We start from the raw sequence: 144,179 nt of genomic DNA, 5'->3' as shown, positions 1-144,179 counted from the left end.
GCGGGCATTTGAAATGTCAGTCATCTAATTGGATTGCAAACCAATTTGATGCACGGGCTCTGTCTAAAACCCGTGATTCAATATCATCTGCCATATTGTGGATTCTAGGTGTGACAGTGTTATTGTAAAGTGGGATTTCACTGACCTTTGTAGCAGCAGTTGGGCGTAAAACGCCTGGCACTTGGAATGTTTTGAGAGTACAATGCCCTCAGTGGAGTGTTGTCTGAAAAGATTGTGGTTGGTCGGTCATCTCTTTTTCGTAAAAAAATGCGTGCGGTGTAACTATACTTCGTCATGGCAACACAATTTGTTTACTGCAACCTTGACTGCAGCATGCGTAGTTGAGCGCATTGCCCAAGCAGGCCTATGGCAAGTATGTATTCGATTCAAATATGCCGCAGACCAAAGAAAGCCCAAATCATATTCAAGACAAATTTGCCGCGGACCGGCAAGCATTCCTCCACAGACCGGGGTTTGGAGAGGCGCGGACCGGCAAGCATTCCTCCACAGACCGGGGTTTGGAGAGGCGCGGACCGGCAAGCATTCCTCCACAGACCGGGGTTTGGAGAGGCTGCTCTTTGGAGAGGCAGCAAATCTTTCTCCTTCCAGCAGGGAGTGTATACCTAAATACTCCTCATGTTCGTTGTCTCATCCTTCCCTGCCCTTGGTCAAAACATTGAATCAAGGCTTAGACCTAGAGGTTCAATAGACTATACATTTTAAAAGGACACCCATGGCTGATTTTTGTGGCTCATGGGCCCAGATAGATATCCGTTACTAAGACCTGTTTATGATGACTTCTGTCCTTAGTGGTTACCTGGAGTCCAAATTCCAATAGGGAATAATCATCAGAATATCTTTCTTAACAATATGAAACTCATGGACCAAGTTAGCCAACCCTCTCTCACCACTTTAGACTGCATGTATCACTCAGTGCTCTCCTCCTGTATGTGCATAATTATTTTAGCTGTTTGGCACCTGGATCTATTGAATTCAGGTGCGTTACATTAAAAAGTAATGTGTTCACCTACATGTAACTCACGTTTCTCCCTCTCCTTTCCCTCCATTACCCTCATTTCCCTGTTCTCCATTTCTGTCCCTTCTCTTTTTCTGCCCCCATCTCCCTGTCTTTCCTCTTTTTCTATCCCACTCTCCAGTGTTGGGGAAGGCTCCACCGGAGCGGGCCCTCGGCGTTTGTCGCGGCAGAACAGCGAGGGGGGAACAGTGGTGCCAGTGGGCGAGCCCAGGGAGCATACCATCGACTGCGGTGACATCGTGTGGGGCCTGGCCTTTGGCTCATCTGTGCCAGAGAAGCAGAGTCGCTGCGTCAACATCGAGTGGCACCGTTTCAAGTTCGGTCAGGACCAGCTGCTGCTTGCTACGGGCCTCAACAATGGACGTGTCAAGATCTGGGACGTCTATACTGGTGAGCATCTGATTAAACATTTTTTATTTATTTTACCTTTATTTAACTAGGCTAGTCAGGTGGAATTCTTATTTTCAATGACGGCCTAGGAACAGTGGGTTAACTGCCTGTTCAGGGGCAGAACGACAGGTTTGTACCTTGTCAGCTCGGGGTTTGAACATGCAACCTTCCGGTTACTAGTCCAACGCTCTAACCACTAGGCTACCCTGCCGTCCCAAACATGAACATCACGACCAGCTGGGCGGCTCTGTTTTCACAGTGCATTATTACTAGTTTCATGTACCAATGCAAGTTATTGAATCAGCATGTCTCTTCTCGGCAGGGAGAAAGTTGAAGCCTCGTAGGGGGGTTTCTTGGATCAAATTTCTCCACACACATCCTGGGCTTGTTTTCATTCCAGAAAATCTACTTCGCCCTTCTACCTTTTTTCACTCTCACAGATCTTATAGTTGAAAGCAGCATGGCAGAAATTGGGTGGGGCTGTTTACACCTACAGTGGGGCAAAAAAGTATTTAGTCAGCCACCAATTGTGCAAGTTCTCCCACTTAAAAAGATGAGAGGCCTGTAATTTTCATCATAGGTACACTTTAACCATGACAGACAAAATTAGGAAAAAATCCAGAAAATCATATTGTAGGATTTTTAATGAATTTATTTGCAAATTATGGTGGAAAATAAGTATTTGGTCAATAACAAAAGTTTATCTCAATACTTTGTTATATACCCTTTGTTGGCAATGACAGAGGTCAAACGTTTTCTGTAAGTCTTCACAAGGTTTTCACACACTGTTGCTGGTATTTTGGCCCATTCCTCCATGCAGATCTCCTCTAGAGCAGTGATGTTTTGGGGCTGTTGCTGGGCAACACGGACTTAGAACTCCCTCCAAAGATGTTCTATGGGGTTGAGATCTGGAGACTGGCTAGGCCACTCCAGGACCTTGAAATGCTTCTTACGAAGCCACTCCTTCGTTGCCCGGGCGGTGTGTTTGGGATCATTGTCATGCTGAAAGACCCAGCCACGTTTCATCTTCAATGCCCTTGTTGATGGAAGGAGGTTTTCACTCAAAATCTCACGATACATGGCCCCATTCATCCTTTCCTTTACACGGATCAGTCGTCCTGGTCCCTTTGCAGAAAAACAGCCCCAAAGCATGATGTTTCCACCCCCATGCTTCACAGTAGGTATGGTGTTCTTTGGATGCAACTCAGCATTCTTTGTCCTCCAAACACGACGAGTTGAGATTTTACCAAAAAGTTATATTTTGGTTTCATCTGACCATATGACATTCTCCCAATCTTTATCTGGATCATCCGAATGCTCTCTAGCAAACTTCAGACGGGCCTGGACATGTACTGGCTTAAGCAGGGGGACACGTCTGGCACTGTAGGATTTGAGTCCCTGGCGGCGTAGTGTGTTACTGATGGTAGGCTTTGTTACTTTGGTCCCAGCTCTCTGCAGGTCATTCACTAGGTCCCCCCGTGTGGTTCTGGGATTTTTGCTTACCGTTCTTGTGATCATTTTGGCCCCACGGGGTGAGATCTTGCGTGGAGCCCCAGATCGAGGAAGATTATCAGTGGTCTTGTATGTCTTCCATTTCCTAATAATTGCTCCCACAGGTAAGCAGCTTGGTTTGAAGAAATCAACTATCTGTCAAAGTTAATTTGTAAAAATCTTAATAACATCACAGATCTTCATTGTAAAGGGTTTAAACACTGTTTCCCATGCTTGTTCAATGAACCATAAACAATTAATGAACATGCACCTGTGGAACAGTCGTTAAGACACTAACAGCTTACAGACGGTAGGCAATTAAAGTCACAGTTATGAAAACGTAGGACACGAAAGAGGCCTTTCGACTGACTCTGAAAAACACGAAGAAAGATGACCAGGGTCCCTGCTCATCTGCATGAACGTGCCTTAGGCATGCTGCAAGGAGGCATGAGGACTACAGATGTGGCCAGGGCAATAAATTGCAATGTCCGTACTGTGAGATGCCTAAGACATCTCTACAGGGAGACAGGACGGACAGCTGATCATCCTCACAGTGGCAGACCACATGTAACAACACCTGCACAGGATTGGTACATCTGAACACCACACCTGCGGGACAGATACAGGATGGCAACAACAACTGCCCGAGTTACACCAGGAACGAACAATCCCTCCATCAGTGCTCAGACTGTCCGCAATAGGCTGAGAGAGGCTGGACTGAGTGCTTGTAGGCCTGTTGTGAGGCAGGTCCTCACCAGACATCACCGGCAACAACGTGACAAACATGACAATGCAACCAGCCATACTGCACGTTCTGCGCGTGATTTCCTGCAAGACAGCAATGTCAGTGTTCTGCCATGGACAGTGAAGAGCCCGGATATCAATCCCATTGAGCATATCTGGGACCTGTTGGATCGGAGGATGAGGGCTAGGGCCATTCCCCCCATAAATGTCCGGGAACTTGCAGGTGCCTTGGTGGAAGAGTGGGGTAACATCTCACAGCAAGAACCAGCAAATCTGTTGCAGTCCATGAGGAGGAGATTCACTGCAGTACTTAATGCAACTGGTGGCCACATCAGATACGGACTGTTCTTTTTTTTATTTTGATCCCCCCCCCCCTTTGTTCAGGGACGCGTTATACCATTTCTGTTAGACACATGTCTGTGGAACTTATTCAGTTTGTCTCAGTTGTTGAATCATATGTTCATACAAATATTTACACATGTTAAGTTTGAGAGACGTACATTTTTTAGCTGAGTTTATATACCCCAATTTGGGTGGAGTCTCCTCCTCTCTAAAAATTACATCTTTATTACTAGGTTAAGTGATACGGGCCACAAACTGTTCCTTCTCCCTTAAGCTGACCTGACCTCTACCCCCTTCCTCACTACTCCACAGCTCTCTACCATTATCAGTGACTGCATTCATGTGATTGCCTCTCCCCTACTCAGCACTTCCCAAAGCCCCCTGGCTCCTATCCAACCTTTCCTGACCCCATATACATTCCTCCTACAGATACCCATTAACTTCTGGTGTAGAAACTAGACTATGGCACTCCTCATGCCTCTAGTATAACTGATGATTAACAATATTTAAAGTTTAGAAATCCTACCCATCAGGCTATGTTGGAGACAGTCAGTGGGTGATATAATGTGTGCTTTTTAGCCCAGCTGGCTGTCTGCTTGCACCTCCTCTCCGCCCATGTTTTTTACTGACACACATGAATGATGATGTTTGCCCACGGCCCCTCTCTCCCTGCTGCCAACACAGTGCTGATGTCACAACCCCACTAGGCCCCCCTCTCTCCAAGACTCATTGGTTCTCTCTCCCACTCTTTCTCTCACACACCTACAGTTGAAGTCGGAAGTTTACATACACCTTAGCCAAATACATTTAAACTAGTTTTTTCACAATTCCTGACATTTAATCAGAGTAAAAATTCCCTGTCTTAGGTCAGTTAGGATCACCACTTTATTTTAAGAATGTGAAATGTCAGAATAATAGTGTAGAGATGTATTTATTTCATCACATTCCCAGTGGGTCAGACGTTTACATACACTCAATTAGTATTTGGTAGCATTGCCTTTAAATTGTCAAACGTTTCGGGTAGCCTTCCACAAGCTTCCCACAATAGGTTGGGTGAATTCTGGCCCATTCCTCCTGACAGAGCTGGTATAACTGAATCAGGTTTATAGGCCTCCTTGCTCGCACACACTTTTTCAGTTCTGCCCACACATTTTCTATGGGATTGAGGTCAGGGCTTTGATGGCCACTCCAATACCTTGACTTTGTTGTTCTTAAGCTATTTTGCCACAACTTTGGAAGTATGCTTGGGGTCATTGTCCATTTGGAAGACCCATTTGCGACCAAGCTTTAACTTCCTGACTAATGTCTTCAGATGTTGCTTCAATATATCCACATCATTTTCCATCCTGATAATGCCAGCTATTTTGTGAAGTGCACCAGTCCCTTCTGCAGCAAAACACCCCCACAACATGATGCTGCCACCCCCGTGCTTCATGGATGGGATGGTGTTCTTCGGCTTGCAAGCATCCCCCTTTTTCCTCCAAACATAACGATGGTCATTATGACCAAACAGTTATATTTTTGTTTCATCAGACCAGAGGATATTTCTCCAAAAAGTACGATCTTTGTCCCCATGTGCAGTTGCAAACCGTAGTCTGTCTTTTTTTATGGAGGTTTTGGAGCAGTGGTTTCTTCCTTGCTGAGTGGCCTTTCAGGTTATGTAGATATAGATACTTTTGTACCTGTTTCCTCCAGCATCTTCACAAGGTCCTTTGCTGCTGTTCTGGGATTGATTTGCACTTTTCGCACCAAAGTACGTTCATCTCTAGGAGACAGAACGTGTCTCCTTCCTGAGCGGTATGACGACTGCGTGGTCCCATGGTGTTTATACTTGCGTATTATTGTTTGTACAGATGAACGTGGTACCTTCAGGCATTTGGACATTTCTCCCAAGGATGAACCAGACTTGTGGAGGCCTACAATTGTTTTTCTGAGGTCTTGGCTGATTTCTTTTGATTTTCCCATGATGTCAAGCAAAGAGGCACTGAGTTTGAAGATAGGCCTTGAAATACATCTACAGGTACACCTCCAATTGACTCAGATGATGTCAATTAGCCCATCATAAGCTTCTAAAGCCATGACATCATTTTCTGAAATTTTCCAAACTGTTTAAGGACACAATGAACTTAGTGTATGTAAACTTCTGACCCACTGGAATTGTGATACAGGGAAATAATCTGCCTGTAAACAATTTTTGGAAAAATGACTTGTGTAATGCACAAAGTAGATGTCCTAACCGACTTGCCAAAACTATAGTTTGTTAACAAGAAATTTGTGGAGTGGTTGAAAATGAGTTTTAATGACTCCAACCTAAGTGTATGTAATCTTCCAACTTCAACTGTTTTTCACTCCTGGCTCCAGTGATCGCGGGTCATTCTGACATCGATCCAGATCTCCAGTTCACTTTATCAAGAACTGATTATTCTGGCTTTGCTTTCTTTATTTCATGGCTGAATATTGCCGGTGGCATTACTTTTGTTAGGATTTGGCTTCAGCCGCAATTAGGGTGTTATTGTAATAACTATTATAATAGATTATTATACCCCAATTTAGAGTTGTCAACTGTTAACAGACTATTTGAGAATAGCTACTGTAATTGAGTCCCATTCTCCCCTCAATGGAACCAGTGTTTGGACTGAGTATCAGGAAGTAACAAATTGCAGGGTTTAACTCAGGATTACTCTGCTTTCAACTATTGTGTGTCAGTCTACCCAGAGGGTATTCTGAGTCACTCTGACTGTCAACACCAGGACCAGCCTTTGAAGTAGAGCTCTCCTGGTCTCCAAATCATCATGTAAAGAAAAGAGCACAGTCAGTGGGACTAGTTGTTACATGAAGAATTCATTTGTGACCGCCCTCTTTCTTTCCCCTCTTAAATGTTTCTTTTCTATACTCTATCTAACTCTCTTTTTCTGTGCCTCTGTACAAACTGACAGTGCTCTGGTTACTTTTCACATGGGTGTGGAACCCACACTATTCTACACCCCACAGAGGGAATAAAGCAAATTGCAGCTCTGTGGTATTTTAATCCACAAATCATGACAAATTCCCCAAGGCTGTGTAAACAGAGGTGGTGGAGTTGACCTACAGTAACTTGTCTGTGCTGTGTATCTCATTAGCTTTATTATTAACTCTTGTTTTTTTTTCCTTTACAGGAAAGCTGTTGCTGAATCTCATGGACCATACAGATATAGTGCGAGACCTGACTTTCGCCCCTGACGGCAGCCTCATGCTAGTCTCGGCATCCAGAGACAAAACCCTGAGGGTCTGGGACCTGAAAGATGACGGTAAGAACACGGAGCTCTGAGGAACACCTTTTTATTTCCTTGGAACTGAAACCATTTTCCATGCTTGTTTACATAGTTATTGTTTTTGCTTGAGATTTGTACAGCTGTACCAGCAAGCCACACTGATCTGTTGAGGTCAAGATTATTATGATGCATGCAGATGTCGTTTTTGTGTGTTTGGCTTATACACATCCACACATGAAGCTGAAGAAGTAGGGAGCGTGTGATAAGTTGCTTTTGTTCCTGTGGAATGAGCTACTGCTGCTGGCGGTTCCACTTTGAAAGGCCCCTCACCCCCTGCATGCGTTCTAAGCTCACATGAGCAGAGAATGTTAAAATTGGGCCCAAGTCCAAGGTCTCCTGAACAAAAGGAAGGCATAGCCATGGCATGGTCTGACCTAGTTTCTCCTCTATTGGCCAGAGCAGTCCTGTATCCAGTCAACGGTCAGATCACCACTAACACATCTATTTTATCTGTGAATCCGGGTTTTCAAATGACACAATCAACATATCCAAACACAAGCAGTATGAGCCTAGTCTCCAGAGCCTAATTGGAAAAACCTACATTTTACTATCTAAGCCCAATAATTCAAATAGCCCAGTTATCCCAATTGAAATCTTGCAGACAATCCTATAAACCTTGGAAACATCATCAGCAGACATTTGTACTGTTACTTCATCACAATAATAATTTCTTAAAAGCTAATAGTTTGTGCATTTTTCCGTCACATGTACATGTCATAACAACCTGTGATGCTGTGTTGTAGGCAACATGGTGAAAGTGTTGCGGGGTCATCAGAACTGGGTCTATTGCAGCGCATTCTCACCAGACTCCTCAGTCCTCTGCTCTGTCGGAGCCAGTAAATCGGTACGTACACCTGTTCCCCTTTCTCTCCCTTTTGAGATGAACTGCTTCTCTGTGTGCTATTGCTTGACTAGTAATGCTCACCTACCAATGAAACACTCCCACCTTCCCCTCAACTGAATCTTGACCGTTATGCTTGGTGTCATGACTAGTTCAACAACCCTGCCTTTAGTTCGGTTTGGCTTGGTTTGAAATAGCTTTGGTATTGTAATATGCATGTAGACTAAACAAATGATCACACAATTGTTTGTAATAGTTCTGGTATTTATCCTCCATCTACAATCCAGCTCACAATCTAAACTGTTAATTTGATGCTTTAGAATGTGGGATGCAGATTGCTATGCTTTATTTAATGACCTTTGAACCTCAATGCAGACCAAAATCATTCAAAGAAATGTTCTAAATATTTTTGGATTTCCCTTTTTGATAAAATCTACCTGGTATTTAGTAAAGAGTATGCAAGGAGAAAAAGAGATGGTTAGCTAAGTGGCGTAGTCCTCAAAATGGCTGCCCGGCCAGTGCGGGATTGGACCCAATGACTTCAGTCACAGATGTACACTTTGCAAGAACCTCATTAACATGCTAGTAGTTAGTTACTGTAGCCAGTTCCACCCTTATTGTGCAGGGTGCAGCTAGATTGTTGTTAGGCTGTGTGTCCATAAGTGTCTTGCTTTCCCTGTCACAGGTGGCAGGTGTGAGTGTTTTTGAAGGGAGGGAGCGCCGCGCTGACATAAAGCAGCCGGTGCAGACGGCTGGCTGGTGGCACCAGTGTCACTACTACTGCCGGGCTGGGACGCACTGTGCCCCTGCCCAGGGGGCAGTCTTGCACCTACCTGACCGCAAGGTCTCCCGTACGTAGGTGCTGCTGTCTCCATGTTTGTCTACCTCCGCTGTCGCAGTTCCTCCTTTTATATCAGTTATAAAACAGTGATTTTAAAACTGCAGTAAAGTAAATACTTCCCACCCACATGGTCCCTTACCCCTCTCCTTCACCTCCTACTGTCCCGCCCTATCTCACCTCGTCCCCCACTCCCAAATGTACTTAATTAGAAACCCTACCTATTATAGCATACCTTAACTGACATTTTGTTAGGTGAGGAGTTTTTGTCAGTTCAATGTCAGTCTCGCCCTTCCACAGTCTCTAACTTGTATGAATGACATTGTTATGATTATTTATGTCTCTCCATAATGAGGAGGTTAACATCAGTTAATTTTAGTTTGATATCCTTAGTTCTCCATTATCCTCCTAACTTCTCTCCCGGGGCCCATGTTTAAGGGCCAGTCAGCACGCCCGTCTCTATTGTGGCCGCCCCGCTCAGCCCCTTTAGTAATGGAGTAAGTGTGCAGGGGTCAGGTCATTGTTGGCGTAAATGAGAATTGAAAGGACTCTTTGTGGCTCTGCAGACTGCCATCATCCCCATAAATGTCTGCCTTTGTCCCAAACACTCCACCAAAATGAACATGGACTATGTTGGAGTTGAAAGAAACATGATGTAAGTTAGTGAATTCCCTGTTGCCTCATAATTGGCCAAAGGGCAGTATTTGCCTCACGGAAATGTCCCATTTTGATTAGCATTTGCATATTTCTTTGTTAAAACCGAGAAAACAAACGGTCAATACTTTTGTGACCATAGTGGGAGAGGAAGAACAGTCTCATACAGAATGACTGAACACCAAAACACATACTCGTCATGGTACAAAAAACAAAACTGATAATACATTCAAACTGAACTCTAAATTGCTTGAACAGAAATTTTATAGAGAACTGAGCCTCATTAAAAACGCCACAGAAAACAAAGGAGGCAACTGTAACTGTCTGCCATTTTGGAGCAGATTTTCCAGTCACTGGCAGCTGGCTGTCTTATAAACTGTGGAGTGGTGTAGCTTGCCTAAAATGCGGGCAGTAGCCTCATGCGTTGGATTCCTTTCATTTCACACTAACGCTAGAGGAGGGAGTAGGAGAACATTTTGAACTGAAGTAGCCCCCAGAAACCATTGACTTGTTTGTGGAATGGCATTTATCTACTTTAGCTGAAATGTTGCACTTTTGCTCAAGTGCAATATTTGCAGAACTCCTTGTGACGTTTTCAATAGGCCTATACAATCTTGTTTTGGTTCAAAAAGTTACAAGTTCAACATCACTGTTAAAGCCTCTCTAGAATTGGAGTTTAATTAGATTTGCTCTGTTCTGGTCAGTTTAAAGTTTTAACAAACAACAAGGCATGTTCCTCTTGCGCATGCATTACATTGCTCTGGAGCAAAGGAACGTTCAAGGCTTTATGGCTGACTGTTGAAAACCGTGTGCACATGTTGCAAATGTGTATCCAAGGGCGTCAACCTTTTGGCCATCAAATGTTTTTTTTCTCTTGCAGTATGTCTTCGTAGGCTTCCGCCGGAGGTGCGAGTCTTTTGTAATCACAGGGAACTAGAACTCTGAAAGGGGAAACCAGTGGAGTAACATTATGTTACCTTAAGTTACTACTTGTTTTATTCTCTTATTTTTCTATAGACTTAAATGTTTATATTGAGAACGTTGTAATTGGATATTAATGTTTAAATGCTAGCCTACGTCAAGAAAACTACAATTTATATGGAGCACTATTTTAGCAGCTATGTTAAGAAACCAGATGTGCAGTGACATGCATTTTGTTACATAACATAGAATTGCTGCTTGAGTAGCATGTGATTTATTTTGTGCATTGTTTGGTCTGTAGTTCAACACATAAGCCATAAAATGACACTGGGCATACAATGTTTTTTCAGTTTATTTCTTGTTTTATTTTTGTTGCTTAATTTAACTACTTGTAATTTATATTGTATCTGTTTTGACATTTTATGTCAGTAGTTTTTAGGTTAAGTGTTTTAAGTTGTTTAAAATGCTTGTCCCTGCATAGTGTTATTCCATTGGCTCTAACATGAACCTCTTCCTTCTGTAGGTGTTCCTTTGGGATATGGATAAATATTCCCTGATCCGGAAGCTGGAGGGTCACCATAATGACGTGGTGTCCTGTGAGTTCTCTCCTGATGGCGCCTTGCTCGCCACCGCTTCCTACGACACCCGCGTCATCATCTGGGACCCCCATGTGGGCACTGTGCTGCTGGAGCTAGCGTAAGTCACAGACACCAGGAACTAGGGCAAAGCAATGAGACAATGATGTTGTTAAGACCTTGTTGAAGTTTTCTTATCTCTGTGTTTTTCTCTCCTTCAGGCACCTCTTCCCTCCCCCCTCGCCCATCTTTGCAGGAGGGGCCAACGATCGCTGGGTACGTTCCGTAGCATTCTGTCACGACGGGCGTCACATCGCCAGCATCACTGACGACAGGTAAGGAACAAAGGCTGAGACCTGTGTCTGGTGCATCAGAAGGGTCCAATAAGGAAAAGCTCAGCTTTAAAAATGTTTGAGATTCTTATGGCTAATGTCCACTTGATCCTCTCTCTAAGGCGTTCTCTTCTACCACACGTGTAGAGCGTGGCTGGTGTAGATTTGTAAGTTTGTGTTGGCCATAGCTGCTTCACCAAGCTCACTTGCGCTGTCACACTTCACATTGTACATGGTAAACTGCGTGCCCTCTGCTGATGAAAAAGTGTTAGTTTGCAGCAGTAGCAGAGCGCTGTGAAGCAGAGGGAGAGAGAGAGAGAGGGAGTCACGGCTCTTAATGGGGTCTGAGTGAGAACAGAGCTGTTGCAGCCAGGCAGGGCCCCCTTTGGGAATGGGTCACATGACGGCCATTAATCAACTGCTGACGCCTTGCTTCCTTCTCTCCTTAGCCCTTCCCTTCGTTGGTTAGGCTGCTAAGTGTTTACCAGTGCGAAGGCAGTGCTAGAGGGAGAGGAGGAACAGGTCTCACAAAATGGCGGGGACAAAAAAAATTCTCAGCCACATCTGCCAAGATTAGTTTGTCAGATAGGATGAGGATAAAACATTTTGAATTTGAACAGTTACATTTGATTTAATAGTGAAAATAAACCCTTTTTTAAAAATTTGAAGCGGAACAATATGAATCCTACATTCTTTCAGCCAGCTTGTTTTGGCTCTAATGCAGTTCCCATGTGATCTGTGTCAGCTGTGTCTGACCAGCGCCCTTCTTGCGGTCTATCACTCCCTCTTTATTTTGTCCTTCTCTCTCTTCTACACACCCACTAACTCATTCTGTCCATCCCTCTCTCCCCAGAATGGTGCGTTTCTGGACCATTGATGAGAAGTCTCCCAAAGCCATCGCTCCCCTCATTAATGGCCTCTGTTGTGCCTTCTCCATTGATGGGAGTGTCTTAGCAGCTGGGTGAGGCGCACACACACTCCTACACACCTACCGACACCTCTCCAGACACACACACACCTAACTACACTTCTCCAGACACACACTCCCACACACCTACCTACACCACTCCACACACACACACACCTAACTACACCTCTCCACACACACACACTCCGACACACCAACCTACACTACTCCACACACACACACACACACACACCTACCTAACTACCTCTCCACACACACACTCCTACACACCTACCTACATCTCTCCACACACACACTCCTACACACACACACACACACACACACACACACTCCTACACACCAACCTACACCATTCCACACACACACCTAACTACACACACACACACACACACACACACACACACACACACACACACACACACACACACACACACACACACAGCCACTCCTACACACCAACCTACACTACTCCACACACCCACACACACACACACACACACACACACACACACACACACACACACACACACACACACACACACACACACACACACACACACACACACACACACACACACACACACACACACACACACACACAGCCACTCCTACACACCAACCTACATCTCTCCACACACACACTCCCACACACCTACCTACACCTCTCCACACACACACACTCCTACACACCTACCTGCACCTCTCACCCCCACACACACACACACACCTAACTACACCTCTCCACACACACTCCTACACACCTACCTGCACCTCTCACCCCCCCCACACACACACACACACACACCTAACTACACCTCTCCACACACATACATACTCCTACACACCTACCTACACCTCTCCACACATACCTACCTACACCTCCCCACACACACACACACACACCTACCTGCACCTCTCCACACACACCAACCTACACCTCTGCACACACACCTACCTACACCTCTCCACACACACACACTCCTACACACCTACCTACACCTCTCCACGCACACACACATACCCCTACACACCTACCTACACCTCTCCACACACACACACTCCTACCGACACCTCTCCACACACACACACTCCTACCAACACCTCTCCACACACACACCTACACCTCTCCACACACACACTTACCTACACCTTTCCCCCCACACACACACACACACGCCTACACACCTACAGTTGAAGTCAGAAGATTACATACACTTAGGTTGGAGTCATTAAAACTCGTTTTTCAACCACTCCACAAATTTCTTGTTAACAAACTATAGTTTTGGCAAGTCGGTTAGGACATCTACTTTGTACATGACAAAAATTGTTTACAGACAGATTATTTCACTTATAATTCACTGTATCACAATTCCAGTGGGTCAGAAGTTTACATGCACTAAGTTGACTGTGTCCTTCAACAGATTCCAGAAAATTCCAGAAAATTGTGTCATGGCTTTAGAAGCTTCTGATAGGCTAATTTACATAATTTGAGTCAATTGGAGGTGTACCTGTAGATGTATTTCAATGCCTACAATTGTAGACCTCCACAAGTCTAGTTCATCCTTGGGAGAAATTTCCAAATGCCTGAAGATACCACGTTCATCTGTACAAACAATAGTACGCAAGTATAAACACCATGGGTCCACCCTGCCGTCAGACCGCTCAGAAAGGAGACACATTCGGTCTCCAAGAGATGAACCTACTTTGGTGCCAAATGTACAAATCAATCCCAGAACAACAGCAAAGGACCTTGTGAAGATACTGGAGGAAACAGGTACAAAAGTATCTTTATCCACAGTAAAACGAGTCCTATATCGATATGACCTGAAAGGCCACTCAGCAAGGAAGAAGCCACTGCTCCAAAACTGGCATAAAAAAAGACAGACTACGGTTTTCAACTGCACATGGGGACAAAGATCGTATTTTTTGGAGAAATGCCCTCTGGTCTGATGAAACAGAAATAGAACTGTTTGCCATAATGACCATCGTTATGTTTGGAGGAAAAATGGGGAGGCTTGCAAGCCGAAGAACACCATCCCATCCGTGAAGCACGGGGGTGGCAGCATCATGTTGTGGGGGTGCTTTGTTGCAGGAGGGACTGGTGCACTTCACAAAATAGATGGCATCATGAGGATGGAAATTTAGTTGGATATATTGAAGCAACATCTCAAGACATCAGTCAGGAGGTTAAAGCTTGGTCGCAAATGGGTCTTCCAAATGGACAATGACCCCAAGCATACTTCCAAGTTGTGGCAAAATGAGCCCTGACCTCAATCCTATAGAAAATGTGTGGGCAGAACTGAAAAATCGTGTGCGAGCAAGAAGACCTACAAACCTGACTCAATTACACCAGCTTTGTCAGGAGGAATGGGACAGAACTCACCCAACTCATTGTGGGAAGCTTTTGGAAGGCTACCCGAAACGTTTGATTCAAGTTAAACAATTTAAAGGCAATGCTACCAAATACTAATTAAGTGCATGTAAACTTCTGACCCACTGGGAATGTGATGAAAGAAATACAATTTGAAATAAATAATTCTCTCTACTATTATTATGACATTTCACATTCTTAAAATAATTTGGTGATCCTAACTGGCCTAAGACAGGGATTTTTTACTCTGATTAAATGTCAGGAATTGTTTAAAACTGAGTTTAAATACTGTACCTACACCTCTGTGCACACACACACACACTACTACACATCTACCTACAGCTCTCCACACACACTCCTGCTTACACCTCTCAACACACACACACACACACACACACCCATACAGTCCATTTAGGTGCTCGGGGGGATTAATCCTGTTTGAATTGCACACACCCTAGTCTATAGGCAAGTGGCAGGTGATCAATCAAGACTATGTACTGCCAGAAACGGGTTTTCCAGCTTTTTATTTGCATACTGTAGGAAGCACAGCGGCTCCTATATGTGAATGGTTATCCAGGAGCCTGGGTGTGTCTTACAATGATGCTTCAACCAGTTCTGTTAGGTAGACAATGGCTACCTAGTACCTACCTTTCAGTGCTGTTGTGAGGGATAGATTGACATGGGAATAACTTTCTCTCGCCCCGTTTCTCTCTCAGATCTCGAGACGGCAGCGTGCATTTCTGGGCGTGCCCAAAGGGCATTGCCAGCCTGCAGCACCTGTGTCGCATGGCACTACGACGGGTCATGTCCACCCAGCAGGTGCAGACGCTGCCCATCCCGCCCCGCATACGCTCCTACCTGTCTTACCAAGATCTCTAGCCCTTCACCCTCACCGCTCAACACCGCACGCTGGAAACCAATGAATATTACCTTCCTAGAAAAAACACCCAGGATAAAGAAGACAACAAAAGAGGAAAACTTGATTTACAGACTAACACCCCCATACTCTTCTGTGGCAAGGCAGCTTCTTTTTCTATGTATTTATTTTTGTTGGTTTACTTTTGTTTGTGCAAGCCACGGTGTCCCTCAAGGAGTGTGCTTGAATGGTTAAGTTATTTCAGTGGCCTGTCTCTCTGCTTAAGATGTTCTTACCATATCAGTCACCTCTGGATAGTTCTGCATTCTTCCTGCAATAGAGACTTGTTCTCTGTAGATAATTGGCCGCTTTTAGATTTTCGATGCTCCCTAACTGTCTAGCTTAGATTTCGAATGCTTCTTAAAAAGCTGGACAAATCGAGGAGACTAAAAGTAGAGGTCCATTATCCTTTCTACAGTTTCCATTTGGTTTTGGTAATTTCAATATCAATTGAGATCGTTTTCCCTTTCCCTAAATACCTTTATTTATTTAAGAAATAGTCAAACTATCTGCGGTTCGGCTTGAATGTGCTCGCGGACTGGATCCGGTGTTTAACATCACTGGGGTAAGTGAATGACTGCTGATAAGATTTAGTGTAGTGCTCTCCCAATGTTTTCTGCTACCCTAGATCTCCCCAGGTCTTAACCCTCACTCACTCGCTGCCCCAGCTCCTCAATGGGCTTTTCTTTCCACACCTCCATCCTCACTCATGTCCAGGAGGGAAATGAGGGCCTATAGCCTTCACTGTCTCACTCCAAAATAATAGCGACCCATGGCCTGACCTGTTTTGCTTCTCATAATATGTATATTTTTTACCTGTAAAAATAAAATAAAAATCTGTATAGACAATTGTGTGCAAGTATGTGTGTGTATATACACAATATATTATAAATACCTATTATTATACCAGTATATGAATGTATCAGAGGGTGTAGTATGTTTTTTACTGCTGTTTTCTTTTTGAATAATAGACTGTTGAAAACGGGTTTTTCCCTCTGTACATAGTTTTCGCTTGTTTTAATGTGAAGACCTGTAAATGAATGAATGAATGAGACGATCTCTTATTGTAGAGATCAGGGTGTAGTCTGTGCTCCTTCAGAATCGGTGAGACGGAGACTGTGAAAGTGTGGATTATAGTGTGCCCTAGGACTTATTCAAAAACACAGAAAAAGCCTAAAAGGCGGTTGCCATCCGTATTAATGACGGTCTGAAACCCATTTTCTATCCTGTGCTATGCTGCGCAACTCTAAAGTGGTGTTTCTAAGTGTAAGAAATAACCTATAGGGGAGCTATACAACATCTTCTGAAAATAAGTATTTACAGTTGCCATCTGTAGCATGGGCTCTTTATTGATTGTGTCATACATGACTGGCAGGCCTTTGAAGGCAGACATTTGATAGTAAATATTTAATTGGGGGAAAAATGAATTATTTTCAGACAGAATGTTGAGAAGAGCCTAATGGAATAGTATTAATGGTCCACTTTTTGTATTTTGTCTTATGTTGACCTATGTAGTGGATACAGGTCTGCTGTTAATCAATCTTGGAAATATGTTTTCTGTCTGTCAATGCTGATGCCAAAGGTCTCTCTTTCTCTCTCGGTTTATAGCCTGTGCTCTTGTCAGTCAGTGACTTTTCTCTCTCATGGCTAAAACTTCTAACTATTGTGCATCTGTGAATTTGATTTGATTTATCCTGTTAGTAAAGCCATAAGGCTGTTGTCTTCAGTAACCGGTTGGGTTGGTGTGTTTAGTAAAGCCTTTGCTGATTAGATCTAGAGCCAGTGAATGAATCCAAGCGCTGGGTTTTCACCAGTGTTGGGGAGTAGTAAACGACATATAGTTCAACTAGTAATTTAACTACATTTTGCATAAGCTTGGTGGTTACTTAATTCAATCTCGTTTTTTATGTAGTTAATACATGTTTTTGCCATGTAGTGGTGTTGCTAACTAAAACTATGGGTGAAGTAGGCAATCATTTCCTAAATGTTTGGGCATCAAACCTGCCAAATTCTCAATTGGAACATTAGATTTGGTGTTTAATAGGCTAAATTACACATTTTGTTTAACATACTGTATGACCCCAAAGTGATCTTTGCTTGCAATTTATAGTCTGACATTTCAGATTTACATATACTTTTTCACAAAGTAGTTTGGATGTAGTGAACTACTTTTTCAAAGTAACTTTAGTTAAGTAAACTATATTTTTCAAAGGGTTAGCTTAACTTCTGTCAGTGTGAAGTAAGTTTACCAAGCTACCAATATCATTACAGAATAGCTTCCCCAAGTGTAAGTAAAATGTTGAATATATCAAATTTAAATTAAATATTTTTCTTTCTTTCTGGTCTGCTTCATGCATGTATTGTTTTTTTGCATTTATAGTTTGAATAAAGCCTTTTTTTGAAAAAAAAAATAAGTCGTGTTTCTTGAAGTCTCCGGGCAGGCCTTATCCTGGAACCCACAAGGCAAAAGGAAAGAGGTCACTTGAGAAACACTGAAGTCTTGTTCACACTGCAGGCCTTAATGCCGAAATCAGTTTTTTATTTCAAATCCATTTAGCAAAAATGACTATCCGAACAGCAAGTTTCAAGTGACCAAATGTGTGTGTTCAGACGACAGTCATTTGGTGACACTGTTATTTGTCATAGTAACGATGGTGGTGTGTGCAGTGGTGGAGGCTGATTGGTGGTGGTGCTCGTGCTTCTATCAAGTTAAGTAGCAAGCTACGGTGATAATACCTGCCAAGAACGTTTCCCAGTTACTTTGAATGTTCAAAATCATAGCATACAAACACTTAAATCCTGATAGCTGTATCTGGCTAGCCACAGCAGTCAACTAGCGAGGTAGACAGCGGATTCTGGCTAGCCACAGCAGTCAACTAGCGAGGTAGACAGCGGATTCTGGCTAGCCACAGCAGTCAACTAGCTAGGTAGACAGCGGATTCTGGCTAGCCACAGTAGTCAACTAGCTAGGTAGGTAGCTGATTCTGGCTAGCCACAGCAGTCAACTAGCTAGGTAGATAGCTGTTTCTGGCTAGCCACAGCAGTCAACTAGCTAGGTAGGCGGCTGTTTCTGGCTAGCCACAGCAGTCAACTAGCTAGGTAGGTAGATGCTTAGCTTTCTAGCACATTCCCTCATTTGCAAACTATTAACAAGATAATAGTTAGCTACCTCGTATTCTTGTCAAACTGTCAACAGAGTAGCTAGATATGCCAAATAGCATTCTAAAAACAAATCTGATTTCATCGATTTGTATCTGACTTCAAACCACCTACGAATGGGATTTGAAATGTGGCATGAAATATCCGACTCCATTTGCTTTTTGGCTGTTCAGATTGCTGGAAAAATAACAGATTTGAATCTGATATGCAAGAAAATAGGACTTGAGTGACTTCAACCCCCCCTTAGCTTTCCCAGCTGTGGTAACTGCCTCCACAGGACTCCAGGACCTCCAGAAGATTCTAGTAGTCTGGGAGAAGGAGAGAGTGAGGAGTTACTGTATATCTCCAGCTGTCCTGCTTTGTCAGCTGTGACACAAGTGACCAGAACACTCCTGAAGCTTCATTTTGGTTTAGAACAATATCAGCCCAGTTTTATTTTACACCAGATCCATACCACACTGACATATGACACAGTACTGAAGATCCAGTTTAAAACAGACCACAATCATCAGTCCTAGGCAGTGTTCCTGTTTCTACACAGGTAGAAACACTTATGAATTTGTAAGTGTGTAAGATTCTGTTCAATCTCTTTGCAATCTCAATGTCTTCAAAACATGTCATGGGAAATTCTTAATCATCACACACTCCTGAGTGGGCTCCTGAGTGGCGCAGCAGTCTAAGGCACTGCATCTCAGTGCTAGAGGTGTCACTACAGACACCCTGGTTCGAATCCAGGCTGTATCACAACCGGCCATGATTGGGAGTCCCATAGGGCGGCGCACAATTGGCCTACCATTGTCCAGGTTTGGCCGTCATTGTAAATAATAATTTGTTCTTAACTGACTTGCCTCGTTAAATAAAAATACACATATAGCTAAAATTTCACATGGGAAAACTGCCCTCAATTTTTATTTAACTAGGCAAGTCAGTTAAGAACAAATTCTTATTTACAATGACAGCCTATGAACAGTGGGTTAACTGCCTTGTTCAGGTGCAGAACGACAGATTTTTACCTTGTCAGCTCAGTGATTCGATATAGCAACCTTTCGGTTACTGGCCCAACGCTCTAACCACTAGCCTACCTGCCTCCCCGACAACAGCACAGTACTGGAAAAATACGTTGTAGCTGTCTGTGATCACAAATTTGCTGGTTTATCATTGACTTGAACCCTTAATACTCAAGTTAAACATTAAGGGCTGATTAGGATTAGGACATGAGCAGGCAGAGAGCATACCAGGAGGCTGTTGGCTCCACAGAGATGGAGATCAGAGATAAGAGATTGAGGTAGTAAGGAGGGCAAGAGCAGGTCCCCCGACCCACTTGCCATCAAAACAGATGTGCTGTAAGCTGCCTGACTATCTGACTGTAAATCTTCCAAGTTCTTCTTTGTTGCACTGTGCTGTAACTATACATACATGACCTTTGTTCTCATTCAGGGATTCACCTCCCACACATTTTTTCACTGTGACCCACCTAAAGCGTTTTGAAGTGTCTTGTTATTCACCAAGTAAACAAAGACATTGTTTCTTGTCAGAGGCCATGCAACCTAAAGGGTCTAGCAATTTTGGAATCACTGCTTTGAATTGTTAACAGGTGACTCAACATCTCTATTTTAATGCCATTAGGTCATGATGACATTGCAAATGTTGACAAATTCTCTCTCATGAGTAGATCAATCTTAGAATGGTAAAGGAGGAACATTCTTGTTTTTCTAATCCATAAAATATGGAACCTTTTACAAACAGAAATGGCTACTGTGGAGATCTAAATCTAATTTAGTCTTATTTCCAAATGAGTCAAGATGATTTATTTGGGACAGGAACTCTTCCATAAAGCCGTTATCAGTTCATGTCCTTGACTGATAAGATAAAGATTGCCTCTGTGTGCTTGTGTGTATTTGAGGGCGTAGTGGAGGGCTTTTTCCCTTACAGCCTTGAAAAACGATTGTAAATTATGTGTTGGGCAGCGCAAGTCATATGTTCAACAGCCACGGTTCCTGAAACATAATAGTATTGACACCTCGTGGAAAAAAGGGGGAAAAGGATAGAGAGAGAGAGAGAGAAACAGAAATGGAGAGAGAGGGAGGGGAGTAGGGAGAGTGGGCGTGTAGAAACAACTATCACTTCATTTGGAAACTGGTCTGTCTTTTTCACTTTTTCTCTCTTTCTTTCTTTTGCCATCTGTAGTGTGTTGATTTGATTGTTTTCAGTCTCACTCAGTAGTGCTTTCTGAGTGATTACTGTCAATTTAGTACTATTGTGCATCAGTGGTAGTGTTTTTTAGAGTATATAGCTAAAGAGGTAACTGGCCTAGTTGGCCCCTGATATCTGACCGTAAAGGTGCCTCTGTGGGTCACAGGTCAGCAGATGGAGGAGCTCAGCAGCCTAAAATAGACTCAGGCACCCTATCCCTCATGGGTTCTGGCCAAAAGTAGAGCGTTATATAGGGAATAGGATGCCATTTCAGGTGCACAACCCCTACTTTTATACTATGTTTTGGAATATCACGTTGTTCTCATAGTGACGTGTACATGAACAAAGACACAAATTGATCCATGCACTGAGAACAGGGAGAATATGGTGGAACTGTGACTAGTACAAGTTTTTTAGCAGGCAGGGAAATGTGCGACTTAAATAGCACGTTCATTTGCATTGTTTCGTTGCCAGATCAGCTGTTTGTGCAATAGCTGTTTCACTTGCAGTTGATCACATTTATACAACCATTTTATTTGTGTGCTAATGTGACAAAGATCTTGTTTCTTAAACGGGGCATGACATTTGAGGATTGATTAAAAATATTAATATAAAAAGAACAAAGCGAATATGCAGAAATAAATATTGATACAATGACGTTACTGGGTATGTGGATACATTATAGAGGGCTGTAAATATCAAGGGATGAATTAACATTCTTTCCCTTCCTCCAATTGTGTCCACTTCCTGTCTCTCAATCTCCGTACAGCGTCACTCCATGTCCTTGTTGAGTGTCTTCATTGCCAACTACGTCAATCTTTTAACAGACCTCCTAAAGAATATATATGTATATATATATTTACATCGAAAATAAGGGCCACTTTCGAATTAATTCATTGAATTGACGGGAGGGGAAATGGGACTCTCACTCTCTCTATTCACTGACTTTATTGTACCAGTAGATGGCAGTACATTCTCACAAAAAAATAGGGACAAGAGGACAAAATAACAGTAATACAAAAATATGTTACAACAATCGTCCCCAAACATTGGCAGCAGAGTCAACTTTGTTGAGGGTAGCGGGTATTAGTGCCACGAAGGACCAGTTTCTCTCTAATCACCTGAAATCTAGGCAACTTGGCCCGAGGGCTCTGAGGAGGACTATGTCAGTGCTGTTCTATAGAGCCAATCAGTGTGAATGTGATTAGAATGTCATTAAACACAGCAAGTTGCCTGATGCCAGAACCCTCTGGGTTAATTACCCGTCACTGTAAAAATTCTAGGTGAGTTGCATTGGGCTTTGAGAGTGTATGAAATCCAATGTCTTTGAATTCTGTCTGCATCTGCCTCCCTTACAAAGCATTAAAGTATTCCCAGAGTTAAGGCTCTTCTCCAGGACTCCTGTCCTCCGGGACCCCCAACCAGCCACCTCTTCCCTCAATTCTATTGCCCAAGACGAGTGAACAATCTTGGCCAATAGAATCACTTGACAATAAAATTGATTACCTTCCTATCATGGAATTGCCATCAACGGGGCTGTCGTAACTGCAATATTCTCTGCTTTTCTGAAACATGGCTTTTGGCCAAGATACCCCCCATGGCTATCCAACTTGATGGATTCTCCATTCACTGAGTGGACAGGACAGTGAAGTCTGGGAAATCGAGAGTGGGAGGGGTTTGCCTCTTCATCAACAACAAATGGTGTGCCGACTCGAGAGCAGTGGAAGTCTTGACCCATCGTTCACCCGTCTTGGACTACCTGATGCTCTAATGCCGACCCATCTACTTCCTGAGGGAGTTTTCAGATATTATTGTGACTGTTGTATACATTCCATCTCAGGACAAGAAAAAGAACAAGCTGGCACTTAACAAACTGCATGAGGCTATAAACAAGCAGTAAAACTTGCACCCGGAGGCTGCTTTCCTTCTTGACACGTGATGCCCAACTTCCATCAACACGTCTCCTTTGCTACCAGGGGCGAAAAAGTCCTAGACCACTGTTACTCTACCCACAAGCAAGCATACAAGGCCCTCCTTGTCCCCCATTCGGCAAATCAGATTATGACTCTGTACTCCTGCTTCCTGTTACAAGCAGAAGCTCAAACAGGAAGTACTCATTGCGTTGAGAAATGGTTATCAGAATCAGAGATTATGTTACAGGACTGCTTTACTAGCGTTGAATGGAATATGTTCCGAGACTCCACCGATAGCATTGATGAGCTAGCCACCTCCGTCACCGGCTTCATTAGGAAATGCATCTGCAACGTTGTCCCCACAATAAAGATACGCTGCTTCCCCAATAGACAGCCCTGGATTAACACAGAGGTTGGCACTAAAGGACAGGGCTGCCACGCACAGGGCTATCATAGACAACCCTGAGGCTACGGCTGAGGACAGGAACAAGTACAAGAAATCCCGCTACGAACTCCGCAGAGTCATCAAACGAGCAAAACGACAATATAGGAATAAGGTGGAATCATATTACACAGGCTTCGATGCCCGCCGCCTACGGCAGGGGTTACTGTCCATTAATCAGGTCAACACGTGCAATGCTGTAGAACCGGATGATATTCCAGGGCAAGATCTCAGAGCTTGCTCAGAACAGCTGGCAGGTCATTTTCAAACTCTCCTTGTCCCAGTCTGTAATCACCACATTTTAAAATGACTACCATATTTTCTGTTCCCAAGAACTCTAAGGCAACATGCCAGAATGACTACCGCCCTGTAGCACTCACATCAGTAATCATTAAGTGGTTTGAAAGGCAGGTTATGGCACACATCAACTCCATCATCCCAGACACCAAGGACCCACCCCAACAGGTCCATAGACGACACAATCTCAAATGCTCTCCACACTGCCCTCACCCACCTAGACAAGACGAATACCTATCTGAGAATGCTGTTCATTGACTACAGCTCAGCGTTCAACAGCATTGTCGCCTCCAATCTAGTAACCAAGCTTAGGTCCCTGGGACTGAACACCTTCCTCTGCAACTGGATCCTGGACTTCCTGACAGGCCGACACCAGGTGGTGAGGGTAGGCAACATCACCTCCGCCACCCTGACCCTCAACACCTAGGCTCCACAGGTGTGTGTTCTTAGTCCACTTTTGTACTTCCTGTTCACCCACTACTTTGTGGCTATGCATGACTCCAACACCATCATTAAGTATGCCAACGAAACAACGGTGGTAGGCCTGATCACTGACGACAGTGAGACAGCCTATTGGGAAGAGGTCAGAGACCTGACAGTGTGGTACCAAGACAACAATGTCTCACTCAACGTGAGCAAGACAAAAGAGTTGATCGTGGACCACAGGAAAAGGAGGGCTGAGCACACCCCCATTCACATTGATGGGGCTATAGTGGAGCTGGTTGAGAGCTTCCAGTTCCTCGTTTTCAAATCCCTAAGGACTTAAAATGGTCCAAACACACCAACACAGTAGTGAAGAGAGCAAGACAATGCCTATTCTCCCCCAGGAGGCTGAAAATGTTTGGGATGGGACCTCAGATCCTCAAAAAGTTATACAGCTGCACTATTGAGAGCATCCTGACTGGTTGCGTCACTGCTTGGTATGGCAACTGTTCGGCATCCGACTACAGGGCACTACAGAGAGTAATTATTTCTTTTGTGCTCGCCAGTTAGCTATAGTTACATGTCTATAGTTAGCAAGCAGTCTATGGTTAGCTAGCTGTTAGCAGCCAACGGCTAGCAGTTTCTTACTGGTGATAAAAACAGATGATTGCCATAATTTTTTCGAGACAATACTGAATTATGTAATGTAACAAATTTAACCTTGTAAACATTTGTGGTAATTCATGGTAACTGCATAAACAATTCATTTAGACTCGCCGTTTATTTGAAACAGGCGTTTATTTGCTGAAATGTGGGCCGTTGCCCCACGGAAGTTAAAAGACGACCTGGAACGCGACCACTCTGTCAAACACCATGCAGAAAGAAGTAATTTACGTCGCTCTTGAGAATACACGGAACCCAGTGTGTGTTCATTGAAGTGACAGAGCTACCAATGTAAAGGTCGTAGATTAACTGTTCTATTAGTTCGCTGTTCAAACTCGACTAAACCCACCAAGCCGTGCCAACGACGAAGAATGGATATTGTGCCAGTCAAAGGTGGAAGGATGGTTCAAAGTAATTAACTATCGGACGGGGACAGTGTAGGTGGCGCAGCGATGGACAAGGACGCACTCCACCAGTGCGAACTCATCCAGAATATGATCGAGATCTCCATCTCCAGTTTACAAGGACTCCGAACCAAATGCGCAGCATTGAGCGACCTCACTCAGCAAGAAATACGCACTTTGGAGGTACAGTATGGGTAGCATAGGCATAACATACACTTTGACTGCTATCATAATAAAGTTCAGCTTGTTGGTGTGTGTGTGTGCGTGCGTGCGAGGGAGAGTGAGTGAGTGATGGTGGAAAATGTAAATGTTTGATGTGTGTTGTTCTCATGATATAGGCTACTAGATAGTTTTTTTATATACAAAACGATAGACTAGACATTGCAGGCTCCACGTTCTTAAAATAAATACAAATAATACAGTAATCTGCTGCATGTAGGCCTGGCCTATAGATGAACTGTCCTTGATGTGCTGTAGGCCTATAGTAGGTATATTGTATTTAGGTTCAACTTCCTTGTTCCTTCCATGCCCATAATCAATAACAGTTTCGTAGCCTAAGGCAACACTCAACATGTCACACATCAAAACAGCCTAACAATCAAAGTTTCAACCAATGTGTTAAAACTGTTTATTACAGATTATAAACTAATAATTAACAGTTTATGAACTTTTAGAACTGTAAGACAGAAACATATTGATGAAAGGAAATGGGTTTACAATGAAGGATATGCCTAGCCACTTCCACCGCGATCCATTCACATTGTTAATCAACTAGGTATTACAAACGGAGCAACGTCCTTATAATGTAAAGCCCTTTAGCATCATACATACTGTACATGGAGACGCCAACTGTCATTATCATTGTAAGTTATTTTGTACATAATGTTTCTGCCACTGTATCTTATGACCGAAAAGAGCTTCTAGATATCAGGACAGCGAGAGGAAGAATTTACTTCAGATGCCCGACAAGGCCCTCATCCCCGTAATTCGCAGGATAAAGAGACAGAGACGGAGGAATCGTGTACGAAGATCCGGGTGCCTTGTTAGGATCCGTCGCCGAGAGGGTAATCTACCTTTACCATCGGTCCTATTAGCCAACAAACAATCAATTGATGATAAAATAGACAAACTACGATCATGTATGTCCCACCAATGGGACATTAAAAGCTGTAATATCTTATGTTTCACCAAGTTGTGGCTGAACGACGACATGAATAACATACAGCTGGCGGGTTTGAAGCTTTTTCGGCAGGATAGAACAGCGGCTTCTGATAAGACAAGGGGTGGTGGTGTAACGGCTCTTGTTGGTGGTAGGAAGAGTGGACCAAAGCGCAGCGTGGAAAGTGTTCATGATTCTTTTATTTAAAAAAATACTCAAACAAATTTTTAAAAAATGAAAGCGCACAGCACTGGTTTGTTGGCAAACTGGGGATACCGTGCGTAGAGCTGGCGCAGGATATCCTGGGCCGAAGAGACCGGAGACCAGGAGCGCTGAGCCGGCACAATCCATCCTGGCTGAATGCCCACTCTAGCACGGCAAATGCGGGGAGCTGGAACAGAGCGCACCGGGCTGTGAATGCGTACTGGAGACACTGTGCGCATCACCGCATAACAAGGTGCCTGACCAGTCACACGCTCCCCACGGTAAGCACGGGGAGTTGGCTCAGGTCTAAACCCTGACTCCGCCAATCACCCCGTGTGCCACCCCCCAAAACATTTTTTGGAGCTGTCTCTCGGGCTTCTGTCGTTGTCTTAACTCCTCGTATCGTCGCCGTTCCTCTCTTGCTGCCTCCGCCTGCTTCCATGGCAGGGTCTTGTCCCCTGCCATTACCTCCTCCCAGGTCCAGGATGTCCTCCACTCCCTTTTCTCCCAGGCACAGGATCCCTGCTCCTTCTGGCCACGCTGCTTGGTCCTTTGATAGTGGGATCTTCTGTAACGGCTCTCGTTGGTGGTAGGAAGAGTGGACCAAAGCGCAGCGTGGAAAGTGTTCATGATTCTTTTATTTAAAAAAATACTCAAACAAAATAACAAAAAAACGAAAGCGCACAGTTCTGTCAGGCAGAAACACTAAACAGAAAACAAGATCCCACAAAACCCAAAAGGAAAATGACAACTTATATGTGATCCCCAATCAGAGACAATGATAGACAGCTGCCTCTGATTGGGAACCACACCCGGCCAAAAACAAAGAAATAGAAAACATAGACTTTCCTACCCGAGTCACACCCTGACCTAACCAAACATAGAGAATAAAAAGGATCTCTAAGGTCAGGTCGTGACAGGCGGTCTATGTATATTTGTAAACAACAGCTGGTGCACGAAATCTAAGGAAGTCTCAAGGTTTTGCTTGCTTGAGGTAGAGTATCTCATGATGATAAGCTGTAGACCACATTTTTTGCTAAGAGAGTTTTCATCTGTTTTTTTCGTAGCTGTCTACATAACACCACAAACAGATGCTGGCACTAAGTCCTCACTCAATGAGCTGTATAAGGCCATAGGTAAACAGGAAGACGCTCACCCAGAGGCGGCACTCCTAGTGGCCATGGACTTTAATGCAGGAAAATTCAAATCTGTTTTACCTCATTTCTACCAGCATGTTAAATGTGCAACCAGAGGGAAAAAAACTCTAGACCACCTTTACTCCACACACATAGACGTGTACAAAGCTCTCCCTCACCCTCCAATTGGCAAATCTGACCATAATTCTATCCTCATGATTCCTGCTTACAAGCAAAAACTAAAGCAGGAAGCACCAGTGACTCGGTCAACAAGAAAGTGGTGAGATGAAGCAGATGCTAAGCTACAGGACTGTTTTGCTAGCACAGACTGGAATATGATCTGGGATTCTTCCAATGGCATTGAGGAGTACACCACATCAGTCACTGGCTTCATCAATAAGTGCATCGATGACGTCGTCCCAACAGTGACGTACATACCTCAACCAGAAGCCATGAATTACAAGCGACATCCGCACCGAGCTAAAGGGTATAGCTGCTGCTTTCAAGGAGCGGGACTCTAACCCGGAAGCTTATAAGAAATATCATGCCCTCTGACGAACCATCAAACAGCAAAGTGTCAATACAGGACTAAGATTGAATCGTACTTCACAGGCACCGAAGCTTGTCGAATGTGGCAGTACTATTACAGACTACAAAGGGAAGCACAGTCACGAGCTGCTCAGTGACACGAGCCTACCAGATGAGCTAAATTACTTCTATGGTCGCTTCGAGGCAAGCAACACTGAAGTATGCATGATAGCATCAGCTGTTCTGGACGACTGTCTTATCACGCTCTCCGTAGCCGATGTGAGTAAGACCTTTAAACAGGCCAACATTCACAAGGCCGCAGGGCCAGATGGTTACCAGGATGTGTACTCCGACCATGGGCTGACCAACTGGCAAGTGTCTTCACTGACATTTTCAACCTGTCTCTGTCTGAGTCTGTAATACTAACATGTTTCAAGCAGACCACCATAGTCCCTGTGCCCAAGAGAACACTAAGGTAACATGCCTAAATGACTACCGACCCGTAGGACTCACTTCTGTAGCTCACATCAACACCATTATCCCAGAAACCCTAGACCCACTCCAATTTGCATACCGTCCAACAGATCCACAGATGATGCAATATCTATTGCACTCCACACTGCCCTTTCACCGACTGCATCCTTATGTAATACATGTATCACTAGCCACTTTAACTATGCCACTTTGTTTACATACTCATCTCATATGTATATACTGTACTCGATACCATCTACTGTATCTTGCCTATGCTGCTCTGTACCATCACTCATTCATATATCCATATATTCTTTATCCCCTTACACTGTGTATAAGACAGTAGTTTAGGAATTGTTAGTTAGATTACTTGTTGGTTATTACTGCATTGTCGGAACTAGAAGCACAAGCATTTCGCTACACTCGCATTAACATCTGCTAACCATGTGTATGTGACAAATAAAATTTGATTTTCACACCTAGACAAAAGGAATACCTATGTGAGAATGCTATTCATTGACTACAGCTCAGCGTTCAACACCATAGGGCCTTCAAAACTCATCAAAGGAGATGATTGTGGACTACAGGAAAAGGAGGACCGAGCACGCCCCCCATTCTCATCGAAGCGCCTGTAGTGGAGCAGGTTGAGAGCTTCAAGTTCCTTGGTGTCCACATCACCAACAAACTAACATGGTCCAAGCACACCAAGACAGTCGTGAAGAGGGCACAACAAAACTTATTCCCCCTCTGGAGACTGAAAAGATTTGGCATGCGTCCTCAGTTCCTCAAAAGGTTCTACAGCTGCACCATCGAGAGCATCCTGACTGGTTGCATCACTGCCTGATAAGTCAACGGCTCAGCCTCCGACCACAAGGCACTACATCTAATCAAATGGATACCCAGACTATTTGCATTGCCCCCCTCTTTTTCGCGGCTGCTACTCTCTGTTTATTATCTATGCATAGTCACGTTAATAACTCTACTTACATGTACATAAACTCAGCAAAAAAAGAATCGTCCTCTCACTGTCAACTGCGTTTATTTTCAGCAAACTTAACGTGTAAATATTTGTATGAACATAACAACTGAGACATAAACTGAACAAGTTCCACAGACATATGACGAACAGAAATGGAATAATGTGTCCCTGAACAAAGGAGGAGTCAAAATAAGAGTAACAGTCAGTATCTGGTGTGACTACCAGCTGCATTAAGTATTGCAGTAAATCTCCTCCTCATGGACTGCACCAGATTTGCCAGTTCTTGCTCTGAGATGTTACCCCACTCTTCTACCTAGGCACCTGCAAGTTCCCGCACATTTCTAGGGGGAATGGCCCTGGCCCTAGCCCACCGATCCAACAGGTCCCAGACGTGCTCAATAGGATTAAGATCCGGGCTCTTCGCTGGCCATGGCAGAACACTGACATTGCTGACTTGCAGGAAATAACTCACAGAACAAGCAGTGTGGCTGGTGGCATTGTCATGCTGGAGGGTCATGTCAGGATGAGCCTCCAGGAAGGGTACCACATGAGTGAGGAGGATGTCTTCCCTGTAACGTACAGCGTTGAGAATGACTGCAATGACAACAAGCTCAGTCCGATGATGCCGTGACACACCGCCCCAGAACATGACGGACCCTCCACCTCCAAATTGATCTCTCTCCAAAGTACAGGCCTTCGGTGTAAGCCTAAATCCTTTGACGATAAACGTGAATCCGACCATCCCACTCATGAGACAAAACCGCAACTCATCAGTGAAGAGCACTTTTTGCCAGTCCTGTCTGATCCAGCGACGGTGGTTTTGTGCCCATAGCAACGTTGTTGCCAGTGAATTCTGGTGAGGACCTGCCTTACAACAGGCCTACAAGCCCTCAGCCCAGCCTCTCTCAAACTATTGCAGACAGTCTGAGCACTGATGGAGGGATTGTGCATTCCTGGTGTAACTCGGACAGTTGTTGCTGCCATCCTGTACCTGTCCCGCATGTACCGATCCTGTACAGGTGTTGTTACACGTGGTCTGCCACTGCGAGGATGATCAGCTGTCCCTCCTGCCTCCCTGTAGCGCTGTCTTAGGTTTCTCACAGTACAGACATTGCAATGTATTGCCCTGGCCACATCTGCAGTCCTCATGCCTCCTTGCAGCATGCCTAAGGCACGTTCACTCAGATGAGCAGGGACGCTGGTCATCTTTCTTTTGGTGTTTTTCAGAGTCAGTAGAAAGGCCTCTTTCGTGTCCTAAGTTTTCATAACTGTGACCTTAATTGCCTACCGTCTGTAAGCTGTTAGTGTCTTAACGACTGTTCCACAGGTAGATTTTCATGAATTGTTTTTGGTTCATTGAACAAGCATGGGAAACAGTGTTTAAACCCTTTACAATGAAGATCTGTGAAGTTATTTGGATTTTTACGAATTACGAATTCAGGACCCTGAAAGACAGGGTCTTGAAAAAGGGACGCTTCTTTTTTTGCTGAGTTACTTACCTCAATTACCTTGACTAACTGGTGCCCCTGCACATTGACTCTGTACCAGTACCCCATGTATGTAGCCTTGCTATTGTTATTTTACTGCTGCTCTTTAATCATTTGTTGCTTTTATTGATTTGGGGTATTTTTTTCTTAAAACTGCATTGTTGGTTAAGGGCTTGTAAGTCAGCATTTCACTGTAACCTGTTATATTTGGTGCATGTGACAAATACATTTTGATTTGATAGCATCACCTATTCCGTACAGGTCATATCAGGGACACTAAATTGGCCTACTAGCCTCTCTCCCATGGGATTGTTCAATTCAAAGCGCTGGAGAAGGCCGTCTAATCTGGATTTCTCATCGCTATTAATGTAGCAGCATCTAAATTTGGACTTCTCTCCCTCCCACACATTCTCAGTGCGGGCTGTTGAAAGCTAAAGATAGAGTGAGAAACAGTGGGAGGAGAGGAAGGAAGGGGAGAAAAAGGGGAATGAGGAAATAAGGGAGGAATATATGAAGAAGGAGATATCCAACATGGCTGTCTCTTATTGAAGCTGAATATCGAGGGGCTTCCTTTGAGACTGGACTGGGGGAACCAGGGAACCAGCAGACAACAACATGGTTACGAACAAAAGAGGCAGCCTAAGCCACTGCCAGGCCTTTCTCTCTTTCTCTGTATTTGTCTGTCCCTTTCCTCTCCCTCCCTCCTCTCTCCTCTCTCCCTTCTCCCCACCCCTCTCTCTTTCACTCCCTTTCTCTCTTTCTCTGTATTTGTCTGTCTCTTTCCTCTCCCTCCCTCCTCTGTCCCTTCTCCCCACCCCTCTCTCTTTCACTCCCTTTCTCTCTTTCTCTGTATTTGTCTGTCTCTTTCCTCTCCCTCCCTCCTCTCTCCCTTCTCCCCACCCCTCTCTCTTTCACTCCCTTTCTCTCTTTCTCTGTATTTGTCTGTCTCTTTCCTCTCCCTCCCTCCTCTCTCCTCTCTCCCTTCTCCCCCCTCTCTTTCACTCCCTTTCTCTCTTTCTCTGTATTTGTCTGTCTCTTTCCTCTCCCTCCCTCCTCTCTCCTCTCTCCCTTCTCCCCCCTCTCTTTCACTCCCTTTCTCTCTTTCTCTGTATTTGTCTGTCTCTTTCCTCTCCCTCCCTCCTCTCTCCTCTCTCCCTTCTCCCCCTCTCGCGTTCACTCCCTTTCTCTCTTTCTCTGTATTTGTCTGTCTCTTTCCTCTCCCTCTCTCCCTTCTCCCCACCCCTCTCGCGTTCACTCCCTTTCTCTCTTTCTCTGTATTTGTCTGTCTCTTTCCTCTCCCTCTATCCCTTCTCCCCCCTCTTTCACTCCCTTTCTCCTTTTCTCTGTATTTGTCTGTCTCTTTCCTCTCTCTCCCTCCCTCCTCTCTCCCTTCTCCCCACCCTCTCTCTTTCACTCCCTTTCTCTCTTCCTCTGTATTTGTCTGTCTCTTTCCTCTCCCTCCCTCCTCTATCCCTTCTCCCCCCCCTCTTTCACTCCCTTTCTCTTTTTCTCTGTATTTGTCTGTCTCTTTCCTCTCCCTCCCTCCTCTCTCCTCTCTCCCTTCTCCCCACACCTCTCTCTTTCACTCCCTTTCTCTTTTTCTCTGTATTTGTCTGTCTCTTTCCTCTCCCTCCCTCCTCTCTCCCTTCTCCCCACCCCTCTCTCTTTCACTCCCTTTCTCTCTTTCTCTGTATTTGTCTGTCTCTTTCCTCTCTCTCCCCCCTCCCCCCCCCCCTCGTTCACTCCCTTTCCCTCTGTTTATTCTCTACCCCCCCTTTCATCTCGAACCCACAATAGGCCTGTCTGTCTGTATAGGGTGGTCAGGCCTGAGCTAAGTGGCTGCATGGGGAATTGGGTTACTCAGGTCTGTCCATGTAAACGGCCTGTATTGTGTTTACATTGGATATTGGAGATGAGCAGCACTGTTCTACACTGTCATTGTCATAAAGCAATGGATAAAGGACTCTGACCACAAGGGGCAGATATTATGTCCGTCAGGACAGGTGTGTGGGGGTTGGGATAGGCTAGACTTGAGCGTTGCTGGACACCAGATGAGGAAAAATTGGAGAAATGTTTGGTGCAGCCTGAAACATGAATCTTATGTAATTGCAGAAGTGGTGTTGTCTTTCCGACTGGTTTTCAACTTCCTTATATTAGCTGTACTGCAATTGCATAACAATAAGGTCATTATTGTGTGAAGAGGATCATTCTTGTGTACAAGATTGTCTTTGAATAGTTTGAACCAAAATACTGTCTTAAAAGATTGAGCTGTGCAGTTCGTAAACCAGGGAAGTAACCTTTTTAAAACCATGTCATTGGTCACGTAAACTGAAGTCGCTGTCCTTGTAAACTTCACAGGCCTGTGATGCTGAATGTATAGCGAGGTTAATCCTGGGTGCTACTAAGGGCTGTTATGGTGACCATATTACCACCACACCAGCAGTCACTAGTCATGACCGCAGTCAAATTCCACATGACCGTTTAGTCATGGTAACTAGGCTTCTCCAAAACTGTGCACTGGCTGATGGTCATTAGCAGCCTACCAAACTTGCTAACTGCCAGTCGCTAATGGCCTGATACTCAGGGCTCTATTGTCCCTCTGATCACTCTGACATCAATGCAAATGCAATCGAAAATCAAATCAAACACTTTATGAGAGCACATGTTGGGAAACATTTCTATAAGCTATGCAATAGAGTGGGAAAACAGAGTTTGGGTGGCCTCTGTTAAAAAAGGGAGGATCCCATCAGCTTTCTATAGGCTAGGCCTACTATATTTATTTCTCAACTTTTCTAATATTAATAAGCACATTGTTTCGCTTTACAACCGGAGTAGCCTAACTGGCTAGCATGAAAATTAACCCCGGGAAAAGTTACATGTATTTTTCCCCCTGCTACATGTTAATGGCCTATTATCAATCAAAATTTACTTCACACATACAGTGCATTCGGAAAGTATTCAGACGCCTTGACTTTTTCCACATTTTGTTACGTTACAGCCTTATTCTAAAATAGATCAAATAAAAAAAATTACCTCCTCAATCTACACACAATACCCCATAATGACAAAGCAAAAACAGTTTTTTTAGAAATTGCAAAAACAGAAATACCTAATTTACATAGGTGTTCAGACCCTTTGCTATGAGACTCGAATTGAGTTCAGGTGCATAATTTTTCCATTGATCAACCTTGAGATGTTTCTACAACATGCTTGTTGTCCACTTGTGGTAAATTCAATTGACTGGACATTATTTGGAATGGCACACACCTGACTGTATAAGGTCCCACAGTTGACAGTGCATGTCAGAGCAAAAACCAAGCCATGTGGTCGAAGGAATTTCCTGTATAGCTCCGAGACAGGATTGTGTCGAGGCACAGATCTGGGGAAGGGTACCAAAAAATGTCTGCAGCATAGAAGGTCCCCAAGAACACAGTGGCCTCCATCGTTCTTAAATGTAAGAAGTTTGGAACCACCGAGACTCTTCCTAGAACTGGTCACCTGGCCAAACTGAGCAATCGGCAGAGAAGGGCCTTGGTCAGTGAGGTGACCTTGGTCAGGGGGCATTTAACCCAACCTCTCTGAATCAGAGAGGTGAGGGGGGCTGCCGTAATCGACATCCACGTCTTTGGCGCCCGGGGAACAGTGGGTTAACTGCCTTTCTCAGGGGCAGAACAACAGATTTTTACAATGTCAGCTCGGTGATTCGATCCAGCAACCTTTTGGTTACTGGCCCAACGCTCTAACCGCTACCACCCCAACCCGCTTGGAGTTTGCCAAAAGGCACCTAAAGGACTCTCAGACCATGAGAAACAAGATTCTCTGGTCTGATGAAACCAAGATGGAAGTCTTTGGACTGAATGCCAAGCCTCACGTCTGGAGGAAACCTAGCACCATCCCTACAGTGAAGCATGGTGGTGGCAGCATCATGCTGTGGGGATGTTTTTGAGCGGGAGGTACTGGGAGACTAGTCAGTATCGAGGGAAAGATGAACGGAGCAAAGTACAGTGAGATCATTGATGAAAACCTGCTCCAGAGTGCTCAGGACTTCAGACTGGGATGAAGGTTCACCTTCCAAGAGGAGAACGACCCTAAGCACATAGCCAAGACAATGCGGGAGTGACTTTGGGACAAGTTTCTGAATGTCCTTGAGTGGCCCAACCAGGGCCCGGACTTAAACTCGATCGAACATCTCTGGAGAGACCTGAAAATAGCTGTGTAGTGATGCTCCCCATCTAACCTGACAGAGCTTGAGAGGATCTGCAGAGAAGAATGGGAGAAACTCCCCAAATACAGGTGTGCCCAGCTTGTAGCATCATACCCAAGAACAGTCGAGGCTGTAATCGCTGCCAAAGGTGCTTCAACAAAGTACAGAGTAAAGGGTCTGAATACTAATGTAAATGTGATATTTACGTTTTCTTATTTTTTTAATCAATTTGCTAAAATTTGTAAAAGCCAGTATTTTCTTTGTGGGGTATTGTGTGTAGATTGATGAGGGAAAAATACAATTTAATCAATTTTAGAATCAGGCTGTAACTTAATAAAATATAGGAATAGGGGTCTGAATACTTTCTGATTGCACTGTATATTATTTAGTATACAGTACCAGTCAAAAGTTTGGACACACCTACTCGTTCAAGGGTTTTTCTTTACTTTGACTATTTCCTACATTGTAGAATAATAGTGAAGACATCAAAACTATGAAATAACACATATAGAATCATGTAGTAACCAAAAAAGTGTTAAACAAACCAAAATATATTTTATATTTGAGATTCTTCAAAGTAGCCACCCTTTGCCTTGATGACAGCTTTGCACACTCTTGATATTCTCTCAACCACCTTCATGAGCTAGTCATCTGGAATAATTAACAGGTGTGCCTTGTAAAAAGTTAATTTGTGGAATTTCTTTCCTTCTTAATGCATTTGAGCCAATCAGTTGTTGTTCTGACAAGATAGGGGTGGTATACAGAAGATAGCCCTATTTGGTAAAAGTCCATATAATGGCAAGAACAGCTCAAATAAGCAAAGAGAAATGACAGTCCATTATTACTTTAAGACTTGAAGGTTATTCAATCCGGAAAATGTCAAGAACTTTTAAAGTTTCTTCAAGTGCAGTCGCAAAAAACATCAAGGGCTATGATGAAACTCTCTCATGGGACTCTCTCATGTGACACTTCGAGCACAGAGATGCAGTGCATTAGACCGCTGCGCCACTCAGGAGCCTAAATGGTCAGTTCGTCCATGGCCTGCATAGTAATCAGACATGTCACCCATTAAGTATGTTTGCATGTTGCGTTTATATTTTTGTTCAGTTTAGGAGGACCTGTTTCTTCGTTAACCGCTCAACACAGAATAGCCGCATGTGCGCACTCCCTTGGAAATCTTTTGGAGAAAATGTCCTTTCTATTTTATTCAGCTTTGTTCAATTGTATTCTTCTTACTACAAAAATATCAAATAATGCCACAGGAATTATAAGCAAATCTTGTCTGCTAAAATAACTAGTGTAGCCCACAGATGTATGGCATAGCCATATCAGGGCCTAACATGAAGACAATTTACAGTATGCTATTCTGTTCTTCTGAAATAGACTACATTTTCTTCACATCATGTTTCTTTAGACCTGCCTAAAATAGGCAGGTTTTTTGTGATGGTGTAGGCTAAATTAAATGGATTTATTGCTCTTAATTTGACTTTTTAAAATATAGATATTCCTAACGTCTCTATCAGTGGCTTCTAGGCTATGCGTGGAAGCAAGGAGATGCTAAACGTGTTTATGTTAATTAACGGTCATTTACCTTGAGGCTGGCAGTTATTTGCATGACAATCACCGGCTGACAAAATGTCATGATCGTCACAGCCCTAGTGCTACTGGCACCTTATTACAGGGCCCTGTGACTCCTTCAGTTGAAAGTACCATCTACAGACTGACCACACCTAACTAACAGCCGTCATCTGATTTCCATACACCAACTAATAATGCTACGGTGGTCAGCTTCTACTCTGTAATCAGATCTGGCATCCCAGGGATGGACATGGCCCATATTATCTGCCCACATTGTCTGTTTCTGGGAAACCTGTCATTAAATAAACATTTTGCAGAGATTTTTACTTTTGCGGCTCTTGTCACACTTTTTTGGGAAGATCATAGAAGTGCTAGTTTGATCATTTTGGCGATTATCCTAAGCAGCAGCTACGGTGCAGTCAGTGGAAGAAACAGAACTACAAAATGATGGGTCGTGTAGTGTCAGGAAACTCCCATGTGGTTTTGCAGACGATCTGTCTCTCGTTCCCCTCCCCAGCTCTCTTTGTCTTGTTAGATTTCTCCTTCCTTTCTTAACCTTTTTGCTCGCTCACTTTGTCACTTCTGTCACTGTTTCCTTTGCCTTAACTTAGACACACAAATGTTTTTTCCATAGATGGAAACTTACACGGAGAAGTGATGCTTACCGTTTGCGTACTGTGGTATTTTTCACAACTGCAATATACAGGTCAGCTTCAAGGAATGAACTGTGGTAGTGGTTGAGAATGATATCTTGAGAACCAGTATCGTCCCTCCCCCACACAGGCGTTGTCTGGTACTTAGAGACTAACATTCAAAGGTTGAGTACTGGCAGCCAAGGCCACCTCCTTTATTCTTTCTGTGAAAAGGCCCTTTCCTTGGGTCATTGTCACACACAATAAACACAATTTAGTTACACACACTGTGGAAAAACATGTGGGCACAGATACGTGCTGTCTGTCTGCCCCATGGTCCCCACTCAGCCTGCCCTACCCCTCGCTGCTTGTGCCTGCCATGTAACAGAGCTGGGAGATGGAGAGAAAGATAGACAGTGAATAACGAAGAGCGCCACAGCGGAACGAGGCCTGGCGTTGTAGGGTGCAAACCAACACCGCCTGGTTTCCTCTAGTCGCTCAGTGAAGTACATCAAATCAGCCATGGCCATTCTCTGGTAGGGAAAGAGACAGGAGGTCATTCAGAGACAGCCTCCGTCAGACTGGTCTAGTGCTAATGAAACTTTGATGCTGTTCCACTAGGCCAGACTCTCTAAAACCTACCAGGATCATCAGTGACTAACGATGGGAGCCTAAACATGAACTTAAACCTATTTACAGTTGCCTACCCTCTTAACTCACCTTCAGCCCCAGCTTTTTGGTTGAAATAAGCTAAACATCCAGCTTTTAAAAAACAAAATACTTAAAACACTGACTGAAATTCTGCAGACGTATTACTTTCAGAAGTAATACTTCTGGCTGGACAGAGGGATAAGACTAGAAGTAATGCTTGTGGCTGGACAGAGGGATACGATTAGAAGTAATGCTTGTGGCTGGACAGAGGGATACGATTAGAAGTAATGCTTGTGGCTGGACAGAGGGATACGATTAGAAGTAATGCTTGTGGCTGGACAGAGGGATACGATTAGAAGTAATGCTTGTGGCTGGACAGAGGGATACGATTAGAAGTAATGCTTGTGGCTGGACAGAGGGATACGATTAGAAGTAATGCTTGTGGCTGGACAGAGGGATACGATTAGAAGTAATGCTTGTGGCTGGACAGAGGGATAAGACTAGAAGTAATGCTTGTGGCTGGACAGAGGGATACGATTAGAAGTAATGCTTGTGGCTGGACAGAGGGATAAGACTAGAAGTAATGCTTGTGGCTGGACAGAGGGATACGATTAGAAGTAATGCTTGTGGCTGGACAGAGGGATACGATTAGAAGTAATGCTTGTGGCTGGACAGAGGGATAAGACTAGAAGTAATGCTTGTGGCTGGACAGAGGGATACGATTAGAAGTAATGCTTGTGGCTGGACAGAGGGATACGACTAGAAGTAATGCTTGTGGCTGGACAGAGGGATACGATTAGAAGTAATGCTTGTGGCTGGACAGAGGGATAAGACTAGAAGTAATGCTTGTGGTTGGACAGAGGGATACGATTAGAAGTAATGCTTGTGGCTGGACAGAGGGATAAGACTAGTAGTAATGCTTGTGGCTGGACAGAGGGATAAGACTAGAAGTAATGCTTGTGGCTAGACAGAGGGATACGATTAGAAGTAATGCTTGTGGCTGGACAGAGGGATAAGACTAGAAGTAATGCTTGTGGCTAGACAGAGGGATACGATTAGAAGTAATGCTTGTGGCTGGACAGAGGGATAAGACTAGAAGTAATGCTTGTGGTTGGACAGAGGGATACGATTAGAAGTAATGCTTGTGGCTGGACAGAGGGATAAGACTAGTAGTAATGCTTGTGGCTGGACAGAGGGATAAGACTAGAAGTAATGCTTGTGGCTAGACAGAGGGATACGATTAGAAGTAATGCTTGTGGCTGGACAGAGGGATAAGACTAGAAGTAATGCTTGTGGCTGGACAGAGGGATAAGACTAGAAGTAATGCTTGTGGCTGGACAGAAGGATACGATTAGAAGTAATGCTTGTGGCTGGACAGAGGGATAAGACTAGAAGTAATGCTTGTGGCTGGACAGAGGGATACGATTAGAAGTAATGCTTGTGGCTGGACAGAGGGATAAGACTAGAAGTAATGCTTGTGGCTGGACAGAGGGATAAGACTAGAAGTAATGCTTGTGGCTAGACAGAGGGATACGATTAGAAGTAATGCTTGTGGCTGGACAGAGGGATAAGACTAGAAGTAATGCTTGTGGCTGGACAGAGGGATAAGACTAGAAGTAATACTTCTGGCTGGACAGAGGGATAAGACTAGAAGTAATGCTTGTGGCTGGACAGAGGGATACGATTAGAAGTAATGCTTGTGGCTGGACAGAGGGATAAGACTAGAAGTAATGCTTGTGGCTGGACAGAGGGATACGATTAGAAGTAATGCTTGTGGCTGGACAGAGGGATAAGACTAGAAGTAATGCTTGTGGCTGGACAGAGGGATACGATTAGAAGTAATGCTTGTGGCTGGACAGAGGGATACGATTAGAAGTAATGCTTGTGGCTGGACAGAGGGATAAGACTAGAAGTAATGCTTGTGGCTGGACAGAGGGATACGATTAGAAGTAATGCTTGTGGCTGGACAGAGGGATAAGACTAGAAGTAATGCTTGTGGCTAGACAGAGGGATACGATTAGAAGTAATGCTTGTGGCTGGACAGAGGGATAAGACTAGAAGTAATGCTTGTGGTTGGACAGAGGGATACGATTAGAAGTAATGCTTGTGGCTGGACAGAGGGATAAGACTAGTAGTAATGCTTGTGGCTGGACAGAGGGATAAGACTAGAAGTAATGCTTGTGGCTAGACAGAGGGATACGATTAGAAGTAATGCTTGTGGCTGGACAGAGGGATAAGACTAGAAGTAATGCTTGTGGCTAGACAGAGGGATACGATTAGAAGTAATGCTTGTGGCTGGACAGAGGGATAAGACTAGAAGTAATGCTTGTGGTTGGACAGAGGGATACGATTAGAAGTAATGCTTGTGGCTGGACAGAGGGATAAGACTAGTAGTAATGCTTGTGGCTGGACAGAGGGATAAGACTAGAAGTAATGCTTGTGGCTAGACAGAGGGATACGATTAGAAGTAATGCTTGTGGCTGGACAGAGAGATAAGACTAGAAGTAATGCTTGTGGCTGGACAGAGGGATAAGACTAGAAGTAATGCTTGTGGCTGGACAGAAGGATACGATTAGAAGTAATGCTTGTGGCTGGACAGAGGGATAAGACTAGAAGTAATGCTTGTGGCTGGACAGAGGGATACGATTAGAAGTAATGCTTGTGGCTGGACAGAGGGATAAGACTAGAAGTAATGCTTGTGGCTGGACAGAGGGATAAGACTAGAAGTAATGCTTGTGGCTAGACAGAGGGATACGATTAGAAGTAATGCTTGTGGCTGGACAGAGGGATAAGACTAGAAGTAATGCTTGTGGCTGGACAGAGGGATAAGACTAGAAGTAATACTTCTGGCTGGACAGAGGGATAAGACTAGAAGTAATGCTTGTGGCTGGACAGAGGGATAAGACTAGAAGTAATGCTTGTGGCTGGACAGAGGGATAAGACTAGAAGTAATGCTTTTAGCTGGACAGAAGGATAAGACTAGAAGTAATGCTTGTGGCTGGACAGAGGGATAAGACTAGAAGTAATGCTTGTGGCTGGACAGAAGGATAAGACTAGAAGTAATGCTTGTGGCTGGACAGAAGGATAAGACTAGAAGTAATGCTTGTGGCTGGACAGAGGGATAAGACGAGAAGTAATGCTTGTGGCTGGACAGAAGGATAAGACTAGAAGTAATGCTTGTAGCTGGACAGAGGGATAAGACTAGAAGTAATGCTTGTGGCTAGACAGAGGGATAAGACTAGAAGTAATGCTTTTGGCTGGACAGAGGGATAAGACTAGAAGTAATGCTTGTGGCTGGACAGAGGGATAAGACTAGAACTAATGCTTGTGGCTGGACAGAAGGATAAGACTAGAAGTAAATGCTTGTGGCTGGACAGAGGGATAAGACTAGAAGTAATGCTTGTGGCTGGACAGAAGGATAAGAGGTACAGTATATGTGAGTCCAGTTCAGTCCACTGGTTGCCAGGTAAAAGCTTGCTTTCTGGGATCTGGTGTCCGAAGGTAAGGTGGACAACTTGACTCTGCTATAATCTAACTCAAGGATGGGCAACTGGCCCCCCCTTTTGACGCCCCCGGATTGATCCCCCCACTGCATCCCTCATAATAAATTCAGATTTTCTGTGGCCCCTAACCCCATCAAAGCTGCCCATCCCTGCTCTAACTGATCTCTCTAGTCCTCTCTGTGACCCCAGCCCAGCATCTCCCATAATCACATTTTTTACATAAACGGGTTCCGCTGTCTGTGGCTGCAGGGTTTCCATGGTGCTCGGTTGTCATGGCAGTGGCACAAGCCGACGCCCCCATGAGAAAGGCAGCTCGGTGTTCCTCTGAGTTTGTATGTAATGAGGACTGTTTGCTGTTCTGAGGGGAGAACTGTTAAATACCCAGTCAGTCAAGGATGAACTGGAACTGGCCACTCCATCTCCACCTTCTCTGTTTAGGAGGTAGGAGTGCATATCAATATTCTACAGAGACATTTTCTCTCCTTTATCAACGTTCTCCATTCATGTTCTTAAGAGCTTATAACACTGAGGTGCTTCTGAGACAAAGTTGTTACTTTTTAGGCCTGAGTGTACAAAACATTAAGAACACCTTCCTAATATTGAGTTGCACCTCCCTGTGAAAAACCCAGCAGCGTTGCAGTTCAAACCTGATGCGCCTGGCTAGGGCTGTGGCGGTCATGAAATTTCGTCAGCCGGTGATTGTCAAGCAAATAACTGTTAATTGACTGTTAATTAACATAAACACATTTACACTAGTTAATTTAGCTGTCACGCCTTGGTCTTAGTATTTTGTGTTTTAGATAATTAGTTGGTCAGGCCAGGGTGTGACATGGGTTTATGTTATTGTGTTGTTGTATTGGGGTTTTTGTAGGCATTGGGATTGTGGTTGATTAGGGGTGTGTTTAGTTTAGGTTTGGCTGCCTGAGGCGGTTCTCAATCAGAGTCAGGTGATTCTTGTTGTCTCTGATGGGGAACCGTATTTAGGTAGCCTGGGTTTCACTGTGTATTTCGTGGGTGATTGTTCCTGTCTCTGTGTTAGTGTTCACCAGACAGGCTGTATAGGTTTTTTCACATTCCGTTTGTTGTTTTGGTATTTATAAGTTATTTCATGTATCGTCATTTGTTTTCATTAAAAACATGAGTAACCAACACGCTGCATTTCGGTCCGACTCTCTTTCGACAAACGAAGAACGTCGTTACATTAGCAGACAATTCTGTGGCATTATATTATATTATTTTATAGTATGAAGAATACAATTGAACAGAGCTGAATGAAATAGAAAGGATATTTTCTAAAAATGATTTGAGGGAGTGCGCACATGTTGCTATTCTGTGTTGAGCAGTTAACAAAGAAACAGGTACTCCTAAATGCTTAATTTAGAGTTATTTATGTAACTTTAGTTGTGATACAAACATTGGGCTGTATGTTTTGATTTTTAATATATTCTAAGTCTGCGACTATAATGATAATTTGAAAAAAGTTGCATAAAAGACATGAGCTCTGCAACTTGGGCATCATGACAAGTGATAATATATCATTCACAAGTAATAGGCTAATAACAACTCTCCAGCAACAGTGTGTGAAAACCTTGTGAAGACTTACAGAAAGGCTGCACACACTTCATCAGTCTCTCATTCACAATTTGACAAGCATTTGATAATGTCTCAAATTTCGCAGCGGCATCCCCTTTGTGTGGCCGTAATGCCGCATAAAAAAATCCATGTTTTTTTGCGGCCAGTGGCCGTTGTGCCCTTGGGCTGAATAGAATCATTATAATTCCCTTCTCCAAGCTGCGTGCTCCAAAGCCCATTTCACTCAAATGGCTCTCCGTCACGTGATTGGGTCTTTCTCACAAACTACAATGGAAGACAGACACACCGGGGATGCAACTGTGCGAGTTCTTATCCAATTCTGAAGTGAATATTGAAGATATTGGAAGAACTGTCCTCATTTACTTTTCATCAGTCAACAAGATGAGTAGGACTTACGAACAGCAAAAGCACTAGCCTATGTCAATCTACTATCCCCCATAGTGCAAAAGTCAACCTATTCTGTGAGAGAAAGAAATATTCCAAACATAGTCTGGGACAGTTGTGGTTTAGGAAAGATCCCAAATGAATACAACTAGCATCAAAACTACTTTTTTAAGCATTGAGGCTGACACAACAGATTAGAACATTTAGCTTAACATGTTGATAAACTATTAGGCTTTTTCTTCACATTATAAGCGCAGCAATGCGCACATGGCAGTATGCTATAAGCGCAAATGTTCCATTAGCGGGAAAACACCATTCTCAAAAGGACCGCAAATGCGATTATGCAAGTAATGCTTTTATTAAAAAGGTGCATTTTTATGGTGAAAATGATCTTCCCCAAACTTGAAACTCACATGCTGCGTATGTCTGCCAATTAGGTTTTAAACCCATTGTAAAGCTGATTAATGTGCTTACTTTTAGGTTATTTGGCCACTTTAGTTGAGATACAAACATTATCAAAACATATAGGCCTGTGGGCTAGGATACATGAGGTGTGTGACTATGATTTGAAAAAGTTGGGGGAAAAAGGCATATGCATTTCTTGCCTTACTGTACACATGCTGGGCATCATGACAAAGTGATAATATATCATTCACAAGTAATAGGCTAATAACAACTCTCCAGCAACAGTGTGTGAAAACCTTGTGAAGACTTACAGAAAACGTTTGACCTCTGTCATTGCCAACAAAGGGTATATAACAAAGTATTGAGATAAACTTTTGTTATTGACCAAATACTTATTTTCCACCATAATTTGCAAATAAATTCATTAAAAATCCTACAATGTGATTTTCTGGATTTTTCTTCTCATTTTGTCTGTCATAGTTGAAGTGTACCTATGATGAAAATTACAGGCCTCTCTCATCTTTTTAAGTGGGAGAACTTGCACAATTGGTGGCTGACTAAATACTTTCCCCCCCACTGTATATATTTCTCTGTCCTCTCTCTCTCTCTCTCTCTCTCTCTCTCTCTCTCTCTCTTCACTTCACTGCGGCCCACTCTAACTCTTAGTCGACAGGGGGATTTCCTCAGCCTGAGCTCAAGTCTCGCTTCTCACCGGGTATTTTGCATAGAACACCAGACCTCATGCTGAAAATAACAAGAAAGAAACACCATGCAGTTCAGTTTGTTCTCAAACATCAGTGGGTTTCACACCCGCAGTTGTCAGTTTGTCGTCAGTCTCCTTTGTTAAAATGAAATTAAACTCCCACACACTGTGCTTGCAAAGGATCAACTGTTTGTTGTGCTGCAAGTTTCATTATCCACTCATTTTGTTCTACTTGGTTATAACAACAATCAGATAATGCTTTTGCTTAGCATCATCTGTGTTTCAGTTATTTTCGGAACTGTCTTAATGAAATTTTCCCCCAAAATATTTTTGGAGCTCAGACCAAGCGGCGTCTTAACGCTCTTCTATTTGTGTTGTCACCCCCTCCAGGTGAAACTGACTAAGTACATCTGTAAGCAGCTGCAGTGTAAGCAGAGAGTGCCTGAGAGACAAAGGACCCAGGCCCTGGCCAGCTACCCTCGACTGGGAGACTGGCTCTGCACCATCAACCTCAGACCTGAACTCATACAGGTACTATTTGTTCACACCGTGTGTGTGTGTGTGTGTGTGTGTGTGTGTGTGTGTGTGCGTCTGCGTGTGTGTGTGTTCTTGTTTTGCTGACCCTATGGGGACATTGAACTGTTTGCACACCTTCCATGTGTGGACGTCTTGACAAACTGGGGACAAAATCATGTTAATGTTCAGGCAGACCATTGTAACTGATAGAAAATTGCATGCTAATATGTCTAGTATGAATATCTCATTATTTGTGTTCAGTCCCCAGAAGGTGTTTTTTTTTCAGTCACAGTGTATGTGAGTGTGTATCCAGAGCGCGCCCCCTGTACCTGGGTTTTGGTACTGCAGTGTACATATTTAATGAGGCTCCTTATGCATTTGCATAACATTAGCATATTTGTGTAGATTTTTTAAAATGCATGTCAATTATCCATAAAAGTACATTAATAAAATATATATTATACCTGACCAGAAGGGTTCCCTATGAAAAATATGCTTACCAATCAAATCCTTTCAGACACACATATTATATTAATTATTAGGTCTATATTACATAGTCAAAATAAACACTAGCTAGATGCATTGTATGAACAATCAAATAATATCAGATAGATTTGCAAAACTGCCATTGATAAATAAACACCAATCGGCAATGTTTTGCCATTAAAACAGCAAACACGTTGTAATACATGTGTTAGCATAACACAAGCTGGCTAGGTTTTCTACAATAGGCTAGCTGGCTATGTTGCCTACAATAGGCTAGCTGGCTAGGTTGCCTACAATAGGCTAGCTGGCTAGGTTGCCTACAGTAGGCTAGCTGGCTAGGTTGCCTACAGTAGGCTAGCTGGCTAGGTTGCCTACAGTAGGCTAGCTGGCTAGGTTGCCTACAATAGGCTAGCTGTCTCAGTTGCCTACAGTAGGCTAGCTGGATAGGTTGCCTACAATAGGCTAGCTGTCTAGGTTGCCTACAATAGGCTAGCTGGCTAGGTTGGCTACAATAGGCTAGCTGGCTATGTAGACTAGTAGGCAAACTGTAACAACATTAAACAGACCCAAGCGAAAAGCAAAGTAGTTTGCAAGCATTATTTGAGTATTATACATACACTGAAACCTTTGTATCATACCTACAACTTGGCAAAATGTCCCCAATTGGTCAAATATCTATTAGTTTACTATTCTATGGGGACTTTTAGTTAAACATGTGCACTCTATCACACACAATCTACACACATATTATTCATTAGTTGAATTGTTTATATATTGTTGTATTTTAGATTAAACAAAATATTTAATCCTGTATGTTTGAGAATGTTTCTGCAATAATATGCTCAGTCCAAAACTTTGCACAGCCCATAGATTGATGCACCTGCCTCAGATAAGATGCTTGCATGTCTATGAACTTTAGGGAGAGGGGACCCACATCATGTGAAGTCGGCACTTGTTTAGCTATTGCAGAGAAGTCTCCGCTCTGCATCGGTATGTAATAAGTCCCTAAAAAACTGAATCACCTTTGTGGGGAGACTGAACTCATCAAGTCTTGTTTCAAAGTTATCTCTCAGTTTAACTAAAAACTCTGACATCTGTACTGATGATGACTGGATATAGTTACGCACTGTAGGAAAATTGATGATTTTGTTTGTGGGCTCATATCAGAGGAGAAAATAACACATTTATTTTGTAAAGCAATACATTTTTCAAGCATGCCAATAACTCTTTTATCCCTCTCCTGTAGTCCAAAATTAAGTCCATTCAAGTGATTTTAAAATGTCACTCAAAAACAAACCTCAGCTGCAAACTCCTCATCAAGCATTTTCATTAGTATGTGTTGGGTTTGTTGTGGCGGCAATCGCAGAGAAAAGCAATTATCTCCTCCCTAAACTCACATACTCTCTTGAGAGCATTAGGCCTACCATTACTTAGCTATCGAAGGCTCTACAGTGCAGGTGGAAATGCAACAACAAAATGAATGCTTAGTTAGCTATAGTTAGCTAGCGAGATAACTGCTACAAGTTATGTGTTGAATTGGTGATCTAGTTAGTCTGCCTGTCATTATTTTATACCTGCGCTCTCTCCTCGAGAGTCTGAAAGAAATTAAATACCCTAATCTAAGCTATGTTCAATGTTTGTGTAATGAACAGAGAGCTCGTTTCAAACGCAGGGCGCAGCAGGTGTTTATTGCAAAGGACCACAGGAGGAGGCAGGTAGCTGGGTCCAGGGGCAGGCAGAAAGTCATACACAGGAGGAGGCAGGTAGCTGGGTCCAGGGGCAGGCAGAAGGTCATACACAGGAGGAGGGAGGTATCTGGGTGCAGGGGCAGGCAGAAGGTCATACACAGGAGGAGGCAGGTAGCTGGGTCCAGGGGCAGGCAGAAAGTCATACACAGGAGGAGGCAGGTAGCTGGGTCCAGGGGCAGGCAGAAAGTCATACACAGGAGGAGGCAGGTAGCTGGGTCCAGGGGCAGGCAGAAGGTCATACACAGGAGGAGGGAGGTATCTGGGTGCAGGGGCAGGCAGAAGGTCATACACAGGAGGAGGCAGGTAGCTGGGTCCAGGGGCAGGCAGAAAGTCATACACAGGAGGAGGCAGGTAGCTGGGTCCAGGGGCAGGCAGAAGGTCATACACAGGAGGAGGGAGGTATCTGGGTGCAGGGGCAGGCAGAAGGTCATACACAGGAGGAGGCAGGTAGCTGGGTCCAGGGGCAGGCACAAGGTCATACACAGGGGGTCCAAAAGGGCAACAGTACAAGCAGGGAAAAGGCTAGTAATGTAGTCCGGGAGATCAGGCAATAGATTGATAACAGGAAATCCGATAGGCTAAAGTACAGGCAGGGAATAGGCAAAAGGCGTTGTTAGTGAGGTAGGCAAAAAATTATCATACACAGGAGGAGACAATCACGGGAAAACCAGAGCTCTGAAAGCCACAATACAAACAATACCTTACAAAGAACTGAACTAAATAGTGTGTGATAATGACATACAGGTGTGTGAATAGGTGATCAGAATTCAGGTGATAGGGATCTGGAGAGTGAGCTGCGTTCAGGGGATCTACGTGTTTGTTTGAGGGTGTGAGTTGGAAGCAGACGTTACAGTAAGCAGCCAATTCCAGTGAGAAATGCTTAGTCTGAAGCCATTCGGCTATGGGTTTCACAGTCCTATAATAACGATACAAGTTATATCACCTTAAAAAGGGTTTACTTACAACCTCTGGGGTATAACATGTTGGGCAAAGTGGTATAGGAGAGTCTAACGTATAACCCATAACCAGAGTTCAGTGTTCGCCAATGAGAATTAAGAGAGGCCTAGCTTTGTCAAAGATTTTCATAACTAAACCAAGATAGACCACAGCCTGTCGTTAACAATGGGATCAAATTAGTCATAGTGGGCAGAACAAGCAAGGAAGTAGGCAGAGCCAAGCACGAGCTAGAGAGATTCTATTGGCGCGTTCTTGCATACATATGCATATTTTGTTTATGGAAAGCCTCTGTGTGTGTGTAAAATCCATCTCGTTCCATCTTCTCCCACTGCCAGCCAGTGGGCTTCCTCTCTCTACCATATTTGGTAGTGAGTGGAAACGCTAAGCGGATGCTACACATTGATACATCCGGTCCACAATTAATGAAGTCTTGAGGTATTGCTCACCTGAGGTAGAGTACCTCATGATAAGCTGTGGACCACACTACCTACCAAGAGAGTTTTCATCTATATTTTTCATAGCTGTTTATTTACCATCACAAACTGATGCTAGCACTAAGACCACACTCAATGAGCTGTATAAGGCCATAAGCCAATAAGAAAATGCTCATCCAGAAGCGGCATTCCTAGTGTCTGGGGATTTTAATGCAGGCAAACTTAAATCCGTTTTACCTCATTTCTACCAGCATGTCACATGTGCAACCAGATGAAAACAACTCTAGACCACCTTTACTCCACACACAAAGACACATACAAAACTCTTCCTCGTCCTCCATTTGGCAAATCTGACCATAATTATATCCTCTTGATTGCTGCTTACAAGCTAAAACTAAAGCAGGAAGTACCAGTGACTCACTCAATACGGATGTTGTCTGATGATGTGGATGCTACGCTACAGTACTGTTTTGCTAGCACAGACTGGAATATGTTCCGGGACTCATCCAATGGCATTGAGGAGTATACCATCTCCATCACCGGCTTCATCAATAAGTGCATCGACGACGTCATCCCTACAGCGACCGTACGCACATATCCCAACCAAATGCCATGGATTACAGGCAACATCCAGACCGAGCTAAAGGCTAGAGCTGCTGCTTTCAAGGAGCGGGACACTAATCCGGACGGTTATAAGATATCTTGCTATGCCCTCAGACGAATCAACAAACAGGCAGTGTCAATACAGGACTAAGATTGAATCGTACTACACAGGCTCTGACACACATCAGATGTGACAGGGCTTGCAAACTATTACGGACTATAATGAGAAACCCATCCGCAAGCTGCCCAGTGACGCAAGCCTTCGAGATGGGCTAAATGTCCTTTATGCTTGCTTCAAGGCAAGCAACACTGAAGCATGCATGAGAGCACCAGCTGTTCCGGATGACTGTGTGATCACACTCTCCGTAGCCAATGTGAGCAAGACCTTTAAACAGATCAACATTCACAAGGCCCCGCGGCCAGATGGATTACTCGGACGTATACTCAGAGCATGCGCTGACCAGCTGGCAAGTGTCTTCACTGACATTTTCAACCTCTCCCTGACCGAGTCTGTAATACCTACATGTTTCAAGCAGACCACCATAGTCCCTGTGCCCAAGAATGTGAAGGTAACCTGCCTAAATGACTACTCCCCTTAACTGGGTCTTGCCCGGTTAAGGGGAGAGTGAGGAGGGTTGGTGGGGTGAAGGGATGGTCGTGAATGTGTGGAGCCACTCTCCTGCATTGATTACAAAATGTATTCTCCAGACCACAAGAACAAAGGGGAACGGTAATACGCCATCATTTATTTTCTTGAATAAAGGCCATTTTCAATTCTGGTTCTTAAGAGGCCAATTTATTACTTGACTTGACACTGAATTTGATATTTATAGTTCTAGAAGTGTTTCAGTTGGACATACTGTAAGAATGTGGATTTTGTGTGTGTGTGTGTGTGTGTGTGTGTGTTTGTGAGAGCGTGCACGTGTGTTTGTGTGTGTCTGTGGGTTTGTGAAGAAAGAGAAAGCAACTGAGCGACTATGTAATGAGATCCCTGTTCAATCCCCTCTGAAAGGTTCAAGTAACCAGGTTAGTTTGGTTAGTTTGCATTCGACTTAGAGAGGGCAATCATGTTGGACTCCTCAGATTCCATGTACTCTGGACCAGGTCCATTTTGCCCTAAGCTGATGGGGACATCATTTTGGGGTGGCAGGTAGCCTAGTGGTTAGAGCGTTGGGCCAGTAACGAAATGGTTGCGAGCTCGAAGCTGACATGGTAAACATCTGTCGTACTGCCCCTGAACAAGGCCATCATTGTAAATAAGAATTTGTTCTTAAACGACTTGCCTAGTTAAATAAAGGTTATATAATAAATAAATAAATCAAACTAAATTAACATGGCATAACAGTTTGTTATTCAAGAGAAGACGTTCCTGCACATTGCTTACTATAATTTCAGGACAGGTGTGGTTTCCCATCAATATCCAATGAAAAGTTCCACAATAGGAGCAGCTTGTGAGCCTTTTTACTTTAAACATTGTTGAAGAACATGGTTAACTCCAATAAAGAACATGGTTAACTCCAATAAAGAACATGGTTAACTCCTCCAATGCAGAACATCATTAACTCTTACGATACAAACTCCCGCAATGCAACGTAAGCATCATTAGTGAACTAGCAGTACCATCTCCCTTTATCTGTGTCAGATTGGATTTGGGTCTTTGTTTCTTTTGGACGGTAACATGCTTATGATAGGGCATATTTCATAGCAATTAAGGCCTTTGCTGGAAGCTGAAAGCAGGCTTTTGTAGTTCTGCTCTGTATCCACCCTTCCAGTTGGCAGTAGCAGCTTCACGGGGAGAGTTTCTGCCACTATTTTGTCAGGACTAGTACAGACACAAAAACATTTAATCTGGTGTTTTTATAGAGACTATTTGTTCTGCCAATGGAAAATGAGAGATCACTTTTTACCATCAATTTCTTCTCTCCAGGACCTGCATTTAGTACTCTCGTTGTACACTTTGGGTTCTGAAAACGACCCACCCCCAAACCCTATTGGTCTGTAGTCAACTCTTCACGTGATCCAATCCATGTTCCTGCTACTGTCCCTGGCCTCCAGCCATGTACCAAAATGACAGAACATGTATGCATGTATAATGCACACCCAGCAGGTTTATGCAGATCATGCTATTCAGGAGTTGGCAACTGTCAAAAACAGAATAGGAGGATTCTGTTTTGTTATATACGTGTCCTGTCCCCACGTGTTGTCACTAATCTGTGTCTATCACAGACCAGTTTAACCTGCTCCTCTCTACCAAGCCCTCTTTGCAAATACAGCCCACTGAGCAGAAAGTGGTTGAATTAGCGTTATTTCCACGTCATTTCAACAAAACATTTAATGTGATGACATTGGTCATTTCGTATTTTTTCACCCTTTGGATTGCAATTCAGAGGAATATTTAATCGCTATTTGTGATTATATGAAGCCTGTGCCGGTGGAAAAATATGTTGATGTGGGGCACCGTCCTCAAACAATCGCATGGCATGCTTTCGCTGTAGAGCCTATTGTAAATCAGACAATGCTGTTATATGAACAAGAATTTAAGCTTTTAACCGATATAAGACACTTGTATGTACCTAAATGTCTAAGATCCATCATTTTTATGATTATTTATTTGAATTGCGCGCCCTCCAATTCACTGGAAGTTGTCGACAGGTGCCCTGCTGACAGGACGCCTAACCCTAAGAAGTTTTTAAGACTGCAATATGAGAGATTCTGCAGAATCCTACAGAAAGGCTAAGATTACGTTGAAGATTAAGGCTAGTGAAAGAAATACATTTAAATAGTGACACAGAAAGAGAGTGAGCCCCAGGAAAGAGATAGAATTAAAGACATAGTGTGGTATAGAGTGGATAGGTTGTAGTGTTTTCAGGGCCCCACACCAGCTACAGCACATTCCTCTCTCTCTCGCTGATGATGAACACTCACCAAATCTGGCTCTGCCTGGCTCTAGCTCTGCATGGAGGGCCCAGAATGTGCACAGTCGGCTGCTCCCCCCTCTGTCCCTGCCTGCCACGCTATTTATACACACGGTCCTGCCTCCCCACATACCACACACACACACACTCACATGCATGGACGTAAGCACTCTCTCACACACACGCATGGATGTAGGCACTCTCTCACACATGCATGGACCTGAGCACTCTCACTCACACAGACACGTAGCACTGGACAGTGTAGGATTGTCGTTACAGACTACAACACAGGAACTTAAGTGGCTGAACTTCAGGACCTTAGCAGTGGATTCAACAGGTGGACTTACAGGGAAAGAGAGACAGAGGAGGTATTTTCAAACCAGGAGATAATAGTGTCAAACCAGGAGATAGTAGAGTCAAACCAGGAAATAATAGTGTCAAACCAGGAGATAATAGTGTCAAACCAGGAAATAGTAGTGTCAAACCAGGAGATAGTAATGTCAAACCAGGAGATAATAGTGTCAAACCAGGAAATAGTAGTGTCAAACCAGGAGATAGTAATGTCAAACCAGGAGATAGTAGTGTCAAACCAGGAGATAGTAGTGTCAAACCAGGAGATAGTAGTGTCAAACCAGGAGATAGTAGTGTCAAACCAGGAGATAATAGTGTCAAACCAGGAGATAGTAGTGTCAAACCAGGAGATAGTAGTGTCAAACCAGGAGATAGTAGTGTCAAACCAGGAGATAGTGGAGTCAACCAAAGGAGATAATAGTGTCAAACCAGGAGATAGTGGAGTCAACCAAAGGAGATAATAGTGTCAAACCAGGAGATAGTAATGTCAAACCAGGAGATGACAGTGTCCTTTAGGTGCCTTTTGCAAACTCCAAACGGTCTGTCATGTGCCTTTTACTTGAGAGTGGCTTCCGTCTGGTCACTCTACAATAAAGGCCTGATTGGTGGAGTGCTGCTGAGGTGGTTGTCCGTCTGGAAGATTCTCCCATCTCCACATAGGAACTCTCAAGCTCTGTTAGAGTGACCATCGGGTTCCTGTTCACCTCCCCGACCAAGGCCCTTCTCTCCAGATTGCCCAGTTGGGCCGGGCGGCCAGCTCCAGGGAGAGTCTTGGTGGTTCCAAACATCTTACATTTAAGAATGATGGAGACCACTGTGTTCTTGGGGACCTTCAATACTACAAAAATGTTTTGGTACCCTTCCCCAGATCTGTGCCTCGACACAATCCTGTCTCTGAGCTCTACAGACAATTCCTTCGACCTCATGGCTTGGTTTTTGCTCTGACATGCACTGTCAACTGTTGGACCTTATATAGACAAGTGTGTGCCTTTCCAAATCATGTCCAATTAATTTAATTTACCACAGGAGGACTCCAATCAAGTTGTAGAAACATCTCAAGGATGATCAATGGAAACAGAATCCACCTGAGCTCAATTTTGATTCTCATAGCAAAAGGTCAGAATACTTATGTAAATAAGGCGTTTCAGTTTTATTTTTTTATTTTTCGCTTTGTCATTATCATTATCATCATTAAAATCAATTTAATTGAATTGAAAAGGTCTGAATACTTTCCGAATGCACTGTAGTAGAGTCAAACCAGGAGATAGTAGAGTCGAACCAGGAGATAGTCAAGTCAAACCAGGAGATAGTAGGGGCAAAACAGGAGATAGTAGAGTCAAACCAGGAGATAGTAGAGTCAAACCAGGAGATAGTAGAGTCAAACCAGGAGATAGTAGAGTCAAACCAGGAGATAGTAGGGTCAAACCAGTAGATAGTAGAGTCAAACCAGGAGATAGTAGAGTCAAACCAGGAGATAATATGGTCAAATCACTGAGGTAGGCTAATGTTGCGTCTAATTGAAAATAACATTGGTAAAAGGGCTTTTATGTACCCTGCGCCATCGGCTTGGAACGCCTTACAAAATCCGTTTAAACTTGTCCCGATTGGTGTTTTTAAATCACTGATGAAGGATTTTGAGGTTGATTCCCTGACATATCAATGTTTTTAATTAGCTGTTTTATGATTTTGTTATACTCTTGTGAATTCTATGGTTTTTACTAGATTACTTGTAGTTTTTCATGTTGCCTGTTTCTAATTGTGTAATGACTTGGTGCTGCTTATCTTGGCCAGGACGCTCTTGAAAAAGAGATTTCAAATCTCAATGAGCCCTTCCTGGTGAAATAAAGGTGAAATAAAAAATAAAATAAAATGTCCTTGCAGAACAAGAATGTTTAGACTTTTCCTGTAAATCTGTTGCACTGTTTTAAATGAATAGGTTAGACTACAAGCCATTCTCTACTTTAGCATCTGTGTGGACCATGCTACCACAGCTCATAGGATGGGATTGTCAATTCAATTCAATCACTATATGACTCACAGTGCAGGAATGTATGCCTCATCACACAAAACATGTCACCAGTCGGCTGACATTCTCTGTTGTTGGGTACATTTGGGATCCGATGTGCTAAAAGAGCTAGCCTGGTCCCGATATCGGTTTGTGCTGTCTTGCCAAGTCCTGGCGGTAACAATGACCATAGGAGTTAGGAAGACAGCGCAAACAGATCTCAGACTAGGCTATAAAAGATGCCAAATAATGAACGCTCTTCTCCCAACCCTCAGCCATTGTAAACCCTGGGAGATATTAGAGAGAGGGCCACTGTTTCCACAGAAAGAGGTGAGGAATGGCCCTCAGGGCAGAGCCCAGATCAGACGTGCCTCTCTACCACATTTGCATGACTGGACAGTTTTGTGAAGAGGTAGTGATAACCAGGGGAAAAGAGCTGTGTTAAGTTAGCATATCTTCACTTTTTGTTCCTATCAAATAATCAACCATTTTTATAAATATTTACTCATTTACTTGTATATACTAGACTTGGGACATTCTTGTGTACACCTTCAACTAATGGGAAATGTCAATATGTGTTAAGGATGATTTGGTGTCATTTGGGACCAGACTGAATCAACACATGTATGAAGAACCAGGGGTTAGTTAGTGTAATCTCAGTACCTCAACAAATCCTCTGTTTCCTGTGCCCTTGTGGAAGATATATCCCCCTCCCACCCTCCCCCTCTCCTCCTCCATCCTCCCTTCTCACTATCCTCTGTTATCTGGTCTTATGGCCAGCCTTTGTCTTATCTAGAGCGTCCAGGACGATGGCCTGTGGAAAAATGCTTGTTTTCAGAGGAAGTGGAGGCAGTCTTCTGAGATTGGGTGGCAAAGCACTGATTAGTTATGGGTCTCTCCTCATCTTCAGAGTCCTGTCTGCAGGAAGGACATCCTGAGCCATCAGAGACTGAGAAAGAGATATATGAATCAACCACATAAAGTAGTCTCTATGGCTGTTAGACTTGAGGTCACTGGCTGCATTCTGCACAGACTGCCTATCTGTTGAGATTCTCTACTACTACTGTTTCTAGCAGTCTCCTATTCTACAGCGGCTGCTTTGTGGGGTTACTTGGGCCCCTGTGTTTGACGGGTTGCTGTTGTGTTGGGCTACTCTGTATGGCTTCCCTGTGACATTGTTGTGTATGTATGCCCAGGGCAGCATGGAGAGGGGGGAAGAGAGGTCAGGGGTGATCAACTGAGTTTACCATCACCAGTTGCTGATGCACCGCGTTGGCATGCCAGAAGCAGGAAGACAAACAGTCTGGCAGAGCCTGCTTGGAAATAAAAGAGAGAGAGACAGAGAAGGAGGGAGGGAAGGGAGTGGAGGGACTGAGGGAGGGAGCGAGATAGAAAAAACAGGGAGTGTGAGAGACTGGAGAGAGGAGTTGAGTTCTCACAGTGTTTTTGACAGCGGTTTGGAGCACTAGGGATATCACTGGGACATTAGAGAAGAGGCTACAACACAACAGGGTCCATAAGGAGCACATGGTACGTACTATAGGAAAACTTTAGAACAATCTACTGAAGGAAAGCCTTTTGTACAGCAACATGGCTGATTTTACCAGGTGTTTCCTTGTTTCCTGTTAGCTGCAAGTTTTTTTTACTAGAGAGTGACTTGTTTCCGCAGTGCTGATAGACTGTAGCTCTGCGTACGCTAAATTATTAACTGATAATACTGTTTTAGTACACAATATATGGGATTTAGTTGCACAGTGAAGATTAATGTTGTTTAATCTGGCCTCTTTTAATGTGGGGATATAAGAGGCGGTTGTTTAGTTTAGTTTGTTGATGTTAACCGGTTTTAGTATGCTTCCGGCTGTGTGTGTCTGTGCGTGTCTGTGTCTGTGTCTGTGTCTGTGTGTGTTCATGTGTGTCCCTTACTAAGTTTCTTTTTCTTTGTTTATAGTATTTCATTTCACTCCAGATACAAATTTATACATACAAACAACAACTTACAGACGCACACAAGCAATGACTTCATCTCCTCTGCTCAGACCCACATTCTCACACCCCTATCCCTAGTGCCTGCGTTATTGTTTGCCACTTGGCCTTAAATTGATTCCATTTGTTTTTCGCAGTCACCCATGCTATTTCAATAATAAATCCTTTGATTTTTTCCCTTGTGGTAATGATTGGTGGATTGATTTCCAAGTTTTTATTGTACGTTTTTTCAAGATGAGGGATGAGAAGAGAATCGTCCAGCCCATTGGGTATCTCACTACACCTCCATAAGTTTCTATATGTATTCCAGTAGCTTGGCCGATTAATGTGTTCACCTCCTGGTTCACGTGTATGTTCTGGGTGTCTGGATGAGTGTGTTTGTTTGATGATTTATAGAAGGTGGCTTGTCCTGGGTGTTATTACATCCTTAAGAGTCTATTGATTGACCCACCCGTGCGTCAATCTAAGTAACATAATAAAATAATCCCATCAAAATCCATCAATTTAAGCTTGCGATATTGTTTTTTTTTTAATGGGCTGCGTCTCAATATGCCTGATCCACCTATGTTGGCCTTTCGCATCTGCAGTGGAAGGTGGCCGAGCTACAGCTGTGTTTGTCAGACCATGAGACATCTCCAAAATTGGTCTTCCAACAAAACGTCTGTAGCTTCCGAACGGTTTGGCTTACACTGTATGGAAATATGAGACTCTTACAAACACTATCAGGAATCAAGGTAAGACCCAGATGCAGACACGTTGAATAAACAATGGTTTAATAGTCCAAGGGGCAGACAAGAGACCGGTCAAGGCAGGCAGAGGTCAATAATCCAGAGATGGGGCATGGGTACCGGTCGGCAGGCAGGCTCAGGGGCAGGCAGAGTGGTCAGGGTAGGCGGGTACAGACACAGAACAGGCAAGGATCAAAACCAGGAGGGTGAGAAAAAGAGAGGCTGGGAAAAACAGGAGTTGACAGGACACACGCTGGTAAGCTTGACAAACAAGGCGAACTGGCAACAGACAAACAGAGAACACAGGTATAAGTACACCGGGGATAATGGGGAAGATGGGAGACACCTGGAGGGGGGTAGAGACAATCACAAAGACAGGTGAAACAGATCAGGGCATGACAAACACGAAGGTGTTCTCCATTTTGCTCTAAGACCCCCCCAAGTGTAACAGGACTCGTCTGAAGGTAACACATACTAATTAATGGAACTATGGAGGTAGTTTTGTGACAACAAAAATAAGGGTTTAAATATGTATCCAAAAGAACTAAAGTATTTCCTGAGCTTTCGTATATATCTCCAAGATATACGACTTCAAAACCTTATTCCTTATGATTTATTTTTTGCCATTTATGAATGTGTTATTCAATGCGTTTCTATGGGCTATAATAGTAAAGGCTTAGACTTTTAGAGGTTTAATGCGTGCAGGTGGGACAGGGATGAGATAAGTGGTTTGTGTGTGTTCATGGTGTGCGTGGTCATGCGTCTGTTTGTGGTTAAGGGACTGTTTAGTTGAGCTGTTTTTGGAAATCTCTCTCTGGTTGTGTGTTGTCAGTCATTCGTTCTGTCATTATTAGGTTACGTCAAAACCAAACACAGCCAGTCATGACATGCCCAGACATGCTGACACCCAGCCTTTTCATACACTTTCAGTTTGAAGTTTTAGCCTGCCCCACACACTCTCTCACACACACACCTGCTGTGTGTGTGTGTGTGTGTGTGTGTGTGTGTGTGTGTGTGTGTGTGTGTGTGTGTGTGTGTGTGTGTGTGTGTGTGTGTGTGTGTGTGTGTGTGTGTGTGTGTGTGTGTGTGTGTGCATTGAACAGATGAGTGAATAGTTGGTAAGGTTGTACTGTGAATAGTTGGTAAGGTTGTACTGACTCTCGTCTCTGGCTGGCATGACAGTGCAGTTGGTTGAGATTGTGTCATATAGTCCCAAGATAAAGAGTCTAAAGGTACTTTCAAACAAAACCATATCCCCATTAGACACCTTGCTTCCTGGTGAATTTCCAGCTCAGCTTGTCTTTTGTTGTGGGAAATAAGTCTGTCTGCTGATAAGAAGAAAGTGACTCCCTGGAGAAACAAATCATTCTATGGAGGGATTGAGTTCCATGGTAGACCATTGCCACCGCAATACATATTAAGTGCCACAGTGCTTATTGAAGAAGCAATACCTTAGGCAATAGTGATACCTGCAACTATAGGACTTATGTATTACAGACAAAGAAGTAATCAGGTTTTAATGGGGAGGTTCCAGCAAGGGGCTCTGTATCCTGGGATTCTATCCATCTGCCCAGATACAGAACAGTAACCCTGGTCGGGCCTGCTTCCACACACTCCACCCTCACTTGGTTACTACTGGAATAAGTGGGCACTTATCTAGGCCTCTGATCCCAACCATGTCCCTTACACAATTACCTTGTCGTTAATAATCTGTACATAAAAGGGATTAAGTTCTATAGCACTTAAGATACAAGCTGTTGAATTGATGACCTATTTCTGCCACGTGTGCATGCACACACACACGCACAACGCTACACTATCTTTAAATATAATAGCAAAACATTGACTGACTGGGTGGGTGGGTTCCTCCAAACCTGTGCAGTCCAGCTAGTTTATTTCTGTCAAGCAAAACAAAAGTTTCCAAAATAACAACAATGACTAAAAATAGAACCTGGCGTGTCTGTTGTCACCAGTTGCCGAACCTCCTGGGCCCTGCTGTGAAGGCCAGTGGTTCTTAGAGGATGAGGGAGTCAGTATGAGGGCTGGGGGAAGGTGGGCTGCTGTTCTACATCTGTGTAGTCAAATCAAATTGCATTTGTCACGTGCCGAATACAACAGGTGTAGGAAGACCTTACTGTGAAATGCCGAATACAACAAGTGTAGGAAGACCTTACTGTGAAATGCCGAATAAAACAGGTGTAGGAAGACCTTACTGTGAAATGCCGAATACAAAAGGTGTAGGAAGACCTTACTGTGAAATGCCGAATAAAACAGGTGTAGGAAGACCTTACTGTGAAATGCTGAATACAACAGGTGTAGGAAGACCTTACTGTGAAATGCCGAATAAAACAGGTGTAGGAAGACCTTACTGTGAAATGCTGAATACAACAGGTGTAGGAAGACCTTACTGTGAAATGCTGAATACAACAGGTGTAGGAAGACCTTACTGTGAAATGCCGAATACAACAGGTGTAGGAAGACCTTACTGTGAAATGCCGAATACAACAGGTGTAGGAAGACCTTACTGTGAAATGCCGAATACAACAGGTGTAGGAAGACCTTACTGTGAAATGCCGAATACAACAGGTGTAGGAAGACCTTACTGTGAAATGCCGAATACAACAGGTGTAGGAAGACCTTACTGTGAAATGCCGAATACAACAGGTGTAGGAAGACCTTACTGTGAAATGCCGAATACAACAGGTGTAGGAAGACCTTACTGTGAAATGCTGAATACAACAGGTGTAGGAAGACGTTACTGTGAAATGCTGAATACAACAGGTGTAGGTAGACCTTACTGTGAAATGCTGAATACAACAGGTGTAGGAAGACCTTACTGTGAAATGCTGAATACAACAGGTGTAGGAAGACCTTACTGTGAAATGCTGAATACAGCAGGTGTAGGAAGACCTTACTGTGAAATGCCGAATTCAACAGGTGTAGGAAGACCTTACTGTGAAATGCTGAATACAACAGGTGTAGGAAGACCTTACTGTGAAATGCCGAATACAACAGGTGTAGGAAGACCTTACTGTGAAATGCCGAATTCAACAGGTGTAGGAAGACCTTACTGTGAAATGCTGAATACAACAGGTGTAGGAAGACCTTACTGTGAAATGCTGAATACAACAGGTGTAGGAAGACCTTACTGTGAAATGCCGAATTCAACAGGTGTAGGAAGACCTTACTGTGAAATGCTGAATACAACAGGTGTAGGAAGACCTTACTGTGAAATGCTGAATACAACAGGTGTAGGAAGACCTTACTGTGAAATGCCGAATTCAACAGGTGTAGGAAGACCTTACTGTGAAATGCTGAATTCAACAGGTGTAGGAAGATCTTACTGTGAAATGCTGAATACAACAGGTGTAGGAAGACCTTACTGTGAAATGCTGAATTCAACAGGTGTAGGAAGACCTTACTGTGAAATGCCGAAGACAACAGGTGTAGGAAGACCTTACTGTGAAATGCCGAATTCAACAGGTGTAGGAAGACCTTACTGTGAAATGCTGAATACAACAGGTGTAGGAAGACCTTACTGTGAAATGCTGAATACAACAGGTGTAGGAAGACCTTACTGTGAAATGCCGAATTCAACAGGTGTAGGAAGACCTTACTGTGAAATGCTGAATTCAACAGGTGTAGGAAGATCTTACTGTGAAATGCTGAATACAACAGGTGTAGGAAGACCTTACTGTGAAATGCTGAATTCAACAGGTGTAGGAAGACCTTACTGTGAAATGCTGAATACAACAGGTGTAGGAAGACCTTACTGTGAAATGCTGAATACAACAGGTGTAGGAAGACCTTACTGTGAAATGCTGAATTCAACAGGTGTAGGAAGACCTTACTGTGAAATGCCGAATACAACAGGTGTAGGAAGACCTTACTGTGAAATGCTGAATACAACAGGTGTAGGAAGACCTTACTGTGAAATGCTGAATACAACAGGTGTAGGAAGACCTTACTGTGAAATGCTGACTTACTTTTTATTGATTTATTTTGATTTCACCTTTATTTAACCAGGTAGGCCAGTTGAGAACAAGTTCTCATTTACATCTGTGACCTGGCCAAGATAAAGCAAAGCAGTGCGACAAAAACAACAACACAGAGTTACACGCGCTCCAGCAGGTGTATCTCACTGACCATCCCTGAAGCCAACACCTCATTTGGCCGCCTTTCCTTCCAGTTCTCTGCTGCCTGTGACTGGAACGAATTGCAAAAATCGCTGAAGTTGGAGACTACCTTGTATCTACCTCACCAACTTTAAACATCTGCTTTCTGAGCAGCTAACCGATCGCTGCAGCTGTACATAGTCCATCGGTAAATAGCCCACCCAATTTACCTACCTCATCCCCATAATACTGTTTTTATTTATGTACTTTTCTGCACTTTTCCACACCAGTATATCTTCCTGCACATGACCATTTGATCATTTCACTCCAGTGTTAATCTGCTACATTGTAATTATTCGCCTACCTCCTCATGCCTTTTGCACACAATGTATATAGACTCTTTTTTTCTTTTTCTACTGTGTTATTGACTTGTTTATTGTTTACTCCATGTGTAACTCTGTGTTGTTGTCTGTTCACACTGCTATGCTTTATCTTGGCCAGGTCGCAGTTGTAAATGAGAACTTGTTCTCAACTAGCCTACCTGGTTAAATAAAGGTGAAATAAAAAAATACATTTAAAAAACACATGGAATAAGCAAATGTACAGTCAATAACACAATAGAAAAATCAATGTACAGTGTATGCAAATGTAGTAAGATTAGGGAGGTAAAGTGTAGTTCCAAGATGGCGTAGCAGTCGGTCGTGTGTTGTGTTCGTCTCATCCCGTGTCTTATTCCGTGTAAATAGACGTTTTTTCCCCTTCTTTTTCTCGTATATATTTTAATCTCACTTTCTATCTACGAACTAAATATACTTTCCTGCAACCTTGAGCGTGGCTGAGGTGCACCCATGACCAGCTCGGAAACCAGATTGCATAGCGGAGAAGGTACAGTGGGATTCGAAATGGTCAGTGATCTGTTTGTTAACTTGGCTTTCGAAGACTTTAGAAAGGCAGGGCAGGATGGGTATAGGTCTATAACTGTTTGGGTCTAGAGTGTCTCCCCCTTTGAAGAGGGGTATGGCTGCAGCAGCTATCCAATCTTTAGGGATCTCAGAAGATACGAAAGAGAGGTTGAATCGGCTAGTAATAGAGGTAGCAACAATTTTAGCAGATCATTTTAGAAAGAGAGGGTCCAGATTGTCTAGCACAGCTGATTTGTAGGGATCCAGATATTGAAGCTCTTTCAGAACATCAGCTATCTGGATTTGGGTGAAGGAGAAGCGGGGGGGCTTGGGCAAGTTGCTGTGGGGGTGCAGGGCTGTTGGTCGGGGTAGGGGTAGCCAGGTGGAAATCATGGCCAGCCGTAGAGGAATGCCTATTGAAATTCTCGATTATCGTGGATTTATCGGAGGTGACAGTGTTTCCTAGCCTCAGTGCAGTGGGCAGCTGGGAGGAGGTGCCCTTATTCTCCATGGACTTTTTGGTGTCCCAAAACATTTTGGAATTAGTGCTACAGGATGCAAATTTCTGTTTGAAAAAGCTAGCTGTCCTAGCTTTCCTAACTGACTGTATATTGGTTCCTGACTCTACCTCAGGCGAGCGAAACCTCAAGACTTCCTTAGATATCGTGCACCAGCTGTTATTTACAAATATACATAGAGCGCCACCCCTTGTCTTACCAGAGGCTGCTGTTCTATCCTTCCGATACAGTGTGTAACCCGCTATACGTGCTTGTAGATTCTTCCACTTTATTATCCAGCGATTGTATGTTGGCCAATAGTACTGATGGCAAAGGCAGATTAGCCACTTGTCGCCGGATCCTTACAAGGCACCCCGATCTCCTTCTGCGATATCGCCGTCTGAAATAGCTTTTTATTTCCATGAGTATTGTGAGGTACTACAATAAAATTAACATGCCACAGTAAGAAACTAGGCAAAGGGACTTGTTGATTCAAGCCCCAGTTTTCCCAACTGTAGAAACGTATACTCAGTGGCTCTCTAGATCGTGACAAAAACTAATAGACCTAGATAATATCCAACTCCTCAGTCTCCTGCCTCCCTCACTGTATCATGCCACTAGGCAAGACCCAGATGCAGACACAGGAGGCAGATTGTTGGAGTCTAACAATGTTTATTAATCAAAAGGGGTCGGCAAGAGAATGGTCGTGGACAGGCAAAACCAGGTCAGAGTCCAGGAGGTACAGAGTGGCAGACAGGCTCGTGGTCAAGGCAGGCAGAATAGTCAGGCAGGCTGATACAATGTCCAGAAACAAGAAAGGGTCAAAACCGTGAGGACTAGGAAAAAGGCAAACGCAAAAAGCCCGAGAACAGGAAAAACCACTGGTTGACTTGGAAACATACAAGACGAACTGGCACAAAGAGACAGGAAACACAGGGATAAATACACTGGGGAAACAAGCGACACCTGGAGGGGGTGGAGACAATAACGAGGACAGGTGAAACTGATCAGGGTGTGAGGGGTGTGACACACTGGGCCAAACACCACTTCATGCGTCCTTTTGTCCATTTCATCCGACCTCTTTCATCCGTTTACTATGGAGACAATGCAGGAACCACATGGTTGCCAGGTAATTAAGACTCCATCACAGAAACCCTGTGATGGACTGTCGCCAGGGAGACCAGAGGTGGGAAAATTCATTGTGGTAAAATTACAGGGGTTGATGGTGGTATATGGGTTAAACCTTCTTTTCATGGCTTGCCAGTAGATTCCGGAATTCACCAGTCCAGCACTTGGGTACCTCATCTCAGAAATCTCTGAGTGAACTATTCTGAACAAAACATAGAACTATTTTAAATATTTCTCCCCAATTTCGTGATATCCAATTGGTAGTTACAGTCCTGTCCCATCGCTGCAACTCCTGTACGGACTCGGGAGAAGCAAAGGTCGAGAGCCGCGCGTCCTCTTAAACAAACTCCACCAAGCCACACTGCTTCTTGACACAACGCCCGCTTAACCCGGAAGCCGGCCGCACCAATGTGTCAGAGGAAACACCGTACACCTGCCGACCGCGTGCATTGCGCCCGGCCCGCCACAGGAGTCGCTAGTGCACGATGGGACAGGATCATGCCTGCCAGCCAAACCCTCCCCTAACCCGGACAACGCCGGGATAATTGTACGCCACCCCATGGGTCTCACGGTCGTGGCCAGCTGCAACAGAGCCTGGACTCAAACCAGGATCTCTAGTCGCACAGCTAGGACTGCGATACAGTGCCTTAGACCACTGCATCACTCGGGAGGCCACATACAACAATTTCTAGTGTTTTACTCTGTTACAGTTCATATGAGGAAATCAGTCAACTGAAATATATTCATTAGGCCCTAATCTATGGATTTCACATGACTGGGAATACAGATATGCATATGTAGGTCAAAGATACCTTAAAAAAATGGGTCTCAAAATGGTCCTGAGGATCGCATCCGGTATTTCTGTGCATTAAAATTGGCATCAATAAAATGTCAGTAGCTTATGCCTGCCCATACCATAACCCCACCACCACCCTGGGGAACTCTGTTCACAACATTGAGGTTAGCAAATCGCTCCCCCACATGACGCCATACACGTGGTCAGCGGTTGTGAGGCCGGTTGGATGGACTGTCAAATTCTCTAAAACGATGTTGGAAGCGACTTATGGTAGAGAAGTTAATTCAGTTCTCTGGCAACAGTTCTGGTGGACATTCCTGCAGTCAGCATGCCAATTGCAAGTTCCCTCAAAACACCTGTGGCATTGTGGCCACCAAGGCCTTTTATTGTCCCCAGCACAAGGTGCACCTGTGTAATGATCATGCTGTTTCATCAGCTTATTGATATGCCACACATCTCAGGTGGATTATCTTGGCAAAGGAGAAATGCTCAATAACTGGGATGTAAACAAATTTGTGCACAACATTTGAGAGAAATACGCTTTTTGTGCGTATGGAACATTTCTGGGATCGTTTATTTCAGCTCATGAAACATGGGACCAACACTTTACATGTTGCATTTATATTTTTGTTCAGTGTAGCCATCTCTTTAAGGATAATGTTTTTCATTGGACTTGAAATAGCCACCAAGTAACCTCCAGATTGACCAAATGTCACATATTACACAATGTCCCCCCACTCCCTGCCTGCCCTGAAGTGACACAGTGTTGACACTGTCCCGTCTAAGGGTTGGGTTGATAGTGTGTCACAGCACGTCTGTGTAGAATGTCATAGCAACTTGTTTGGGACAACCACACACACATTTCCCACATTTCTCTCTCATCCTTCTCTCCTTACTTCATCTCTGGCACACATACCTCCCTGTCTCAGTCTTCTACCCATCTGTTTCAGGTCTCCTTCCATCCTCTTTCTCATTCCTCTCTCCATCTCTCTCTCTGTGTCCAGGCTGTACCAGTGAAGCTGTCCCTGGATGCTTTGCTGCAGATGTCCAGTTGTCAGGTGCAGGACACCATGAGACAGCTGGGCTCTGAACCAGAGGAGTGCTCCCGACTCACTGCTGCCCTCTCCTGCCTAAAGAGTGCCAGTGAGACATGTTTTCTGTAATTAATAACAGTGCTTATTGATGCTGTGTGCTCTGTAGTTTAGTACTGTTTGTAACTCTAACTTCTGACTTCTGCTTTAGGTGGGGACATCAGAGAAGACCCAGGAACCTGGATATCAGAGCCGCCCCGCCGTGACAGTAACACCTTACCTCCTCCGGACCGTCGCCCCTCCACCCCCGCCACACTACCCCGTGGCTCCATCCTCAGTCCGCATACCCACGCCCGTTCTGTCTCTGTGACTGTCGTACCCTGTGTGGACGATAAGGGGCATCAAGTCTACACAGGAGGCATGTCGGACGCTTTCCCCTCCTCGCCACTGCTCTTCTCCAATTCCCCTCCCTCCATGAGACACGCCAAGCACCCTCCACGCATGTCCCCCTCCCGAAAATTGCTGCAACTCCCCTTCAATATCACCCTCACACGCAGCAAGAGCCACGAGTCACAGCTGGCCAACCGCATAGAAGAGCCAGTGCCCAACAACGAGTGGGTGTTTCTCTATTATGTCGTCTTTAATTAAATTAATTAAGGCAGCCATTTTGTTGTGTTCCTTTGTTGATTGAACTAGCTATTTTGTGTTTTCTTTTATTGAATATGAGCAACAATTTTCATAGCAAGTGTGGGTGTTTGAGTTAAAACCTATGGAATGAGTTGGTTTCTCTGTGAATGATGTGTTTGTTCTCTGAGTGACCCACACAGCTCGCCCTCTCTTTGTTCTGCAGGGGTGGGAAGAAGAACAAGCTGCTCCTGAATGTGCACATTAACAGTAGCAGTGGGAATGGGTGTGAAGACTCCACCCGGACCCCTGGCCCAGCCACCGCCCCCTACACCCTCCCAGGAACCCCTACGCTGCTGGAGCGTGAGTCTTGATGCCTCAGTGGAACCTGGGAACTCTGCCTTTCTGTTTTCCTCTCTACTTGATTGGAACTACATCACTTTTCTCCTTTTTCTTTCTCCCACTCTTTGTTTCTCTCCCTCTTCCTCCGCCTCCAACTTTCTAGCTCCTGTCCTCTGTTCCCCTTTCTGTCTAGTTCTTCTCACACTCACTCCCTCTCTCTCTCATACCCTTCCAGATAACCTAGCATTGCACCGGGGGTCTCCACAGATGATGAGGAGGGATATCGGCCTCTCTGTAACACACAGGTAGGACACATCATCAAGACCTGTGTCACACCATACTTACGTATCTATCGTTTAAGCCCTAGAGGCCCTCAGGGTCTTAGTGGAGTTTGTGATGGGACTGTGAGAAAATACATCCCGGTTTTGAGCTCAGCGTTCTACCTTGGCACAGACCACAAACATTTCTTGCATCGGTCTGGTGAGAATGGCGTCTCAAGAATCTGAGAATTTGAGTTATGCAGACACTCAGCCAAACCTGTGTTTATCTGACTGGAAAGTGTATATTTATTCATTTTGATATTATATATTGACAGAATTCCAACACACTTCTCTTGAACATCCCAGTTTGTCCACTACCCAGTAGGCAACTCCAACATTAGAAGCTGTGATATAACTGAAATATATTCATGCTTTGCTCTCTCTCCTTCTAAGGTTTTCAACCAAATCCTGGCTCTCACAGACATGCCAGGTGTGTCAGAAGAACATGATGTTTGGTGTTAAATGCAAACACTGCAAGTAAGAAGAAACCTTCCATACATCGCCGCTTTCATTTGTTCACAAGTCATTCTTTGCTCCTCTGCGAACTACTGTCTCCTCTGCTTCCAGGTTAAAGTGCCATAACAAATGTACCAAAGAAGCCCTTCCCTGCAGGATATCTTTTCTCCCACGTAAGACCTGGTCCATTCCTGCATACAAAACGGCAAAAAATGCACACTGTGATGATCCTTTTCCCAGGAACATCCCAAGAATGTCAATTTAGTACTGAGTCATTGTTCCCTATATTTCAGTCCCGCAAATCCGCCGGGCAGAATCCGTACCGTCAGATATCAATAATCAAATTGACCGTACGGCAGAGTTACCAATCCAGTTTGGCACTTTACCTAAGGTGCTAACCAAAAAGGTAGAAAAAAATGTTTTAGCATACGTGTGTATGTGTATTAATAGTAATGTCACCATACATGGACCCTCTAATTTGTCCTGAACCTTAATTTATGAAACCTTTCTGTTGAAAACCCTCTCTTTCAGGACAACCCTCCCATGCTGAGCCAGATGGATTCCAGCAGTAACCCTTCCTCCACCACTTCCTCTACGCCCTCCTCGCCCACCCCCTTCCAGCAGAGCAACCCCCCCAGCATCAACGCCACACCGCCCCCCAACTCCTCGCCCGGCCCCCAAGGGCCCCGAGACAGCCGCTTCCACTTCCCAGGTCGGGCCCTCACAATGACAGGCCCAAGCACGCTCTAGATTCCTACTCTGTTCCACAAACATGTAACTCCAAAGCTACAGTACTCCAGTATCTCTCACAGGCTCCACCCCAAAGACTCTAGATTCCTACTCTGTTCCACAAACATGTAACTCCAAAGCTACAGTACTCCAGTATCTCTCACAGGCTCCACCCCAAAGACTCTAGATTCCTACTCTGTTCCACAAACTTGTAACTCCAAAGCTACAGTACTCCAGTATCTCTCACAGGCTCCACCCCAAAGACTCTAGATTTATACGCTGTTCTTCTAACTCACAACACTGAACTCCAAATCCACCCTAAGCCAGTAAAAGAACATCTCTAATCATACTCCAATTCATAATCACACTTAATTTGCTCTATTACCACTAATCATATCCTATTATAACATTTCCTTAACTGCTTGTGGCTTATCTAACCTTGTCTAACCCAATCATATCGCTCTCTCCTCTCCATTTTCCTCTGGTGGTTGTTTCTCATCTTTGTCCTTTAGCTGGCTGTTATTTACAACCTAGACAACAGTTTATTTTCCCTGGTGAGTTAACACTTGAGTTAATACCGCTCCCTCCATGTGTGTCCTGAAATCCCGCCCAACTCGTAAAATACCATCCCCTTTTCATGTGTTGTCATCTGCCACTGTCCTTTATGACAAGCTTTTAGCAAAGCCATACTATTACATGCTGAAAGCTTTGGCTTTTACAGTGCATGGCTGCTCTCTGGTGGACAAAAAGGTGAAGTGACTGAATGCTGCTTGGCGCTGTGTATGGTCGGACAGAGTTAGAGGCAGCCATCTCAATTTAGAGGATGCATGCTCTGAAGTGAAGACAGATAGGGTTAGTTAAATAATAGCTTTACTATGAATCAGATATTTGTGTTCTTTTGCTCAACATCCTCATTGTCCCACACACAGATGTTTCCTCTTCAACATATCCTGTTGGACTACACTCTGAAGGCTACAATGACACTGGGTAAGAGGCAACAGCTTAGAGTCCGAGTAAAGACCATTTAAAATGTTGTGGTTTTTCACCCACATTGTCTACTGTAAGTCCCAGCATAATTGACCATAATTTTTACTAGACAGGGTTATGTTAAAATTAGGGACCGCTGTTTAGGGTGATGTTTGTCCCCACAGAGACACACAGCAACTGGCACAATCAGAACCTCCATGTCAAGGACAGGAATGTGGAGCGGTGAGTACTCAAAATCCCTGGTGGCAGAAATAATAATAATAATAATAATGTATTAATTACATTTGGAAAGCACTTTTCATTATACAATAATAATCTCAAAGTGCATAAGATTAAATAGAAATAAACCAGTTCAAAAACAAATATGTACTGTGTGTCTAAGCAAATCATAACAGCAACAATCAAAGTGTAGGAGGAAAGGTAGGACAGATGATAGAGAAGAACATTAAGGCCTGCTTTAAAAGCCCCAACAGTCTGAACAGCCCTGACATTATCAGGGAGGGAGTTCCATAGGTGTGGTGTTTGGGAGGAAACGGCACGGTCCCCCATTGTGCGGAGCCTGGTCCTGACGCCATGGAGGAGTTTAACGTGGCTTGAACGTAGGGGGCTTGGAGGTTCATGGGGGAGAATTGGTCTGACAGGTAGGTGGGTCAGATGCCATTCAAGGTTTTTCAGATGAAGTGGAGAATATTATAGTGAATTATTTGAGGAACAGGTGGAGCTGAGCAAGAATGGGGGGGTGTGGGTAGACTTTTTAGTTTATGTCAAGAACTGCGTTCCCATGATCAATTATGGAGAAAATGAATACATGGATTAGCTTTTCTGCGTCAGATGTTGTGAGAGAGGGTCTTAGGCGGGAGATGTTCTTCAGGTGAAAGAATGGCGTTTAACAGACTAATGTGGGCATTGAAGGAGAGAGTAGGGTCAAATTTCACACCCAAATTAGTGATGACTGATGAGAGTGGGATGATGTGGCTGTCTATGACAGGGAGGATGCTGCATGGCGAATGCTGTAGGGCGGATGCTGCTGGAGTTGATCTGCTGGGGGCTGTCTACCAATATTGCCTTTGTTTTGCTGCTGTTGAGTTGGAAGGAGTTGGTCTGCTTTTAAGATTTGACCTCTTCCAGACAGTTGGACAAAGTTGACAGAGCAGATGTTGAGTCAGGCTTTGTCTGCGTAGCAGTGCAATTGGACACTGTGCTGTCTGAAGATCTGGCCAAGTGGGAGCATGTAGAGCAGGAAGAGGATAGGTGCTAACACCAACCCTTGTGGGACACCGCAGGCTATGGCGGACTCCTCTGATCTTGCCTCACTGAGGGTGACATTCTGCTTGCGGTTAGAGTGTATAGCAGTTAAACCAGTTTAGTGCAGTCCCACAGATTGGTAATGTGCTCTCTGAGGCGCTCCAGTAGAATGGTGTGATCTACTGTGTCAAAAGCAGCACTGAGGTCCAGAAGAATCAAGATGGTGGATCCTGTATCTGCAGCCATGAGCAGGTCATTTATAACCTTCGCCAGGGCTGTCTCAGTACTGTGCAAGGACCTAAAGCCAGACAGGTGAGCTTCATAATGCTGGTTAGCACTGATGTGTGAGTGAAGCTGAGTTGCCACTATCTTTTCCAGGACTTTAGATAAAAATGGGAGGTTGGAAATAGGCCTGTAGTTTGAGATGAGGTCTTGGTTTCTTGAGCAAGGGGGTGATGACAGCAATGTTGAACACCTGCCCAGTGTGGAGATAATTGTTGAACAGGTTGAAAGCAGCTGAGCATGTTTTGAACATTGACGTTACAATAGGGTCATAGGGGCCACCAGTAGTCTTCATTTTTTAGATATGGGTGGTGGGGTAGGAGCTAGAGTGGGGTTGAGGTTGGAGGATACAATGTTCTGTCCAATGGTGTTGATTTTAGCCTTGAAGAACTCAGGAAATTGGTTGCATTGTTCGGTAGTTGCTGAGGAAGTGAAATAGTAGACGGTTCCATGTTTTGCAAGTGGGGAAATCACCCAGCAGCATTTACCTGATCAAGTGAGAGTTCTCTAGTCGAGTTGATTATGTGGTGCAATAATACTGATACGATCATTTTACCATATAGAAAAATGAATAAAAGGCTGGTTCTCTATTTCTCTAAGGAGATGGCGCCGGAGGAGATGGCTGACGTTCTTTTATGGTCCCCTAACCAGTTGTGTTATTGTGTGTGTTTTTTCGATTTGTAACTTGTTTTGTACATAATGTTTCTGCCACCGTCTCTTATAACCGAAAAGAGCTTCTAGATATCAGGACAGCGATTACAACTACATACTGGAAGAAGCGTTTTTCTCCAGACACCCGACAAGGCCCTCATCCCCTTCATTTGCAGGAGAAAGAGATGGAGAAATGGGGGACGTAGGTCTGGGTGCTTGTAAGGATCCGACAGCGAGTGGATCTGCCTTTACCATCGGTCCTATTAGTACAATTATTGGATAAAATGATAGACAAACTATGAGCACGTATATCCTACCGTTTTCAAGGAGTGGGACTCTAATCCAGAAGCTTATAAGAAATCCCCCTATGCCTTCCGACAAACCATCAAACAAGCAAAGCGTCAATACAGGACTAAGATTGACACCGGCTCCGACGCTCGTCGGATGTGGCAGGGCTTGCAAACTATTACAGACTACAAAGGGACACACAGCCGCGAGCTGCCCAGTGACACGAGCCTACCAGACAAGCTAAACTACTTCTATGATTGCTTCAAGGCAAGTAACACTGAAACATTCATGAGAGAATCAGCTATTCCGGACGACTGTGTGATCACGCTCTCCGTAGCCGGTGTGAGTAAGACCTTTAAACAGGTCAACATTCACAAGGCCGCAAAGCCAGACGGATTACCAGGACGTGTACTCTGAACATGCGCTGAACAACTGGCGAGTGTCTTCTGACATTTTCAACGTCTCCCTGTCTGAGTCTGTAATACTAACATGTTTCAAGCAGGCCACCATAGTTCCTGTGCCCAAGAACACTAAGGTGACCTGCCTAAATGACTTCCGACCTGTAGCACTCATGTCTGGGACCATGACGTGCTTTAAAAGGCTGGTTGCAGCTCACATCAACGCCATTATCCCAGAAACACTAGACCCACTCCAATTTGCATACCGCCTCAACAGATCCACAGATGATGCAATCTCTATTGCAATCCACACTGCCTTTCCCACCTGGACAAAAGGAACACCCATGAGAATGCTATTCATTGACTAAATCTCAGCGTTCAACACCATAGTGGCCTCCAAGCTCCACTAAGCTAAGGACCCTGGGACTAAACACCTCTCTCTGCAACTGGATCCTGGACTTCCTCACGGGCCGCCCCCAGGTGGTAACCCCAGGTGGTAAGTGTAGGTAACAACACATCCACCACGCTGATCCTCAACATGGGGGCCCATCAGGGTGCGTGGTGGAGCAGGTTGAGTAGTGGAGCAGGTTGAGTAGTGGAGCAGGTTGAGTAGTGGAGCAGGTTGAGTAGTGGAGCAGGTTGAGTGCTTCAAGTTGCTTGGTGTCCACATCACCAACAAACTAACATGGTCCAAACACACCAAGACAGTCGTGAAGAGGGCTAGACAAAGCCTTTTCCCCCTCAGGAGACTGAAAAGATGTTCTATTAGTCCTCAGATCCTCAAAGTTATACAGCTGCACCATCGAGAGCATCCTGACTGGTTGCATCACTGCCTGGTTTGGCAACTGCTCAGTCTATGACCGCAAGGCACGACAGAGGGTAGTGCGTTCGGCCCAGGACATCACTGGGGCCAAGCTTCCTGCCATCCAGGACCTCTATACGAGGCGGTGTCAGACGAAGGCCCTAAAAATTGTCAACGACTCCAGACACCCTAGTCATAGACTGTTCTCTCTGCTACCATACGGCAAGCGGTATCGGAGCACCAAGTCTAGATCCAAAAGACTTAACAGCTTCTACCCCCAAGCAATAAGACTCCTGAACAACTAATCAAATGGTTCCCAGATTTTTGCATTGCCCCCCCCCCCCCCCTCCAATCCTCTGTACCGGTACCCCCGTATATAGCTATTGTTATTTTACTGCTGCTCTTTAATTATTTGTAACTTTTATTTTTTATTTAACACGCATTTTTCTTAGAACTGCATTGTTTGTTAAGGGCTTGTGAGTGAGCATTTCACTGTGACAAATACATTTTATTTTATTTGGGTTTCAGTTTTTATTCCAATCTCTCTAACTGTGCTGTTGTGAGCAAATAAACCAGCAAAAGAATCGAACAGACTTCTGAAACTGATTTCCAGAAATCTCAATCTGCAATTGATTGAATATCCCCCTGATTGTATGTTTTGTTCGGGTTGACATGACACAATTTGTGCATGCTTTGTCTCTGTGTATTCAGGAAGAGGAGGAATACCCAGGGGATGAGGGAAACGGTAGCAAGGAGGGCAGAGAGAAGGGCCACTCAAACGGAGAGTGTGATGGTGATGAGATAGAGGACCTGCCCAGCTACCGGGGCCGACTGGCCGGTGGCCAATGGAGGGGGCCTATCTCCCGTAAGGCCAGCCAGACCAGCGTATATCTGCAGGAGTGGGACATCCCCTATGAGCAACTGGAGCTGGGGGAGCTCATTGGCAAGGTGAATGACTCCAGCTTTACATGGTGGTAATTATGCAGTTGGCGGTCAGTTTATTAGGTACACCTACTCGTTCACGAAAATGGTTCGCTCCTACAGACAGTGAGTCATGTTGCCATGGCTTGCTTATATAATACAGGGAGACAGGCATGGAGGCATTAGATTACTGTTGGATTGAAAGTTAGAATGGGCAAAACGAGTGACTAAAGTGTCTTTGAGCGTGGTATGACCATCGGTGCCAGGCGGGTTGGTTCTAATAGCTCAGAAATGGCCTGCCTCCTGGGGTTTTCACGTAAAACAGTGTCTAGGGTTTACCAAGAATGGTGGGACAAACAAAAAGCATCCAGTCAGTGGCAGTCCTGTGGACGAAAATAGCTTGTTGATGAGAGAGGGCGAAGGAGAATGTCAAGAATTGTGCAAGCTAACAGGCGGGCCACAAACAGGCAAATAACGGTGCCGTACAACAGTGGTGTGCAGAACAGCATCTTGGAAAGCACAACTCGTTGGTCCTTGCCATGGATGGGCTATTGCAGCAGACGACCACACCGGATTTCAGTCCGATCAGCTAAAAAGAAGAAGAAGAGGTTCTAGTGTGCACGTGATCACCAACACTGGACAATTGAGGAGTGGAAAAACATTGCCTGGTCCGACGAATCCCGGTTCCTGTTGTGTCATGCTGAGTCCAAGGCCCCATCCTGCCTGGTGTCAACGGTACAGGCTGATGGCGGTGGTGTAATGGTGTGGGGAATGTTTTCCTGGTGCATGTTAGGTCCTATGCTACCAATTTTGCAATGTTGGAACACCATAGCGTCTGAACATTGTGGCATCCCTCCATGGCTACAGAGGTGTCTGACCCGGTACTAGATGAGTGTACCTAATAAAGTGGCCAATAAGTGTATATGACAACAGCTGTACCTACACAGAGGTGGGGTTATAAGGGCTCATATTCAAAGTCAATTGGTATCTGCATGTCTCCTTTAAAAAAAGGCCAATGGACTAAATTAGACTTCCTTGAATGGGAACAAAAAAAAATAGCTAATAACACAAGTACCCATACATACTTCCCTATTCCAGGGCCGTTGGGGGAAGGTTCATAAGGGGCGCTGGCATGGAGAGGTGGCCATTCGGCTGCTGGAGATAGATGGTAATAACCAGGACCACCTGAAGCTGTTTAAGAAGGAAGTGATGAACTACAGACAGACCCGCCACGAGAACGTGGTCCTCTTCATGGGGGCCTGCATGGCCCCGCCACACCTCGCCATCATCACCAGGTTAGGGGGAGGGAAGTGGGAAAGGGAGGTGGGGATGTCTAGGGGAGTTGAGCAGGGAAAAGCTGGAACCCTTGAATCAATCTATGAGAGGTATTAAATGTGTCTTGGTTTAACAAATGAGGAAACCAGGAAAGGCTTTGTTTTGACATTTCCTCTGGTTTTCTCTCAGTTTCTGCAAAGGTCGGACACTATTCTCTGTTGTAAGAGATGCAAAGAACACGCTAGACATCAACAAGACAAGGCAGATCGCTCAGGAAATTGTTAAGGTGTGGTACACTCAACTTCTCTTGATTTGTAAGTACATTGTAAGCAGCCTACTCTTCCTTTCACTGAAATGACTAAACTCTGACCTCTCCCTCAGGGTATGGGCTACCTTCACGCTAAAGGAATCGTTCACAAGGACCTGAAGTCCAAGAATGTGTTCTATGACACAAACAAAGTGGTAATCACTGACTTTGGCCTTTTTGGAATGTCCGGAGTGGTACAAGAGTACCACAAGAGGTAAGCAAAAAAAAACGTTGTCAAAAGTTAAACACACTAGCCTCCCAAGTGGCGCAGCTATCTAAGGCGCTGCATCGCAGTGCCAGCCACATACCGGGCAGGGTTTGGCCAGCTGGGATGTCCTTGTCCCATCGCGCTCTAGCGACTCCTGTGGCGGGCCGGGCGCATGCAAGCTGATGCGATTGCCAGGTGTACTGTGTTTCCTCCGACACATTGGTGTGGCTGGCTTTCGGGTTATCAGGCCTTGTGTCAAGAAGTAGTGCGGCTTGGTTGGGTTGTGTTTCGGGGGACGCATGGCTCTCGACCTTCGCCTCTCCTTAGTCCATACGGGAGTTGCAGCGATGTGACAAGACTGTAACTACCAATTGGATATGACAAAATTGGGGAGAAGAGGGGGTACAAAATATATATATATAAAAAATTTAAACACACTAAGGAGTATACTTCTACACCTTTTCAGTCCAGATGAAGGATCAAAAATGTATGTATGTTTGTCCATCTGTGGGTGTCTGTGTGCGTGTCCAGGCAAGAGAACGAGCTGAGGCTCCCTCATGGCTGGATCTACTACCTGGCCCCTGAGATCGTCCGCAGGATGGGCACTGGGAACCATGAGGACCGCCTGCCTTTCTCCAATGCTGCAGACGTCTATGCCTTTGGGTACACACAACTTCATCTCATCTTACATCCTGCCATAATAATAATACTGCATTTATACTGAACAAAAATATAGATGCAACCTGTTGGTCCCGTGTTTCATGAGCTGAAATAAAAGATCCCAGACATTTTTCATACCCACAAAAAGCTTATTTCTCTCAAATTTTGAGCACAAATGTGTTTACATCCGTGTTAGTGAGCCTTTTTCTGCCAAGATAATCCATCCACCTGACAGGTGTGGCATATCAATAAACTGATTAAACAGCATGATCATTACACAGGTGCACCTTGTGCTGGGGACAATAAAATGCCACTCTAAAATGTGCAGTTTTGTCACACAACCCAATGCCACAGATGCCTGAAGTTTTGAGTGAGCGTGCCATTGGCATGCTGACTGCAGGAATGTCCAACAGATCTGTTGCCAGAGAATGTAATGTTATTTTCTGTACCATAAGCCGCCTCCAACGTCATTTTAGAGAATTTGGCAGTGCATCCAACCGGCCTCACAGCCGCGGAACTGTAACCACGCCAGCCCAGGACCTCCACATCCTTCTTCTTTACCTGTGGGATCATCTGATGGGGGGATGCTGAGGAGTATTTCTGTCTGTATCATTGAAATTGTTGCATGTTGCATTTATATTTTTGTACAGTATACTTAAATATAGGATATCTGAATGTTTTAAAAAGAAAATGTGGGCGATACATACATAAATATGCTGAAATGTGGCTCCCCATGAAATGAATGTGTGAGTAGGTGTATGCTGTTTGTATACAGGGTTAGGACTCAGGTGCTAACCATACAGTATATTTCAATCCCTAGCACCATTTGGTATGAGCTGCAGGCCCGGGGCTGGCCACTCACCAACCAGCCGGCAGAGGCCACCATCTGGCAGGTGGGCAGTGGAGAGGGCATAAAGAAGGTCTTGGCAAAGGTCAGCCTGGGCAAGGAGGTTACGGTAAGGTCAAAGAGCAGTGTGATGTCCTCTGGGAAGCTTAGTGTACTGTATTGACATAATAAACCAAACAATATTATTCTCAGTGTGCGAGTGATATAAAACAGACTGACATTGCACTACCAGAGCCAAAACATTTGGATGGATTATCATCTACTGTACATTGTGTTTATAGCCATAAGGATGGATGTGGGATTAGATAAATACCCCCTCCCTCCTCTCCTGTAGGAGATACTGTCTGCCTGTTGGTCCTTCAAGCTGGAAGAGCGTCCCTCCTTCACCCAGCTGACTGACATGCTGGAGAAGCTGCCGAAGCTCAACCGCAGGCTTTCCCACCCAGGACACTTCTGGAAGTCAGCCGAGTATGTATCCTAAAGACCAGGATCCCTTTTGAGATATACTGAATATACTCACTGTATATATCTATATATATATATACAGTGAGGGGGGAAAAGTATTTGATCCCCTGCTGATTTTGTACGTTTGACCACGGACAAAGAAATGATCAGTCTATAATTTTAATGGTAGGTTTATTTGAACAGTGAGAGACAGAATAACAACAAAAAAATCCAGAAAAACGCATGTCAAAAATGTTACACATTGATTTGCATTTTAATGAGGGAAATAAGTATTATATATATATACAGTGCCTTGCGAAAGTATTCGGCCCCCTTGAACTTTGCGACCTTTTGCCACATTTCAGGCTTCAAACATAAAGATATAAAACTGTATTTTTTTGTGAAGAATCAACAACAAGTGGGACACAATCATGAAGTGGAACGACATTTATTGGATATTTCAAACTTTTTTAACAAATCAAAAACTGAAAAATTGGGCGTGCAAAATTATTCAGCCCCCTTAAGTTAATACTTTGTAGCGCCACCTTTTGCTGCGATTCCAGCTGTAAGTCGCTTGGGGTATGTCTCTATCAGTTTTGCACATCGAGAGACTGAAATTGTTTCCCATTCCTCCTTGCAAAACAGCTCGAGCTCAATGAGGTTGGATGGAGAGCATTTGTGAACAGCAGTTTTCAGTACTTTCCACAGATTCTCGATTGGATTCAGGTCTGGACTTTGACTTGGCCATTTTGCTTTATGTTTTGGATCATTGTCTTGTTGGAAGACAAATCTCCGTCCCAGTCTCAGGTCTTTTGCAGACTCCATCAGGTTTTCTTCCAGAATGGTCCTGTATTTGGCTCCATCCATCTTCCCATCAATTTTATCCATCTTCCCTGTCCCTGCTGAAGAAAAGCAGGCCCAAACCATGATGCTGCCACCTCCGTGTTTGACAGTGGGTATGGTGTGTTCAGGGTGATGAGCTGTGTTGCTTTTACGCCAAACATAACGTTTTGCATTGTTGCCAAAAAGTTCAATTTTGGTTTCATCTGACCAGAGCACCTTCTTCCACATGTTTGGTGTGTCTCCCAGGTGGCTTGTGGCAAACTTTAAACGACACTTTTTATGGATATCTTTAAGAAATGGCTTTCTTCTTGCCACTCTTCCATAAAGGCCAGATTTGTGTAATATACGACTGATTGTTGTCCTATGGACAGTCTCCCACCTCAGCTGTAGATCTCTGCAGTTCATCCAGAGTGATCATGGGCCTCTTGGCTGCATCTCTGATCAGTCTTCTCCTTGTATGAGCTGAAAGTTTAGAGGGACGGCCAGGTCTTGGTAGATTTGCAGTGGTCTGATACTCCTTCCATTTCAATATTATCGCTTGCACAGATTACACACAGGTGGATTGTATTTATCATCATTAGTCATTTAGATCAACATTGGATCATTCAGAGATCCTCACTGAACTTCTGGAGAGAGTTTGCTGCACTGAAAGTAAAGGGGCTGAATAATTTTGCACGCCCAATTTTTCAGTTTTTGATTTGTTAAAAAAGTTTGAAATATCCAATAAATGTCGTTCTAATTCATGATTGTGTCCCACTTGTTGTTGATTCTTCACAAAAAATACAGTTTTATATCTTTATGTTTGAAGCCTGAAATGTGGCAAAAGGTCGCAAAGTTCAAGGGGGCCGAATACTTTCGCAAGGCACTGTATATATTCTCATGGCTGGATGTACCTGTTGATCCCTGTCCCTCCAGTGATGTCACATTGGATGGAGCTGGGAGAACAGGAGGTGTTGATATGAGTGTGTGAATAAGAATGTGTTTATGGTGGAGGGGTGTAGCCATCCGACAAACCTGGGCCTACTGTATGTTTTTTTTGTAGGACCTTTGATTTAAATAACTAAAATGGATGAATGTGATGCAAATTACCAGCTTTATACAGTGAGAAGAAATGTTGTCTTAAATAGGGAATTTTTGCTAAAAAATCATTTTTAAGTAAAGTTGAACAGGACTAAAGGTTTAATAGCCTGTTGAAACTGTTTGGTTTGTGACTGTTCATTTCAGAGCTGAATGCCTAAATCTGTCCATGTTTTAAAAGAGAGTATACTTTATAATTGCACCACCCCCTACCCCTCTCCCTGTGGGCAGTGATTGGAGGCTTGAGTGTCCCACCTCTCCTGTGTCCCCCTTTCTGTGAATATTTCTGTCATACCTCTCTTGTCATCTCTGTTTGGGTCTCCCTCCTTTCCCCCTCCCTCTCTGGGCGCTGCTGCTCTCTCCTGGATGACCACTGACTGACTCCACCTGTTCCTGCTCCACTTCACTCACTCACCCTCGCTCTTCCTCTCTCCCTCCCTCTCACTCTTCCTCTCTCCCTCCCTCTCGCTCTTCCTCTCTGGGCGCTGCTGCTCTCTCCTGGATGACCACTGACTGACACCACCTGTTCCTGCTCCACTTCACCCTCACTGTCTCCCTTGGTTCCCTCCACCTCCTATTTACTTCCACCCCCCTCAAACATCAACTCTTGTTTCCCCATATTATTTTTTCCCTCCTCCTCTCCTTGATCTATCCCATTATCTTTCTTCTTCTTTCTTTGCTCTCCGTATGAAGACCCTGGGTTCATCATCATTGCCTGCGGGACCATTGCGGTCAGGGTCTGCAGTCTCGCTGCCCCTACATATACAAATAACACATATCTCAGTGACAACTGGTGCTCATCAATCCATAGGAATAGCCTGTTTGGTATTAGATTCAGAGGAATGGACAACCCAGCAGAATAACTGGTATCACAGCCAATAGTGCCACCAATATATAGAGTCATGTATCTTTGTCAACTTGCTAAATGTACCATAATGCACTGCCTGGGTTGTTTGTTAGTTTCTTTTTCTTTGCCTAACTTCAGTTTGTGTATTAACATTTTAGTGCTAGTAGTGGCTAATGCAAACAGTCTAGTCTAACCACTTGCTTTCTTTCAATTTTCCTCTCTCTTCCTCTCTCCTCTTTTTCCTCTCTCTATTTCTCGCTTTCTCTCACCCTACAACTTAGGTTGTAGCCTTCAGTATGCAAGACGAAGTAATAATGAGGTTCAATGTAAGATGTTGACTTGCCTCTTGTGCACTCTTTGTGTGCCTGTGTCAGCATGCTTGTTTGGTTGGTTGCTGAATGTAATGTACTGGACAACCACAGATTAACCCTGTGAAAGACTGCAGTGATTGAATGTTAGCAGTGATAACAAAGATAAATGTATCCGATATATAAATATAGATAGAATTGTTTTATTTAATGTACAGATAACACTTATTTTAGGTGTACAAAGTTTTTACATTACATTATAGGTACTTCACATCTAATTATGTAGAGCTTTAAAACATTTTCCCCTCACAAAACACTGTGTAAACAAAAATTGTACATTACTTAAAGATGGGTTGGTGTTTTTTATGTCATAAGAATGTATATTTTTGTACAGATTGTGGCTACATTCAAGGTGTTTCTGGTTTCCTCAGTGAAAGACGATAAAACTGAACTCACATCATTTGGTTCTGTGTCTTGTTGTGGAATGCTGACAACAGTTTAAATGTATGATCAGTTGGATAAAGGTATCTCTTTACATTAAGGATTTAAGCAGCTAAATTACAAGCACACTTTCCACTAGACACCATTTATACAGTTGATTTATCTCCAAGTGTTTGATTTGATTTAAAGGGGCAATCCGGGATTCAAAACGTTGATTGACTTTAAATATGGGTGTCACTGACTCACCAGTTCCCAGGAGAGAGAGGAGGATGCAGAGAACAGACATGTTCATGATGACCGAGACAATGGTGGTCCCAACACACTTCTGCTACTGATATGCAGGATTACATCAAAAAGTGTGTTGTAAAATATACAGTATGTGCAAAATGTCAGTACAAAGTAGTACATGATTATTTCTCTTCTAGCACATTGAGACAAATACAATTAAATGTGAGTCTATTTGTGGCATTATTACTAAAATACCAAAATTATAAAGATTGTCACTGAATCCAGGAGAGACAAATGGAAGTGCCTCCCTATCAGAATGTTCAGATTTCTTATCACTCAAAATGCCCATATATACTGAACAAAAATATAAATGCAACATGCAACAATTTCAATGATTTTACTGAGTTACAGTTCAGTAAATCAGTCAATGAAATAATCTATGGATTTCACATGACTGGGAGCTATGGGTGCAGCCATGTGTGGGCATAGGCCACCCACCTACCGGGGAGCTGGCCCAGCCAATCAGAATTTGATTTCCCCCCCAAAAAGTGCTTTATTACTGACAGAAATACTCCTCAGTTTCATAATCTGTCCAGGTGGCTGGTCTCAGATGACCCTACAGGCGAAGAAGCAGGATGTGAAGGCTGGCGTGGTTACACGTGATCTGCGGTCGTGAGGCAGGTTGGACTTACTGCCAAATTCTCATTGGAAGTGGCTTATGGTAGAGAAATTACATTCAATTATCTGGCAAAAGCTCTGGTGGACCTTCCTGCAGTCAGCATGCCAATTGCACACTCCTTCAAAACTTATGACATCTGTGGCATTGTGTTGTGAAAAAACTACACATTTTAGAGTGGCCTTTTTTTATTGTCCCCAGCAAAAGATGCACCTGTGTAACGATTATGCGGTTTAATCAGCTTCTTGATATGCCACACCTGTCCGGTGGATGGATTGTCTTGGCAAATGAGAAATGCTCACTAACAAATTTGTGCACAAAGTTTGAGAGAAATAAGATTTTTGTGCATATGGAACATTTCTGGGATCTTTAATTTCAGCTCATGAAACACAGGACCAATGTTTATATTTTTGTTCAGTGTAAATAGAAATATGGGGAAGTTCTGCTAGAGATATAATCTGCAAGTCATCTTCCCTTGGTTTGTTTAAGATTTTGCAACACTAGCGATAATGATTTGTAACGTAAATTTTAGGGCATGACCTATGACATTGTTAACCTGTGCAGTATGCAACATTTTATCAAGACACTGGTCTTTGTACACACTTAAGGTGGCCACACTGACAGTAAACAAGCAACTTTAGCTTCAAATTGTGTTTAGTTTGTCTTTCCCCAAAGGATAAAAATGACATAAAAAAATCTATGATATGGTAGAAGACCATGTTTTAAAAGGTATCTTACTAAAGGTATCTCACTGCTTGGCTTGAGCAAAAGCCTCCACCCTCACTGGCTTTGCAAGCCAGAGTAAGGGTTTACTGTAAGGACTAACTTGGATGTGGGGCCCCTTAGTCATCATCCTGTTTGGAATTGATCATGTGGTTCTCAATCATTGAAAGCACTCATGCTGCATTCAAAACCAAGTGGGAAATGACCACATACAACTGGGAAAAATCCACTCGAACAACTCTCCCTCCAACTGTTAATTACTCGTGGCAAACTCATTTATCAGCTCCCACTTCTCCCACATGGTGGCCTCTGACGTCACATACTAAGGAAATGACCTCGATAACAGCATTTGACAGTTAAATGCAACAACAAAACATTATTTACAAAAAGCAATCTATGAATATGGGTTTTGATCACTATCATTTGTTTGCAAGCATGATAGCTGCATTTTTTGTTTACCCAGCTTGTTGGCCATTATCCAATCAGCGTTTCTCGACGAGTTCAAAGCACTTGAATGCATCCGACTAGTATTTATAACTGCACAATTGGTAAATTCCACCTCCCAGTTGCTTACAAAAGCAGCATAAAAACCAACACCATTGTTCTGTACCCCTGCCCTCCTCAGTAGGCTAAAGAACAGTTGTAACCTACAGTTAGTTCTCGCTTTGAGGTGTCAATAGGGCAATTAATTCAAATAAAGAATAATAAATTATTTGAAATGAAAAAGGTTCCATTAGGATGACATTTTCCATGGTGATGTTAGCGTGCAAGGAGACAAACTGATGTTAGCGTGCAAGGAGACAAACTGATGTTAGCGTGCAAGGAGACAAACTGATGTTAGCGTGCAAGGAGACAAACTGATGTTAGCGTGCAAGGAGACAAACTGATGTTAGCGTGCAAGGAGTCAAACTGATGTTAGCGTGCAAGGAGTCAAACTGATGTTAGCGTGCAAGGAGACAAACTGATGTTAGCGTGCAAGGAGACAAACTGATGTTAGCGTGCAAGGAGACAAAATGATGTTAGCGTGCAAGGAGACAAACTGACATCTACACAAAGCAAACTTTGTCCAACTTTGGCTCATCTTCCCGACAACATCACCTGACTGTGAGTGATTGCTGGTTAATGATTAAAAAAAGCATAAGAATATATAGGCGCGTATCGTCTCGACTAGTCTGTGTAGGCCTACCAAGTAAGGTAAGTCCGATAACGCGCAACTGCAGCATATATACATGTATTCGACAGATGTATTCCTTAGGTTAAAACCCCTAAATGTAACGAGGACATTTTAAACTAGGCCACATTGTTACTTCCTTCCTCCTCCGCATGAAAAAACGAAACTGAACATTCTGAAATTCTATCATCACTGAGAGGAGAGCGTTGAGCAACTGAGAAGAAAGACGCTTCGACTGACTTGAGATTTGAAGAAATGGCATTTTATAACCAAGAACCTTTTCATAATCCGGTATGTTTATTATACGCATTTATGTGATTTGTTGTGTATTTAAAATGTAGTTGTACTTAATGTTTAACTTTGAGAGTTGGGCGTGTGCATACGGTCACATCTGGTAATCATAATGTGCGCCCTCCGCTCAGTAATCTACATTATTTAGCCAGTTTTAGTCTGACTTGTTCCGTTAACAGATGTAATGCTGAAATCAATAGGTGCATAGCTAGACATTCATAGTATCAATCCATGCTATTGTGCAAATGTAATATTTATCTTATTAGGCGACAGTGAATGTCTCGCGTACACCGTTATGTAGACTTACTCCTATTCATTTGTATTTATTATGGTTCCCCATTAGCGGCTGCCAAAGCAGCAGCCACTCTTCCTGGGGTCCAGCAAAATTAAGGCAATTTATACAATTTTAAAACAACTTAAAACGTTCACAACACACTGTGTGCCCTCACCGAGGTAAAGAACGTTTCAGGTTGGATATTCCGACGGATATTCGCCTGTAGTCTTACGTCCACCAGCAGCAGTTAGGGACTGTCAACAAATCATCATTTTCAAATTACAATAGCTATTTACCCATTACTCCTACAACTTTCAAAACTGGTCCTCGTTAACCCGATGGCATAGACACACATTGCACACTTATTTTTTTGTCAATTTACATCTCGCACCATTTTAAATTATTTATTTACATTTTTAAATTTCAATAGCTCCTTGGTCATGTGATCAAATTACTTCAAACAAGGTTCAGAATGGCCACTGACTACTCTTCTATATTGCACACCCTTTAGTTTGTCAATTTTCATCTCACAAGATTTTACATGAATTTTTCAAAATGTAAAATTTCAATAGCACCTGACTTCAAACATGGTGCAGAATGTACCCTTCTATATTACACTCTTGTTTGTGTACTGTAAAATCACGCGGTGTAACGTACATTATTCATAGTTTTAAATTTCAATAGCTCCTTGGTCATGTCAATTACACACCTAAGTGTGCAGTGGATATACACCCATATTGCATAACCTCTTACGTCTCGTCAATATTGTTGTACATTAGTATTAGTTCGACAATTAGGGGGTTCAGTCCAGTGCTTACCCTTCTCTTTAATATTTATCTAATAATAATTGTTTGTTCTAAGTACTTATTCCCCCCCCCCCACAGTATTTAACAGTGTTACACAATAGGAGAGGAACAGATATCTCCTTTCCTCGTTATTATTAACCATAAAGAAAAAGGGCAAAGTACGAGAGTCATGCTATTAATTGTCCAAAGAATGGATGGAGAGTGAGGTAGGCTGCAGTGGGTTTGCTGGTCAAACAATATCCTGAACATGTAACCACAGTGGCAAGTAAATCAGTGACCAGTAAATCAATTGATACAGATGGAATATTGACAAATTAAGCAGAAATTGTAGACCTTTAATCTTTTCCAACATGTCAACAGACAACTTCAAATAAGTATGAAACATTTCAGTGTTCAACTTTCTCTTATCTCTGGTTGATGTACATTTCAGAGCCTCTTCAGTGTGGATGGGGTATAGCATACATTTTCAACAACAAACGCAGCACTTCCAGTTTGTGTTCTTTACTCTGTTGAACTATTTTGTCTTCATTCCTAGTTACAACACATGGAACCACCGTTGGCATGCAAAACATTCTAAAACAAAACAGAGCGTAACACGTTATAAATAATATCAATGTAGTATGACGAATTAGCCATCCATTGTGTTATATCATAAATTGTCTTACATGCCGTCACTGTTGTCAAAAGATATAAACATTTTAAATAAAGTTACTAACCCAGTCAGTCTTTGGGTCACATCCAGGTTATTTATCAGTGGCACACATGAAGCAGTTGTTGGCTTTGTTGAACTCTGAAATTATAGGCATGAACGGAACATATGGCTGTCCCACACAACTATATGAAAATAAAGAATTTACATTTACTTTGAATTAAATGTCATTACATACCAGACATTTTTAGTATATCCTCAGCCATTTCTTTTCGCAGTTGCTCCATGTGTTTTTTGAAGGTTCCATATCAATTTGGGAGGGGATGTTGGGGAAGTCTGTGCAACTACCTTGGCCCATCTACACCAAAAATAAAATGGAGCTTTTGACTTAATTGTCACATAACCGCTAACCATTCATTATTGAAAATACAACTATCAAACCTGCATTACAAAGACCCCGGAGCTGAAGGTGTCCTGCTGCATGGTGGGAGTAATTTCCCCTCCTTTCCACTTTATGTTCACCCAGTCATCTTTTCCATGGCAGGATCTTCTCATTTTGAAGTATTATTTTTTATGAACACATAATGGAATTCTGATTAGTTATAGGCAAATACACAAGCCAAATTTGTATGCTGTTTTCCTTATCACTATAATCTAGTAGTAATTTAGTAGTAGAGGTAATTTCCTTTATGCCCCATTCTACACACAGCCTAAATTATAGGCATTGAACCATTTACAGGACAATAATAAAAGTAGCATATAGGATCCAACCCTATCACAGAGTGAATAAATGTAGAGCGTTTGTAGACTTAAAGAAAAACATATTAAGTGAGTTTCATCAGTAGGTGCTTAAAGTCATATCACAAAGATGACAGTGCCTACCAAATCTATTGTTTGTCAAAATAATATCTGAAAATGTCAGTTGTTGAACATAATACTTCTATTTGCAATAGCAATTTATGATATATGCAGTTATGCAGAGGAATATTCCATGTACCAACACTACCAACAGACATAAGACATTCCCACATGCAGTGTTTTTTTATTTTATTTCTTATTTCACCTTTATTCAACCAGGTAAGCCAGTTGAGAACAAGTTGTCATTTACAACTGTGGCCTGGTCAAGATAAAGCAAAACAGTGTGACACAAACAACAACACAGAGTTACACATGGAATAAACAAACATACAGCCAATAACACAATAGAAAAATCTATATACAGTGTGTGCAAATGTAGTAAGGTTAGGGAGGTAAGGCAATAAATAGGCCGAATGGGCGAAATAATTACAATTTCGCAAATGAACAATGTGATAGATGTGCAGAAGATGATTGCGCAAGTAGAGATACCAGGGTGCAAAGGAGCTAAAAAATCTAAATAAAATAATATGGGGATGAGGTAGTTGGATGGGCTATTTACAGATGGGCTATGTACAGGTGCAATGATCTGTAAGCTGCTCTGATAGCTGATGCTTAAATATAGTGAGGGACATATGAGTCTCCAGCTTGAGTGATTTTTATTTTATTTATTTTTTAAATATTATTTTTTTTGCAATTCGTTCCAGTCATTGGCAGCAGAGAACTGGAAGGAAAGGTGGCCAAAGGAGAAATTTGCTTTGGGGGTGACCAGTGAAATATACCTGCTGGAGCGTGTGCTATGGGTGGGTGCTGCTATGGTGACCAGTGAGCTGAGATAAGGCGGGGCTTTACCTAGCAAGGACTTATAGATGACCTGGAGCCAGTGGGTTTGGCGCCGAATATGAAGCGAGGGTCAGCCAACGAGAGCATACAGGTCACAGTGGTGGGTAGTATATGGGGCTTTGGTGACGAAACGAATGGCACTGTGATAGACTGCATCCAATTTTCTGAGGAGAGTGTTGGAGGCTATTTTGTAAATGACATCGAAGTCAGGGATCGGTAGGATAGTCAGTTTTACGAGGGTATGTTTGGCAGCATGAGTGAAGGATGCTTTGTTGCGAAATAGGAAGCCAATTCTAGATTTTATTTTGGATTTGAGATGCTTAATATGAGTCTAGAAGGAGAGTTTACAGTCTAGCCAGACACCTAGAATATGTGGACAACTACAAATCCCTAAGTCAGAACCGTCCAGGGTAGTGATGCTAGGCGGGCGGGCAGGTGCGGGCAGCGATCGGTTGAAGAGCATGCATTTAGTTTTATTTGCATAAAAGCAGTTGGAAGCCACTGATGGAGAGTTGTATGGTTAGTTAACAAAGTGTCCAAAGAAGGGCTCGAAGTATAGAGAATGGTGTCGTCTGCGTATAAGTGGTTCAGAGAATCACCAGCCGAAAGAGTGACATCATTGATGTATACAGAGAAAAGAGTCGACCCGAGAATTGAACCCTGTGGCACCCCCATAGAGAATGTCCAGACAAGAGGCCCTCCGATTTGACACACTGAACTCTATCTGAGAAGTAGTTGGTGAACCAGGCGAGGCAGTCATTTGAGAAACCAAGGCTGTTGAGTCTGCCGTTAAGTTCCTAACTTCCCTGAAAAGTTGCATATTGTGGGGGCTATTCGATGCTAATGCAGTACGCCACAGTGTAACGGTTTTCTTCTGGTGAAAGAGAGGCGGACCAAAATGCAGCGTGGTTATTTTTGTACATCTTTAATAAAGATGAAAATCCAACAATCTACAAAACAAGAAACGTGAAAAACCGAAACAGTCCTATCTGGTGCCACAAACACAGGAACAATCACCCACAAAACCCAACACAAAACAGGCTACCTAAATATGGTTTCCAATCAGAGACAATGACTAATACCTGCCTCTGATTGAGAACCATATCAGGCCAAACATAGAAATAGACAAACCAGACATACAACATAGAATGCCCACCCAGCTCACGTCCTGACCAACACTAAAACAAGGAAAACACACACGAACGATGGTCAGAATGTGACACACAGGATGTTTTTGTGCTGGTCAAGGGCAGTCAGGTCTGGAGTGAACCAAGGGCTATATCTGTTCCTGGTTCTATCTTTTTTTGAATGGGGCATGCTTATTAAAGATGGTGAGGAAATCACTTTTAAAGAATAACCAGGCATCCTCAACTGACGGAATGAAGTCAATATCTTTCCAGGATATCTTGGTCAGGTCAATTAGAAAGGTCTACTTGCTGAAGTGTTTTAGGGAGCATTTGATTGTGATGAGGGGTGGTCGTTTGACCGCGGACCCATTACGGACACAGGCAATGAGGCAGTGATCGCTGACATCCTGATTGAAGACAGCAGAGGTGTATTTAGAGGACAGGTTGGCCAGGATGATATCTATGAGGGTGGATGAATGGGTGTCCGAGCTGTGGGTCAGTAGTTTAGACAGACAGCTCGGTGCAGTCAACATGTCAATCAATACCTCTCATAAATAAAAGTAGTGATGAAGTCGATCCCTCCTCCACTTTCATCCAGGAGAGATTGACACGCATATTATTAATATTAGCTCTCTGTGTACATCCAAGGGCCAGCTGTGCTGCCCTGTTCTGAGACAATTACAATTTTCCTAAGTCCTTTTTTTGTGGCACCCGACTACACGACTGAACAGTAGTCAAGATGCGACAACTAGGGCCTGTAGGACCTGCCTTGTTGATAGTGTTAGGAAGGCAGAGCAGCGCTTTATTATAGACATACTTCTCCCCATCTTAGCTACTATTGCATCAATATGTTTTGACCATTGCAATTTACAATCTAGTGTTACTCCAAGCAGTTAGTCATCTCAATTTGCTAATTTTCCACATGATTTATTACAAGATTTAGTAATAGACATTATTATAATTATAACATTATAGCAAGGGGTGTAAAGCCATAACACATACATTTTTCCAGCAGCAAACTATGATCAATACTGTCAAAAGCTGCACTGAAGTCTAACAAGACGGCTCCCACAATAGTTTTACCATCAATTTCTCTCAGCCAATCATCAGTCATTTGTGTAAGTGCTGTGCTTGTTGAGTGTCTTTCCCTATAAGCATGCTGAAATTCTGTTGTCAATTTGTATACTGTGAAATAGCATTGTATCTAGTCAAACACAATTTCTTCCAGAAGTTTACTGGTAACAGGCTGATTGGTGGGCTATTTGAGCCAGTAAAGGGGCTTTACTATTCTTGGGTAGCAGAATGACTAGCTTCCCTCCAGGTCTGAGGGCACACACTCTCCAGTAAGATTAAGATCACTACAAAACTTCTTATACACTAAATTAGGCCCAGCCTTTGGAACTTTGGTTTTCCTAGATATGGCTATTATATTGTGATCACTACATCCTATGGATTTGGATACTTGCTTTAAAGCAAATATCTGCAGCGTTAGTAAAAAATGGGATCAATACATGTAGATGATTTAATTCCTGTGCTGTTTGTAACTACCCTGGTAGGGTGACTGACAACCTGATCCAGTTTTGCAGCCACTGGTTACAGTTTGACATTTTTTCCTGAGTGGGCAGCTTGATGTTACCCAGTCAATATTTAAATCACCCCCCCCCCCCAAAAAAAAAATACAAATAATTATCACACAGGTAGTAATACGGGTTGTAGTAATCAAATGTATTTATATAGCCCTTCGTACATCAGCTGATATCTCAAAGTGCTGCACAGAAACCCAGCCTAAAACCCCAAACAGCAAGCAATGCAGGTGTAGAAGCACGGTGGCTAGGGAAAACTCCCTAGAAAGTCCAACACCTAGGAAGAAACCTAGAGAGGAACCAGGCTATGTGGGGTGGCCAGTCCTCTTCTGGCTGTGCCGGGTGGAGATTATAACAGAACATGGCCAAGATGTTCAAATGTTCATAAATGACCAGCATGGTCAAATAATAAAAATAATCACAGGCAGAACAGTTGAAACTAGAGCAGCAGCACGGCCAGGTGGACTGGGGACAGCAAGGAGTCATCATGTCAGGTAGTCCTGAGGCATGGTCCTAGGGCTCAGATCCTCCTCCGAGAGAAAGAGAGAATTAGAGAGAGCATACTTAAATTCACACAGGACACCGGATAGGACAGGAGAAGTACTCCAGATATAACAAACTGACCCTAGCCCCCTGACACAAACTACTGCAGCATAAATACTGGAGGCTGAGACAGGAGGGAGGTAAAGAGGAACAAGTCAATGGCCTCTAGCCTACATACAGTATTGATACCCCTTTACTTTTTCCTAATTTTGTTACGTTACAGCCTTATCCTAAAATTGATTATTGTTGTTTTTCCCCCAGCAATATACACACAATACCTCATAATGACAAAGCAAAAACAGGTTCAGACATTTTTGCAAAAAATGTACATAAGTAGTCAGACCCTTTACTCAGTACTTTGGTGAAGCACCTTTGGCAGTGATTACAGCCTGAAGTTTCCCCCATTCTTCTTTGCAAATCCTCTCAAGCTCTTTCAGGTTGGATGGGGAGCGTCACTGCACAGCTATTTTCAGGTCTCTCCAGAGATGTTAGATCGAGTTAAAGTCCGGGCTCTGGCTGGGCCACTCAAGGACATTCAGAGACTTGTCTCGAAGCCACCTCCGCCTTGTCTTGGCTGTGTGCTTAGGGTCATTGTCCTGTTAGAAGGTGAACCTTCACCTCAGTCTGAGGTTCCTGAGTGCTCTGGAGCAGTTTTTCATCAATGATCTCTCTGTACTTTGCTCCGTTCATCTTTCCTTCGATCTTGACTAGTCTCCCAGTCCCTGCCACTGAATAACATCCCCACAGCATGATGCTGCCACCACCATGCTTCACCGTAGGGATGGTGCCAGGTTTCCTCCAGACAAGACACTTGGCATTCAGGCCAAAGAGTTCAATCTTGGCTTCATCAGACAAGATAATCTTGTTTCTCATGGTCTGAGAGCCCTTTAGGTGCCTTTTGGCAAACTCCAAGCAGGCTGTCATGTGCCTTTTTACTGAGGAGTGGCTTCCGTCTGGCCACTCTACCAAAAAGGCCTGATTGGTGGTGCTTTAGAGATGGTTGTCCTTCTGGTAGGTTCTCTCATCTCCACAGAGGTACTGTCAAGCTCTGTCAGCGTGATCATCGGGTTTTTGGTTACCTCCCTGACCAAGGCCCTTCTCCCTTGATTGCTCAGTTTGCCTGGGCGGCCAGCTCTAGGAAGAGTCTTGGTGGTTCCAAACTTCTTCCATTTTAAGAATGATGGAGGCCACTGTGTTCTTGGGGACCTTCAATGCTGCAGTAATATTTTGGTACCCTTCCCCAGATCTGTGCCTCGGCACAATCCTGTCTTGGATCTCTACGGACAATTCCCTCGACCTCATGGCTTGGTTTTTGCTCTGACATGCAACTGTTGGAACTTATATAGACAGTTGTATGCTTTTCCAAATCATGTTCAATCAATTGAATTTGCCACAGGTGGACTTGTAGAAACGCGTCTCAATGGAAATACGATGCACCTGAGCTTAATTTCAAGTCTCATAGCAAAGGGTCTGAACACTTATGTAACTAAGGTATTTCTGTTGTGTATTTGTAATACATTTGCAAGCATTTCTAAAAAAAAAAATTAACTTATTCATTATGGGGTGTTGTGTGTAGAGTGATGAGGAAAACATTTAATGTAATCCATTTTAGAATAAGGCTGTAACGTAACAAACAGTGGAAAAGGGAAGGGGTCTGGATGCACTGTAATAGCTCTTTTATCTATCTTATTCTATTCCGTTTATCATCAATGATTATGTTTATCTGTTGCAGAGACTCCCTTTCACCGGCACTATCCAAGGTGGGCTGCAGGAGGGGAAGACGATCACTATTACTGGGAAACTTCACCATGGGGCAGACCGGTGGGTCACCACTCACCGATATAAACTTTGTTAACACATTTCCTCATTCTTTGTCTTACAGAGATTCAGGGGTTTGCGTTCTAGTCTAGATAATGTATGCTACACATTTTCTGTGCAGATTTAAAACTTGTTTGGAGAACTGTTTAAAACGATCAGACCCTTTTTTTCAATTTTCACCTAAAATGACATACCCAAATCTATCTGCCTGTAGCTCAGGATCTGAAGCAAGGATATGCATATTCTTGATACCATTTGAAAGGAAACACTTGGAAGATTGTGGAAATGTGCAATTAATGTAGGAGAATATAACACATTAGATCTGGTAAAAGCTAATACAAAGAAAAAAACATGCATTTTCTCTTTTTTGATCCATCATCTTTGAAATGCAAGAGAACGGCCATAAATAACTTAGGAGTCTAGAATCTTTGATTTTGGCCACTAGATGGCAGCAGTGTATGTGTTAGACTGATCCAATGAACCATTGCATTACTGTTCAAAATGCTGTATCATGTCTTCCCAAATGTGCTTAATTGATCAGTTGATACATTTTCAAGTACATAACTGTGCACTCTCCTCAAACAATAGCATGGTATTTTTTTCACTGTAATAGCTACTGTAAATTGGACAGTGCAGTTATATGGGCAGAAAGCTTAAATTCTTGTTCATCAAAGACATGTCTATGTTCTGGGAAATGTTCTTGTTACTTACAATGTCATGCTAATCACATTAGCACCCGTTAGCTCAACCGTCCCGCGGGGGGACACTGATCCCATAGAGGTTAACATCTCCGGAACCACATGCTCTCTCTCGCTCTCTCTCTCTCTCTCTCTCTGTTTCTCTCTCTCGCTCAGGTTCCATGTGAATTTGCAGTGTGGTTCTAGGGCAGGGGCGGACATTGCCCTTCACTTCAACCCACGATATGACAGTCACCCTGGATATGTGGTGGTCAACACCTTGCAGCAGTCCAGATGGGGGACAGAGGAGCGGAAGCAGCATTCCCCCTTTCAGCATGGCTCTGGCTTCAGCCTCGTGATCACCGTCCAGAGGGACGGCTTCCAGGTCACCCAAACCCTCCCATACTATAGTATATGGAGTATAGAGATGTAGGATCTTAATTTTAAGCCAAAATAATCCCGCAGCAACAAGAAATGTGAATTATTATGTGGATTATAATTAATTGGGTTGATACATTTTTCGTTAGGACAAATCAAGTCATTTTTAAAAGGGAAATTACAAACTTTAGAATTCTTTTTAAATCTTGAATACACTAAAAGTTTGCTTTTCCTGCTGTGTAGGAACATTTTCAGAAACAAAAGAGGGATCAGATTAAGATCCTACATCTGTACATTCCGACTACACAATAACCTTTTCCGTCTGTTTGTGTGAATGATTGTAAAAGATTATGCTTACAGAGCTCCCCCATGATTTTAATGAAGTCAGTCACTCATGATCTAACATGGTGGTTCACTTTTGTTTTCTTGAAATTGTATGTTATGTTATTCTATCATTCTATTTGTATCTATTTTACAGTGTGACTCAATTTATGCTAGTCTGTTAAGGAGTTAAAATGGATTTCAATTCATGGGTTTACTTGGAATACTCACTGTCCTCAGGTCCATAATGACTGCTCATGGTTGTTCTCTGTTCTTTGCCTTCAGTTGAATGCGAATGGGAAACATTTCATGACCTTTAAGCACCGTATTCCGTTTGACGCAGTGGACACCATCTCAGTCGAGGGAAAAGTGGAGGTGACCTCCATCGCCTTCCAGAACCCTGCAGTGAGTAGTACCTAACACATGTATTAGATGTACAGAGAATTTGAAGGTAAGTTCCCACTGATTTTAAAGGGATTTAATATCTTTTAGCCCACCTTTCCTGCACAGCCAGGATTCCCTTCTTATCCGGGATTTCCGGCGCAACCGGGATTTCCGGCGCAACCGGGATTTCCGGCGCAACCGGGATTTCCGGCGCAACCGGGATTCCCTTCTCACCCGGGATTCCCTTCTCACCCGGGATTCCCTTCTCACCCGGGATTTCCCGCGCAACTGGGATTTCCCGCGCAACCGGGATTTCCCGCGCAACCGGGATTTCCCGCGCAACCGGGATGTCCAGTAAGTTAATCTGAATCATTAATGATCATTTATTGGTCAACCACTTCTTGGTTATCGGATTCATAATTTTTGGGGGGCAGATCTGATTTGTTTTCCTTTCATTGTCTTTCAGTCTCTATATGTTGGTTTTATGTTCAGTACTACTGATATTGCCTGTGATGTGGAATTTTAAGATCACTAAAGTTCATATTTAGTTTAGAGTGATTTACTTCCTCATTCAGTACAGTGACTGTATCGTTATGCGAGTATAACCTCTGTCATTGTCTTTAGGCAGATTTCTACAGTAATATATAAGTGTAGTACATTAATCAACATGCTGTCAAGATCCCTCTCTCCTGTTGCTCCTCACAGGCTCCTCATCCATATGTCCAGCCACCATTCTTTGTAAATTACCTTCTACTTACTGTATCACATCAATGTCTGTCATAATGAGTGATTTATTCAAATCTTCAATTTTCATCCAGGCTGTTCCATACAAGAACATGATCAATGGTGGACTCTACCCTGGACGCACCATCAACATCCAAGGAGTGGTTAACCCCAATGCAAATAGGTCTGATCCTGTCTTATTATCTTTACTGTAAATGGGAACCACAGTGAGACATTCACTTCCCCTGGAGTTATAGGCACAAATAAAATCATATTATAAATCTTTTAAAGTTGTTCTCCTTAGGAAAAAAAGTATAGAAGAACTTTAGCAATTCTAGTTCTTCATTTGCGTGGTATTGAAAGTGTGTGTCAATGACCCCTTGGCTTAGAAAGAGAGGCTTACAAAACATCCTGGAGGGTGCAACTATAGCAGTTCTCCTGTCATGGTTTCTCACCAACACACATCCTTTTCTCCTTGCCTATAGGTTTAATGTTAACCTACTCTGCAACTCTGAGATTGTGCTGCACTACAACCCCCGATTTGACGAGACCCTAGTGGTACGCAACAGCAGGCTGAGGGACCAATGGGGAAAGGAGGAGCGCTCTGGTGGAATGCCCTTCCACAGGGGCCAGGCCTTCACGGTAACTACCCACCATGAACACGAAGCAGCTTTTATACGTTCTTAGTTTCAAGGATGAATAATTATTTCTTGTTTCAACCCAAAGCATGCCACTCAAGCCCTTTCCTGATACAGAGTTCCTTGATGGTTTAGTCACTCAGACAATGGCATGACGCTGATTAGAGAGATGATCCACTTTAAAGATGCCGGACTGTTTCTCTCTCTATATCAGAGACTGAGTACTAATAAGGCTAGTTTTGTATTTTCAGCTGTCTATTACCTGTGAGGCTCAGTGCTACAAGATAGTGGTCAACGGGAATCAGACGAGCACCTACAAACACCGCCACACACTCCTCCAGCAGGTCAACGTTCTGGAGGTGGATGGAGACCTCAGTTTGACCTCCGTGATGGTTTAGGGCACCTCTGACCCAAACCACCACATATCTTTTTGATCTGTTCTTGCCGCAATAAAAATTACATTCACTTTGTTTCCTTACTGCTATCAGTGCCTGTTAGACTACCCCATTTGCACATGTATTATTAGTGAGTGCCGTGCCATTGACTTCAAGGATGAGAAATGTGTTCCTGTTTGTTATAAATCAAGGTAGAAAGCCATTAGAAATCACATTGTGATAGAATGCCAGACCTGTCGTTAACTCTCATGAGACGTACCCTGAGGACAATGCCTAGTAATTCCATATGTAACCTAGTTTATCACCAGTGGTCTCCAGACTCTTTTTTTATAACATTAAGTTACAGTATATACAGTTATGTGTGACAATATGTTGTGTGAGACTGGCTATGCCAAAACCCTTGTTCACAAAGTAAACTGCAGTATGTGTTCAGACAGCAGTGATTTGCTGACATGGCTACGCTAGTTGTCATTAACAATGGGTGTGTGCACCGTGGTGTAGGCTGATTGGTGATGCTCGTGCTTCCTATCACTCAGAAGTTATGAAGCAAGTTAAGATGACAACAATGAATGCCATGGACGTTTCCCAGTTGCTTTGAATGTTCAAAATCATAGTGTAAGAACACTTTTAAAGCATCAGAGGATAAGATTATCCAGCTTTCAAAACAAGTCCTTTTTGGCAATCCACATCAGTCAAGCTAACTAGGTAGCTGTTTTGCTTTCTACCACATTCACTAATTTGTTTGTAAACAATTAAGAACTAGTTCAACGTGTTCTTGTCAAACTGTCAACAGAGTAGCTAGGGATCGGGATCCTGGGATCGGAGGGGCTCCGCGTCTGCAGAAAAAGGGGTCCAGGCCAATTGGCAAAATATGTATTGTAGCCCAAGGAGTGGCTGATGGGCCTCTTCAGCTAGCCGGGAGATGGGCCTAGCACGAGGCTCGTTCCAGGCTCACTGGTGCTTGCTTCGGGACAGAGACGTTATCCAGGGGGTAGCCACTCGGATAGCAGCTAGCTAGCTGCGATGATCCAGGTGAAAATGTTCAGAGCTTGCAGTAGGAAACCAGAGATGTGGAGAAAAAGCAGTCCGGTATGCTCTGGGTTGAATCTCGCTGTGCAGACTGCAAGGAGTTCACCAGGCTAAGGTTAGCTGATGACCGCTAGCAGTGGATAACTGACTAGTAGCTAGTTAGCTGGCTAGCTTCTTTTGGGAGTTCCGGTTCTAAAGTATAGAAAATAGCAGATTCATACCACATTGGGTGAGGCAGGTTGCAGGAGAGTATGTTGAAGCTGAGGCTAAAATATATATGTTTTTAAATATACCAAGTATCCATTCTATCATCAGACATTCTTCAAAGGACAACCCGGCCTCCCATCTACGACCAACCAATCGAAACGCAGCTCAGAGTAAATATTTATTGCATTCTCCTTTTTCAAATGGGCGGGTATTTAGAATGCATAAGATACTGTATTTACGATAGCAAAGCTGCCTACGGACCGATAGACACAAAACCTTTTTTGCTCCTCAGTCTTCCCGCTCTTTCACTCATACCCCCCCTTTTCTTTGTGTAACCAGCCACTATATCGGCTCCGTTCACCAGGTCCATCAATGTATGATTCATTCTGTGTGATTAGTTACGTATTTAGTAAATAAATAATTAAACCAAATGTTTTGCTGATTCAACTTGTTAACCAGAATTTGTGAAGACAACCAAGAATTTTCAACTTTCAGATGAGACAAAATAAGGTGAGGATTAAATATTGACTGCTACTGACGTAAAAGATGACCAGGTCTTTAAGAGTTTATTCGGAAGATAACAGCTCTATAAACATTATTTTGTGGTGCCCCAACTTTCTAGTTAATTATTTACCTGATTAGCTGTTACTGTAATTTAATTATGCCAATGTGCTTTCATTAAATGAAAACCGTTAATCTATTTTATGAGAATTTGTAAGATTCTTGTTTGCATAAAATAGATGGAGACCAGTCTTTTCAATAATAGGTAACAGAATTTATTCTTGGAGTGCGCTGCCACTTAACCACGAGCAACAGTTTATATACAGATCATGACGTCATTTCATTGTTTTAACAGAATCGCCTCCTCTCGACCGGGACAAAGTGAGGTGAAAAATTCATTCTAACTTACTAACACACTCCCAGATAACTTTTGACCCCTAACCACTGAGCTGACAGTTCTAATTTAACAGAAAATGTAGGAATGCACTCACTGTCTTATCTAAAAACCCAGAGCTCAGTTCCGTAGGTTCAACCATAGGCTAACGACCTTATGTGTTTACACAGTCCACAACCCATTCGTTTCTTCCTAGTTGGAATGTTGTTCATCAACTTTAATTACTCCTTGTCCGTGTTTCACAATCCCTTCTTATGAACTCATATTGTTAATCAGATATAGTAAACAGAGTATAAGTTTCACTTAGTTACAGTTCCATTTAAAATGATTTTTTCAGTCATTTAATCATAACTTTCCTAACATTAGCTTAATCAGGTAATATTAATTACAGAGAAATTATTTTATAGAATAGCATGTCATATCACTTAATCCGGCATAGCCAAAGACACGACAACAGCAATGGGTGTGATATGAGGGTAGGACTCCGCCACTTTAGATCAAACAGCCTTCATGTTTGCAGCATTGTCTATCACCAGTGCAAATACCTTCTGTGGTCCAAGGTCATTGATGACTGCCTTCAGATCATCTGCAATGTAGAGACCGGTGTGTCTGTTGTCACTTGTGTCTGTGCTCTTGTAGAATACTGGTTGTGGGGTGGAGATTATGTAGTTAATTATTCCTTGCCCACGAATATTCGACCACCCATCAGAAATTATTGCAATCTGCTTTCTCTATGATTTTCTTGACCTTCACTTGAACTCTGTTGAACTCGGCATCCAGCAAATGAGTAGATAAAGCATGTCTGTTTGGAGGGGTGTATGCTGGGTGAAGAACATTCAGAAATCTCTTCCAATACACATTGCCTGTGAGCATCAGAGGTGAACCCGTTGCATACACAGTTCAAGCAAGACATTCATCAGCATTTCTCTGACTACGTTCCTCCATTGAGTCAAAAAAACTTCAGATTCCAGGAGGACCATGAGCTGTTGCTATCGACAAGGTGTGTGATTCATAATTCTCAACTCGAATAGAAGTAGAGGAACTTTTGGCAGAGGTTGCTTGTTGTGAGCGCTGAGGGAACTTTATGCACTTGGCCAGATGATTCTGCATCTTTGTTACATTCTTCACATATGATTTGGCACAGTATTTGTACATGTACACAGCTTCTCCTTCTACATTAGCTACAGTGGAATTTCTCCACACATCAGGTAGTGCCTGTGGCATTTTCCTGTAAAGATTAGACATTAAAATAAAATAAAAAAATACAATTCCATGTGTAGATAAATAGTTAAGCAGTTAGATTAAACAAGTCCTTTGTAAGATAAAAGTTTTAAAATGAAACATGCATGGAGACAGGTGAATTAACACATTAATTCACATTAATAAATTATTGAACTACTTATGGCTGCAGGGGTAGTATTGAGTAGCTTGGATGAAAGGTGCCCAGAGTAAACGGCCTGCTCCTCAGTCTCAGTTGCTAATATATGCATATTATTATTAGTATTGGATAGAAAACACTATGATGTTTCTAAAACTGTTTGAATGATGTCTGTGACTAAAACAGAACTCATATGGCAGGCAAAAACCTGAGAAGAAATCTAAACAGGAAGTGAGAAATCTGAGGTTGGTCGATTTTCAACCCAGGCCATATTGAATTCACAGTGGGATATGAATGAAGTTGCACTTCTTAGGGCTTCCACTAGATGTCAACCGTCTTTAGAAACTTGAATGGGGCTTCTACTGTGCTGTGGGACTGAATAAGAGCTAATAAGAGCGCATTCCACATTATATCAACCTGCGTTCCATTGCTTCTCTAGACACAAAGGAATTCTCTGGTTGGAACGTTATTAAAGATTTATGATAAAAACATCCTAATGATTGATTCTATACTTAGTTTGAAATGTTTTTTTGACCTGTAATATAACTTTGGAAATTTTTGTCCGAAGTAATGCTTGACCTGCACGAGCATTTGGATATGTGTACCTAATGCCCTAACAAACAGACATTATCGAACAAATCAAGCATTTATTATGGCGCTAGGATTCCTGGGAGTGCATTCTGATGAAGATCATCAAAGGTAAGGGAATATTTATAATGTGATTTCTGGTTTCTGTTGTCTCCAACATGGCGGCTAATTTTATTATTTTTCTGAGCGCCATCTCAGATTATTGCATGGTTTGCTTTTTCCATAAAGTTCTTTTGAAATCTGACACAGCGGTTGCATTAAGGAGAGCTATATCTATAATTCCATGTGTATAACTTGTATTGTCATCTACATTTATGATGAGTATTTCTGTTGAATCGATGTGGCTATGCAAAATCACTGGATGTTTTTGTAACTAGTGAACGTAACGCGCCAATGTAAACTCCGATTTTTTTTATAAATATGAACTTTATCAAACAAAACATACATGTATTGTGTAACATGAAGTCCTATGAGTGTCATCTGATGAAGATCATCAAAGGTTAGTGATTAATTTGATCTCTATTTGTGCTTTTTGTGACTCCTCTCTTTGGCTGGAAAAATGGCTGTGTTTTTCTGTGGTTTGGTGGTGAGCTAACATAATCGTTTGCTTTCGTTGTAAAGCCTATTTGAAATCGGACACTGTGGCGGGATTAACAACAAGATTACCTTTAAAACGGTATAATATACATGTATGTTTTTGATATTTTAATTATGAGATTTCTGTTTTGAATTTGGCGCCCTGCACTTTGTTGTCATATCATCCCGTTAATGGGATTGCAGCCCTAAGAAGCTTTTAAACACACTTTGCTGTGGGCTACTATTTACTAGTTAACAAAAAAATCATGTATGTCATATATATTCACTTCACCCAGTATTGTAATCCATTCTTACCAGAAAGCATGTAGTCCTTGGCTCAGAAAATGTAGTAGTGTGGACACAGTAGCATCTCATTAGTGTGCAAGATCTTGAGAATCAGCTGTACATGTGATGGAAGAGTGCACTGAACATGTGTTGGAAGAGTGCACTGTGTATGAAGAGGGTTGCAATTTCATTGAATCGGGGATAGTTTAACCAAAATATGCCACAATACCTAGAATTCCCTTATGTATATCCCACAATTTTTTTGACGTTATAAGCTAACTTTTTTAATGAATTTAAGCAAATTTACCAAAATTCCCGGGCTTAACTTCCCATAGAAAAATTCCAGGAAAATTCTGGAAATTTACCGGAAAGTTTCCAACCCTATGTCCATCACTTTTAAACATTTTTTTTACCCCCTTTTTCATGGTATCCAATTGCTACAACTCCCGTACGGGCTCGGGAGAGACGAAGGTCGAGAGCCATGCGTCCTCCGAAACACAATCCAACCAAGCCACACTGCTTCATAACACAACGCACATCCAACCCGGAAGCCAGCCACACCAATGTGTCGGAGGAAACACTGTGCATAGCGCCCGGCCCGCCACAGGAGTCGCTAGTGCGTGATGAGACAAGGATATCACTAGATCCAAGATGGCGTAGCAGTGAAGGCGTGTTTGTTTGTCCTCTCGTGTACTTAGAGGACGTACGTAGTTTTCGTATTTTTTTTGTATATATATTTAAATTTCTTTTCAATCTCTTTTCGATTTTTAATTCGATTATACCTTCCGGTAAGCTGTCTCACCGAATGTGATACGGAATCGCTATTATTTTCAATTTTATAACACATTCAAGAACCTCCAGAAGCTAACCAGCTAAATAGCTACGAGCTATTTAGTCATTTTTAGCCACTCCTAGCGGCTTTTATCTTCTGCACAGATACCAGCCCTGTTTTTAGCCTGGATAATACTCGCTAGTCTACCAGTATCGGACTGTCTCTCCACAACAACGCCGGATTCCTGCCGTAATCCCTGGACCACTACTTCTGATCTTCACAGCTAGCTCACAACTTGCATCGCGCTAGCTCACAGCTAGCGTGCACTCACCGTGGCACCCAGTACCGAAGCTATCCCTGAGGCCCACCTCCCGGCTTACTCAGCTGTTCACCCGAACCCCACTCATACACGGCTAGAGCCCAATACTCCACCGTATCCTTGCTGTAAACTCTGGACCTTGGCACCGGATCACCGCTGCTACCGATTGGCTAGTGGCTAACGCCACTGCCACGAAGCTAGCACCAGTTAGCCGTGAGCCAGGCGCATCTCCCGGCTAGCAAACTAAATTCTACAATACCTCTTTCGCCATCTGGTTTGGATTCTCTGTCGACACGGCGCCCCGCCGTACCACCACGACTGGTCTGCCGACGAAAACTCCATACGCTGTGCCTTCAAGCGGCCTCTGTCGGAGCAGACGCTCCTACTAGCCCGGGGCTACTAACTTTAAACGCTGTGTCGCTATGTAGTGGCGGCTTCCCTGTTCCATCTACTGCTGCCCCCTGGACACTATGATCACTTGGCTACATAGCTGATGCCTGTTGGACTGTCCATTAATCACGGTACTCCATTATGTTTAACTTACCCTAGTAAAACTGACTATCCTACCAATCCTCGACTTCGGCGATGTCATCTACAAAATAGCTTCCAATAGTCTACTCAGCAAACTGGATGCAGTTTCACAGTGCCATCCGTTTTGTTACCAAAGCACCTTATACCACCCACCACTGTGACCTGTATGCTCTAGTCGGCTGGCCCTCGCTACATTTGTCGCCAGACCCACTGGCTCCAGGTCATCTACAAGTCCATGCTAGGTAAAGCTCCGCCTTATCTCAGTTCACTGGTCACGATGGCAACACCCACCCGTAGCGCGCGCTCCAGCAAGTGTATCTCACTGATCATCCCTAAAGCCAACACCTCATTTGGCCGCCTTTCCTTCCAGTTCTCTACTGCCTGTGACTGGAACGAATTGCAAAAATTGTTGAAGTTGGAGATTTTTATCTCCCTCACCAACTTCAAACATCTGCTATCTGAGCAGCTAACCGATCGCTGCAGCTGTACATAGTTCATCGGTAAATAGCCCACCCAATTTACCTACCTCATCCCCATACTGTTTTTATTTATTTACTTTTCTGCTCTTTTGCACACCAGTATCTCTACCTGCACATGACCATCTGACCATTTATCACTCCAGTGTTAATCTGCTACATTGTAATTATTCGCCTACCTCCTCATGCCTTTTGCACACAATGTATATAGACTCTTTTTTTCTTTTTCTACTGTGTTATTGACTTGTTTATTGTTTACTCCATGTGTAACTCTGTGTTGTTGTCTGTTCACACTGCTATGCTTTATCTTGGCCAGGTCGCAGTTGCAAATGAGAACTTGTTCTCAACAAGCCTACCTGGTTAAATAATGAATAAAAAAATTAAAAAACGTCCAAGCCCTCCCTAACCCGGACGGCCGCTAGGCCAATTGTGCGTCACCCCATGGACCTCCCGGTCACGGCCCGCTGCGACAGAGCCTGGGTCTCAAGCCCAGAGTCACTGGTGGCACAGCTAGCATTGCGATGCAGTGCCTTGGACCACGGCGCCACCCGGGAGGCCCCCTTTTTAACTGTTTCTGTGACCAGTCTTAACTCTTCATCTTCTGCTGTTGCTCTTTTGAATTGCTGCCATTTCTCTTCTGAAACAGGACGTTGATGAGTGATGTACATTACATCCAGCTCACCATCCAGCAATTTCTTTATCTGTTCCTTCAGGTATGCTTAGCTCAGTGCATCAGTGATGTGTATCTCCTTTCCTGGTTTGTATGTCACATGTAGACAGTATCGATGTAGTTTAATCAGCTTTCTTTGCAGTCTGGCTGGTGTTTTCTGGAGCAACTTCTGGAAGATTGTTTCCAAGGGCTTGTGGTCTGACTCCACCTGGATCTGGTTTCCATACAGGTACTGATAAAACTTCTCGCAGTCATACACCATCACCAGTAACTCTTTTTCAATTTGAGCGTCTCTCTTTTGACAGTCTGAGGGATCTTGACCCATATGCGATTGGCTGACCATCTTGCAGGATCACAGCTCCCAAGCCTTCTGAGCTGGCATCCACAGATAGTGTCACTGTTTATATTTTTATTTACACCGTAGTACTTTAACACTGGCTGCCAAGTGTTTTCAAGCTTTTGAAGCTGTTACTGTGAAGACTCTCAACACCACTGAATGTCTCCTTCCAGCAGTTGTGTGTCAGTGGTGTGCTGATATCTGAGAGATTTCAGATGAACTTTGCGAGATACTTCAACATTCCCATGAACCTCTGAAGTGCTGCTTTGTCCTCTGGCTCTGGCATTTCTTGTATTTCTCTGACCTTTTTGGAGTCTGGTTTCAGGCCTTTGTTTAACACATGTCCAAATTAGCGAGTTTCTGTCATTCTGATTTTGCACTTTCAGTTTCAAGTTGATGCTTCTCAGTCTCCGGTTGTGCTGTTTGGTGTCATCACCCCAGACAAGAATGTCATCCATGATGTTTATGACACCTTCCAAATGCTGGGTGAGGGACCTCTGGAGCAGACGCGATTCCGAACAGCAGTCTCTTCAATGAATACCTCCCAAACGGCTTATTGAACGTGCCGAGTCGGGAGCTCTCTTCATCCAGTTGGATTTGCCAGAATCCTTGGTTTGCATCAACTACTGAAAAGACCTTGTTGTTAGGCATTTCAGAAACTACCTCTTAAATGGTACGCAAAATATAATGTTCTCTCTTGATGGCTTTGTTTAGATCCTGTGGGTCCATGCATACCTGTAATTTGTTTGGCTTCACGATTGTCACCAAGTTGTTTACCCTTTCAGTAGTTTCAGTTTGCCTGACGACATCCATGCCACTTTTCTGGGTGACTGAACCACTGGTGTGACTTCTGGGTCTATTTGTATGTGATGAACTCCCGGAACACATCCAGGTCCAGTGAATAAATCTTCATATTCACTCAAAATGTCAGTCTCTGTCCTTTGTTCAAGCTTGAATATTCTCTGTATTAAGCTCATTTGCAGACAAGCTGATCTTCCAAGTATTGCAAGTGCATCTTATTCTATCACTTGAATTTCCAGGTCTAACACGTTCTCTTTGTATTGACGTTTGAGTGATTTCTTGCCCTTTGGCTCCATCTGGTGGCCTGAAAATGTCACTAGCAGTTGGATTTTTGCATGGAATCACCACTCACATTCACTGTCAGTGTTTTCAAGTCTCTCATGAACGAGACATTACACTCAGCTCCTGTATCCAGCTTAATAGTAACTTTGTGGTTGTTTATTTTCAGTGTTTCTGGCCACAGCTAATTCTCAGTATTTTTCTCATTGACATTCACTAGCCACATTTTTCTTGGCTCACAATACGTTTGGAAAAGCTATTTTAATAGATCCAAGTCCTCTACATCATCATCCAAATCAAAAGTATTTAATACCTTGATTGCATCATCTCCGGCTACGTGCAGGAATGTGGCACATTTCACTTTTCCGGATTTCTTGGAGATGCCACTGGCATTGATATAAAGGTTGAATTTCTGGACCCACACTCCAATTTTCGGCAACATTTCCCTCTAGGTTCAGAGTAGTTGGCGGTCTCATTTGTTTGATATTTCGGAATGTTGTGCTTTCCTTGTATTACTTTTTAACTTCTGACACCATCTAATATATTAGCACACTGAGGCAGGGATTTAGGTAGAATAACAAAATGTATCAGATGTCATGGGTCAAGTGCAAGTACAGATGGTCAAGTAGGAATTAGTAACAGTGCGACCCTCAGCCACTCCAGGTGCATACATAACACCTCAAATACACTACAAGTTTTACATTTCCTGCATTTCAGAAAAGTACACATTAAGATCCTACATATGTACAGTATTTCTTACACTCTTCTTTTTTGACTGGAATTGTGTTGTTCATTGGTAATAAGTGTAGCAATTATTCCAGTTTAAAATAGTTTAGCAAAATACTTTACTCATCAGATTGTCTCCTCTTGTTGTAATAAAGCGAGTCTGTGACCGTGGTTGCGGGACACATTTTTTGGGTGTGCCCTTTTTTGTTGTTGAGTACATGGCCCCCAAAAGGTCTTTTCACGTCACTGATGGGCAGTGAATTCTATTCGCGACAGCCAGGTAGGTGCTAGCCTTGAGATTCGCTAGCGAGCGCTGTTTCGTTCCTCAGGAACGCGAGCATACCATAGACAAGCTCTTGCTGCGTGCATTCGTAGAGGGAACAAAAATCAAGCCTTCGGACGCACTTGTGTTGGAGCGCACCAAAGCACCTTTCTACACCCACATAGCCTACGGAAGTAAAGAGTATCGGTTCACATGTCAGTAGATCGTTAAACTGATACATCAGTCATTCAGCCTATTCATTTTCATCAGGAAACTACTCGAAATGTAGCTATGTGTTAAAACATCTATCTGTGCATGTTGACGGGAGAATGTACAGACAAGCTGGTGAGGTTACTAAGGAAACGCATCCAGAGCTCTAAAAAAATCCTTGCTGTAGGCTAGGTTGGAAATACTAAACATACTAAACTCTTTTCACTGAATAAATGCAGCAGGTGATATCCCAGTTTAGGCCTTTAACATTCTATTAACGTCACATTTCAACATACTTTAAGTTGAGCATCAATGGATGAAAGTCCTAAATTCACACTGGTTTTGTTTATTTTCAAGCCTAGTGTTGTTCAGTGGGCAGAAAACATCACCCATAGGGTTAGGAATGTAATCCACCTCTTCGACCTCTCTCAAGGTACATGAAGTCGATTTAGAAGCAGGCTCCCAGCAACACTGCCTTTACCTTCACATCCAGTTCCATAGGGGAGATTCCAAAGTTATCTGCATCTTTGAAGACTTCTCGCAGGAATCCAACCCACTGCTTACTGATCTGCCCCACCACCACTGTCTCATCCAGAGACTTCACATCAAAGTTGACATCTGAACTGCAATGACAAACAACATTTGGCCCATGGATCTTAAGCTGGGGCTGTCTCCTCTTGTTCTGCACAGTGAGTTTGGGCAGGTAAGGGTGCCACTCCTGCACCACATAGCCTATGGGGCTACCAGGGGGACAGAACCTCCAGCTCTTGCAGGCAGCAGGGGAAGCAGCAGCAGTCGAACCTCAAAGGCCGTATCAGGGTCATCACTTCCTCTCCCAGGTTGTCCTGGATGTGAAGGGTGAAAGATCGGTCTCGGCCCAGAACTGTAGAGTGCAGCATTCCTTCTCTGCTACAGCAAACACTTGCTGCCCGACACTGTTCTTTACAATGTAGTTATGTTTCACCTCCCAGCTCAGAACCACTTCAGCCAGATTAACTTTCTGATGGATGAGGAGCTGATCAATTTAGTCAGGTTTTCCAGTCCTGGAGGGCAGGCTTGTGGTCTGAGAGGGGCAGGCATTATCACAGGATCCCTAGGTGGCACAAAGCTTGGGGTTAGAGGTACTCTGGGAATCATGGGTGCGGGGTAGAGGCCTGGGGATAGAGGGACACCGGGGCTCGTGTTTGCTGGGTGGGAAGCATTATTGCACCCCTCGGCCATGATTGCCTGTCCTAAGCCAGGAGGGGCAGGGATCATCACAGGAGCCTGAGGGGTGTCGTCTCGGATCCTCCATCCTCAGGGTCTTGTGGGCAGTATGGCACCTTCCTGCAGTGTCTGGCATGGATTCAAGTAGACCTATTAGCTATGCGAACAGCAACACCTGGTATGGTCCAGTCCACCTCTGCTGGTTCCAATGCCTTCGTCTCAGGTCTCACCACCAGTCAGTCACCTGGTTGCAGTTTGTGCAGGATCCCCACCAGAGGCTGGGGCAGAGCTGCTTTCACCCTGGGGAAAATAGTCTTCAGAACATTGTTTAGAGCAGTACAATAACTTACCATGTCATCGTTGCAGCCCCTCAGGTTCAGCTTGTTCTGTAGGAAAGGGGTCAAAATCTCATGGTGGGCCAACCCAGTAGTTATGTGTGCCCGCTCCCTCATGTACATCAATGTGAGTGGCATTACCGTGACCCAGGGGAGGCCAGTTCCTGCCATGAGTTTCACCATCATAATGTTCAAACAATTCAAAATATGAATTTATACTTTCAATTTTACTTTCCAATGAACTTCTCATTTCCTTTATTTCCCACTTTCTTTGTTACTTTCTATTAACTACATATCTCTTCCTCTCAAATACCTGACTTTCCATTTTACAATCTCTACTATACTCTGTCTCTACTATACCTCTGTCTTTAATAATTACTCTACCAGGTAAATCTACCACTCCCCACTTTTGACACATGGTACTGGTACTGGCCATGCACCAACTTAGCAAAGTAGGGAAAACAAGAACGTGGCAGAGTTGGCAGCCCAGCCGGGCCCAACCACAGTTGCTGCACATTGTCATATGTACACAGCCTCTTCCACTTCCTCAGCTCGACAGGACCTACAGAAGGTCGCAAGTCTGAAATGTCATTGGGGGAGAAGAGATTCATAATATGATGTGAACCCATCTGCAACACAGGAGAATCAGTAGACACAGCTGCTGCTTTGGCTGACAAATCAGTCATTATGTTGTCCTTGGAGAGTTAGTATGAGCCAAACATTTACATACAGCTATTTCAGAAGGGAGAAGAATACCTTTCAATAGGTTATCAACAAGTTTCCAGTGAGAAATAGTTTCCCCAGAGAACGTGAGGAACCCACGCTGTTTCCCAATGTAACAAAGTCATGTACTACCCCAAATGCATAGCGGCTATCAGTGTAGGTAGTAACTGACTTATCCTTCACCACTATACAAGCTTTTGTGATTGCAAAAAGTTCTACAGCCTGCGTTGAGAGATGTGGTGGCAATTTAGCACTTTCAAGTGTGGTTGCCGCTGTTGTTACAGCATATGCAACAAGTGGTTCTCCTTTCTCAGACCTTTGAGCGGAGCCATCTACAAAGATTTCCAATTCAGCATTCTGCAAAGGGACATCAGTCAAATCTGGATTAGATACAAGCTCCACCAGCGCTGTGCAGTCGTGGGTTTCTCCTGTTCTTAGTTTGTAACAATGTAGCTTGATTTAGCACAGTGAACCTTTTCAGAGTCACATGAGACATGGTTAGAAGCACATTCTGATAGTGCCTTGCTGGAGTCAGATGAGCAGTCTTGGCCTGTGAGAAGAGAGCATAAACAGCGTCTGGTACATGCACAGTTAGTTCACACATAGCAATGATGTCAGCATACGCCAGTACAGCCTCGGTAGCTGCAGCAACCGCTGTCAAACAACACACCAGGCACTCTCGCCAAGCAATCCAATTGCTAAGAATAGTAACCCACTGGTCTCTGTTTCCCACCCATGGTCCTGAGTCAACACAGAAGACATGAACCCATTCTTCTTACACACACCGCAAACAGATTGAAAGGGTTTAGAATGTGCACAGGGAGACCCAGACATGGAGAAGTTTCAGTTGCGTCAGGGCAGTCAGTCATTCAGGGGTTCATTTTATCTTATCATTCATAGCCATCTTGTGACCGTAAATTAGATCTAAGAGAGGCTGGACAACCTCGGCATAGTCAGGCAGCCACGCCCTACAGTACCCTGTCATACCAGTCTGTGACATCATGTGTTGTTTGGTAACAGGCTATGGGACAGAGAGAATAGCTTGTACTCTCTCTGGACCCAGCTGTCTGCCATTGGGAGTGATATAATTTCCCAAAATACTTTACAGTTTAGGAGAGAAGTTGCAACTTATATATATATATATATATACAGTGCCTTGCGAAAGTATTCGGCCCCCTTGAACTTTGCGACCTTTTGCCACATTTCAGGGTTCAAACATAAAGATATAACACTGTATTTTTTTGTGAAGAATCAACAACAAGTGGGACACAATCATGAAGTGGAACGACATTAATTGGATATTTGAAACTTTTTTAACAAATAAAAAACTGAAAAATTGGGCTTGCAAAATTATTCAGCCCCCTTAAGTTAATACTTTGTAGCGCCACCTTTTGCTGCGATCCCAGCTGTAAGTCGCTTGGGGTATGTCTCTATCAGTTTTGCACATCGAGAGACTGACATTTTTTCCCATTCCTCCTTGCAAAACAGCTCGAGCTCAGTGAGGTTGGATGGAGAGCATTTGTGAACAGCAGTTTTCAATTCTTTCCACAGATTCTCGATTGGATTCAGGTCTGGACTTTGACTTGGCCATTCTAACACCTGGATATGTTTATTTTTTAACCATTCCATTGTAGATTTTGCTTTATGTTTTGGATCATTGTCTTGTTGGAAGACAAATCTCTGTCCCAGTCTCAGGTGTTTTGCAGACTCCATCAGGTTTTCTTCCAGAATGGTCCTGTATTTGGCTCCATCCATCTTCCCATCAATTTTAACCATCTTCCCTGTCCCTGCTGAAGAAAAGAAGGCCCAAACCATGATGCTGCCACCACCATGTTTGACAGTGGGGATGGTGTGGTCAGGGTGATGAGCTGTGTTGCTTTGTTGCCAAAAAGTTCAATTTTGGTTTCATCTGACCAGAGCACCTTCTTCCACATGTTTGGTGTGTCTCCCAGGTGGCTTGTGGCAAACTTTAAACAACACTTTTTATGGATATCTTTAAGAAATGGCTTTCTTCTTGCCACTCTTCCATAAAGGCCAGATTTGTGCAATATACGACTGATTGTTGTCCTATGGACAGAGTCTCCCACCTCAGCTGTAGATCTCTGCAGTTCATCCAGAGTGATCATGGGCCTCTTGGCTGCATCTCTGATCAGTCTTCTCCTTGTATGAGCTGAAAGTTTAGAGGGACGGCCAGGTCTTGGTAGATTTGCAGTGGTCTGATACTCCTTCCATTTCAATATTATCGCTTGCACAGTGCTCCTTGGGATGTTTAAAGCTTGGGAAATCTTTTTGTATCCAAATCCGGCTTTAAACTTCTTCACAACAGTATCTCGGACCTGCCTGGTGTGTTCCTTGTTCTTCATGATGCTCTCTGCGCTTTTAACGGACCTCTGAGACTATCACAGTGCAGGTGCATTTATACGGAGACTTGATTACACGCAGGTGGATTGTATTTATCATCATTAGTCATTTAGGTCAACATTGGATCATTCAGAGATCCTCACTGAACTTCTGGAGAGAGTTTGCTGCACTGAAAGTAAAGGGGCTGAATGATTTTTCACGCCCAATTTTTCAGTTTTTGATTTGTTAAAAAGTTTGAAATATCCAATAAATGTCGTTCCACTTCATGATTGTGTCCCACTTGTTGTTGATTCTTCACAAAAAAATACAGTTTTATATCTTTATGTTTGAAGCCTGAAATGTGGCAAAAGGTCGTAAAGTTCAAGGGGGCCGAATACTTTCGCAAGACACTGTATATATATATATATATATATATATATATACACATTTTTACATTTAGATTGAATTAAATTACATTTTAATTGTTGTATTTTTTGTTGTTGTTTTTGGCCATTCTCTGCCAGAAAGATCAAAAGAGCTCAAGTATCAGTTTCATACACCTCAAGAGTTTCAGAGCAAAATAACAAGTCATCAACATACTATATTAGAATGCTCCCCTCCGCAGGAATGAAACCCTCCAAAATTTGTGCCAATGTGTTTGAAAGAAATTGTGGGGGACTCAATGTACCTCCTTCCGAGGAACGTGAAGCAAACCAGAACTGTGACTCTGCAACGGGAGAAGTAAAAAAAATGTATTAGCCAAATCAATCACAGAGAACCACTCTGCTGTGGGTGGTACCGCCCCCAACAGAGTAGTAACATTAGGAACCACAGGGGCACGGGCAAAACTGCATCGTTCACAGGCCTTAAGTCCTGGACAAACTTCCAATTACCTGAAGGTTTTCTAACAGGCAAGATAGAGGTGTTAGAGGGTGATTCTGGATAGGGAATTAACGCGCCATGAGCTAACACGGATGCATGAACAGGAGTACTACCTGCTATTGCCTCCCTACTGAGTGGATACTATGCTCTAGATGGGCGCCTGGTATCTTTAGGAGTGACTACCATTGGCTCAGCTCCCTTTATTCTCCCCAAATCATACTTCTCCCTTGCCCATAGGCATTCAGGAACCCCTCTCGGGAGGGGTGAGTCTTCACTCAACATGATATTGGTAGAAAAAGAAACCTGATCAACACCAGTTCTGGTTTTCTTCACGTTCCTCGGAAGGAGGTACATTGAGTCCCCCACAATTTCTTTCAAACTCATTGGCACAAATTTTGGAGGGTTTCATTCCCGCGGAGGGAAGCACTCTAATATAGTATGTTGGCGTTTCCCTGAGTGGGTAACAACTTGTCAGTGTGCTGAGTGAATAATTTGACCCATCGGGGCGCATCTTCCAGTCAATAGCATCAACCAAGCATTTCATCCACATTCCAGTATCCGCCCATTCTACTCTGTCTGATTTTGCCAGGGACACATGTGGTGCGTTCTCCTCAAACAGGTTGAGCTCTTTCTGCGCAGGGGTTAGATTAACCCCTAAAGCACAGAAATCACTGCTACAGTATAAACCCTCACACTGCACTGACTCATCCTGTAATTTAGCACATAGCCATTGCTTCTCATAATGGAGATATCTTGTCAATGGTGCAAAATGGGAGGTGCACTTTGTGCCCGCTTCAGACTTGAAACCGCCCTCGTAGCCCCAATTGGTTTTAGCCATTGAGAAAACACGAACAATATTGGGCACCTCATTATCAATATCCACTGAATAGTACAAGTCACACAGTTCTTACATCTGCATCAATTGCTCCCCCTCCTCCTTCTCCTTCTTCTGTACTGTACAACTATTATGCTAATACCCAATTTACATAGGTGGTCTCTGCCCATGGGATTGGCAGGGCAGTGATCAGAGAAGAGGAATTGATGCTGACATTTCTCTTCACAAAAGGAAACAGGCACAGTTACATGACCTCTGAATGGGAGGCCTGAAGCCCCCACAGTTTGGACTGTTTCACTAGACATGGGAGACTTCTTATTAGCCTTACAGTCAATCACAGACATTGTAGCTTCCGTATAAACAAGATATATTATTGACTAACCATTGACGCAAGCCTCCAAGGTTGGCCCTACTCTGGGAAGAGTGTGACTCTTTAAAAACAAATGCTCTGGTTGCTCTGATGATTCTAACACAACTGTCCCTGTCTCCTCATCAATACTCCTCCTTTTGGCCTTTCTAGTGAGTTTTTCATAGCCACCGTGCTTCTACACCTGCATTGCTTGCTGTTTGGGGTTTTAGGCTGGGTTTCTGTACAGCACTTTGAGATATCAGCTGATGCATGAAGGGCTATATAAATACATTTGATTTGATTTGAGGTGCTCCACTTCCCTCTCCTCTGCGGTCCCCCTTTGGGGCCCCCCTTCTCAGTCTGCCCAGCCTTTGCTCTTCTGTGGCTCAGAGCAGTCGGCCGCAAAATGACCCAGCTTCCTATAGTTGTAGCTACAGTTGTAGCACTTGTGCCAGCTTCCTACAGTTGTAGCTACAGTTGTAGCACTTGTGCCAGCTTCCTACAGTTGTAGCTACAGTTGTAGCACTTCTGCCAGTTTCCTACAGTTGTAGCTACAGTTGTAGCACTTCTGCCAGAGTCACAGTTTATTTTTTACAGATATGGTCTATCTCGGTTTGTACTGACCCACCAATACCCTCATCTCTGCTGAATATTTCATAGCGTCCTTACTTGGGTCTGGTAGGTCTTCTACAATGTCTTTGATTTCATCATGTCTTTACGGCCTCTGGACATTCACAATTGGATTCCAGGCTGTGGTGGCAGTGTCATTGGCATTGTCAGGTCAAGGCTGAGGGTTGGGACAGGCCATTAGAGGATATTGTTGATGTAGGCCTGATGCTGGGTTGTACGGGGAGAGGGTAGAGGCATGCCTCTCCATCCTGGCCCGTAGATGGTCCTTCAGCAGGAGAGTCAGCAGGGGTGCCCTCCGTCCTCACTTTCCTCACTGGAGCTGGGTGGAGGAGCCTTGAGAAAAGGATTGGTCTTCGTTCCCTTTTGGCGTGCTCCCCCCACTGCGTCTTCAGTGGGATGGGCCGGGGTCACCCCAGACCCTGTCAGGACTTCAGTCACCCTCCGCGCCAGATGATCAATCACCGGGGTGTTGGGAGAGACAGGGGTGGAGCAGCAGGTTGCAGTGGTCTGGCATCTGGCGGTTTAACTGGAGGCGGCAGAGGAGGCGGCAGATTCGGCAACATTGGATAGAGAGTTTGAGGAGTAGCATAGGGAGGGGGACAGTCTCTGTCATCATCATCTTTCCTATTCTTTCTGACTGTTTCATATTTTCCCTTCTTTTCTCTTCCTCAGTCTGAAATACCATATTCTGACGGGGCTTTCCCTGAAATGGGTCCTGTCTCTCCTTTTGTTTGTCAGCTTCCATTTCCCATTTCCTGAATTTTACCCTGTCTATTTGATCCATTTTCCCTAGTTTACCTTCTTTCTCTACCAATTTCTGTCTTACCTTGTCTAACAGCATCACACTTAGTGTCCCTGTCAAAGGAAAACCACCCTCTCTATGCCATAATATCCCTTCCCCACTTATCTACCGTGACCTTCAAGGCTCCTGTAGGAGGGTCTGGAATGCCTGGTACTTTGTCCACACACACTCAAAGATAACACAGACACACACAGGGGTAGACAAACAAAGAAAACCAGTTAGCACTGTTTATGATTTTATATTTTATCCATATGAACAGGGTAATTCATATCTTCATTAAAATACTGCCTAATTAGTGGCCCCAGAACGGGGTATTATCTCCACACGAGGATATCGCCTACTGCGATTACTGTTGTATAGATTCTCTTATGTCTATCCAAATGTACAAAACTACCTACAGAGTACTGTGTCTTCTATCTAATTGTGTAACACGGTCCCAAAAATCCAATCTTACCTCGTATCTTTTAACCTCCACCTCAGGTGAAGTGCCCGGAATAACAAAGCACTCACAATAACATCTAACTATCGTAACCCAGGGCATACCTGGCTAGCGCATTTAAAATAAATGGATTTAACCACTTCTGGGGATCAATCAGTAACTTAGACACGTAGATACCTCCTTCAGACAGTGGTCCCTCATCCAATGGGACTTCACCAGGTACCATGCTTCCCACAGAACCCACAGTCACCCTGGCCCCTTGCACCTACAGACCGCACCAATCCCCACTGTAATCAATTCAGTGTCAGGACAGCTCTAGGTCGCCCGCAACCGAGCAGTGACAGAGTATCGTTGAGTCTGCAAATCCTCAGATTACTCTCCTCTGACTCTGCCTTGCTTACGCCTCCAAGGTGCCGCCTCACACAGGACCACACTCGGAGCCTACGTAACAGAGGCTTTTCTTAAAAACTTGACTTTGTGTGGTTCCCTCACCTCCTTTTCAATAATGAGGAGAGACAAGGTCAATCACCGATCAGGATATTGGTGGAACATCTTGCTCCCCTCTCTCAATACTATGTTCAGAATCTGGTATCCACCCGTGTCCGCTTTCTCTCAGATCTTAGGCAGTCCAGCTGCTCCTTCAGGTGTGCGGCTCCCCTGAGATCCCAATATGGGGCTCCCCTGTGCACAGTTTACTCAGATCTTCAGGAGCAACCAAACTTATCACACAAGTCAGAGTTATACTTAAACTAAATCTTTATTCACTTATTAATAAGGGAGCAGGTCACATCAAACACAAATTAATGGAGTGAGTACTCACTGAGTGGAGTGAGCCTCTGAGTTATATACTATCTCAGGATAGGTCAGGATAGGTGCAATCTCAGAGATGACGCACAATGGTTCCAGACACTAACCCCACAGATCCAGTGCCAGACCTTAGGCCCCAAATACAAGGAACTTGTTGTTTTGTTCAGTACTAAGAACTTTGGACATTTGTTGTTACTTAATTTCCACCTTGAGCAAGGGGAGAGAACAATCTCCCCCTAGGAGGAGTTGATTGATGCTCAGACATTGTGGAGACAAGTGATTGGTTCCCCATTACTCACGCATCCCTTCACATGGTTTGCAATAAAGACACACAGTTCGCATATGGAAACAATGTTTCCTTCTGACCTCCTTTGCCATACTCCTTGCAGATATTCTGCATAGCAACAGGGACATGTGATAGATAAGCCTGACTTCTCCCCTCTCTGGACCCAAGGTGGCTGAGGCCCATTTGAGGGAGGAAGTGCAGCTGCCAACACCAGAGTGCGAAAGGAGACGTTCTAATAACAAAGAGTTTCAACAGTTCAATCATATAGGCATATTCTGCAGACAAGACATCTTAATTATCTATGTTACTTCGCTAATTCTGATGTCTCCACCACAGGGGGCATAAAGCCTGGGGGTAGTGGGACTCTGGGGCTCATGAGAGGGGTGAAGACAGCATTATGGCCAGGCGCCTCTACTGAGTTAAAGGGTGCCTGTGGTATCTGTCCTGAGGAAGTGTCAAACCATCCTTGGGTGGTCTTAAGGAACAAGGCACTTCCACTATTGAAACTCAATCTACCATCGAACATACAAAATGCAAAAATGAGTTTTCCTTCCTATTTTTTTAATCTATGACAATGACATTTACTAGACAATTTAGGAAATTGTTGTCCAAAACTAAACTTCAGCTTGTTTCAAACTCCTTTGTGAGTCTACAGAATCCAAGGGTCCTCTCTTTCACGTAGGTCAAGTTACAGCATCACACAAAGAGCTATTTCCCTTAGCAACGCTGCCTTACCAGTAACGGAGTAACTGTCTGGCACATTTATATCCAGCAGTTTACAGTTCAAAGAAGCCTAGGCCTACTATTTAATAAAGTTTGTTATACCTTATAGTTTATGACTACCATGCATAATGTTTCCACCTTTTAGGCTTACAGTTGATGCAGCAACCAGACGTGTAGGCAAACAGTTCACTGCGCATGAGCAAAGGTGTGGTGTGGATTTCCACTAAGGTAAACCGACACCACAAAGGCAACCTGGGCTATTAGTAAAATAAACAACTGCTTAGGCCCCCCCAATGTTCAGGGTCTCCCCACAAACAGTGAGGAGGACCCTAAACCGGATTCTGCTTTGGGCCCCCAATGTTCAGGGTCTCCCCACAAACTGTGAGGAGGACCCTAAACCGGATTCTGCTTTGGGCCCCCAAAGTTCAGGGTCTCCCCACAAACTGTGAGGAGGACCCTAAACCGGATTCTGCTTTGGGCCCCCAATGTTCAGGGTCTCCCCACAAACTGTGAGGAGGACCCTAAACCGGATTCTGCTTTGGGCCCCCAATGTTCAGGGTCTCCCCACAAACTGTGAGGAGGACCCTAAACCGGATTCTGCTTTGGGCCCCCAATGTTCAGGGTCTCCCCACAAACTGTGAGGAGGACCCTAAACCGGATTCTGCTTGGGGCCCCCAATGTTCAGGGTCTCCCCACAAACTGTGAGGAGGACCCTAAACCGGATTCTGCTTGGGGGCCAAAAAAGATAGGGTCAGAGATAAAAGTATTGGTAACCTGGTACGAAATGGTGCCTAATAGTGCTTGTTTGAATGAATCCCAAATAAACAAACCAGTCACTCCTCGGTTATTAACTGTGTATGTATTAATACTTTACCCAGAAAATATCAAATGCAACAGCAACCAATAGAAATCTATCATCATAATCTAATATTCCATATATAGTTCATCCTGTCCAACTTGCAATAAACTCAACTGGCCAGCAGGAATCACTATTCGATAGATTTTCAGTAATGTTGCATGCATGCTGTAACCAGCTATCTAGCTAATCATAAACAGTCAACGCAGCTGCTTTCTAGCACGAGCTGCATCCCATCAACACCAGCTGCCTCGGATTCGAACACACCAGTGTCAAACCACCGACACAGAGGAAGAACACACTGAAAACGGTGAGTCACCCATCATTTCATGAAGATGGAACCGATGCACCAATTTGAGCTAAACATTGAAAGCAGAATGGCTTAGCAAGGTAGCTATGAATAGAGGTCTCCGAAATACCAAAACATTTTCCCAGTGCTGTAGCAGCTAGCTAACGTAGCTGATAGCCTACACCATAATTAATGTTGGCAAAGAACAGAGGCTTGGGATGCCAGCTAATCGTCCAAGCTAACTAAAGGCGTATTGGTAGTTTCAAAATAACATTTTTGTCAATGGAGTATTGTAGCCAGGGCTTTTCTGTTACAGTCGGGTTTAGAGGAAAATACTTTACAGTTGTAGTAAATAACAATGGCCTGTAAAATAGTATAATTCCCAATGTGACATCAGCTAGCTGGCTAGCTAGTAGTTTTCTCGCTTTTTGTTCTCCCCTGTCCATTGAGTGAATGGGGAACGATGACACCTCACTCGCTCGCGTAGTGCAGAGTGCCTGGTATTTCAGCGGGCATTTAATTGTTGTAACATAAAGCCTTGATGTAAGTGGCGAAATGATGTGCCCATAGCAACCCTGCGGTGGTGGGAATAAAACAGTGTAAACATCTGTAGCAACAAGCAAGATTGGTTATAACCACGAAGTGTATGAAATATGTCAGCTGATACTGAAGCGGTTTGGGAGCTTCATGCAACTTTGATTCTATGGCATTTTTTGCTGACATGATGCCAAAAAGTGAGCAAACGTTATATGTGACTATCATTATTAATAATCAATTTCAAACAAGACATCTTCTTATTAATGATGTAATAAGGGAACTGTCTTTAAGACAGTTTACATGTCCCAACCTTTTAGTAGCCTACCTCCTTTAAAGGGGCGGCAGGGTAGCCTAGTGGTTAGAGCATTGGACGAGTAACCGAAAGGTTACAAGTGCGAATCCCCGAGCTGACAAGGTACAAATCTGTCGTTCTGCCCCTGAACAGGCAATTAACCCACTGTTCCTAGGCCGTCATTGAAAATAAGAATTTGTTCTTAACTGACTTGCCTAGTAAAATAAAGGTAAATTAAATAGTGGGACTGATGTAAAGTGTTGCAATTTGCAGTATATTTTTAACTGTGCATGTGGTTGTAGCTGCCAAGCCCGTTATTAGAAGTGAATAAAGCTTATATGTATTGTGTAGTATATTCACATTGCTAGAGTATGTCCATTATGCTTGTTGTCTGGTCATTTTCTCCTACAAGGAGGAACATATGAGTTATTTCTAGTTTTTCTGCCTATTGTTATTCTCCAGACCATTTTATAGCTGGTCCTGAAAAAACCTTGCTTCCTGTTTTTTGGGGGGCAAGAATCTGGCCCCTTGTTAGAGGTGTGTTTAGATGTAGGGGTCTCCTGCTGCTGGGAACTCTGGGAATGTCAGATAGAACTGGAACTTTGTCACCAAAGTTTCACCCCATTGACTACCAGAGTGGGACTGTGTGCATTCTGACCCATTTTGAGCGCCCCCATCCCTCACTGGAACAACAGTTAGCCTAAACAGTTAGTTCACATTCAAAATATCTGCAATCAGTCAGGTAGGGGTAGGTTTAAGTCAATTTGGGTTTTGGCTTACATTGACTGTGATTTACACACATGAAACGGAGGCTGAAATATAGTTTAAGCCTACATCATTTGGGGATAAAGCCTTAGGCTGTTTGTGATTCTATGCTACACCATGAAGAGGGTGGTCCGCATAGGGCTGTGGCGGTCACAAAATTTCGTCAGCTGGTGATTGTCAAGGAAATAACTGTTGTTCTCACATTAATTGACCGTTAATTAACAAACACATTTAGCATCTTCTGCCTTCCACACATAGACTTTAAAAATGGATTGTAGGCTAATAAATCCATGTAATATAGCCTACACCTTCTCAATAAATACATTTATTTATTTTAGACAAGTCTTAAGAAGCATGATATGAAGAAAATGTCTAGTTTATTTCACAAGAAAAGAATAGCATATTCTAAGTTGTCCTTTTGTTAGGTCCTGATGTGGTTTATGCCAAATGGCTGTGGGCTACACTAGTTCATTTAGTAGACCAGATTTGCTTATAATTCTATGGCATTATTTTATACTATGAAGAATACAATTGAACAAAGCTGAATAAATGATATATTTTTCTACGAACGATTTGAGGGAGTGCGCACATGCGGCTATTCTGTGTTGAACGGTTAATAAATAAATAGGTACTCCTATGCTTAATTTTGTCAAGGCTGTGGGTAACTGGTGAAATAAGTCAGGCGCAGGAGAGCTGAGATGCGTGGACAAGGTATTTAATTCAAGAATGCACCAGTATAAACACATCTCCGGTGGTAGTTGTGACAAATTTAGAGTTATTAATGTAACTTTAGTTGTTATACAAACGTTGGGCTATATGTTTGGATTTTCAATACGTTGTAAGGCTATATGATGCGACCAATGATGATTTTAAAAATGTTGCTTGAATGGCATGAGCTCCGCTTTGTTTTTTTGCGCAGGCTGTACACACGCCAACAGTCTCTCATTCACAATTTTACAAGCACTTGATAATGTCTCGAATTTCATGGTGGCATGCCCTTTGTGGCCCTAATGCACCCTAACAAAATCCATGCCTTTTGTGGCCCAGGGGTGCTGCGTTGTGCCCTTCTCCCTGAGTGTGCAGCACAATCCGTCACGTGATCGGGTCTTTCTCACAGGCTACAAGTTAAGGCAATACACATCGGGGACGGAACTGTGCGTGTCCTTATCCAATTCTGAGGTGCATATTGAAGATATTGGAAAAACTGTCCACATTTACTTTTAATCAGCCAACAAGATGAGTTGGCCTAACAAACAACAAAAGCACTAGCCTATGTCAAACCACTGTGCCCATAGTACAAAAGTCGACCTATTCTAAAACTGCGAGAAATAAATAGTCCAAACATAGTCTGGGACAGTTGTGGGATACGATAGATCACAAATTAATACAACCACTAGCATCCCCAAAAAATGTTAATGCAATGTGGCCGACGCAAGAGATCAGAACATTTTAGCTTTAAATTTTTTTTATTGAACCTTTATTTAACTAGGCAAGTCAGTTAAGAACAAATTCTTATTTACAATGACGTTCTACCGCAGCCAAAGCCTAACCTGGACGACACTGGGCCAAATGTACGCCGCCCTATGGGACTCCCAATCACAGCCGGATGTGATGCAGCTTGGATTCAAACCAGGGACTGTAGTGATGCCTCTGGCTGCGCCACTCGGGAGCCCAAAATGTTGGTAAACTATTATGCTATTTCTTCACATTATAAGCACAGCAATGCACACATGGTAGTAGATTATAAGTGCGAATGTTCCATTAGCGGAAAACACCATTATCAAAAGTGACCGCAAATGCAATTATGCATGTAATGCTTTTACTATAAAAGGTGCATATTTATGGTGAAAATTATCTTCCCCAAACTTAACTCACACGCTGCTTATAAATGCCAGTTAGGCTCTATACCCCTTGTAAATCAGATTAATGTGATTAATTTAAAAAAGTTATTTGGCCACTTTAGTTATACAAACTTTATTCAAACATATAGACCTATGGGCTAGGCTACATGAATTGTGTGACTATGATTCGAACAATTCACAAAAAAAGGCATTGTTTTTTATGCTGGGCATCATTCAAGTGATAATATATAATTCACAAGTGATAGGATAATATTGTCACCCATCAGACTAGTCTTCATTTAATTTTGTCTTTAAATATACTAAATAATATGGGTGTGTTTTGATCTAGAATGGACCATTATCTTGCATCTGTATGGAAACAGGGGCAGCGGGAAAAAATACATGTCATCTATGTACTCTTTTCCCCTTGGTTTATTTTTATACTTCTGTTGTAAATATGAGCAATGTGTTTAATATTAGGAAAGTTGAGAAATATATATAGTAGGCCTAGCCTGTAGAAATCTGATCCTCCTCTTTTTAATAGAGGCCATCACTCTGTTTTCTCCTGCAATTGCATAGCCTATAGAATGTTGCGAACATGAGCTTATTGGTTCTCATGAAGTGTTTGATCAGATTTTTGAAAACATTTGCTTTGATGTCAGGGACAATAGAGTGCTGAGTACCAGGTAGTAAGCAAGTTTAGTAGGCTACTAATGACCATCAGCAGCATCAGAGCTTGGAGAAGCCTAATTACCGTGACTAAATGGTCATGTGGAATTTGACTGTCTTCGTGACTCGTGAATGCCGGTGTGGCGGTAATACGGTCACCGCAACAGCCCTAGGTCCGCGTAGCACCCCTGAGGCAGAAAAATAGTAATAAAACCCAGATTTTGGGAATGTGCTCCTGCCTGCCTTCTGCAGTATGTTGAGAGTGGCTCTTTGGCAAAAATATCTTCCTTGAGTTTTGTGGTTTTGGCAAACACAGCTCTCATGGAGGCTTGGAATGTTTCTCTTTTGCCAAGATCACTTAAACTGTTCTTTGGTTGTGATATTTGTAATATTTTTCCATGTTCAAATAAGCGACTAGTGCTTTGTGTGGCATGCTAATGGACTGTTGCAAAAGGTTAAGTCGTGGGTCACTCTGTCTATAGTCCTACTCAAAAGGCATTTCTGTACACCCGCAATAACATCTGCTAAATATGTGTATATGATGTTTCATTAGGAGAAATAAAATGGGTGTTTATTAAATGGACAATTTTTTTCTGTGACAAATTCCTCACTGGGAGTGATATATTGTGTGTGATCTAATTGTATTTATGAAACATAATAAGCTCTGTTACTCATTCTCTTATGCCAGATGTGAATATTGACTGAACATGTTTTTTCTCTCCCTCAGGGCATTTTAATTAGTGGCAGCTTTACTCCTTTTTAGAGGTTACGAAAGACTGGACCCCCCCAAAAAACTGGACCTCTGCTTCTGTATGGAAAAATCCCCCTTGCACGAAGAAACCGGAGCCAAACCGGTAGGACAACCAACTGTGTGGAGCAACACAGCAGACACACCACCATGTTCAGCCTGATCAAAAAGGACAAGGAGAAGGATGGAGGGAAGAAGGAGAAGGATAAGAAGGACAAGAAGGAGAGGATGTCTGCGGCGGAGCTGTGCAGCCTGGAGGAGATGAGTATGAGGCGTGGCTTCTTCAATCTCAAGAGGGAGTCCAAGCGGGATTCCAAGAACAAGCTGGAGATCTCCAACCCCATCCCCATCAAGGTGGCCAGCAGCCACGAGCTCAGCCTCACTGACATCGAGTCAGACGGCTTGAGCAACCGCAGTAGCATGGTGCTGGACGCAGACGGCCTGAGCGCTGCCAGCTCCACCGACGACCTAAAGGGTGATGGGGGTGGCGGTATGGACAAGGACCGGGGCTCGGTACGAGACCGCGTGGCCCACTTTGGCTCGATGGCCAAGCACAACTCCTCTCAGGTCATGAAGCGTTTCTCCTTCTCTCAGAGGAGCAAAGAGGAGAGCCCCTCAGAAACCTCCACACCCTCGGGACAGAACTCAGCCACTCCGTCCCCACAGGTGGAGAACAAGGTGTTCGAACCGCAGCACAAGCACAGCCTCCAGCAGCCTGGGCCGGGGGTCGGGCCAGCACCTTGGCCAGTACAGGTCAAGAAGGCCCGCATCCCTGAGGTGGTGGACAAGACCTTCTCTGCTGACATGAGGCTCCCGGCCGTCATCCCTCCACAGTCTCCGGAGCCACGGGAGCTGGAGCTCCAGCGCCGCAACACGGGTGACTTCGGCTTCTCCCTGCGCCGCACCACCATGCTGGACCGCGGAGCAGATGGCGGGGTCTACCGGAGGGTGGTGCACTTTGCTGAGCCCGGGGCCGGCGCTAAGGACCTGGCCCTGGGGCTGGTGCCGGGAGACCGTCTGGTGGAGATCAACAGGGGAAACGTGGAGAACAAGACCCGGGACGAGATTGTGGAGATGATCCGTCAGTCTGGGGACACGGTGAGGCTGAAGGTGCAGGCCATCCTGGAGCTAAGTGAGCTGAGCCGCTGCTGGCTGAGGAACACAGACGGCCTGCGACGGGACGCCTTGGATGTAAGTTATCCCCAAACACTCTTCCCCTTATCACCTAGATAGACATCCCATTCATACCTACAACTTCTAGAGAGGCAACCCACAGGCTGATTCTTCTATAAGGTACGGGTGAATTGGACCTAACCCTCCCAACACATCCTACTCATTGGTGTGGGTGTGAGCAAAGTCAGTGTGGTAACTTGGTGGAATGATTCACCAATGCCAAGGTTGTGTTTCATGTTTTAGCAGGATGGGTGTTGTAACTCTGGAACTGTCTGATGATGATCACTGTTGCTCCTTTCTAACTTGGTCTAACAAATAACCACATTTCCCTCTCAGAACCCACACAAGTCGTTTACAGGTGGCCCAACCTATGGATTGGCCCAGACACTTAACAGTCTCTCATTGTTTTCATAGTGCAATCCAAGTCCAGTGTGTTTTTTCTGTGAAGTAAAAAAAACTTTTACTGAAAAAAAAATGTTCTTTTGTGAAAAGTTAGTGACAAACTTACCACAGCTCTGATGGATTGAAGCAGTTTCTATGAGGCTCTGCTTGCTATGTTTCTTCCTCTCCTTACAGACCTTCTGCAATGTTTAGGTTTCAGCCATGCTTTCCTGTGGGTGTCTGGGCTTGATGTAGAAATGTCACCTTGGTGTGTGCAGCCCAGCCCCAGAAGAGTCAAATCCTGCCCGGACCGCCCGGTTGATATTAAACGGAAGCTGTTGAGGCTAATCTTGTATTTTATGCTCTGCTTCCTCGTTGGTTTTATATAAGAAAGGCATTCTGCCCAGGTTGGAGCTTCTGTGAGTGTAGATGGGTATGTAAGTGTGTGGGTCTTTATGTAAGTATGTCTGCATGCTGAAATAAGTAAAGGGTGTGTCTGTTTGTGTGAACAGGCTCCTGTTCTGGAACTGCTGTCCAGTTCAGAGTTCAGACAAAGATAAAGTGTGGTCAAGGCAAACGAGGCTCTACAACCCGTGTGTGTGTAGGTTGTGTGTGTGTGTGTGTGTGTGTGTGTAGGTTGGATAAGACTTATTTCTTTAATCACATTAGGGTTAGGAAAGATGGGCTACACCCTCCTCATGCAACTTGCAACAGTTGGATTTAAATCCGTTTGTGATGACTTCCGTGTAATACACTGCTATAAACAGTGTGTGTTTTATGTGTTCACCTTGTCCTGTAACCACTCAAGAAGAATGTATCATGTTTGTTCAGTCATTTGCAAATAGTTTTACTGCTGCGTAAGTTATGTATCAGTGATTAAAAAAAAAAATATTCCTATCCAAGAATTGTCCTTGTTTGTAGTCTTGTGGACTGGATGTTTGTGATGTTGGTTAGTAAGACGGTTATGTTACTGTTCAGTGCAATAGTGGATTTTTGTGGAGCGGTGAAAAGGGTGTGTTTTTGGTTGTGCGTGTACAATTATGTGTCTGGATACTTGATAGTGTGTTGTGTGTCTGTGTTTATGTGTGTGTGTGTAGTGTGGTAGGCCTTGTCCCTGGTTAGGTGGCACACAGTGGTCTGATTGCACTTAGGGTCAGGGAGTGTTTTGAAACATGAAGGATACTCTGTGCCTAATAACTAGGTTTACTAAATGGTAACATACACTGGCAATTCATGGCCATTTCTGTTGTCACCCAACATCAAACTGCTCCTCTTGATTTTTGTATCTGACCTTCAGCCTGGTATAATTGGTTCTTTGAAGCTTGAGGGCATTAAATGGACCAATCTTTAATGCACAGGTAAAAAGCCTACACCCTTAGAAAAAAGGGTTCCAAAAGGGTTATTCAGCTGTCCCAATAGGAGAACCTTACTCGTTCTTTAGTCTAGTCTGTGAAAGACATGGAATACCAAGGAACAAGCTTGTCTTAGCAAACCTGTCTAAATTACACAGTGAAGACATGGCTGGCTACTGAGAACCTTGGGTCATGCGAAATAAGCCACATTGGAGATACTTGAAAAACACTGGGGAAATTATCCGTTCCCCCAAAATGATCTGTTCCCTTCACCCCTCCTGTCTTCCTCACTCCGGTATTTTCTGCATTGTTCTATTTTGGAATTTACCAATAAACAAAAAAGGACTTTGCTGTGCTGTTCGGTTTGAGGCCAGCTTCTCTCTTTGTGCTTTTCCTGGCTCTGCGCCTCCCTCCCTGTGTAGTGTAGCCTAAACCACTGCTGTTTCCTAGAGCAGAAACAGGGAGAGTAGATCAGAATTAGATCCCAGGCACAGACTGACTTCCACTGCTGTGAGAGGGTTAGTCTCAATCTGACAGATCATGATGATGCAGTCAACACCCTGAGAGGTGTGCATTGGTGTAGGCCTGGGAATTGTCAGGGACCTCACAATACGATATTAGTAATATCTTTTACTTAAGATACTATACGATTTGTATTGCTGTTTAGTTTATTTGATCATTTTTAACAAGGTACACATACAACATTATGTTCTTGATTAATTATGAATCATCCATGATAAACACAAGTCTAGAAATTATTTCCATTGCGGTCCTCTTTCATGATAGCATTTGGCAAGTGTGGCATATGTGGTAGGATATGTTGTGATTCACACCATGTATTGCAATTCGATAAAGTGATTTTATTGTGATTTGATGTTCCAAACATATTGCCTGCTCCAGAGAGACAAGTGAGAGCATGAGAAAATGTGTTTTGCTCCGTCATGGAAATAAATGTGCTGAAAACATTTTTTTTAAAGATGGAGAACAAGCTATAGGATTAAAAATACGGTAGGTACAGCTGCCTATAGATTTATAAGTATTGATTATAATATTGTCTAAAATAATATTCCAATAGGTAACTATTGACCCCCCCCCCTTTCCTCCTTCTTTGTTCTCTGCAATCAACCCTGCTCCCTTTCTGTTCCACACCCCTGCCAGCACTCTCCCTCTCCCATCTGTCATCTTCCAGCTGATGCCCCCTCTACAATACTGTGTCTTTGTTATCGCTTGTCATGTAGCTCTATCACGTAGCGAGCGGTCCTCTCCCCTAAGGGGGGTAGAGAGGCCAATTTGGAGTTTTTTGTTTGTGTCCCTCAATTGGCTGCGGTACAAGGGCCTTTGTGACACAAAGTCCTAATGAAAGTCTAATCTCCCCAAACCGCAATGGAATTCATCTGCTGAGCGCGAGCCGTGTTCTGGCCACATGTTGTTCTCTGGAGTTTTGGGGAGAAAAATAAAGAATGTATTTTCTTGCGGAGAGGGAGAGTGACTGGGAATGTGGGCCCTCCCTCCCTGGGCACTAGAGTTGGTTTCTTGTTAAAAGACTTTGAGTCACAGTGTGGATAAGAGTCGTTTTTTAATCAAGTGGCCGAGCGCTCTGTTTCCATCACGCAAACAGGAAGTGAGGGCTGCTTGGGGGTTGGGTTGTGTATGTGTGATTACGTCCGTTATTGATTTTATATGTCCCAGTCTCACTAAGCAGAAGGCCAGCTCTCCATCCCTTTGTCTTTTAAAACAAACATCAACAGCTTGTACGGGTGGGTCATCCGTTCAAATGGAGAACCAACAGAACGGTAATTTCTCAGTTCAACAAAGGCTGTAATGGCGCAACACAGCCAGGAGGTACGCTTCACATTCTCTTGATTTAGAACCACTCTCCAACGGGTCTCCAGGCCCATGCTAGAAAGACATTCAATGCGTCTGTTTCATAAACATGAACTATCGTTTTTTTTTTTTAAACAAAGTTAATGAAGGAATATGCAGCCTCCTCAGCCTTATGAATGAGAACAACATGTTGATATTATCCTCTTCCATAGCTAAGTAATGTGAGGAGGACAGGAAGCAGGAGACTGCCCGGGAGTATGCTCTGAAATGGGGCTTTAAAAATGAACACACACGTGGACACAAGTTGCACGTGAGTATGCTCTGAATACACACACAAGGTGATTTACCAGTGCTCCAGACAGACAGGAAGCTCCCATTCTCCCAGTCAGTGGTTCATGTGGAAAGGATATCCTGCAAAGAGCACCAGGATCGGGATAAGGGATAAAGTATTGCTTTTCACAGGAACAAACAAGATACAGAGTGTCACGTTTACTCCCGCTCTTCCTCTCCGGCGTTCGAAGTCGCCAGTTGTCTCATTACACACACTTGCACCATTGTTACACGCACCTGCGCCTCATGACATTCACCTGGACTCCATTACCTTCCTGATTACCTTCCCTGTACCTGTCACTCCCCTTGCTTCTTTACTCAGGCGTTATTGACTCGGTTTCATGTCTGTATGTTTTTCCTGTTTCTTGTTTGTTTTATTCTATTATTACATTCCCAACTCCCAGCATACACGTTACAGAATAACCAAAGGGAAGCAACAGGGATTTTTGAAAATGTTTTTTTACTGGTGACGTCGGGTCAGCCGGCCCGTCAGGCTCCCCATGCCTCAGCCGGCCCGTCAGGCTCCCCATGCCTCAGCCGGCCCGTCAGGCTCCCCATGCCTCAGCCGGCCCGTCAGGCTCCCCATGCCTCAGCCGGCCCGTCAGGCTCCCCATGCCTCAGCCGGCCCGTCAGGCTCCCCATGCCTCAGCCGGCCCGTCAGGCTCCCCATGCCTCAGCAGAAGCGAACAGTCCGCTCCTGGTCCTTGGGACTGTCCCTCTGGTCGGCGTCGTCTGGCGGCTGGAGCTGCGTGTCAGAGACAGGGTACTGTCACGTTTACTTCCGCTCCCCTTCTCCAGGCCTTGACGTCGCCAGTTGTCTCATCATTACACACACCTGCCATCATCGTTACACGCGCCAGTGCCTCATGACATTCACCTGAACTCAATCACCTCCTTCATTATTTTCCCTATATTTGTCACTCCCCTTGGTTTTTCCTCAGGTGTTATTGACTCTGTTTCGTGTCTGTATGCTTTTCCTGTTTCTTCTTTTGTACTATGTTCTATTATTAAATTTGCACTCCCTGTACTTGCTTCCCGACTCCCAGCATACACGTTACACATAGGTCTATTTTGGCCCTGGATAAGGCTGAGGAGGGTCCACCCAGAAAATGGGCCCGTACAGGAATGTGTGAGTGCATAGGATTTAATTATAAACTTAGGCAAAAATGCAACCGGTTGAGTAACTTTGTTTGAGGCTGAACAAAAATATAAACGCAACATGTAAAGTGCAAAAGATCCCAGAAATGTGTGTTTACCTCCCTGTTAGTGAGCATTTTTATTCTTTGTCAAGATAACCCATCCACCTGACAGGCTGGTGAAACAGCATGCTCATTACACAGGTGCACCTTTTGCTAGTTACAAAAGGCCACTCTAAAATGTGCAGTTTTGTCACACAACACAATGCCACAGATGTCTCAAGTTTTGAGGGAGTGTGCAATTGGCATGCTGACTGCAGGAATGTCCACCAGAGCTGTTTGGACAGTATGTCCAACCGGCCTCACAAACGCAGAACACGTGTAACCACACTAGTGCAGGACCTCCACATCCGGCTTCTTTACCTGCGGGATTGTCTGCGGAGGGGAGGGGTGGGGGTGCTGAGAAGTATTTCTGTCTGTAAAAAAAAATCATTCTGATTGCCTGGGCCTGGCTCCCCAGTGGGTGGGCCTATGCCCTCCGATGCCCACCCATGGCTGCATGTGAAATCCATAGATTAGGGCCTAATGAATTTATTTAAATTGACTGATTTCCTTATATGAACTGTTGCAATTGTTGTGTTTATATTTTTGTTCAGTGTAGTTTCTAGATGTGTTGTGATTGTAGAGCAATGTTGTGAGTCAGTATGTGGTTGTGGCCCTGTGCCTTTTGATAGTCCTCTCTGGACTCGGGTATAATATCCTCTGTAAAAAGAGTTGTTCTGAGACCTGTCTGGGTGGGCCCCAGGCTAGCTGGCAAGTTCTCCTCAGTGGAGGTAGGAAACTGCTGTGGAGAGGAGACTCACTACCTTGTAAAGATGCAGCATGGCTTGTTACTACAGTGGTGCCCACGGAGAGGTTGACTCGGGCTGGGCCTGGTCTCTCCCCCCACAGCTGTGTACCAGATGTGGGCAACACACACTCCCACATGTATACACACTCATGCACACAATACAAATGTACATATACACACACACACACTGGCTGAATCTTATGCTGACTGCACCTAGAATGGTTATGGGTAATCCCTGAGGAATTCATAGTCCCATCTGTTGTCATCCCCTATGTTGTCCTGGAGGGGCCTTGTTTTTCACAGCCCTAGATCACCAGCCTGAAACAGGACAGCAGAACATCTCTGCCATAGGAACAAAACAAATGCACCTCGCAACAGTAACAGCACCTCACGATGATAGGAGCAGCACCCTTAAAGAAGAAAGTGTCTAAACCATCTGACCCATATGTTTTTTTGGGGTCAAGTTTAAGGAGTTCCTTTAGCACCTCAGACTCAGTGACTGCCTGCAGGGAGAAACTTTGTAGTGGGGCAGGGGAAAAAGAGGGAGAAGCATCAGGGATAGTCGCATTAGAAGGGGTGGGAGATGAGGAAATGTTGGATGGGCAAGGAGGCATGGCTGAGTCAAATAGGAATTCTGACTTAATGAAGTGGTGATTTTAAAGAGCTCAGCCATGTGCTTCTTGTCAGTAACAACCACATCATCAACATTAAGGGACATGGGCAGCTGTGAGGAGGAAGGTTTATTCTCCAGGTCTTTAACCGTTTTCCACAACTTCTTGGGGTAATAATCTGAGAAAGATTTAGGGAGTCCCATTCCTTTAGGACTTGGTCAGATAGTATAAGCATATCCCAGTTTAGGTCACCTAGCAGGACAAATTCAAACTTAGTGTAAGGGAGAGATCTTAAGGTACAGGCCGGTGCTGATGGAGGACAATAGCACCCAGCAACAGTCAACAAAGAGCTATTTGAAAGTTTAATGCTTAAAACCAGCAAATCAAATTGTTTGGGGACAGACTTGGCAGAGACAACCGAGCACTGAAGGTGATCCTTGGTAAAGATTGCCACTCCCCCACCTTTGGAAGATCTGTCTTGCCGAAAAAGGTTATAACCAGAAAGGTTAACTTTTTATGGCTACAGGGGCAGTATTGAGTAGCTTGGATGAAAAGGTGCCCATTGTTAACGGCCAGTTTACAGTTGCTAATATATGTATATTATTATTAGTATTGGATAGAAAACACTTTAAAGTTTCCAAAACTGTCAAAATATTGTCTGTGAGTATAACAGAACTGATATTGCAGGCGAACCCTGAGGAAAATCAAAACAGGAAGTGGCTTCTATTTTGAAAACTCCATGTTCCATAGCCTCCCTTTGCTGGATTTAAAGGGATATGAACCAGATTAATTTTCCTATCGCTTCCTCAAGGTGTCAGACATAGTTTCAGGCTGTTATTTTGAAAAATGAGCCAGAACAATAACATCGCGTCAAGTGGTCACATGACTTTGCTCGCGCAACAGAATTTTGATTGCCATTGTTTTCCCCTCTCCTACTGTGAAAGACATTTGCGGTTGATATATTATCAATTATATATTTTAAAAACAACCTGATGATTGATTATAAAAAACGTTTGACGTGTTTCTGTGGACATTATGGAAACTATTTGGAATTTTCGTCTGCATTGTCGTGATCGCTCTTTCCTGTGGATTTCTGAAAACGCGACAAGGAGGTATTTTGGATATAAAAATCATTTTTATAGAACAAACAACATTTGTTGTGTAACTGGGAGTCTCGTGAGTGAAAACATCCGAAGATCATCAAAGGTAAACAATTAATTTGATTGCTTTTCTGATTTTTGTGACCAAGCTTCCTGATGCTAAGTGTACTTAATGTTTTGTAGTGCAATCGATAAACTTACACAAACGCTTGGATTGCTTTCGATGAAAAGCATAATTTCAAAATCTGACACGACAGGTGGATTAACAAAAGGTTTAGCTGTGTTTTCCTATATTGCACTTGTGATTTCATGAATATAAATATTTGTAGTAATATTTATTGAATGTAGTGCTATGCTATTCAGCGGTTCTTGATGACACTTATCCCGATATCGGGATTGCAGCCAGAACAAGTTAACATCAGTATTCAAAACACTCTTCTTTAACCACGTCTCAGTAATGAGCAGCACATCTGGATTGGAGCTGTGAACCCACACTTTCAATTGACCCATTTTAGGTAATAAGCTTCTCGTGTTAACGTGCAGAAGAGCAGAAATCAGTGAAGTAGATATCAATCAAATTTATTTATAAATTATTTACATCAGCTGATGTTCCAATGTGCTGTACAGAAACCCAGCCTAAAACCCCAAACAGCAAGTAATGCAGGTGTAGAAGCACGGTGGATACGAAAAACTCCCGAGAAAGGCCAGAACCTTGGAAGAAACCTAGAGAGGAACCAGGCTATAAGGGGTGGCCACACCTCTTCTGGCTGTGCTGGGTGGAGATTATAACAGAACATGCACAAGATGTTCAAATGTTCATAGATGACCAGCAGGGTCAAATAATAATAATCACAGTGGTTGTCGAGGGTGCAACAGGTCAGCACCTCAGGAGTTAATGTCAGGTGGCTTTTCATAACCGATCATTGAGTATCTCTAACACTCCTGCTGTCTCTAGAGAGTTGAAAACAGCAGGTCTGGGACAGGTAACACGTCCGGTGAACAGGTCAGGGTTCCATAGCCGCAGGCAGAACAGTTGAAACTGGAGCAGCAGCACGGCCAGGTGGACTCGGAACAGCAAGGATTCATCAGGCCAGGTAGACCTGAGGCATGGTCATAGGGCTCAGGTCCTCCTCCGAGAGAGAAAGAGAGAATTAGAGAGAGCATTCTTAAATTCACACAGGACACCGGATAAGACAGAAGAAATACTCCAGATATAACAGACTGACCCTAGCTCCCCGACACATAAAGTACTGCAGCATAAATACTGGAGGCTGAGACAGGAGGGGTCGGGAGACACTGTGGCCCCGTCCAACAATACCCCCGGACAGGGCCAAACAGGCAGTATATAACCCCACCCACTTTTCCAAAGCACAGTCCCCACACCACTCGAGGAATATCTTCAACCACCAACTTACCATCCTGAGACAATGCCGAGTATAGCCCACAAAGATCTCCGCCACGGCACAACCCAACGGGGGGCGCCAATCCGCACCGGAAGATGACGTCAGTGACTCAACCCACTCAAGTGACGCACCCATCCCAGGGAAGGCATGGAAGAGCACCAGTAAACCAGTGACTCAGCCCCTGTAATATGGTTAGAGACAGAGAATCCCACTGGAGAGAGGGGAACCGGCAAGGGCAGTTGGTTGCTCCAGTGCATTTCCGTTCATCTTCACACTCCTGGGCTAGACTAAACTCAATCATAGGACCTACCGAAGAGAGGAGTCTTCAATAAAGACTTAAAGTTTGAGACTGAGTCTGCGTCTCTCTCATGGGTAGGCAGACCATTCCATAAAAATTGAGCTCTATAGGAGAAAGCCCTGCCTCCAGCTATTTGCTTAGAAATTCTAGGGACAGTAAGGAAGCCTGCGTCTTGTGACCGTAGCGTACGAGTAGGTATGTACGGCAGGACCAAATCGGAAAGATAGGTAGGAGCAAGCCCATGTAATGGTTAGCAGTGAAACCTTGAAATCAGCCCTTGCCTTAATATTAACAGGAAGCCAGTGTAGAGAGGCTAGCACTGGAGTAATATGATCACATTTTTTGGTTCTAGTCAAGATTCTAGCACCTGTGTTTAGCAATAACTGAAGTTTATTTTGTGCTTTATCCAGGTAGCCGGAAAGTAGAGCATTGTATTAGTGTAACCTAGAAATTACAAAAGCATGGATTCATTTTTAAGCATAATTTTTGGACAGAAAGTTTCTGACTTTTGCAATGTTACGTAGATGGAAAAAAGCTGTCCTTGAAATAGCCTTGATATGTTCGTCAAAAGAGAGATCAGAGTATCACCGAGGTCCTTCACAGTTTTATTTGAGACGACTGTACAACCATCAAGATTAATTGTCAGATTCAACAGAAGATCTCATTGTTTCTTGGGACCTAGAACAAGCATCTCTGTTTTGTCCGAGTTTAAAAGTAGAACATTTGCAGCCATCCACTTCCTTATGTCTGAAACACAGGCTTCCAGGGAGGGCAATTTTGTGACTTCACCATGTTTCATCGAAATGTACAGATGTGTGTCATCCTCATAGCAGTGAAAGTTAACATTATGTTTCCGAATTACATTACCTAGAGGTAAAATATATAGTGAAAACAATAGTGGTCTTAAAACGGAGCCTTGAGGAACACCGACATTTACAGTTGATTTGTCAGAGGACAAACCATCCACAGAGACAAACTGATATTTTTCCAACAGATAAGATCTAAACCAAGCCATAACTTTTCCTTGTAGATCAATTTGGGTTTTTAATCTCTCCAAAAGAATGTGGTGATCGATGGTATCAAAAGCAGCACTAAGGTCTAGGCGCACGAGGACAGATGCAGAGCCTCGGTCTGACACCATTAAACGGTAATTTACCACCTTCACATGTGCAGTCTCAGTGCTATGATGGGGTCTAAAACCAGACTGAAGCATTTCGTATACATTGTTTGTCTTCAAGAAGGCAGTGAGTTGCCGCGTAAAACATTTTTCAAAGATTTTGGAGAGGAATTGGAGATTCGATATAGGCCGATAGTTTTTTAAATATTTTCCGCGTCAAGGTTTGGCTTTTTCAAGAAAGGCTTTATTTCTGCCACTTTTAGTGAGTTTGGTACACATCCGGTGTATAGAGAGACGTTTATTTTGTTCAACATAGGAGGGCCAAGCATAGAAAGCAGCTCTTTCAGTAGTTTATTTGGAATAGGGTCCAGTATGCAGCTTGAAGGTTTAGGGGCCATAATTATTTTCATCAATGTGTTAAGAGATATAGTACTACTAAAGAGGAGAGGAGTCCGTAATTTGCTTTCTAATGATCATGGCCTTTTCCTCAAAGAAGTTCATGAATGTATCACTGCTGAAGTGAAAGCCATCCTCTCTTGGGGAATGCTGCTTTTGAGTTTGCTTTGCAACAGTATCAAAAATACATTTTTGGATTGTTCTTATTTTCCTCAATTAAGTTGGAAAAATAGGATGATCGAGCAGCAATGAGGGCTCTTCGATACTGCACAGTACTGTCTTTCCAAGCTAGTCGGAAGACTCCCAGTTTGGTGTAGCACCATTTCCGTTCCAATTTTCTGTAAACTGGCTTCAGAGCTCTGGTATTTTCTGTATACCAGGGAGCTAGTTTCTTATGATAAATGTTATTTGCTTTTAGGGGTGCGACTGCATCTATGGTATTGCACAAGGTTAAATTGAATTCCTCAGTTAGGTGGTTAACTGACTTTGTACTCTGACATCCTTGTGTATGCGGAGGGAGTCTGGAATGGTAATCTAGGAATCTTTGGGTTGTCTGAGAATTTATAGCATGACTTTTGATGATCCTTGGTTGGGGTCTGAGCAGATTATTTGTTGCGATTGCAAACGTAATAAAATGGTGGTCCGATAGTCCAGGATTATGAGGAAAAACATTAAGATCCACAACATATATTCCACGGGACAAAACTAGGTCAAGAGTTTGACTGTGGCAGTGAGTAGGTTGAGTAGGAGACATGTTGGAAAAAAACCCACTGAGTCGATGATGGCTCCGAAAGCCTTTTGGGGTGGGGTCTGTGGACTTTTCCATGTGAATATTAAAGTCACTAAAAATGTGAATATTATCTGGCTACATGACTACAAGGTCCGATTGGAATTCAGGGAACTCAAATCAGCACAAGTCAGAATTGGGGCTAGCAACAGTAGATGGGCCAGGGTGTACGTGCACATTTCCAGATATCATCAACAGTAATACAATCAAGGCACGGCAAAGGACAGGGAGAGCTCTGCAGTGCTGATTTATGACATCTGAATGTGCATCAGATGACAGCAAGATCATATTATATAGCAATTTCATCAGGTAACATGAATACAAAGCTGGCGAGAGGTGGTTAGAATAGGATGGGAGGCCAAAAGTCTGTGTAACCAATAGAGAGTCAGAGTCCCGAGTGTGGGAACAAACATAGTCTGTCTCACGTTTGGGGAAAAAAAGTTTGTAGTCAACAAAGTATGCAGGAATCATGCAAAAATAAGCAAAAAATAAAATACACTGCTCAAAAAAATAAAGGGAACAGTTAAACAACACAATGTAACTCCAAGTCAATCACACTTCTGTGAAATCAAACTGTCCACTTAGGAAGCAACACTGATTGACAATACATTTCACATGCTGTTGTGCAAATGGAATAGGCAACAGGTGGAAATTATAGGCAATTAGCAAGACACCACCAATAAAGGAGTGGTTCTGCAGGTGGTGACCACAGACCACTTCTCAGTTCCTATGCTTCCTGGCTGATGTTTTGGTCACTTTTGAATGCTGGCTGTGCTTTCACTCTAGTGGTAGCATGAGACGGAGTCTACAACTCACACAAGTGGCTCAGGTAGTGCAGCTCATCCAGGATGGCACATCAATGCGAGCTGTGGCAAGAAGGTTTGCTGTGTCTGTCAGCGTGGTGTCCAGAACATGGAGGCACTACCAGGAGAGGAGGCCGTAGGAGGGCAACAACCCAGCAGCAGGACCGCTACCGCCGCCTTTGTGCAAGGAGGAGCACTGCCAGAGTCCTGCAAAATGACCTCCAGCAGGCAACAAGTGTGCATGTGTCTGCTCAAACGGTCAGAAACAGACTCCATGAGGGTGGTATGAGGGCCCGATGTCCACAGGTGGGGTTTGTGTTTACAGCCCAACACCGTGCAGGACGTTTGGCTTTTGCCAGAGAACACCAAGATTGGAAGTTTGCCACTGGCGCCCTGTGCTTTTCACAGATGAAAGCAGGTTCACACTGAGCACATGTGACAGACGTGACAGTCTGGAGACGCCGTGGAGAACGTTCTGCTGCCTGCAACATCCTCCAGCATGACTGGTTTGGAGGTGGGTCAGTCATGGTGTGGGGTGGAATTTGGGGGGCCTCACAGCCCTCCATGTGCTCGCCAGAGGTAGCCTGACTGCCAATAGTTACCGAGATGAGATCCTCAGACCCCCTGTGAGACCATATGCTGGTGCGGTTGGCCCTGGGTTCCCCCTAATGCAAGACAATGCTAGACCTCATGTGGCTGGAGTGTGTCAGCAGTTCCTGCAAGAGGAAGGCATTGATGCTATGGACTGGCCTGCCTGTTCCCCAGACCTGAATCCAATTGAGCACATCTGGGACATCATGTCTCGCTCCATCCACCAACGCCACGTTGCACCAGAGACTGTCCAGGAGTTGGCGGATCCTTTAGTCCAGCTCTTGGAGGAGATCCCTCAGGAGACCATCCGCCACCTCATCAGGAGCATGCCCAGGAGTTGTAGGGAGGTCATACAGACACGTGGAGGCCACACACATTACTGAGCCTCATTTTTACTTGTTTTAAGGACATTACATCAAAGTTGGATCAGCCTGTAGTGTGGTTGTCCACTTTGATTTTGAGTGTGACTCCAAATCCAGACCTCCATGGGTTGATAAATTTGATTTCCATTGATAATTTTTGTGTGATTTTGTTGTCAGCACATTCAACTATGTAAAGAAAAAAGTATTTAATAAGAATATTTCATTCATTCAGATCTAGGATGTGTTATTTTAGTGTTCCCTTTATTTTTTTGAGCAGTGTATATAATGACTTGGGGCTATCCATTGTATGTTCAGAGTCACTCGCCTTAACAGTGCGTGTGTGCTGCAGGCGAGCGAAAGCTCGGGAGAGAGGGGTGAGTGTGGTGGGGGTACCTTTACCAGACAGGCCAGGCCCGAAGGTGAACAGATTGCAGCAGTGCAGCAGGCACTTCTCTTTGGAGAAGCTTTTCTTTCTGGAGGCATATTTCTTGTAGAAAATGCCAGTGGATGGTCTTTGAACAGCAGGAGGGGGCTTCAAAGACTCCTGCCACTTGTTGGCCCCAAAGGCCACGATACCTTTTACTTCACACCTTAGTGCTAATTGAATTTGTATCTGGTCTGGCCTTTTTTATTTATCTTTATTTCACCTTTATTTAACCAGTTAGGCTAGTTGAGAACAAGTTCTCATTTACAACTGCGACCTGGCCAAGATAAAGCATAGCAGTGCGACAAAAACAACAACACAGAGTTACACATAAACAAACGTACAGTCAATAACACAAAATAACAGAAAACTAGAAAGATCTATGTACATTGTGTGCAAATGTGGAAGAGTAGGGAGGTAGGCAATAAATAGGCCATAGAGACAAAAATTATTACAATTTAGCATTAATACTGGAGTGATATATGTTCAGATACTGGGGTGCAAAAGAGCAAGAGGGTAAGTAATAATATGGGGATGGGGTAGTCGGGTGTGCTATTTACAGATTGGCTGTGTACAGGTACAGTGATCGGTAAGCTGCTCTGACAGCTGATGCTTAAAGTTAGAGGGAGAGAAAGAAGACTCCAGCTTAAGAGATTTTTGCAATTCGTTACAGTCATTGGCAGCAGAGAACTGGAAGGAAAGGCGGCCAAAGGAAGTGTTGGCTTTGGGGATGACCAGTGCAGTATACCTGCTGGAGCACGTGCTACGGGTGGGTGTTGCTAAGGTGACCAGTGAGCTGAGATAAGGCTGGCCTTTACCTAGCAAAGACTTATAGATGACCTGGAGCCAGTGGGTTTGGCGACGGATATGTAGTGAGGGCCAGCCAACGAGAGCATAGAGGTCGCAGTGGTGGATAGTATATGGGGCTTTGGTGATAAAACGGATGACAATGTGATAGACTACATCCAGTTTGCTGAGTAGAGTGTTGGGGGCTATTGTGTAAAAAGTCAAGGATGGGTAGGATAGTCCGTTTTACGAGGGTATGTTTGGTAGCATGAGTGAAGGAGGCTTTGTTGCAAAATAGGAAGCCAATTCTAGATTTAATTTAGGATTGGAGATGCTTAATGTGAGTCTGGAAGGAGAGTTTACAGTCTAACCAGACACCTAGGTATTTGTAATTGTCCACATATTCTAGGTCAGAACTGTCCAGAGTAGTGATGATAGTCGGGCGGGAGGTTGCGGGCAGAAATCGGTTGAAAAGCATGCACTTAGTTTTACTTGCATTTAAAAGCAGTTGGAGGCCACGGAAGGAGTGATGTATGGCGTTGAAGCTCTTTTGGATCTTTGTTAGCACATTGTCTAAAGAAGGGCAAGATGTATACAGAATCGTGTCGTCTGCGTAGAGGTGGATCAGAGAATCACCAGCAGCAAGAGCGACATCATTGATATTTACAGAGAAAAGATTCAGCTTGAGAATTGAGCCTTGTGGCACCCCCATAGAGACTGCCAGAGGTCCGGACAACAGGCCCTCCGATTTGACACAGTGAACTCTGTCTGAGAAGTAGTTAGTGAACCAGGCAAGGCAGTCATTTGAGAAATCAAGACTGTTGAGTCTGCCGATAAGAATGCAGTGATTGACAGAGTCGAAAGCCTTGGCCAGGTCGATGAAGACGGCTGCACAGTACTGTCTTTTATCGATGGCGGTTATGATATTGTTTAGAACCTTTAGCGTGGCTAAGGTGCACCCATGACCAGCTCGGAAACCAGATTGCATAGTGGAGAAAGTACGGTGGGATTCGAAATGGTCGGTGATCTGTTTTATTAACTTGACTTTCAAAGATTTTAGAGACGCAGGGCAGGATGGATATAGGTCTATAACAGTTCGGGTCTAGAGTGTCTCCCCCATTGAAGAGGGGGATTACCGCGGCAGCTTTCCAATATTTGGGTATCTCAGAAGATACTAAAGAGAGGTTGAATTGGCTAGTAATAGGGGTTGCAACAATTTCGGCGGATAATTTTAGAAACAGAGGGTCCAGATTGTCTAGCCCAGCTGATTTGTAGAGATCCAGATTTTGTAGCTCTTTCAGAACATCAGCTGTTTGGATTTGGGTGAAGGGGAAGCGGGGGGGGGGTTTGGGCAAGTTGCTGCAGGGGGTGCTGAGGTGTTGGCCGGGTTAGGGATTGCAAGCCTGGTAGCCTTAACTCAGCACTCAGTCCCCATGAAGTAAAATAAATCATTGTAATGTACTTTTTAAAATGTTCAAATTCTACCTCATTATATAGGTATGCACGTCAGGTTTGACATTGGTTTTGAATATCAGCGTTAAACTAGACATTAGGCCGATGCCGATGTTGGCATTTTTAGCTAATATCGTCCGATTCTGATATGCTTACCGATATATCGTGCATCCCTAGTTAAAATGCTTATCCTGTGAAGTAGTGACGTGCGACGTACGCCTAGTTTCTATTTTCGTGGAACAGTTTCATTTAATTTATAATAATGTCTTATCTCAATCATTGTCATGTGGTTAATAAAAATTATATCCAAATTAAAATAATACAAACCAAATAATAATAATATATATCTTATAAATCAATTTGTTACAAATGGCCTGTGTGCAGTGGACTTGAACCATTGTGTAACTATTAACCAGGGTCCGGCCTGAAGCTCCTTGCAACATTGTGTAAAATATTCTGGGCACTCAGAGGTTCCCGAAGTGCACCAGTGAGCTCGGGACAGACACAGCTGTAGGCATTTTGCAAAAGGGATGAGAAGTAATTAGGTAGGCATCATGACAAACGTGTTCAATCCGACAATGAGAACAGTAAAAGCCTGGAATAATAATATATTGAATGCATATAACAGACATTACCGTAACCAAACAAACATTGTAGATTTAATTACCAGTAAATGTACTACTGGTGATATATGTAATGGGTAATCAATTGACACTAACAATCAAATGCAAACAATTCACACAATGATGTCATGCAACAATGAATGTGCACAAATTGGCGGGAGAGAGCGCATTCAGGAGAGATGCGTGCATTGTACGACTCCCCTTCTTCTTGGCCTGTGCCATCCTTGCGGCCTCCGCAATGGTTTAGTTCACTGAGAAGGGTGTGAAGAAGACTGGTGTCTCGTGCCATAAAAATGAAAAAATATACAGTATATTTGCTACTACTTGGCCTTTTGGCCAACCAACAGTGTATCGACGAAAACAGTCGACCAGTCAAATAATTGGGGTCAGCTCTACAGCCATCTGTGATAAATCATTACCTCTCGTGTTCTCCTCCTCCCTTGTTGGTTATCATCCATTTCAGAGCCTCACTATCTGTATATCTTGCTTCGAACCACATCTTTCCATCTCCTTTCCATCCCCTTTCCTTCTCTTTTCCATCCCCTTTCCTTCTCTTTTCCATCCCCTTTCCTTCTCTTTTCCATCCCCTTTCCTTCTCTTTTCCATCCCCTTTCCTTCTCTTTTCCATCCCCTTTCCTTCTCTTTTCCATCCCCTTTCCTTCTCTTTTCCTTCCCCTTTCCTTTCATTTTCCATCCCCTTTCCTTCCACTTTCCTTCCCCTTTCCATCTCCTTTCCTTCCCCTTTCCATCTCCTTTCCTTCCACTTTCCATCCCATTTTCTTATCTTTTCCTTTGCTTTACCCCTAGTTTTCCTTTCCTTCTTTCTCCCTCACCATGCAACCTTTTTCTCTCTCTTTGTGTTCTTGGGCTCTCTCGCTCTCTCTCCGTCCATTGTCCTCTCTCTCTTTCTCTCTCCCTCTGTCTGTACGCCTGTACATCTGTACGCCTGTACGCCTGTACGTCTGTCTGTCTGTCTGTACGTCTGTCTGTACGTCTGTCTGTACGTCTGTCTGTACGTCTGTCTGTACGTCTATCTGTCTGTACGTCTGTCTGTCTGTACGTCTGTCTGTCTATCTGTCTGTACGTCTGTCTGTCCGTCCGTCCCTTCCTCTGTCTCTGGCAGTGAGCGCTGGTATTTCCGGTTGGCTTGGCATCAGTTCTAAACTGTCTGGGAGCCATTTTGGTACATTTGAATATTTCATATGTACCCAACAACCACAGTCAGACCTAGAGGAACCCATGTAAAAGATTAGAGAAGAAGCATAGGCCTGTGTGTGCCCTGGGTTCCCTGGCTGGCTTGGAAAAAGATTCCCAGTGACATAATTGATGTGTATCATCCACAGATTACCCTAGGTCCATAGCCTTGCTGGTGTGTGTGTGCCTGTGTGTTTGTCACTGTCTTTACAGGTTTATGTTGGTATGCTTTTGCACACATTAGACATACGCACGCACGCACACACACACACACACACACACACACACACACACCGTCTTGTATTTATCATTCCACTTGAAAAGAGACTTATGCCACATAACAGTACTGAGAGGATGATAATAAATCCATACATCTGACTTGGTATTTTCCCTTCTTTTCTCCCTAGAGGTAGAGAGACCTTCAGTATATCCTGCCCGCAGTATTTTCCTTCCTCTCTATGCTAGCATGAGCTCTGAGTCTGTTTGAAGGACATGATATGAACTCCCTCCTCTTTGTCTCATAGCTCCCATCATGCTTAGTACTTAGAGAGTGCCTCCCACCGAGCTCAAGGTCATGAACTTGTATGGTGCTCTGGTGAATTTGGCCTTGAGCTCAAGTTAAGACTTAATACGATTCTTCTGACGTGTTTCATTAGTAGGAAAGATTCTATAGCCAGCTATATCATTATGCTAACTACACTACCAGAATATGTAATGAGGCCTTTAGGTTTAATTCACCCTTAGGAAAGTTAATCCTACTCCTGATCTCACAGCTTGCCTCCTGGCACCATTCCTGAATCCAGGGACGTATCAGAAACAAGTCACCTTACAACTTCCCCTGCAACACGCTTACAAATGAAGCTACCTGGTTTTATCACTATTAAACCTTTGGGGACGTGTGTGTGTTAATACAACAGCATGGGGTGTGTCGGGCCCAAGCATGCAGAGGAGAAAGCAATAGAGATTGGTCAGGAAAGCCTGCCACAGCCAGATTGAGTCATGGGACTGTACTGTATACCAGCTCCATTGACTAGGAATCTGGTCCCAGCTCAATAGGGAACTTGTAAAGTGACATTCAGACAAAGACAGAGGAGATCAAGAGGAGAAATGGGAGAGTATTGAGACACAGCATCTGTTGGGTTACTACTATACTTCTCTGTACTGGTGTACTGTACATAGCCTAACACTTGGGTTCGACGCCACCTGGTCTACAGTAGAAGTAGTCTGGATTTGTGGGAGGAGAGGCTCGTCTATAGCTCCCCATGCAGGCATATAGCTGCCCATGCAGGGTGGTTATTTACACAAGGTTTCCATGGAAATGAGCGCCTTAGGCCTGATTGACAGAATAGCAATATGAAACTTATGTTCACTTATGAAGGAACAATTTGAGGCATGCATGTTCTCACATAATATATGGTGGAATAATACAAAACTAAGTCTATACCCTTACATGTTTGACATTGATTTGTATGATGCATATATTCTCCAAAACTAAAAGCACATAGCAGGATTGTAAATCCTCCCTGGGGACTGTAATGTACATCAGAGATGCATGGGAACACATCTTTGCTTGTAAATCTTCAGGGGCCAGAGAAATGTAGCTTTTTGAAGTCGTTGTGCTTCTGCTTGGAGTCTAGCTGTCGGAGTAGAGATGGAGGAGAGAGGAAGGAAGGGAGGCTGTGAGAGAGATAGGACTAACAACATACAACACTTTATGAAACACAAAGCCTTCACCATCTCATCCCAGAATATCCAAGGCCTGAGGTCATCTGCCTTTGGCCTAAAGAGCAGGAACCTGGACTTCACTAAATAAATCAGAAATACAGACAGTCATCCTATAAGAAACATGGTATAGAGGAGATGGACCAAATGTTGCCCACTGGTTGCCCTCCTCTGGGAAGGGACTCGGGGTATGCTAATTTGGTATAGAGCAGACCTAACTCACTCTATTAAATTAATCAACATAGGAACATTTTACATTTGGCTAGAAATTCTAAAGGAAATGATCTCAACAGAGAAGAATGTCCTTGTGTATGTGCTACCTATACCCCCCCACTAGAATCCCCATAGTTTAATAAAGACAGCTT

At 43.7% G+C, this 144,179-nt stretch overlaps 4 protein-coding genes and 1 pseudogene across 14 annotated transcripts in view; 4 read left to right on the top strand and 1 right to left on the bottom strand.

The window, feature by feature from the left end:
- Window positions 1-16,539, top strand: part of LOC135546567 (WD repeat and SOCS box-containing protein 1) — a 21,851-nt gene extending 5,312 nt beyond the window's left edge. The window contains exons 3-9 of the mRNA XM_064975106.1: window positions 1,158-1,426; window positions 7,159-7,290; window positions 8,058-8,158; window positions 11,092-11,264; window positions 11,365-11,478; window positions 12,329-12,436; window positions 15,491-16,539. Of these exons, the coding sequence (XP_064831178.1) occupies window positions 1,158-1,426; window positions 7,159-7,290; window positions 8,058-8,158; window positions 11,092-11,264; window positions 11,365-11,478; window positions 12,329-12,436; window positions 15,491-15,653 (1,060 nt within the window). The 3' untranslated portion in view covers window positions 15,654-16,539. The remainder of the gene's footprint in view (window positions 1-1,157; window positions 1,427-7,158; window positions 7,291-8,057; window positions 8,159-11,091; window positions 11,265-11,364; window positions 11,479-12,328; window positions 12,437-15,490) is intronic.
- An 8,451-nt stretch (window positions 16,540-24,990) lies between these two features.
- LOC135546565 (kinase suppressor of Ras 1-like) lies at window positions 24,991-78,161 on the top strand. Of its 5 annotated transcripts, XM_064975103.1 has the most exons (21): window positions 56,191-56,349; window positions 57,390-57,536; window positions 61,557-61,853; window positions 65,973-66,111; window positions 66,211-66,613; window positions 66,850-66,986; window positions 67,201-67,270; window positions 67,679-67,762; window positions 67,853-67,914; window positions 68,035-68,147; window positions 68,273-68,453; window positions 68,983-69,024; window positions 69,400-69,457; window positions 69,622-69,679; window positions 73,835-74,071; window positions 75,143-75,339; window positions 75,509-75,605; window positions 75,701-75,840; window positions 76,366-76,497; window positions 77,315-77,450; window positions 77,676-78,161. In XM_064975103.1, exons 4-21 carry the CDS (start codon window positions 66,012-66,014, stop codon window positions 77,820-77,822), a joined length of 2,394 nt encoding a protein of 797 aa, XP_064831175.1. In that variant the 5' UTR covers window positions 56,191-56,349; window positions 57,390-57,536; window positions 61,557-61,853; window positions 65,973-66,011; the 3' UTR covers window positions 77,823-78,161. The 5 variants fall into 5 exon arrangements, with proteins under 5 accessions (XP_064831172.1, XP_064831174.1, XP_064831175.1 ...); XM_064975100.1 differs by lacking the exons at window positions 56,191-56,349; window positions 57,390-57,536; window positions 61,557-61,853 and adding exons at window positions 24,991-25,367; window positions 45,195-45,335; XM_064975102.1 differs by lacking the exons at window positions 56,191-56,349; window positions 57,390-57,536; window positions 61,557-61,853 and adding exons at window positions 26,191-26,248; window positions 45,195-45,335.
- Window positions 78,162-84,101: 5,940 nt separating this feature from the next.
- Window positions 84,102-96,479, top strand: LOC135546564 (galectin-9B-like). Of its 2 annotated transcripts, none has more exons than XM_064975099.1 (8): window positions 84,102-84,390; window positions 92,803-92,891; window positions 93,743-93,950; window positions 94,550-94,669; window positions 94,775-95,002; window positions 95,467-95,555; window positions 95,857-96,013; window positions 96,261-96,479. In XM_064975099.1, the coding sequence occupies exons 1-8, from the start codon at window positions 84,355-84,357 to the stop codon at window positions 96,405-96,407; spliced, it is 1,074 nt and encodes a 357-aa protein (XP_064831171.1). In that variant the 5' UTR covers window positions 84,102-84,354; the 3' UTR covers window positions 96,408-96,479. The 2 variants fall into 2 exon arrangements, with proteins under 2 accessions (XP_064831171.1, XP_064831170.1); XM_064975098.1 differs by having other exon boundaries at window positions 84,105-84,390; window positions 94,757-95,002.
- A 10,663-nt stretch (window positions 96,480-107,142) lies between these two features.
- LOC135545081 (phospholipid scramblase 1-like) lies at window positions 107,143-107,825 on the bottom strand (annotated as a pseudogene).
- Window positions 107,826-118,162: 10,337 nt separating this feature from the next.
- The window catches only part of LOC135546563 (unconventional myosin-XVIIIa-like), a 209,747-nt gene continuing 183,730 nt past the window's right edge, over window positions 118,163-144,179 (top strand). For 5 of the 6 annotated variants that reach the window (XM_064975097.1, XM_064975095.1, XM_064975096.1 and 2 more), the window contains exons 1-2: window positions 118,163-118,268; window positions 123,079-124,290. In XM_064975097.1, coding sequence (XP_064831169.1) covers window positions 123,250-124,290 — 1,041 coding nt within the window. In that variant the 5' untranslated portion in view covers window positions 118,163-118,268; window positions 123,079-123,249. Of the gene's footprint in view, window positions 118,269-121,379; window positions 121,520-123,078; window positions 124,291-144,179 lie in introns of all 6 variants that reach the window. The other variant, XM_064975093.1, reaches the window with a different exon arrangement.

The sequence above is a fragment of the Oncorhynchus masou genome, chromosome 9, assembly GCF_036934945.1.
Source record: "Oncorhynchus masou masou isolate Uvic2021 chromosome 9, UVic_Omas_1.1, whole genome shotgun sequence".
NCBI classification, from domain to species: Eukaryota; Metazoa; Chordata; class Actinopteri; order Salmoniformes; family Salmonidae; genus Oncorhynchus; species Oncorhynchus masou.
Note: the sequence above shows the minus strand (reverse complement) of the source record. Positions and strands in the feature narration are given on the sequence as shown.

Coding starts and splice junctions, on each gene's coding strand:
- LOC135546564 (XM_064975098.1), top strand. CDS start 84,355: ATGGCATTTTATAACCAAGAACCTTTTCATAATCCG. Junction 94,670..94,756: donor TCGCCTTCCAGAACCCTGCA/GTGAGTAGTACC, acceptor AATATCTTTTAG/CCCACCTTTCCTGCACAGCC. Junction 95,003..95,466: donor CCGCGCAACCGGGATGTCCA/GTAAGTTAATCT, acceptor ATTTTCATCCAG/GCTGTTCCATACAAGAACAT.
- LOC135546565 (XM_064975100.1), top strand. CDS start 25,233: ATGGACAAGGACGCACTCCACCAGTGCGAACTCATCCAGAATATGATC. Junction 67,763..67,852: donor GTTAAATGCAAACACTGCAA/GTAAGAAGAAAC, acceptor CTCTGCTTCCAG/GTTAAAGTGCCATAACAAAT. Junction 69,680..73,834: donor AAGGACAGGAATGTGGAGCG/GTGAGTACTCAA, acceptor CTGTGTATTCAG/GAAGAGGAGGAATACCCAGG.